Source organism: Engraulis encrasicolus, chromosome 23, assembly GCF_034702125.1.
Source record: "Engraulis encrasicolus isolate BLACKSEA-1 chromosome 23, IST_EnEncr_1.0, whole genome shotgun sequence".
Taxonomy (NCBI): Eukaryota; Metazoa; Chordata; class Actinopteri; order Clupeiformes; family Engraulidae; genus Engraulis; species Engraulis encrasicolus.
The window spans coordinates 4,801,267-4,936,266 of NC_085879.1; the positions used below are offsets into that span (position 1 = coordinate 4,801,267).

Below are 135,000 nucleotides of genomic sequence, written 5' to 3' on the forward strand. Positions count from 1 at the left end.
CTGGGGACCTGGCCTTCTCTTTCATTACAGCTGTTTTGCTGCTTGATAGCGAGCACACTGTAATCACTCCCCTCTGGATGATCTCCCATAGGCTGTGCTCTTCCTCACACTTCATGTCATCACTATGTATTTTTTTTATACGGTTGGTACTAGGGGTGTAAATCAGAGCTCTCACAGCGATTCGATTCAATATCGATTTCTTAGGGCAACAATTAGCTTATTTTCGATACTTAAGAATGCCCCACGTTACGATACGATTCGATCCGGGGTTTTTTCTCAATTACTTTTCCACTTCTATTATGTTGCACAATTAAGAGCTAGGGCATTGGCCAGTGATTCGATTATTTGCTATACTTAAAAATAGCGATACGATACGATACAATTTGATTTGATCGTCGGCCATAGGATCAACGTACTGATGCATGTGGATACATATCGATATCGATGACTATTTACACCCCTATGGTACATATTGAAACATGCTGAAATGGGCATTTCTTCTGGCCAGCAAATCAATTCAATGTACGTTATAAATAAAATATTAGCGACAGTTTCCCCTTGAGCAATGAACACACCCTTGTCCAGGTGGATACAGTAAGCCCCAGGGGAGATGATGAGATCTGCATAATTCATCTAATTGTCCCAGAACAATTGATTTTGGTTTGTCATTGTGCTGCAAAAGTGAATATTGTACTGTATGTAATCATTTTTCTGTGCTTTGGCAGGCCAAAAAATACAGACAGCTGTTGGAAAACAAAACAGGGAACTGCCTGGTAATGGCTGGAGGTGTAATTTACCCCTAAAATGAGTGGCTAAAACATTCCCAGCCACGCCAGAGATAACGCATTCATGTACACAAAGCCTGATTTCTCATTGCATTTCGGATTTTTTCTGCCGATGGATTAGCCACTCCAAGGTTATTTTGAAGCACTCCCCAGAACAACAGTGTTGCACCTGCTAAAATGCATTTATATTGCACCTTTTATCGGCTGTAAAAAAGTAAGCATTTCCACATTCACACACAGTTCATAGTTATTGAGCATGTGCATTGGCCCGTATGTGTGTGCTGCAGATGTACATCCATCTGAGAATGTGTGTACTGTAGACTTGCTTTGGGAGTTCAGGAAATACAGTATATTGGCCAATGGACACACTACAAAAGATGTGCTGTAAGTACAAGACGAAGCCGTATGAGAAAACTATCAAGAACTGGCAGAGTGAACTGACCGACCAATGACCGACCAACTGGGGCTGTTTATAAAATGAACAGTCAGCAATTTGACTTATGAATTGTAAACTATTTGTTTGAAGGAGTGGTTTTGCATTCAAGTGGTGTCTCTGCTTCGCTCAAAAGTCCTGACTACGTTGCACAAGTGAAGCCTTTGATCAGTTTGAATTGGGTATGTCGGGCCTACATGGGATCGAAGACATGCTGTGCTTAACGGGAGACTATAGCACTGTTGGGTATGGTAATAAATCTTACCACCATCCCCTCTCTTCTTTCCCATGCTCTATTTCCCCCTCTCCTGATTTTACCTTTCTTCTCCCTTACCCTCTCTCAGATGGTAACAATGTCTTGCATTGCACCCTGGGAGGGGGGCTGTCTTGAGGGTGTGAAGGATAGGGCTCCTCCCTTCTCGTGCTGAGGGCAGATGTTGTAGGTAAAATATTGAATGTTTTGAACTGGTGGTGAAATCCAATAAATGAGTTTGAAATCTCTCTCTCTCTCTCTCTCTCTCTCTCTCTCTCTCTCTCTCTCTCTCTCTCTCTCTCTCTCTCTCTCTCTCTCTCTCTCTCTCTCCAGTCTACCCAGCTGATCCAGATTACTATGGCCGTCCTGCCGTCCGGGAGTTCCCCCAGTTCGATATCGTGGAGAGCACCTACAACACCTCCACCTGCGACTCCAGGCGATCCGACTCCCGGCGATCCGACTCCAGGCGATCCGACTCCCGGCGATCCGACTCCAGGCGAAACTCGCGTTTCGGGGGTTTCCCGTTCCCCCTGGAGCGCGTGGGTGGCGGGGGAGGGGACCGGCGTGCCCCCCTGCCTCCCTGCTACAGCAACCAGAACCTGGATGACTTCCTGGGCCCCGACGGCCTGCCCCTGCCCAGCCACCAGTGCCCCAATGAGTACACAGCCATCAGCTACTACCCGGCGCAGCACGCGCAGAGTTTGGACAATGTGTCGGGCAGCAACTACCAGCGCCTCAGTGTTGTCGGCACGCGGCTCAGCGTGGCGCACCCGTCCTACACCACTTCCCGGGAGCCTTCGCCGGCACGGTCCCGTCGAGCGGCACCCCAACCCCAGGCTCCGCGCCACCCCGCCAGGCACAGCGGGCGCCAGAGCTATGCCAGCTCGGACATGGTAGAGAGCGACTATGGCAGCTGTGAGGAGGTCATGTTCTGAAAAGGGGAAACCAGACGCGAATGTGCCCCCGTGACAATATGTGGCATTTTGTTTGAAAGCACTACAGGTGTAACGCCTAAAATAACACAAGTCGTCTGCCGTATGAGGCTAACGTTCATCGAAAAGGACAATTGAGTTCACAATGCTGTACAAATCCATGAAATATGCAAAGGTCTGCCAGCTTCGCTTGTTTTGCTTAACTTTCGAAATAATCAGGAAGCACACTACCTACTCACTATCATTTCGTCGGTTTATCGACAGTAAGTTGATGTATCAACAGACTCACTGACTGCATCGTACATGAAATTGTACATAGAATATGATTCATCGAGGTGTCCGGAAGACGGCCTCTTGATCCTGAATGATATCCTGCCATTTTTGTTCAATTTGGTTTGTTTATTTGTTTTGTACAATGCACTGAAGATCCCAGCAGATGCTGGGGATTTGGAAGCTGTGAAGAGACCCCAAACCTTGGATCCTGACAAACTCTCTTAGAGGAGGCTCTCTCTTCCCACGCCGAGACATAGCAGTATTATTATTATTTTCACACAAGTGTCCATTCCAGTCAGGAGATCAGTAACAACAGAGGGGGGCGGGGCATTTTGACTGTTTTGGAGGGAAAACAAGTCGAGCTCTCAAATCAGAGCTGTGTTTTGTTTGTTCTACTGTATTCCAACCACCCTCCCATATGCATATAGTACAGTACGCCCATCTCCACACACACACATACACATCCAACAGCTCTTGCTGTTTGTGTTTTTGTCCATGCAGGAAACTTGGTTATTTTTGAAAATTGTTTACACTCCCCCCTCTATCTTTCTCTCCCCTTCTCCCTCCCTCCCTCTGTCCCTCTGTCTCCCCATGCAGGGTAGTGGGAGACATGAGTGATGATCAAACCACATTTCATCAGTGTTTTAGATAAAAGTGCAGTGTGTCCGAGTGCGAGAGTGTGTGAATGACGCATGTAAACAGAACATTTTTTGAGCGCTAATCAAATGAAATGCTATTCAGCATGAAAATATTTTGAATGGACTTCAAAGGGTCACATCCCAGGATATGTAGGCCTATAATCTGAGCAATGACAACTAAGGTCTTTCAAGCTCAGTTTGTGGGGGCGGGCCCCTCACCATAGTTCATAGGCAAATATTCTCTATAAGATGGTTAAAATCAAAACAAGTTTGGCATTCTATGATGGGAAATGATTACAGCGATATTTGCTTTTATTCTGTTCTGCAGTGTCCTTTGAAAGGCATTATGTGTGGGGATTTGTACTGAATGTGTTCCAGTATGCTTAGTGTTTGCTGAAAGTATGTTCAAAAATACACATTTTGTTTGTCTTTAGATACCATATGCACTGATATTGAGTCATACACTGATCGTCGCCACTGCTCCGAGTCACTTCACACTGGGCTCTCTCACCACCACAAGCAAAACACCAGACTGTAAAGGAGTTTGAATATTTTAACTGAACATTTCGAACTGTTACATCGCTCCAACTCGAGCCAACAAACAAACAAGCAAGACCTCTGGGTGTTAGGTTACTGTGTGGTGGGAGATGAGTAATCAAATAGTGTATGGAGTTCACCAGTGTCCTTTAGTTTTCTATTGAGCAGATTTCGAAAAAGCACAAACAGTGATATTTAAAAAAAAATGGTGCTGACCCAATCAATGTTATTTCACTCCAACGAGCATTTAAAACCATTCATTTCAACCAGTCACTTAACCACCCTCTTCATGAAATTGTTTACATTGGGCACTGAGTTGTGAGTGAATGTGATTTCTCCTATTTGATATATTACAATTTCAGCTATGTGTCTTGTGAATGGATACAGTGTACAGTTAGCTATTGCATGCATTGTGGACACAATGTGGACACAACACCACACAACACAACTTTCACCCCTACCCTGCCTAATGACAGGCTTTAGAAACTGTCATTGACTTAAATCTGAATCTGGTAGCACAACTGTTTCAATATGCAAGTTGCCCAGGTGTATTGAATAAAATATGGTTTCTTTGCAGAGGTGCACATGTTGAAGTGTTATGTCCACTGACACGTCAAGGGCAGCTTCCCGTGGGTGTTTGTCTACTTAAGCTGTGGTTGGACCACAGTCTTTTATTCTCTGTTGTGGAGAGTTAGTCCTGTATGACTTCTATGTGTATATGTGCTTATCGTCAAGTCAAGTGAATTCAAGAGAATGTAAAGAAATATACATATATAAAGAATATATGAATAAATGTATATGATTTTGAAAATGATTCAGACATGTTGTGTTTTTACAGACCTTGCTAAGCCTAGCCAGGCGACGCCCTCCTATTGACGCAAATCCTTCGGTGTGATTGGTTTAAGCTGCTGCACAGCCTTTTCTGGCCTCGGCCAATAGCTCACTGAGGGAGGCGGGTCAGCCATGCTGCTTGGAAACGTTCATTGTTATACTCGAGGTCAGACCAAATCTTGAATTGAGATTTGAGTACTCAGCGGTCAATTGTCGGAGTAATGGGATGTTGGACAAATAGGCTATCGGACCAATGACATGGAACCTATGCAGACATTTAGTCAATAACTGAGTTAAACATACAGTAGGCCCTATATGCAAAATAGGTACATATTACTTGGTTCATTGTAATTGAATTTTTGAACTTATGTGGAGTGGAACATGTGTGATGTCTATTGTTCATGCACAACGAAAATGGAATTTCCAAGAAAACAGTTGGTCAACTATGGACTTTTGGCTCTCTTTATCTATGACTTCTCTGGAAAAAAAACCCAGGAACTCAGACTCTTGGGTAAATACTGTAGTGACCTTTACCATTCCATAGGCCTTCATTTATTTATCAGTAGGCCTACTTAGCCCCCCTAAAACATGGGTTGGGCCAGGTAATCCTGTCTCTCTTGGTATCTGTGTGTCTACTCATAGTGTGGATGATGTCAAACACACAAACATACAGGCAGTCATGGGTAAGCGGTTAGAGCTTCAGACTTGTAGCCCAAAGGTTGCCAGTTTGACTCCCGACCTGCCAGGTTGGTGGGAAGAGTAATTAACCAGTGCTCTCCCACATCCTCCTCTATAACTGAAGCACCCTGAGCATGGTACATCCTGCCACACTGCTACCTTGGTGCACTGTTTGGGGCTGCCCCCTTCCACGGGTGAAGCATAAATGTAATTTCGTTGTGTACAGTGAGCATGCATATTTTTTGTCTTAAAAGACGTGCCCACATATATTCCAGTAGCCTCAGAGTCGTGCACATCTTTCAGATTAACCCATTGACGCCTAAGGCACCTGCAAAAAGGGGTGCTGAATGCCTGAGCGCTTTAAAAGAAAACCTGCCCTCAGCCTATAAAAACCTAAATATATCAGCTTTTGAAGCACATAAAAATATACACTAAGTTGCATTTAAACGCTAAGACCCTCTTCTTTTCATTAGAATGTGTTCATTCATTTCAAACAAACAGAGATTTTTAATAAAGTTGTCTCTAATCTCATGAGCCTGAATGTTGCGTAATGCAGCTCCAGGCTCCAGGGTCAATGTTGCGCAATGCAACATCAGGCATCAATGGGTTAATGGGATGTCGGACCAGTGGGATTCTTATATGCTCCACTGTGGCTCATTGAGGGACTTTTGGGCTGTTGGACCGATGGGCCGACCTCATCTGCATCAGGTCGCTAATTACTCTGAATGTCTTAATTACTTAAACAATTAAGACCAGTCTGTACTCTCTGCCTTCTGTTAAATGTCAACATTACTCTCTGGTAATTGAGCATGAACCTGTCTGCCTTCATCCTGGCATTTCTCATTGGTATTGCCCATGTGGCGGAGCTCGTCACTCTTTGTTCACAGTCACTGCAGCATGCAATGACACCTGAAAAGGAGCCGGACAAAAGACCAACAACATTTGAAGAGGCTGGGCACTCACTCCATTCAGTGTTATCAATGACTGTGTGGGTGGAGAGAGAGAGAGAGAGAGAGAGAGAGAGAGAGAGAGAGAGAGAGAGAGAGAGAGAGAGAGAGAGAGAGAGAGAGAGAGAGAGAGAGAGAGAGAGAGAGAGAGAGAGAGAGAGAGAGAGAGGTTGATGCTAGTACAGACCAAACAACTAAACTGCTTTGACACATTGGGCTCGTTTTTGATGGAGCAGTGCTGCTTTTGCTAATGCAGCACACATGCACACTTTGCCATTCCAATGCATTCTGGTTAGAAAATGCAACTCATGACTTCAAACTCACCCTGCCGCCCTCGCCCTTACACACTTAGCACACTTTTTTCAACATGCATTTATTAATTTTGTTGGGCGTCTCAGTGTCTGAAGTGTCATGCTGATCAGCATGGTATGCCTGATTAGAACTTGCATAACATTAAGCCCCTGTTAAATGACAACTTGCTGGGATATCCCAGCAGCCTGGAATAAAAGGACAACACAATAGCAAGTAATGACCCACGAGGTGTTCAATGTATCGCAAACTCAACTCAGGGGCTTTCCCTCTTAGTGCCTTGCCCTTATGGCCAATTCCAAACACAGTGGGATGTGGAAATTGGTCTGGGTCACCATCCTGAAGGCCTGGTTTATGAAGATGTTGGTGAGACTGGTGGTTATAGAGAACAGAGTCTTCTGTAGAATGTTTCCATGATGATGAATTGTGATGCACTTGCCCTCTTCAGTTTGTGCATGATAGCACTTACCATCACTTTTTTGTATTTTAGAGCATTTTACCTTAGGTAAGCAATTAAATCATGAAAGTTATTTAAATAGAATGGAAATGGTGGGAAGTGTGTTTCCAATGTGGGATGATGCTCTTAAAATAATTAATTTGACAAAGCCTTAGTTGGTGCTCTTAAAAATATTTGGCGCGCATAGCAATATCCTACGTCCTCTATAGTGGGGTCGTAGGCATGTGCAATTTTTCTCAGTCATTTCAAATTGGTGTTAAAGTTTGGTTTTCACTTCTAAGTTGAAGTTTAGGGTCTATAGAACAATTTGGGTTCGAGTGTCAAACACACAGATAACAAAATGGCCTGCGGGGGGCGCTCTAAAATATGTAAACTGCTATAACTTTTTATTAGTTTAACCAAATGTAACATATGAGGTATGCATGGATTCAGCATGAATAGGAGGAGCTGGTTAGCTAAGTATTTGGTTACCAGACTAAAGACATACTATGTCATAAACACACTTTTAGCCCATGGACAGCAACGTTCAGGGTTTTTTAAAGATAAAGGGTGGAAATGCCCTCCAAGTTGCAATGAAACATCATTTATTGTTACAAGTTATTGTAAATCAAGCCTGGGATATCATTCAACTTGATTTTTTCAGAATATCCCTGAAGCACAAAGATACCTAGGATACCTATACACAAATAGGGCTGCATAAAGCCTATGTGATATTTAGGACCCAACTTGCAACTTTGAGTTTATGAATTTAGGATCATGAGTATCAACTTTTTTCAATCAAGCCATATTCTATTCACACATAAAATCACAAAAAAACGTTATATCTGGAAGAAAATAAATCAATAATAATAATAATAATAATAATAATAATAAAAAGACTTTCCGGAGAGACAATGCTATTAGTATGCTTGCGGCTTATGCACACACACACAGAGCTGTTGTATACACACAGAGAAACACGAGGGAAAGAGATAGAGGTCTGAGTGTGTGTGTGTGTGTGTGTGTGTGTGTGTCTGTCTGTCTGTCTGTCTGTCTGTCTGTCTGTCTGTCTGTCTGTCTGTCTGTGAGAGAGAGAGAGGTGTGTGTGTGTGTGTGTGTGTGTGTGTGTGTGTGTGTGTGTGTGTGTGTGTGTGTGTGTGTGTGTGTGTGTGTGTGTGTGTGTGTGTGTGTGGAGATGCTTCAGGTGCCTTTCAGCAATGGGTGGGTAGGTAGAGGTAAGGGTGGGATTCGAACCTGCAGCCCTCTGACAGACCAACACCCTACCCAGTACACTGCCACTTACTGTATAGAGTGGCCACAGCAGCATATTAGGCCATGGTTGCCCAGGTGACAGCAGAGGTCTAAAGTTCTACATGGCTGCATGTGTGTGTGTCAATGATACAGTAAGTAATGTAGACCTCCTTGGTGTGTGTGCATGAATGAAGATTCTAAAGGTGACAATTTGGCGGTCAATAGCTGAGTAATATGTGCAGCCTTATTTTTACACTGTCATATCTCCAAAAGTTTTGCACAAATGGTACAACCCTGATCTTCATGTTAAAGCTGAGATCACTTTTCTAGGCCAAATGGTTCAGTCAAAAAATGGACATATTCCTATGCGCTGAGCTGTTCACACATTTTTTTTCGTAAGTGAATGGGGTCACATCATAAGGATTTTAAAACTGCTCTCTCTGAAACATTTTTACGGGTTGGCTTATTATCTTCACACAGTTTGTATTCAGAGCCAAGACCTCTCTGACAATGCCTTTACCTAGTTGATACCTAGTTAAAAACCCTAGGACAGGTCACCTCTCACTGTAACTGCCACAGTTTGTGACATCATCTTGACCATTCTACCATTAATTTCAATGAGGGGGAAAACAGAGAGAAAACTGAGGAAAAACAAGTCTGGTGAATGAATGAAAGGGGGTAGGCCAGCAAAAAATACACCACACTAAGCCCTTTTCGAGCCGTTCAATTTGGGACTCGAACCGTGTCTCTATATCGAACGCTGCAACGATTCAAAGCCGGCGTACTAATGAATGGCGATTCCCATAGGCCGAGGTGAATGGAAAAATGTATAATAATAATAAACTGTTGATGAACAATTGGTATGTTTTCCCGCAAGCATACTAAATAAACTGTTGGAGAACAATTAGTATGCTTGCTGGCGGCAAGCAGAGGCCTTTGGCAAGCATACTAAATAATACTATAGGACTATTTCATACATGGTAGACACAATCATCTGCTGTTATGAGGACATCTGACATCTGTCATCTGGGAACTGTCCATTTGTTACCAGCTGACAGCAATGAAAACCGTTCTTATCATCTGCATTTGCCAGAAATGCCTGCCAATCTGGTAACAAATGAACAGTTCCCAGATTTGGACTACACTACCAAAGATGCAGTTGCCAAAGATGTATTCCAACTAGAGGTGAAGTGCAGCTATACTAGTAGCCTACTTGTACAAATAGACCTACCAGATCTCAGTGCAAGTGCATAAAGGCAGAGTTAAAGTGCACACGTCTGTGCAAGTGCACATGCAAATTCTAAGACTGACCATTGACTGTTTTTGCATCTGTTCTCTGTCATAGTTATTGTAGAGTGGAGTATTGGAATAAATGTTAGCCCTATGGTCCTCTGTTTGCTTTTTGAATGCAGGAAAAAATGATGCTCCCCATAGTATTTATTATAAATAAATAAATATCACATAACTTAGGCTATATGCAGCCATATTTGTGTATAGGTATCCTATTAGTATCTGTGTGCTTCAGGGATATTCTGAACAAATCAAGTTAAGTGATAACCCAGGCTTTGTTTACAATAACTTGTAACAATAAATTATGTTTCATTGCAACTTTGAGGGCATTTCCACCCTTTATCTTAAAAAAGCCCGGATTTAGCTGTCCATTGGCTAAAAGTGTGTTTCTTACATAGTGTGTCTTTAATCTGGTAACCAAATACTTAGCTCATCGGTTCCTCCTCTTCATGCTGAATCCATACATAGCTCATATGTTAAATTTGGTTTAACTAATCAAAAGTTATAGCAGTTTATATATTTTAGAGCGCCCCCCGCAGGCCATTTTGTTATCTGTGTGTTTGACACTCGAACTCAAATTGTTCTATAGACCCAAAACTTCAACTTGGAAGTGAAAACCAAACTTTAACACCAATTTGAAATGACTGAGCCTATTACGACCCCACTACTAGGGCTAAGCCACCCCTGTCTCTCAAACCTAGTAATGCCCCCCCCCTCCTTCTCTCTCGTGTTTGTGCGTGTACAGGGCAGGAGTGCATGTGTATGCATGAGCCGCAAGCATACTAATAGAATTTTCTCTGCGGAAATGCTGTCTAGTTCAATTTGATATCAGGGGGAGAAGTGAAGACAATTGATTGTTAACGGAATAGGCTAAGTATAATGTATTGATCCATGTAAGTTGAGAGAGGCACTAATACCCTATCACTTCGAAAAGTTCGTTGTTCAAAGTCTTTACTTCAAGCACATCTGACATGCATAATCTGCTGCTATTAAAAAAGACAAATAACATACAAAGGAAAAGTCTACATTCCCAGCACTACAAAACTACCCTAACCTAATTTTACAGATAATTTAGAGATGAGCTAGTTTAATCAAAGGGGGTCCTGTGAGATCGAAATAATTTCAAGAAACTATTTGAAGTCTTTGATACGGTGGTGCTTGTGCCCTGTGTCAGCTGTGCGCGCACATCAAGTGAATGAATCTGGGAGACGGCAGCGGGGCTCTGCTCTCCAATCCCTGCGCAGCGCAGCGCAGCACACCAGCGCGGTGGCTTTGAGCAGTTAAAGATGCGTGGGGAAAAGACCGGAGCTCAGATACATTTTCGGAGGCGTCGCAGTGCTCACCGCTAGAAGATAAACTCCATACGTTTTTGTGTTTTGTTGAGTTCAGTTTCATTTCAAGACGATTACGCGCAGATGACCTGACGCGAATGAATGAAGCACGCGTGTGACGTATGGGGGGAAAGCACAGTATGAATGAGAGGATGAGAACCAATTTTGTTGATCGAGGGTCGGATTGATATCGCTGAAGTTTTTCATTTTGCCCCTAAGCGTCAAGGCGGAAACAATAATGAACCATTTATTTTAAGTTCACATGATCATAGACTGAACCCATTTTTAAAATGTTGGGGGTGACAGCAAGTGATGTGGACATTCTTTTCTGAAACTTTTGGAACGGGTTGCATTTGTATTTTCATCAGGTTGTGTGGTGTGGGACTTTGGCGACCACAACATTACGCATTGCATTGCACATGACAAAACAAGTGGTATGGTGGACGAGCTACTTTCAAGTGTCCCATGGATTGCCAGAGGCTGGCAGGATGGTAGAGGGCACCGGCTCCCCCTTGAGTAACACTTCATCCGAAGATGGGGGTACAAGGGAGCTCGACTTCCCCTGGGTCGCCACGACTCTGGCCAGCGTGCTCATCACCACTATTATCGTGGACATCTTTGGCAACCTGTTGGTCATCATCTCTGTGTTTAGAAACCGAAATCTCAGGAAAGCAGGTGTGTATGATATTAATACGTTATGTGCTACGGTCAAAACAAGTGTGTAATGTTCTTTTTTTATGCCTGCAGTCACTTGTCCAACTACAGTGGGCAGCAAAAACTTTAATCCAGGCACACTGGAGCGCGGTCTATCAGTTCATTCTAATACGTCGGTACTTGAGTCAGTTGTTGGACTTGTCTAAAGTGGCACTTTATGAATAGTAGTCTATGCTATGGTCTACGTTTCTGGAAAATTCGAAACCAAACTCAGAAAGCAACTAAGTCTCCGGCTATGCCGCGCGACTAACAGACGTAATTGTAGGCTATTTGCTGTATAGCCTAACCTGAGCACATTACTGTAACTGCTCTTGGTTGTAATGTTGCTTAGTGACCTGTTTTGCAAGTGAGTTTATGGACAACAGGCCACGCCAACACGAGATAACGGGTATTTAAATCCCAATTGGCCTACTTCTTACATCACTTGGTGTGAAGAAAATGAAGACTGAGGAGGATAGACGACATGATTGGAATATGCAGAATTCAAAGTCATTATAATATAGGCCTATCAATCACTATCACACAACCTTTGCTGCAAACGTTTGTCTAAATTGCTGTGCTTTTTTGAAGTTTAGCAAAGGTAACAATTTCAATGTAACAATTCGAAAGTGATTCCATTGAAGGATTTCTACCAATCCAGAGGTTATTTTACGCATGTGAGAGTATTGCTGGGTGAGATGACGCTTCCCATTTTCCTGAGTCGTTGAAGCATAGGCTACCTGCAGAAAGGCCTGATGCCCACTCAACCATGTGTGTCCCATACGCCTGTCAAGGTCCTGACAGGTGGCCAAGCCTGTCGCAGGTCCCTACCAGGGTCGTCTTTATGTGCTCCCAGACCTACCAGACTGCACTACAAAATGTGTTACATGTTTTATTCACCACATGTAACCATTCTGATTAAAGGATTTGGTCTTCATTGCAGTGTTACACTGCCAACCCACAATAAGTAGAGATGGGTTTCTGTCGACAGCTGTAGGTCAATATCATATAGGCTAATTTAATATATTCAAGTTAAGACCACAGAAGAAAACACTTCAGCTGCCAGGGTTTTAGAATGAATCTTTGCACTTCAGATATGAATCATTAGATTATCTGCATTCAGTGTGCGTAGTGTTGTAGTATTTCCCATTCCTATAATTTGAAGGGGGAAAAAAACACAGTACAACAATGCAATCAAAGGGGTCTGTGATTTGCATGAAATTGCACACTGTCTAAAAGCTATTCACCGCAAGGAACCCTCATTGATGAAAAGCCACTTTTACTCCTGGAGAAGAATGGACGGGAGTCACGGCGCAACTAATTGTCATCTTTGATTCTACAGCATGGTCTCCCCTTCACACGCCCCTTTCCGAGTGACGTACAGACCCTTCCAGATTTCATTTGCCTCCCATTCATCGGCTCGGGGAGCTAAAATCCATTCATCAGTCATCCATCTGTACGGCATGCTACCCCACCTCACCCACCACCCCACCCCCCTCAAAGCAAATCACTTTTCACCAAATGACTTTATCAATACACATGCCCTTCATGCTGAAAACATCAGTCTGGGAGTGAGTCATGACCCAGGTTGGTATGCAGTGGACCACCAAGAGTGGAGACGCAACTGTAGAATAGTGTGTGTGAGTGTGTGTGTGTGTGTGTGTGTGTGTGTGTGTGTGTGTGTGTGTGTGTATGTGTGTGTGTGTGTGTGTGTGTGTGTGTGTGTGTGTGTGTGTGTGTGTCTGTGTCTGTGTGTGTGTGTGTGTGTGTGTGTGTGTGTGTGTGTGTGTGTGTGTGTGTGTGTGTGTGTGTGTGTGTGTGTGCGCGCGCGCATACGTGTGCATGTGTGTTTGCACTTGACCGCCAAGAGCGTGCCGATGGATGTATAGTGTGTGCAGCAGCCTCTCACGCTTAATCAGGCACAACACGTCACGCAGACTGGGCCAGAATTGCTATCGCTATTGAGCCCATCAAATACACGTTTGTTACTTCACAGGCATCAAGAGGCGACAAGATGGATGTTGTCTCAACAATGTTAAAGCACATCTTTAAGCAATATCAATCTCACCGAAGCAAAGGCAAAGCAGAGGCCATTGATAAAAGGCTTGGCTTAACTCAGGACTTTTGATGAGAAAAGGCTTAGTGGCGAGACCTTGGCATGTACTACAGAGGCTGGTGTGTGTCTGGACAGGTCAGGCTCTTGTGCTTACACATGGTGAGATTGGTTGGTGTACTGGACTTGCAACCTTACTTGGCAACCAATAAATGTGAACATAAAACTACTGGCCTACATTTAAAGATCTTGAAAATATAGGTCTAGAAAAGTTGTTTCCATAGGTTCCTTTTACAATACATCACACAAAATGGTGATTAGAATATATGATGTGTCATCTTTGAGGAGATGTGCTTTGTTCAAACACAAAAGAGCTGCTAGTGTAGGTGGAGAATGAGCTCCATAGCAGAAAATAACTCCTTGTCACTTATTCTGTATTACCGTGCCGTTTTTTCCTCCTTCCAACTAGCAGCGTGTATGGCTCTCTGTGTGCCACACTGACAAGTTTACCTTCACAAATGACAGCAGTAATAAGATTTTGAGAGTTTGAATCATTTTGTTTGTATTCCTTTAATCTGTCAAAAGACATAGAAAACAGAACACTTCAAACCCAGCTTTTCCACTTTTTGTGCCATTTCTGGGTAACTCAAAGTTCAACACACAAATAACCATTGGGTGCTTGGTTAAAAAGGAGTGCATGACTGTGTTGCGTGGATGAGATATGATGTTACAACAACGGCAATATGTTATGTAGGCTATTTTTCATTGACATGCCTAAGGCTTACTGTATATAATAATATGATATGCCAAGGTGTTTATGAAATGCTGCTAAGCATGTCATCCTGCTCTCTTTACAAGTCATCAAGTGAACTCGTGAGGTGAATTGGATTTTAAAGTGCCCTTCAAATAAAAAATGAGTCACCTTTAGCGTAATGAAAATATTAATTTTCATACCTCTTCCATACCTCCCAAGTAATCCTCCAAGTGGATGTCTGTATCCGTCAACTTCATATTGCTAATACAACCTGTGCCTGGATGGAACAATGTCCTTGTTGTAATGGGCAGGAACACAATTGCTTCTATTACAAATGACAGTCGTGCCTTCTCAAGTTGGCGCAGGAACAATGGGGTATTTGGAAGATGTGTGGACCATGTATATGTGGATGTATTGGCAGATTTTATTATAAGTATTTGGATGATAAATCTTGATGGCCACATCACTTGAAAAACATAGAGAGCGTGTGTGTGTGTGTGTGTGTGTGTGTGTGTGTGTGTGTGTGTGTGTGTGTGTGTGTGTGTGTGTGTGTGTGTGTGTGTGTGTGTGTGTGTGTGTGTGTGTGTGTGTGTGTGTGTGTGTGTGTGTGTGTGAAGTGTGTAAAGCAATAAGTTGAGTATCCTGTGCATTTGTATATCACAGAGTTCTATGAACTCTTTTTATTTCTTTTTTTTCTTTAAAAAAAAAAGGTAAGGCAGCCATATTCACAAATGATTCACTAGTTGCTAGGGAACATGTAAGATTAATGAACATGTCTGCAAGCAAGGAAAATACAATAATAGCTACATTCAATCAACCTTAAATGCCAAAGAACACCCTTTAAATTACGATTAAGCTAAAATTGGACTGTCAGATGGATTTGACACAACAAATACTTGCAAAGAGTCAAGTTTGAAGCTATATACCTGTAAAGTACTTCTAGACCTAAGCTGAAACTGTTATGACCTCATAGGGGCTAACACATAGGCTATATCAGATTTATTTGCACAAATTGATATCATTCAAATCACATTGATGTTTTTATATGAATTCTAAAAATTGTGTTAAATGGAGAGGGTCTGAGTAAACCCTATCTCTTCATTGGCTCCCACTCGGAGAGGTTTCTTACCCGCTTCTCCTTGGCAATGCAGAATCTTTTTAGCCTTTGGCACCCAACACCTGGCCCTGCAGTGGCGGTTGCTCATGGTCACTCAGCATGCAAGTCAAAGTCACATTGACTGTGTTTCTCAGTTACGATATATTAACGAGTTAAAAGTGGGGCAGGAGAGCTTTTTTAACCACTCTGATTGACATTATTCAATATTCACACAATATTCACACCCACACCAGTAACCAGCAATTTAGAGGGTTTGCCACTAAAACTCAATATTTTTCAAGTGCAAAATCATGGAAAGAAACAAACATATTGAACTGGTCAATCAGGAAGGTTTGATGAAAGAGTGGTGATGTGAATGATCAAAATGTAGCCTAGCCTGGAACTGTTTTTCTAAGGTTTACTTGGCCTTTATGACGGCCCTTAAGTTGAAGAGGCTCTCTGAGGGGAAGCATTATGATGAAGAGAGTTTCATGGACAACTTCTAAACCTGCATCGTAAGGTCCCTCTTAGCTGCTGTGTTTTATGGGAGTGCAATGACAGGTCAGTCCCAGTGGTTGGACAGTCATCAGTTGATTATATCCTAGCTGACTTCATATGTGACAGTTGTGTGATGCCATTTGAAACGCAGATGCTTCTCAAGGTTACATCTTATTTAACTTGATTTCAGCCAGCTGAAGCCGAAGCCGAAGGGAAGTGTCAAGCTTCTTATTGATTGTTGTGCAAGAGGGAAATGGAAAAGAACACGCTGCATGAAAGCAACACTAGTTGCTTACACAACAGTAGTTTTCATCTTTGGCTGTCCTACAGGTCAGAAGTGGAATTGTTTGTCACAAAAAACAAAATATGCCAGATCTGCACATTTGAACTCACTGGAGTTTAATTCTCTGGAGGGCAGTCAATTCAGAAGTCACCCCTTCAAAAACTGTTGATCCACTAATACCTCTTTTCCGCTGCTGGTTTTCTGGTAGGCCTACAGCTCGACACAGCAGGACTCGGCCACCAGTTTTTGCTTTGCGATTGAGCGGTGTCGTACCTATTCGAAAAGCAAAAAGTGGCGTTCCAGTCGCGCTGTGACAACCTGTAGGCCTACCAGAAAAACGGCAATGGAAAAGAGGCATAAGTGTAAATGACTTTGGACACCATTGAAGTTTGAAAAAAAAAAACCCATTCAGTATCTCCTTGCTTATTCGCCTTTTGCGTCTGATTGCCTTACCTGTATGGAGAAACACTGTTAGCACTGTTTCATCACTATGTACAAAGTATATAGAACATTTAGTCTGGCTTGCCAGGCTATGTAAAGAGCATTGCTTCAAAAATTGAAAACAGGTGAGACAGCTATTAGGCTTAGTGGAATTTTGAAACGTGTTTGCATCTTACAGGTCAAGGTCAAGGTCAAGGTAAATTTTATTTTCCCCGTGGGGGAAGCTCAAGTGGCCAACATTACACTTATCTCCTCAAGACATATAAACACATAGACAGAAAATAGACAGTTAGACATATCACATTAAAATAAGTGAAGTGAAGTGAAAGCCCATTGGGAAACTCCAACTCCCATTGTCATTGTGAAAATAAGTTGGTGATAAAAGGAGGAATGTACAATAAAATAGCAATAGGAGATAAAAACAGAACATAAAAACAGGATAAGAACTGTGCTGTGTAAAATAAATAAAATGCAAAAATGCAATGCAGCAGCCATAAAAGGGCTATAATATACTTATACGTAAACCATTGTTTGCTGATGTAAACTTCAGTCAGACTATCTTTCCGCTTACAGTATTCCCGGTCTCGTGATGCAAGTTCTGCAAACATTTGCCATTCTGTTAATGTATAAATGTGAGTCCAATCTGATACTTTGCCACAGTAGTGCCTGTCTTAAATCACCACCAACGCTCGCAATAGTGTTATGTTGTTTAACCCATTGATGCCTAAAGCACCTGCTAAAAAAGCCTGCTAAATGCCTAAGCCATTGTTGGGAGAGTTGCCCTCAGCCTATAAAAACCTAAATATCTCAGCCTCTGATGCACATAAAAACCTGAAATAATTTGCATTTTAAACCGCAAGACCCTCATCTAGCATTAGAATGTATTCATTCAACTTTAACATACCCGCATTTTTATCAAAAAAGCTAAGATCTCAAGAGCCTGAATGCAGCGTTTAGTCGCTCCAGGCACCAAAGGCCGATCAACATAAACAAGTCATCAGGCTAAAACGTGTTAAAACAAACAAAATAAATAAATCATAAACAACTGTACGGATTGATTAAAACCATTTCAGATCAGACTCCCGAAAGGGAACGTCTTATCCCAAGTTTGCCTGAGGCCTACGTAAATACTCAGAGTGAGCCAAGCAAACACAAAGAGCCCTGGAGGTTTCATAGCACTTGATGTGATTGCTGCTTACGTACGTCCTGCTGCTGAATCTACTCTGTGATATTGACTTGCCACCATGCGGTTGGTGCTCTCTCTGTGTGTGTCTTGTCTTCCCTGCAGGAAACGCCTTTGTGGTGAGCCTGGCGGTGGCGGACCTGCTGGTGGCCGTCTACCCGTACCCTCTGGTGCTCACCGCCATTTTCCACAACGACTGGGTCATGGGCGACCTGCACTGCCAGGCGAGCGGCTTCATCATGGGCCTGAGCGTGATCGGCTCCATCTTCAACATCACCGGCATCGCCATCAACCGCTACTGCTACATCTGCCACAGCCTCAAGTACGACAAGCTCTTCTCCGACAAGAACACGGCGTGCTACGTGCTGCTGGTGTGGGTGCTGACCACCCTGGCCATCGTGCCCAACTGGTTCGTGGAGTCGCTGCAGTACGACCCGCGCGTCTACTCCTGCACATTCGCCCAGTCGGTCAGCTCGCTCTACACGGTGGCGGTGGTGGTGGTGCACTTCATCCTGCCCATCGCCATCGTCAGCTACTGCTACCTGCGCATCTGGGTGCTCGTCATCCAGGTGCGGCGGCGCGTCAAGCCCGACAGCCGGCCCAAGCTCAAGCCGCACGACCTGCGCAACTTCCTGACCATGTTCGTGGTCTTTGTGCTGTTCGCCGTCTGCTGGGCGCCGCTCAACCTGATCGGCCTGGCCGTGGCCATAGACCCGCGTCTGGGCCAGGCCATCCCAGAGTGGCTCTTCACGGCCAGCTACTTCATGGCCTACTTCAACAGCTGTCTGAACGCTGTTATCTACGGACTGCTCAACCATAACTTTCGCAAAGAGTACAAAAGGATAATACTGGCCATTTTTAAGTTCCAGTGTTAAAGGGATATTTTCAGGTATTTATTATTATTTCTAGGTTTTATTTATTTATCAATTAATTTATTTATTTATTTTCACAGTTTGTGTTATTCGATAGGGATAAGCGAAGGAGGTTCAGAAGAGGGTGATATATAAAGGAAAGTGTCCGGTTTACTGTGAATTATCCAAAAGTTTCCCCGCAGCTGTTACTTTTCAGCTATAGACCAGGCTGCTGCTGTTTCTTGTCTTTCAAGTCAGGAGATTTGAAGTGCTTTCAGAAGGATGAACTTAACTGAATAGGTAAATACCGTACACATCATTGCTGTGTCTGACTGTAAATTTGCACTGATTAATCATTATGATTGGTGGAATTGTTGTGGTTGACTCACACATGTAGTCAAAGGACACCCGCTGTCCTGCATGGTATAGTCATAAAGGCCGTATCTTATAGAGAGAGCTATGAGTACCAGTATAAATACCATCAAGTATAATATAAGAGTGTATAAGTTGAGCTTTGTGGAGCTTTGTCATCTGTGCTTTCCTCCCGTTGCTTCATATGTCAATTAAATGATATCCCATGATGCAGCATGTCACCATCAGGTTGACACTGCTGAGTTTGGTGTTCACAATATCAAATATGAATCGCTATCTCTCCCTGTTAGGGCCTCCGCACATTGGCTCCGACAGCACTGCAGAGCACTTTCGCTTCCAACACAATTCCGACCCCCAAACCCAATTGCACAGGAACATAGCATGGATAGTCAATGGGCGGCTCAGACAAAATAGAACTCGTCTGTAATCGCTAGCTGACATCCGCGAATGTGTGCGGGGTTGCATTGACAACAATGGAATCGAACTTTGGCGGAGCAGTGCTCTGCACTTTGTTGGAGCCAATGTGCGGAGGCCCTTAATTGGCTTTCGGATGCAACAAAACTTGATCACACTGGCCATCTTGCATATTGAATTTTATTTTTTTAACGAAACAATACCAAATCTTTTAATATAAATAATTTCAAAAGAAAAATATACAGAGAAAAAGAATGTGGCATTGTGGATGTACAACATTATGGAATTATTTTAGTGAATAGCTTCTCATGTTCCCAAAATGATTCAGCACATTCAGAGCCTCGCCATGGGGAGTCTTTAGAATTTCACGTCTTCAAGCTCCGATGGCGGGGTTACTGTGTACACGCAAGGCACTTCTGATCAAATATTTTATCATCTTCCCTTACAATCGTCCTTGTATAAACGGTCCCTAAGACCGCTAATGTAAACCGATTAAATAAGAAAATGTAAACAGTGCTTATGCATTCTTTTAAACCGATTATATTTAAACGAAACGTGCCCCATATAGTGCTAGTGATAGCATCACCCCGAATACTCCTTTCAACTAGCAACTCATTTTCAAACCACTCAGATACTACATATGCCTAAATCCATGAATGTTTTTTTTTTAAACGATTCAATGCACAAGAAATGGTGGATTGTTTTGTAACATGATTAGTGTTAACCGTTTTTCAGCTCAGAAACTCGGATTTCATTTCATGCATTTTTCAGGCATTTTATGCCTAAAAAGACATTGTCCACAGGTTTGCACATTGTCATTAACAGACTGCTGGGGTATTATATTTATGGAAATATTTTTTTATAAATCTTCACAATGGAGGACAATGTTATGAATGTAATATTGAGTGTAATTGTGTCCAGTATATTATACACAACCAAGAGAAAACATTAAAGACACTGTGCCATTAATAATATTATTAATAATAACAAATTTCATCACTGCCGTATTTGTCAATTCATTTCTGATACATGAGGGGGTTTCAGACAGTATTTCATACAGTACTTTCACTATAGGTGCCGGAAAGGAGGATGCAGTGGTGCATTTGCATCCCCACCTTCAGGCTCCCTAAATGAGGCTTTATCTACTTTTACTGCAGGTGAAAAAGTGGATCGCACTCGGGTTCTTCTTTTCTTCTTTTTTATTTTTTTATTTACATAGCAGCAGAAGTGTAGACAAACGTTTCGGAAAAAAATAAAAAGAAAAAAGAAGAAAAGAAGAACCCGAGTGCGATCCACTTTTTCACCTTCAAAGTTATTCAACTGGAGACACACCACACGGAAGAGCGCGGTGTATGAACTACTACTTTTACTGCAGGCAAATGAGTGGAGAGCAGCAGCAGTAACATTGTTAAGAAATAAAGAAAGAAGAAAAAAAATGCACCACCACTTTAAGACTCGCCCTTGACTCTCACATGTCAAAGGGGACCTGTACAAGGATAAACCCAATGATACCCTGATGGAGTTAATGGACTGTTGGCTGCTGTCTACCGAACTTGACTGGTGTGTATAAGGTAATAAAGGATGGCGGAGACTTTTTTTCAGGCCTAGGAGCTGTAAAAGCTTGATCACGCATTTTATTGCCTTAAAATGTCATGGCTAAATGGCTAGGGTTCAGGTCATGAAAATAACCAAGGCACTCTTCTTCTTGGTTAAAAAGCTTTTAAAAAACTTAGCTAGTTCATAGTGGAACTGGTTGAAATAGCCAACATGTTTCGGCCAACAATGGCCTTCATCAGGGCTTTAAAAAATGTCAAAACTCCCCCCACTTCTCTGGCCTGGGTGTCTGTGTTTTAGCCCTGAGGGTTGTGGGTTTGATGCCTGATACTGCCAGTTGGGTGGGGGCAGGGCGGGGATTACACTACCAAGCACTCTCCCCCATCCTCCTCCATGACTGCCGCTTCCTTCAGGGGGCCACCTGTTGGGATGCTGAGTAGTGTTGCCACCTGTCCTGTTTTTTCCCCCCTGATTGTCCTGGATTTTGATGGTCAGCTCTGGAAAAAATATAGTATAACATTTTACATTACATTTAGCAGACGCTAAAGCGAGCTAAAGCTAAAGCAAGGAGGACATTCAAACAAGTAGCCTACAGCGTGTGGGGTCAGTACAGAGTACCATGGGTGCCGCGAGAGGGGGTAAGGTATTACAGATTCTAAGGGCCCGGCAGCTCTGACAGGGCCCTGGAAGGATGCTGATAACAAAATTTGTCATTTTGGGGGCCCATTTGATTTGAATCTTTCATGGGGCCCAAAATTTGTATCAGCGCCCCTGCAGAGTACAGCCGTATACAAGTAATGTAGAACAGATAGAGAGCAGAAAAATAGTAGAGGACCAATGAAGTGTAGTGCAGGTTAGTACCCACTATTAGAGGTGAGTAGAGTTAGTTTACAAGTAGCATAAGTATACTTTCCTTGGCACTAGATGAAGGATGCCATTGGAAGCAAGCAAAAAGGTCGATTGAGTTTGAAATGTCCAGGTTTTCTTGTCAGACAGAGGTGGCAACGCTATTGCTGAGGAATAAATGCAAATTTGTCATGCGCACTGCGTGCTGTGCATCACAAATGCCAATGACGTTCACCTTCACATGAAACAGGCTGCGGAGGGAATTGATCAGGGGCCACAGAGTCTGTTTTTTTCCCCTTCTTAGCTCAAAGGAAATGGGAGCTACTGCACGTCACACATTTGTGGCCATGTCGGGAAGCATTACAGAGAAAGGGCCGAGACATGACACGACACAACATGTCCGCCACAGGGCAACACGAGGCACGCAGCCTCCATAAGTCCCCACATCCGACAAGGTGGGTCACAGCCGCAGGTGCAATTCTACCCTCATCTATGCACGTATGTAGGGCCTGGCCTACGCAAGCACACACTCTCGTGCGCGCGCGCACACACACACACACACACACACACACACACACACACACACACACACACACACACACACACACACACACACACACACGCGCACGGGCGCACACACACGCGCGCACACACAGAGACACAGACAGAGACACACACACAGACACAGTCACACACAGACACACAGATACACACACACACACACACACACACACACACACACACACACACACACACACACACACACACACGCACAGGCGCACGCACAGACACACACACAGACACACAGACACAGACACAGACACAGACACAGACACACACAGACACACAGAAACACACACACACACACACACACACACACACACACACACACACACACACACACACACACACACACACACACACACACACACACACACACACACACACACACATCAGATGCAGAGAGGGCATGCTACCCAAAACAGAGGTTGGCTTGGCAAAGGAGAGGAGCAGAAGTGCACCTGTCAGGAAGGATAACTTTTACAAGTGCCCTCACGGCCTGATGGCCTAATAAATGGAGCTAGAATGGTGTGTACTGAGAGAAGGATAAGAATCCACAGCAGGCCAAAATACAGTAAAGCCTCATTTTATTCACGGAAAATAAGGTTGCAAACAGGGCCGGATTAAGATGGCCCAGGGCCCTTAGCCTGCAGGGCTCCCCCGCCCCCCGATGGTTTCACGACAAATTTACATAGACAGTGTCATACTTATGAGCTAGGAAAGCAAGGATAACTTGCCTACCAACTGTGCTCAACATAGCATAAGACTTTTTAAATATCGCATCTTGTCACAATTCAGCAATTTTTCACTTCTGTCAAATTGGGCCCCACCTAGCAGGTGAGGGCCCCTAGGCTGCAGCCATATCTAGCCTGTGCGCTAATCCGGCACTGGTTGCAAATATGACTATCACTACAGTAATGCATTCGGCAAATGGCCAGCAATATCCTCCCGTTTAAGAGAGCTCTTTAAGGAAATATGAAAAGCAGATGAAGCATGGCGGAGAGGGGCAAACGTGATGAGATGTGTGCTTTGTGGACGAGCGGGCACAGTCGTTCTGAAGAGCGCCTCGTGGTTATTTACACTATTACACGTCGATTTCATAGCCAGCGCTAAATGCATATGGGCTACATCTCAGTGTATTAACCCATAATGAGCCCATGCCATGGTAAAGTGAGGCCATCAAAAAACAGCCTCTGGACATGAAGTGTCAAGCTGGCACGGGAGAAGGCCACTCATGCCACAGGAGAATGTCAGGGCATAAAATCCACCAGCCACGGCGCACCCATGAGCTCACTGCTTGGGTAACTGCAGCCATGAACTTCCTCTGAACTTGCTCACGGCTAGCAAACATGCGTTGCCGTGAGGGTAGGTGGTTTAGTAGGTGATTGTGTTGCCGGGTGGTGGGTAGGGGCAGGTGATGGGATCGATATGCTAATATAATGCCTTGTGCCAGGCTTTAAGGCGTGCTTGCTTACATGAACACTTGCTTAGCATTCCTTCCATCACCTACCAGCAAGCGACTTGAGAAACAGAGATCAGAAATGGACAGACTTCATTGTATAAAAGCAGATAGGGGGAAGATGTCGTAGCCTCTTAGAGCAGATGGGATCGCCAGCGGGCCTATTCACTATTTGCTGAAAAGACAGATTAAGACATAGCCATTACAATATTGCTGACAGTAAGGTTATAACAGGCTCCGTGCCAAGGGGTTAAAGAACAAAACGGCAGGGTGTAGAAATACAAAAGATGTATTTGTTGATAGTTCACAGGCTTAATTAAATGTTCATTAATCATACACTGTATGTATTCAGTGTATAACCCCCAGAACACTTTACTTTACTTTACTTTACTTTATTTCTTCAGGACATTGCACATTAATGAACATATACATACATGTAAATGTGCCAGATTATAGCCCAAGGGCTAATTTCCATCTGGTGTCCAAAATAGGCAGGCTAGATGTTTACAAGCAACACCAAGTAATTCTTACTTTTTTGTAGAAGTGGGTAGTGGGGTGGTGGCTGGGTGGGTGGATAAGTCATGCATTTAACATTATGCATAATTCCTAACCATAAAATGAAGCTTTGTTGCTGGTACGTGTGATCTCCAAAATTAAGTCTGTCAAGCCTTTTAAAATATAGATACACAAGTAAGCAGAAATGCAAGGTCATGACCATCCATGCAGGACATTTTTCAAAAGCAGACCTTCTTTGAGTCTATTCTCACACCATGTCTTTCATGATGATAGATTTCATTATAATGCATCGGTAAAAAGTGGCCGGTGCATAATCATCTGCTACACCAGCATACAGGGCAGCCGACAGGTGGGGACAAGCGGGTATGTTGTCTCAGGCCCAGACAGAGAGGGGGCCCAGAATTGGGTCTTCATTACATTGTATGCATTGTGTGGGGGGCCCTTTCAGAGGACTTTGTCCTGGGCCCAGTCAGTGCTGTCAACAGCCCTGCCTGCATATTACCAATAAAGACATTCTTCACGTGCACTGCTCATTGGCATGGGCACACAGTAGTTTATGGTGTGTGGATGTTTGAGATGCGTCCACATTTGAGATCACCATAAATTGCCCCGATCACTTTTTCCACGAATATAATGCGAATATATGAACCATGGGCAATGTGGGCAATTGAGGCCCCAGCACGTTCAAAACAAACACCCCTGCTCATTGGTGACAACTACCTGATGCACTTTTCAATTCAATTCCATTCAATTCAATGACTCAATTCAATTCGTCAACACAAAATAATTAAGCAAATGAAGATTATTTTGTGCTATGAAAATGAATTGAGTTATTGAACTCAATCCCACATCTTCCCACTATTCATCATTGGAGCAGCAGTATAAAAAAGCAACATGCAGAATGTGTAAGTTCACAAAACTATTTTATTTAGCCATGTATTATAGCACCACTCAGCACACATTGATAAAGCATTATTTTAAATACATCCTGGGCAGCATAAATCAACACACGATTGATATAACTCTTACCAAAGTCATAAACCTACTTTGAAAGAAATCGATGCTACAGAAAATACTCATCTCTGCCGAAGTACTAAATTCATTGTTCGGTTACTAGTGGAACAGACTTGACGTGTGGAACCATTTTGTGAAAGTGAGGAAGGACATCTCTAGGAGATGTGTGACAGACGTGAAGAGTGTCCATAACTATGCGTCCCTTGCATGGCATTACAGTGCACATGTGGCTTCTATGTGAAATCATACATTGAATGACACTTTTGGCAAGCAGTACCTATATATACATATACATAGTCTCATTAAGGCTTTACAAACACAACACTTCAAAATGGAAAACATAGCCTACAGACTGCTCCTGAAGTGTCTACCCTACAAGGAGGTAATCTTTCGTCCGCCCCATGTGTACGCTGAAGACTCTTAAACATCACATTGTAATCTTATATGCGTGATCTTAGGGCTAGAAGCACATAACATTGGTCTTTTTTTTAAAGTGTCTTGAAATGTTCAAGTGTTGTGTAATTGGCTAAATAATAAAAAAACATAAATAAATAAAACCAAGTGTACATGTCCACTTAAACAGAGATGACATACAACACTACCAAATTGTATCCTTATTTTCTTTGATTAAAAGGAATTCCTTATCTGCAGTAAATCAGCCCTGAAACATACTCTTTGCACCTTCCACAGATGTGAGAGCCTACTAATCACTACATGTCTGTGCATTTTGTGACAAATTGTTTAAAACCTTGTGCTTTGGAATTGGAAAAAAGGTAAAAAAAAAAAAAAGGACACCACCAAGGATAGAACACCCACATTTTCAGTTCAACCCACATAGTTTCATTTTCTAGCTTTACCTCAAAACATCTGGTAGGACAGGCGGTGCAAGGGCAGACACTGCTTTAACTGTACATTACTTGAGGAGTGTAATTCTTCACTTAAGTCCCAAACCTGAAAACACACTCATCTTGTTGGAATTCTAACATGCTCTGGCTTTGTCTAATGTGTTTTGTCACAGGAGTCTACACCATTTACCTGCTCCTTTGATCTCTCCATATCTTCTTAAGCCACATTGAGTACACGGACACTTCCAAGTTCTCCTGAGCACACCGTCTTGAGAGTCAACTCTGGCTGGTTTCAGAGAAATTATACCCATCACCCAGGGAGGGTGGTCTGTTAAAAACAGACCTGCCCAAAAATATTAGCTGTGGAGAGGGAATTATGTTTACACTTAAGCGGGCGGTGTTGCACCTGCAACAGCAAGTTTGTTTTGTGTCAAGACCTAAAATAACACATGGAGTGCTGTGCCAAGTGCCACTAATAAATACATAGATGCAGAGGTTTGGCTCAGCTCCTACACTGTAAAAACTGAAAGTTCCCCCAAGAACCTCCAGTTGCCACTGGGGGGGAACCCTAAATATTCTCTGAGATGAAACGCAGAGGGAAGGAGAAGAAAAAAACAGGAATTTTCACCCTTTTCTTGTGAGCAGTACACATTTAAACTATCATCCATCGTATTTGATTTTGTTGGGTAGGGTACCACAAAACATAATATTAGCCTGTATGAAAAAGTGCCAGGTACCTCAGAGAAGTTTAAGGGGTTCCCAAACAGGAGCATACTGAAGGGTTTGTTTGTGAACTTAACTCCTTCAGCTAAAAAAAAAAGTGAATGTGAAATATAACAAAGTACGGAGGTACACATGATTTGCCAGCACATAACCATCATTTCAATGTCAGCATTAGATAATTCACTTAAGATGTCCACTGAAATCATATCACCGCGACATATGATTTCTCATTTTCAAAATTAAAGACACAATACTGAAACAATTTCAAATAATTTACAAACTGTCCATCTATACTGTGTGGTCATAAAAACAACAAATTAATAAGCAGAAAATGAAATATCTTACAAAACATGTCAGTTTTAAAAATGGTAAACAATAAAACAAAAATCAAGGCATTAAAAATAAAAACATTTTCTTCAAGAATCACTGCGTAGTAGACTGAAATGATAATCTTTTCAAAAATAAAATGCGCTGAGACAGTAACAATGCATCACTGATACAATGATATCAATAACCGACGTGGACCGTAATATGAAACAAAAAAACATTAAAACAGCAGTGGGTTGATTCACCATTAATCAAAATCAAGTCATGATGATACGGCACTGTTTTTAAATCAATTTTAGCTTAAAATCATCAGAACTCTCCAATTGTCCATCTCCACGCCTAAAATCAATCAGAAACACTAAACTTCTCCTTCTTCAACACCACCTCCACCATCACAGTCACCTTTACCATGTTCATCATCATCATCATCATCTTCACATGACCTGGAGGTGGAGGCCAGCCGCCCGTTCCTTGTTGCGATTGATGATCTCCACGATGGAGATGTAGGTGCCGGCCACGAAGCCCACGAAGCCCAGCAGGCTGATGAAGACGTTCTTCAGCACCACCCAGCAGGGCATGCCCTCGTTGTGGAAGGTCATGATCTGGAGCATGGGAGGGAGGATGAGGGCCAGGGCACTGCTGCTGATGGAGCCCACCAGGGAGATGACCAGGTCCAGCTCCGGGATCAGGATGGCCAGCGCACCTGGAGAGGAGAGGAGGGGAGAGAGAGAGGAGAGGAGAGGAGGGGAGGGGAGAGGAGGGGAGAGGAGAGGAGGGGAGGGAGAGGAGAGGAGGAGAGGGGAGGGAGAGGAGAGGGGAGGGGAGAGGAGAGGAGAGGAGAGGAGAGGAGGGGAGAGGAGAGGGGAGGAGAGGAGAGGAGAGGTGTCAAAAGTACAAGTAAATTCATGATGCAGGTACATCACTAGCACATGATACTACATACCCGTTACACCAATTAGTCAAATGTACCTAATGAGGTACGGTGGATAGACGGTGCTGTTACTGAAAAACACAACAAACCTAACAAGAACCCACAAGTTTGATCCAACCAGCACAGCATTAGCTTACCGTAAGACAAGTACACAGGTCTGGTTACTTGGATAAGTGGCCTGTGTTTTTTTTACTTTTGACATCTCTGGAGAGGGGGACAGATATTACCTCATGAACATATTATTTTCATGGCTGAATCACTTCTTTAAACATCTATGGGCCTTGGACATTTGGGCCTGTTTTGCAAACCAAGAAAAGGGAAAGCACATCTTTCCCACATCCTTCTTCCATTCTCTCTACGTTAATCAGTTCATTTCGCAAGCCCATAACATCAAGCTCTGCTCAGGTCTATCCTTGTAGAATCCATCAGGTCTTCAGAGAGACTGCAGTTTGTTACATTTAAAAGACCTTCAGTTTTTGCCTACCTCCCCATTCCTATTCCCTTCTCCCCCATTCTTTCTGTGGTGCTTTTTAGAGGCAGGATGTTCAACAACAATCCAGCTCCTTCATCTCAAGGCCACGTCAAAGTATGTCAGTTATGGTAACTTAGAATTTAACCACCAGTGGGTATGGAAAGACATCAGTACCTAAATTGCAGGGGGAAATCCTGGTTTGTGTTCATAGTACATCCCTTGGAGGGCTTGATAACATTTTAAGTGGCCCTCAAATGAAAACGGTTCCCCACCCCTGCCCTACATGTTCAAAGCCTGAAATCCAAAGGGTACGTTGGTAGGTAGACATTGTCCACATTCATGCTCTTAAGATTTCACATTTTTTATTATTTCAAATCATCCTACAATTTAACACGAATACGCTTATACTGAATCTGCCTCATCCTGGCCAGTGGCCACCATCTCTACTTTCTGGTTCCACCCCTGAGTCTTGAGTCATGCCCTTGTCAAACTACTGGATCATTCAGCCTTCAAGTCAAATACAGAGTAGCATACAGGTCAGAGGGAGAGAGAGAGAGAGAGAGAGAGAGAGAGAGAGAACGACAGGAGAAGGGAACAAGAAACAGAGAGTACAAAAAGGCACTGAGAGAGAAAGATGGTGTGACATGAAAACAGACATGAAGAGGTACAAAGAGAAAGAAAGACAGAGGGGAAGAGAATGATGACTAGAGGGATGAGGAGAAGAAAGAGCTACCCTATGCCTAATGAGCCATGCCACTCTGCTTTAAGCTATTTTCACAAGGCACCGCTCCAGCAAAGTGGCTCCTTGATTTGCACACAAGACAAGTTTGACAACTCCCACTTGAATGCAGAATTGATTCAAGCACCGTGGAGAGTTGAAGTCAAAGACCCTCATATCAATCTCTGTTCAGAGAGAGAGTGAGAGTGAGTGAGCACAAGGTGTCAATGAATTAACATCGGAGGAGGTTTTAGAACATTGTCGCCATTTATGGCTGCGATGACACCACTCATTCACCCTGAACTCTCTAAAAGCCTATGGCATTAAAAAAGTCAGACTACCATAAGGGTTAGTCGCAAAGTCTACACGTGGAATAAAAAAACAAAAAAAACAGTGTCATGTGTCATGGCAACCTAATGCAACGTAACAGGTGTGGCTTTCAAGGAGACAGATTGCGGTGACCATGACAACGCTTTCATTACATCAGGAGTGCAGCCGAGCCGACAAGGGGTCATGCTATAGTCAGGGGGGGGGGGGGGGTACCTGATTGCAAATTACTTTTTTAAGACTTTGGTAAATAAATGTCCATGCCATACATTTGTTTGACTTGGGATAAAGAGATGCCTACTTTGATGTACTGGACCCTGTGTGACGCCCAGAAGAGAAAAACAACTGTGACAACAGCTTTGTTAGCGTCAACTGCTTTGTTAGAAACAGGTGTTCTGTAAATTGTGAATTGTAAATTAATTTCTAAAACTCATCTGAAAACTCATCTGAAAACCTCTTTTTTTCTGTCTGCTTAGCACGTGAGGGAACTTATTTACAGTAGCTCTGCCTATGTCTACACTTTCAGAGCACAGCTTAAAATGGGCACATTTCAAACTTTCTACTTTACTTAAATACTTTACCCTATGACTTTGTGTACACAATACCTTACACAAATGTGTTTTAAATACCTCTATTATCATCTAAATTCCACTTTATTATCGACTAATTCAAATCAACAAATTCTACCTGCACATTCCTCCTCTCTGCATCCTCATGTACAGTAGGCCTATATTCATGCTCTACAGCTCATGAATAATTGACATGAACATAAAACCTGCCCTGGCATGACCACTTCCATAACAGATAGGTGTATGGAAATGAACAATTTCCCCGAACACCTTCAGAGAGTTGTGAAGAGGTGAGTATTGAGGTATTAGTCATCAGAAGACTGCATCAATCAGACTGAAAGCATTAGTGAGATGGAGGGAAATCATTGGAAATTGCTGTCAAAACAAGTGCAAAAAGCCATTAGACAACCATCACTGGCAATTTCTATTTGGGTCGGCTCCAAAAGTTCATTACCTGTTCCCCTGCTCTAAAGATGGCTGGACAGAGATATGCTGACACAGTCTATTTTCAGCCAGCGTTATTCTTCCATGTCCATGGATTTCCCATAAAAACCTACTTCAAGATGAGGTCTGATTTAGGAAAAGAACAGCATTTGCACACAGGGGCATAACTGTACTCTAAATCCAGATAATTTGACACTTTAAAAGTATGGTCAGATGTGTTTGTGTCAGACGTCAAATGATACAATGTTCCGAAACCATATATAATGTTAATGGCACTTTACAGAAGAAACTGGCACTAAAATCAAGATAGTCACATGGAAAATACTGGTTACAACTGATACAGACTGGTTGTAGGTTTGTAACGATTGGTATAACCAACATTTTGCTTCAATATATTGTCTTACAGGAAATTTCACAATGACTAAGTTTTTGTCCTCTATTTCAATGTCCTGACATTTCATTGGTTTTAGAATGATTTGTCAAAACTTATTTACAAAATGCATTGTCACATACAATTCCATCCTGAGATAATCCCAATATTATGTGTTTTCAAGGATGGAATATTAAGTAGCCTAGCTATTTATGGCCAGAACACTGTCACTGTGTAGTTTAAAGTTATACCTCATATTACACTTTTTTATTGCCGTCGTGGCATTTGACATTTTCAGGGGCAACCAGACATTGACTTCATAAAAAAAATGGTTAATAAGTGATTTGACAACGCGTGGAACACACAGAAATACAAAATATGTATTTTAGCAAATCTCATGGGAGCGTTTAGAATAATGTATTGAAACATTTTATAATTTTTCATTGTGCAAACCGTCATTTTTCACTGACCCCTACAGACAATGAGTGCGTATACATGCAGTTCAGTATCCCGAATATGAGGCATATCCCGGTTATGATCATATTCGGGATAAGGTGTTTATAGGAGCACAGAACGCTATATCCCAGTCTACATTCTTGGCCGTTATAGAATTCTCTTCAAATGCGTGTAGCTTGGATACCATCAACAGCGTTCTGTGGGAAGCCCCTGTATTCCGGATAAGGTGTTTACATGCGTCAGTATCCCGGCTTCTTTCGGAATACTCCACCTAGCATATCCCGATTTCTCAGTATCCCGAATAAGGGCTTATTCGGGATACTGAAGTGTTTATATGCTCAAGCGCAAATTCGGGATACTTAATATCCCGATCCTATTCGGGATACTGAACTGCATGTATACACACTCATTGTGTGCAAATCAATTCAGCATTTAATGTTGGCAGTATGAAATGATTTCAACTAGGCCTACCTGTAATACTGCTCATGAACTGTTTAAATGGAGTTGAATATCTAATCATCTCTATCATGATTTCAAGTGATCTTATTCACCATCACACCACTTACCACAAATAAGTGGCCCAAGAATTAAGCTTTTGATTTTTAAGCTACCTACCCACCCTTGAGGATGAGAACACATGAAGCGGATTCACCAAAATGTCAGTCAGGGTGTAGCCATCTCATTCCTGTGGTACAGAACTGATCAAATAAAAACAGGCTGACATGTCTCAAAGGACCCCCGTCATCACCACTAATGCAGCCTGCATGTGAAGATTTTGAGATATTGAACATGCTGCTTGAAGGAACCTCTTAATACTGTCTGACCCTCTTGGCAACATGCTCGATGTGACTCTAACTCAGTCGGGCACATCAAGTCATGAATGCGGCCTGATGGATCCCGTTCCAGATTACGGGCCGGGTCTACTACCCCCGTCCTCCGGTAGCGATCAATAGCAGAGAGTGAGTCATTCGACCTAATGCCACGTCCAGACTCCTAGTGTCGTAATAGACTAGCTCTGCCCCACAAAGGCAAAGTGCACTAACTACATAGTTTGTCAAAACGGAGTTTAGACTGAAAATGGTCTTCATATTTCTTATGTCAAAATCGCAGATATCCAACCTTATACCAAGGCCTTGAAGGCCTTTTTTATCAGTTTCAATGTTGGCAAAGTTACTGCACTTCGCCTTTGTAGGGCAGAGCTTGCACCTCGATTTTGCGTCAGCAGACATCCATACATATCCCATCATTCGATTTTCAGATCTGCCATGCTGAAGCCTCCAAAAGACAAAAAAACGGCCATGTGACAGCTTTCAACACAGTCGCTAACACAGTGCTACCCTAATGGCTGCTAACTTGTATTGACCTTCTTGTTGCTTCACACAGGCCAAGGCTGCTGTCTGCAGACCATTATGGGTTAAGGACAGCTTCTTACATAATCTTAAATCAGGTCACAAGAAAGGAAAACACAATTCTGCGTCACTGGGGATGGAGAGAGTTCAGACTGCCATATATGAATAAATAAATGTAGGAGTAATGAAATAGGGCTGAAAGTAGCAGAAAGTAGCAGGGGAAGAATGTGCTCCAATAATGATGGACCCTGAGAGAGAGAGAGAGAGAGAGAGAGAGAGAGAGAGAGAGAGAGAGAGAGAGAGAGAGAGAGAGAGAGAGAGAGAGAGAGAGAGAGAGAGAGAGAGAGAGAGAGAGAGAGCATGTGTGTGTGGGTTTCAGAGAAATGTTTTTTTCAACCCAAGCAATGCAAGGCTAAATCATATTGTGCGTCAAGATTGAATGTTACATATGATCATCCTTTGTTACTTTCCGATTTGAACCAAATGACCCAAGATCACTTCAGGAAGTTATGCTAAGCTATGTTTAATTGGTTGAACTTTGCCAAAAGTGAATCCCTTTAGCAAGTGGAAGTGGGTGTCATAAGCCTACCTAATAGAACCACCAACTAATTACTAGTTTGCCACCAGTAAATAGCTTGCCGACAGCATTTTAATTACCCCCAAAGCTCATATAACAGTCGACATAAAAGTTTAGCGGCAGATGGTTACATACAACATTACAACATGTAGAAAGTTCAGCCATCTCATTTGGTATATTTTATGGATGTGCTGTACAACAGGGGAAAAGGCAATTGACTGCGGCAGGGAGGAAGCAATTAAAAAATCCTTTTTTACTTGTGATACTGTCTGCTCTATTGTGTCTTAGGCTGTACGTGCAGTGCTTATGTCTGAGCAGAGAGTTGGCTGGATGGAGTGGGTCTTTAATGATTCTCTCTGCTCTCTTCTGGCAGCGCTGCACATACATTGAGTTCATGGAGGGAAGTGTTGTGCCTATAATCCTCTCTGCAGTCTTGATGACTCTTTGCAGAGACTTCCTTTCAGCCTGCGTGGTGTTGCCATACGAGACAGTGATGTCTGTGCTGAGGATGCTCTCTGTTAGTCTTCTGTAGGCCTGGGTGAGGGCGGGCGGTGGTTCAGTCCAACCTTCCTGAGCGTCATTATAAAATACAGCCTTTTGCTGGGGCTTTTTACACTGCAGCAGTAGCATTCAAGGTTCAGCTCAGGGGTGAATTTCTCAAAACCACAGTTGCTCACTACATTAGCTACTTTGTTGTTTTCAATGCATTTTCCCATTGGAAACTACCGAAGTTGCTAACAGGCTAACAACTTCTCTTTTGAGAAAATCACCCCAGGTTTGAGGTCACATGCATTTCAAGGAATGTATGCTGCCCTAAAAAGGAAAAAGGCAGTAACTGCGCAGAGCTCAAAACTGAGTCAGTTGACTTTAAAATGATGCTGCAATCCAGTATAAGTGGTTTTTGGGATATTACTGATATGTGACAGTTTTGTTACTTTATATTACCACCCTTTTTCCAAATCAATCATTTTATTTATCTGTAGACTTTGATATATATGGCATTAAAGTTATAGTTTGCAGTTATATAGTACTGTATATACAGTATGCAGTTACTGCCTTTTTGCTTTGTAGGGCAGTATGGCTGTCTGTCGGCCCTCACCGCCTCGGTCCCTTTCATGTGCAGAGGCTGTAAGTAAAAGGGAGGAGGATGTTTGCTGCAGTTCATTAGTAATTGCCTCGTCTTATCGGTGTTGAGGATGAGGTCTGAACCATCAGAGTCTATGATTGACTCAATATGTCCCCAGGCCTACTTGCGACCTGTTGTCTTGTGGCTAGCCACATTTAGGACGAGGGGTATGAACTTTGACCTGCCCATTGCGGATTACACCCCGAGCATGAGATCACATGATTGATCCACCAACCCTTTTGAACCACGCTCTAGGTGCAATGTTTACATTCTTGTAAGTAAAACAGCAAATCATCTTCAGACTGAATGCAAAGCAAGTTGCCATAGTGACTAACAGTGAACAAAGCACCTGTGATCATGAAAATAGCCCCAAGTGACTGTCTGCACACAGAAAGCACACCGAATAAAAATAAACACCACTTAAAAAGAATAAGGCAACAGGTAAATAAAGATCCATTATGAAGCCTGAAGGATGCTGTTGAGCAAAGCAGATATTAAACACATCGAAAAAGGAATATGCTTTCAGAACTGAACAAATATTTTGACATATGAAGCGAATAAAAATCTTGTGTGGATGTTGAAACTAAGCTGCATGTGCGGTACACATGTTTCTATTGCCAAGGGGGCGGGAATCACAGGAATGTTTTTTATCAAGATCATAAATGTCACGTCTTGCCTAGCAACCCCTCTTTAAAAAAAAAAAGCTTAAATATCAAGAGATCACAGTAATCGCTAGTAGGCAGACAAGGGAACATTTCAGCACACATGACTGTGCATTTAAGATGCAACGGTGGTGGTGCAAAGAAGAAGAAGAAAAAAAACAATTGCCCAGTGACAAGTGCTTTTTGCAGACACATCTGAGTGGGCAAGGCCACTTAACATGCCTCTGTGAAATTGGCTAGCTAATGAGGCCCAGGGTTCAGCCGTACACATGAATACAGATGGCAGCTTTTATTCCTCCACTTTGCTTAAGAGGTTCAGCCAACGACCAACACCGACTGGTCTGACAGGCAAACTCTCCCAAACGAACATATACTACTCACACACACAACATAAATACACAACGAATTATAATACTACTACTTGCACGACTTCTGAAACTAACAAAAATCATCGTCATCATAAACATAATGATAATCACCAATGACACCTAATAGATAAAAATAAAAAAATAAACATTAAGAAAAATAATACCATGTAAATACTGGGTTAGGGTCAACAAGCAAATTTATAAACAGAAATAAAAACAGCACTTTGAATTCATTTCCATCTGACACAATTTAAATCACTTTGGACCAGCATATGAAAAAGCCCTTGCAGAGGACTTTTGTGTGTGTGAGTGTGTGTGTTTGTGTGTGTGTATAGGTACAAGGTTAGGGGTACGCCAAAGGACAAACGAATGCATGAAGAATATAAGAAACTGCAAGGAGCCAAGGAAGGGTGTGGGTGTGGGGGCGGGGTACATCATTGGTGGCCTTTGAAATGTCAAGGTGGCCCAGTGGGGCAGAACGTTGTCCTGGAAATATGGCACACATTACTCTACTGCAACAAGTGTCAGCAGGGCAGCACGCAGATACCAGGAGCAGTTCCTGGAAGACTAGCATGGCCTGTCTACTGTATTACTGTACATCAGTGGTTTTCAAAAGCAATGAAAGTCATCGGTCACACCACTGTTTCACCCACGGAGACCATGATAGCTAGGAGGGCCAGTTCCTGGAAGAGTGGCCTGGTCTGCCCATTAAGCTATGGGTTTCAAGGGCGACGACTCCATCTCTTCAGGTCAATCAGGCCAGACAGACAAGCAGAGTAGAAGGCCAGTTGTTGCACACGTGTCGCAGTATCTGTACCGCTTAGGCAGTTAGTGCAAGTGGTTCTCAACTTTTTTTGAATTAGCGGCATCTGGAACTCATCATAAGCATCCAAACATCCCCTTGACCTCACTATAAGCAGGGTTTCCCCCAGCACTTAATTGCTAAGTAAGGCTCCCACCTTGACAATAAACACCTACCACCTTGACTAGGTCCCCTGAAAAGACAAAGATTTAAAATGTTGGGAATGTCATTTCTTAATTTGCTTAACAAAAATATAGTATACTTTTAACGCCTCACCACCTTGACTAACAAAAATTCTCCGGGTAACACTGATAAGCCTGCCAACGCTTAGTATTAAAAATAGAATAGACTAATGGCCCAAAATGGCAACTAAGCACCTTACACTCTCAGATATTCTGCTCCCCAACGCCCATATGGGGGGTGTAGCGCCCCCGTTGAGAAACACTAAGTTAGTGGAACCGACTTTAGCAGATTCTTTCCCATGAACATGGAACAGAATGGACATAGAAAACAGGACAAACCTAACCCTGTAAAATCCAATAACATTAACAAAATATTATTTGGTGTATGTGTGCAGGCCCGGATTAACGCACAGGCAAGATAAGGCTGCAGCCTAGGAGCCCCCACCTGCCAGGGGGCCGCTGATTGGCCAAATGTGAAAAATTGCAGAAATGTGACAAGATCCCATATTGAACATTTCCTCTGTGGTGTTGAGTGCAGTTTGAAATCTATTTAATGCTCCTCTCCAAAGTTGGTAGACATGTTATCCTAGCTGGTAATTACGACACTGTATATGTAAACTTGTCACAAAATTTGCCTTCCGGGCCCCACAACAACCTGTAGCCTAGGGGCCCCAAGCCATCTTAATCTGGCCTTGTGTGTGTGTGTGTGTTGTGATAAAACATTGATGATGTGGAAATATAAGTTAACATCATGATACTCAGTTGTGCTGTTGCTAGCCCTTCAGGTGCACTTGGCACAAATGTTTTGTGTTATTCATAGATGGATGAATGGGATGGAAATGATTGGTCGTTCTGTGTGAAATTGTCCCCCCAAAAGTAATTAATGTGCCCAAGATCCAGCATTACACAGTTCAAAAACAATCTGGGCATATAGAATGAAATTCATTAAAATGCAATGCAGGCATAATAAAATTCTATCCACATACAACATGAAATCTGCAGGCATTTTTAATCGCCCTTCAGAGGGATAGAGCGAGAGAATCCCATCTCCCATGACATTCTCAGAACAGAAACGTGCCATTACTGAAAGCCCTGTGAGGCTTTACAATGAGCTCATGTAGCGGCTTCTCTTACATGGGAGGTGCAGTACACTGCACGTTTTCCCATCAAACACTTTGATCTGAACAAGCAGCAGCCAGCCCACCAGGCGGACAGGACACTATGGATACAAGCAATTACCTGCAAATTAGTCTGATTTTTTAGCCTGCTCATGTAGGCTTCATATTAGGAAAAAAGGTCAAAGGCATGGCCTTGGCTGCTAAACCGGCATAATCGCCTCACCTTTGATGGCCATAAAGATGCATAAAGATCTAGGTTAGTGTACTACATGCATGCACAGAGGAACCATCTCTTCTCTGCTCCTCCTCAACAATAACTAAAATCTCTCAAGTCCCAAGCAATTCAACGTTCTAGTTTTCTACAGCCAATTTGACAGCAGCCAAAAAAATGCTGTAGCTCACTCATAGCGATCTCGCTAAAAGAAAATGGAACTGATGCCAAGTAGCACAGCTCAATGGAATGTGGATGCCATCTCCATTTACCTCAAAAAGATATGCTACTGACGAAACAAGTAGCTCACATTAGCCAACGTCTTAGTCAAATTAGCCCAATTGCTAGCGTGTCCGCCTCCCATACACCCAGTCTGGGTCTGGACTTGGTTGCAGAGGGGTGAAGCAGGGCAGCTAGCACAGCTCAGCATGGACCATTTAACCTCCTTAGAGACACCTCAAAACCATGATGCTACTAACTGAGCTAGTAGTCCAGCGATTAGCTCCCTTGGAAGTGTGCCTGCATCCCATACAGCATTTGGATCTGGACTGCGCAGAAAGACATTTGATTGCAAGGCAACACACAAAATCTACACTAACTTTCAAAAGTTTGGAGTCATCCTAATCTTTCCAGTTATCTTCTGTAGTGTGGAGACCATAAACCAAAGGGTGTCGAACTCATTTCAGTTCAGGGGCCACATACAGCCTATTTAATCTCAAGTGGGCCGGACCAATAATGCAACTGTGAAATGTCGCAAATTTCTGCTTCATATTGGAATCACATTGCTTGAAAATCACATAGAGGTGGATGACATTTGACTGTAAATGGCGACCAAAAAGACATTTGTCCTCAAGTCTTTGACATTTTTTCTCTCTTCAGGTCTGGGGCCGGATTGAACCATCTGGCGGGCCACATCAGGCCCCGGGTCCTTATGTTTGACACTCCTGCCTAAAGCATTTGACCAGAAGAGTACATCAACAAAAATGAAATCAGGAAGAGACAACGGTGAAGAGTCTGCCTTTTCATTCCAAAATGGAGCTTGTGCATTGACATGACAAACAAATCCTCACTGCCAAAGTCCTAATGACTACTCCTCTGAAGCGGGAAATACAAGCAAAACAGCATTGACTCATATCAGCCCCAGGCACCACACGAAGAAAGCGAGATTCTGTTCCCATTCATTAATATGACTGTTTATGAAAACGGTTGTTTATGCCATGGGTGTAGCATCAGTATCCCCAGGGTACTGCAATGGACACGGTGTGACGACGTGCACCCGAAAATAATGACTTCCTGCTGTCTGAATGTCACATCCATAGGCAAATTGGAGCTCTATGACTGGGTCACGGCTGCTTGAATTAATATTATTACTGCATAACGAGACATGGCATTCAGAAATTACAGATAGGCAGAAAGACACGACAAAAAGAATGGGGAAGAGAGAAAGTAAGTAACAGAAAGAAACTGCAAATTGAAGCAATTGTCACAGAGAACCTATAGGGCCATGGTGCAAAGAGAAGAGGAGTGAAGAGAAGAGAAGAGAAGAGAAGAGAAGAGAAGAGAAGAGAAGAGAAGAGAAGAGAAGAGAAGAGAAGAGAAGAGAAGAGGAAAGAAGAGAGGAGAAAAGGAAAGGAGAGAAGAGAATGGTAGAGAAGAGAAGAGAAGAAAAGAAAAGAGAAGAAAAGAGAAGAGAAGAGAAGAGAAGAGAAGAGAAGAGAAGAGAAGAGAAGAGAAGAGAAGAGAAGAGAAGAGAAGAGGGAAGAGGAAGAGCCATACCATTTCCACAGTTAAGCTAGGTCCGTCCAAAGACTCATTTTCAGGCAAGTGAAACCCGGCCAACCTTTAATCAAGTCCACCTGGCAGAGGGCGAGAGCCGTGACAAATTGAACCGCATGATGGGAGCATGTGGCAATGGCAGCCCTTCGGAAGTAAACTTTTAACCCCGGTTAAGACAGATAACCCCCTCATGAGTCTCGCTCACCCTTTCTCTCAGTCCCCCCTCACCTCTCTCAATCATGGAGCAATCTGCACCAGCAGCAGCCCGTCATCTTACAGTCAAATGAATGGTAAAACACTGCCTGTATTTACATGTTATTAACATGCAAAAGGGGGTCTGTGTTTCCCAGCACCAGCCCATCTGTATTTGTCAAGAAAAAAAAGTGTAAGACGCAATGAATTCCGGGAAAAAAAAGGGAAGGGGAAGGCGAGCGAAGGCTGGTGGGAAATGAATAAATAGACGGAGGTACTCTCTGATGCTCTTTGTAGCCAGCTTCTTGGCACTGATAGAGATAGATGTAGATTCATGTACATGTAGGTTTGAGCGCGGGAGAAGGAGAGCACGTACACTTTCATGAGGCATGCAACGCCTGATTCGCACTGAAAGAAAAGCCACGGCGAAACACACTCATGCATTCTGATGACATACTGCAAGGCTTTAACACACACATACACCACCTACTATGCACACACGCATGAATGCACACACACACACGTGCACCATTCATTTCAAAGACACATGAACACAGACAGCGTGGAAACAAACCTGCGTAGTACATGGAGAACTAAGAAAGAATGGACACAGCTCCCAATTAGTCACCACCGCATTCAACGCAGCTCCTGAATGGAGGCCACAGGTGCAGAGACGACGACTTACGCTGAAGGTCGAACTACATCGCCTCACACACGACAAGCACACGCACAAAGCCTTTAGTGGCCACGTCAGGATGAAGGGACTCAGTTAACTGCTTTTGAATGCAAATTCACTCGTCATCACTGAAAAATTGGGAATTTAATAAGTTGAGCTGCAAATTCAATATCTCGAACAGAGAAATCGTGGAAGGATATGAGACCCGCCATCCTTCCGATGGCCTCATTCATATGCGCACGTTGAAGAGCAATGGAAGAGTAATGGAAGTATATTTCATATTTCCATCACATACTGTTGGGGGATTCGAGAGATGCTCTTGATGCAAATGAGCTGCTGCATTAGCAAAGCAAACTTGAGAACGGCCAAAGAATGGTGTACGCACATCCAGGCTCACACACACAGACAGCGACACACACACACAGACACACACACACAGACACACACAGACAGACAGACAGACACACAGCGACACACACACACACAGACAGCAACACACACACAGCGACACACACACAGCGACACAAACACACACACACAGCGACACAAACACACACAAACAGCGACACACACACACAGCGACGCACACACACACACACACACACACACACACACACACACACACACACACACACACACACACACACACACACACACACACACACACACACACACACACACACACACACACACACACACACACACACACACACAGTAAATACGTAATAGCATCCATTAATCAAACTTTGTTGAGTATACACGGTACATCAGACAATGATAACTTTTGCTCTATCAAAAGTGGTTATGAAGACACTTGGTACAGACTCATCCTCCACTGCCTTCATCTAGAGAAGATGTACAGCATCCATCACCAACAGGGACGTGACCAACAAGAATAGAAGAATAGAGGGAATACACATGGTCCCTTCTCGCAATATCTCCACCTGACAACTAAGAGAGGCACCAGCTCGGCTTCAGAAAGTATAAAAAGGCACAAGTGTGTCGGACCCACTCTTAGGTCATAGGTCATGCGTTTAAACCAGATGATCCTAACGAGCAGGCAATGGGGGCATTGCCCTTTACCATGCCGCCAGTACTGACAATAGAAGGACAAAATGACCCCCAGGGACAGCCATACTGCCGTGCAATACTAGAACGCAGTAACTCAAAATGGTCGAATTTTTTTTTATATCGGAAATCGGTTCTAAACTACCTCATTTGTCTTGTGTCCAAAAATGGTGGTCCAACACCGTTCCGTTTTGGAGAAAACTCATTTTGAAAGTGCAAAAATGACCCAAAAAAGGTTAAACAAAAACGCTGTAAGTCGGCGAGTTACTGCTGCACGTTTCAATGGGACTGGTTTGGGAGTAGACAGTAATACAAGCTAAGAACGCAGTAACTCCTGCAGTAACTCCATTTTGTGGCAGTAATACCAGCCAAGAACGCAGTAAGTCTGCTTTTTGTGGCAAAAAGACACATAAATGTTGTTTTTTTTGTTTGTTTTTTGTGTGCATTAAATTTCTATCCTAAACAAGCATTACCAGGAAGTGTCACCACCAATTTACCGACAACACAGTTATCGCGCCATATGGAAAACTTTGAAGCCTTTTTTCTCAGTTTGCCGTTTTCAGAGTTACTGCGTTCTAAGATTGTAGGGCAGCATACTATACTGTACAGGGGTCAAAGACGTCCAAAAAGGGATTGTCATTCAGTGTAACGGATACCTTCTGCTGACTGCAACGGCAAAAAAACATGATTTATAAATTGTTTCAAGTGAATAGATGACAGCCGAGGCTTTCATGAATTCACTGGAAAAAAATAAAATAGGCCTAAAAAGAGTCGTGTTTTTTACAGTTACAGTCAGCAGAAGGTATCGGTTAGACTGAATGACAATTTCATTTTGCACGTCTTTGACCCACAGGGACTTTTATAGGGTCTTTCATCCAGGTGTTGAGTTTAAAAGTGAGACTGGCAAGCTAGCCTACCCTAGTTGCTCAAATGGGACCGTCAGGCAGGCATTAAGTAACATATACTGTACGTGCAACCCATACCACAACCATTCAGGACGAAATACCCTTGAAATTCATTGTCCAGTACTACACACTTATGATGTCACTGATTTGTCTCTACCGTCTTTGGGCCATGCCTTCTATTTTCCATATGCCAATGCATTTTCCCTCCTGTGACACTTCTTTCCTCTTAAATGAAAAGCTACTGTATCTGTAAGCAGGGCTATTAGATTAAAATACTGCACTTGTGCAAAATAATGCACTAGCAAGGGGGCTGTGAGCCAATTTTGTTTTCCAGTCATAACAGTAAGCCTGAAGGTAGAGTATTGAAAATGTATGCTGCAAAGTCACAATGGTGATCTTTTCATGAATATTTACTATGTAATTAACTTGCAAGTCTGACCAAAGTACAGGAAGATGTCTATGACAGGTATTTCAAAATGGCTGACATGGAGAAGCTTCACCTTTTTATGTATGGTAAACTCCAGAGTACATAGAAATGGACAGTTTTGGTGAATAAATATGAAGAACACAACATATGTGAATGGGCAGCATATTCTGGAAATACATACACTTAATTGTGTACCTTTAAATGTACCTTTAAGTTCCCCCTTAAAACAAATTATGCCATCAGCACAGACTTTCATAAGTGTGTGTGTGCGTGCGTGCGTGCGTGGTTTTATGCATGAAATTACACATGCATACATCCATAATTCATTCTCCTCTACATCTTAAGATGCACAGATTATTTTCACTACAATAGAGTGTCTGTGCACCCACACACATGCATGCACACACACAGAGACACAGAAACTACATTTCATCCTGCTTCCCTCGGCTACATTACAACACCTGAAAAAGATAAACGACTGAACTGACTGCAAGACTGTGAAGCATAAAAAGACAATTATCCCATAAAGCCCATAAAACGGAAGAAAAAGGTGTGAAAATTTGCTGCACACCTGGAAAAGGTTAAAAAGTGATTTTCAACTTGAAACACATCATCTTGTCTCTCTCTTTTTCCCCCGCACTTCCCCTCTCTGTCTCCGGGCGGATATGAGCTACAGCCAGAAACTCCTGCTCATTCATCACCAAACCACCACTAACAATGACCTGGGTCCAGCACGGCCCCTACATGAACTCAAATGAAGACTTCAGGCCATTTTCTCCTGCGAAGCCTACAGTAGCGGTGGTGAGTTGCTCTGTCGCTGATGATGATGGTGATGGATTACAAGATCTGGGGGTTGTCTCGCTCGGTCACTCGCCCTCCCTCCTACTGTGTGTGCATGTGTGTGCGTGAGCGTGTGTGTGCACGTGCACGCGCACCCGCACAGCACACGCATGTGTGTAGCAGAAGATTGCCTGTCTGTGGCCGATGGAAGGCGAATCGCAGCCTCTCTACTTTTAAAGTAATGTTTGGGAGAGAGCCACAACAGACTGGAGCGGCTAAGCTACACTTTTCTGATTAGGTCCTTCTGGGCGTTTTCATTTGCAGCACTGCAACATGTGAGGCACAAAGGGCTTTGCCCAAAGGAGCTCTGCTTTGGCGCACACCTGACTAATGTTTAAAGGTGGCCAAACTGCAAATGAGGGGCTGCAGGTTGCTGTGCTCGCCAGCTTTTATTAGCACCATGGGGAGGGTTCGAAATTAGCTCCGCATGCATTGCATTTCAATGCAGGCAGAGCTAAATGTCTAAATGTCAAACACTTACACAGAAGATTATTTTGCCGTTGAAGAATATGTATGGGTATGCATACGTCAGTCTGTAAAATGTCAGTCCTGTTTATGTCTCTGTCTTGGCATGGTATAGAGCAGTGTTTCCCAACCTTTTTGGTTTTGTGTACCCCCTAACCCTTTTCGTAGTGCCATGAGTACCCCCTAACTCATGTTTACATCACTTTTTCTAATCCAATGTTACTATGCTCCATACATTTGTTAAAATTAAAATTTTCCAAGTACCCCCTGCAGTGTGCTCGCGTACCCCTAGTGGTACACGTACCCCTGGTTGGGAAACACTGGTATAGAGAGAGAAACGTAATTTCATTTTCCTTGCATGACTTGTGCATATGAAGAAAGTGACAATAAAAGCTGACTTGACTTGACTTGACATAGCACTACAGCATGACACGTTTTAGCTTCTGAGCTACAAATCGCTATATCCACACACACACAGTTGTGATTTAATCTCATTACACTCTGTGTAATGACAATAAAGGCGTTGTTCAATTTTTATTCTAAAAGGGACCTCAGGGAAATATCCAATGGTATTTATTATATCTCAATATATGCACAAATGCATAGTTATGCTGCCTGCATGCACTGGACATGTGAGTATGTTTATGGTGAGGTGGAAAAAGTAGTTTGTTTATTGGTCAAAAAGCAGTTTGAAGTTCAATCAATTCCCAATGTTAACACAGTGGTTAGTCCCATGAGATATTCACAGAACTAAATGGTGGTTTATGAATAATGCATCTTGAGACATCTGCACAAGTGCTGTAGTGAGGTTTGCGTATGCCACTTAACTGACCACACTGCTAAACAACCTGGTGCATGGCTGTCTGTCTGTCTGTTTGTTTGTCAGTGTGAGTGTATCAGCCAGTAAATATGTGTGTGTGTGTGAGAGAGTGTGTGTGTGTGTGTGTGTGTGTGTGTGTGTGTGTGTGAGAGAGTGTGTGTGTGTGTGTGTGTGTGTGTGTAATGAGAATGTTTACAAGTATTACCTTTGCCTGAAAACACACAGAAGTACACACAAACACACATGGCCAGCAATTTCAATCCACAGAAGTGTCAAGTGGTGGCATAATGCTCTGACTGGCCATGTGCATCACATCAAACGGACCATCGCTGGACTGCTGAGGGAACTAGCGACAGGAAATTGATTTCCACCTTCAGCCCAGCGAGTCAGTTCAAAAGCAGAAAAGCAGTTAGCAAACAAGCTTCTCACTGAGTCATCCTCTCTCTCTCTCTCTCTCAAGAGAGAGAGAGAGAGAGAGAGAGAGAGAGAGAGAGAGAGAGAGAGAGAGAGAGAGAGAGAGAGAGAGAGAGAGAGAGAGAGAGAGAGAGAGAGAGAGAGAGAGAGAGAGAGAGAGAGAGAGAGAGAGAGAGAGCACAGCATCTTCTCACCAGCTCCTCAGCCCTGCACACACACTCTTGCTGACAAGCAGAAAAGATAAAAGGAGCTACACACTTTCAAGAGGTTGGGTGCTGGGGGCCAGTCAATGTCTGAAAATATTAAGCAACAAGATATAAATGAACAAAGACGCCAGAGTCAGATAGTGAAGTGAAAGGTGTGAGAGCTGTGACAATGGTGACAAGCTGTACGGAGAAGTGACGGCTGGGATAGGCGTGACAATCTGACAACCATAGGTTAAAAAAAAAACCTTTCAGCATTAAGATCCGGTAGCTGGTGGACATACTGTACATAAGAAAGACACTCTGCCTCCTAGTGGCCAATAGATGAACTTCAGCAGCAGGTCGCTTGCCCATCAGACCTCAGCTGTCCAATGCCCTCTTGCATGAACAGCAGGCAGGGGAGATATGAGGAAGAGAATTTAACATCTCCCGAGCACAAGGGACAGGAAATCGATGAGGCAGAAGATATTCGTCCACGCCGCACCTAAAAATAGCCTGACCTATAAATGGGAACTGTCTGGCTGGCACGCGCCCCATGAGATTGGGCGATGCTAGCGGCACGTGCTGCTGCGATGAGCCCCATTAGTCCGAGTGATTTCTGGGTGCTCTCGGCTCAAAAACACGGGTCTAATCCCAGCTCACGTGAGCAAATCAATATCAGGCCGGTCATACATAAATACATTTGCACCTAGATTTACAGTGCTGCACAAAAGTATTTGCCCCCTCACTTATTTCTTAGCTTTTATGGCATCTGAATCATTTGAGCTCAAGGGAATTGAAATGGCAGATAGAGAGAACGCTCAAGTCAAAAATATGTCTTAATTGCCGATTTCATTTATTAAGGGGAAAAGCTATCTGAAGCAACATGTCCTCATGTGAAAAAGTAATTGCCCTCTCAGCCGTCCCACTCACTTTGACCTGCTACACATCATCAAACAGGTTCTATTCAAATCATCACTTGGTTTGAAAGGTCTGGTAGCGGTCAGACTTGGGCAGCTGTGAAATATAACTCAGCTGTCCAACATTTATATATTTTTTTGTGTGGTCTTTTTCAACTTTATTTGATAGGACCGTGTGAGATGTGGACAGGAAGCAAATTGGGAGAGAGACGGGGAGGGGTCGGCAAAGGACCCAGGTCGGGAATCAAACCTGGATCAGCCGCATGGCAGGCGAGTGCCCTACCCGTTGGCCACGGCAGGGGCCAGTTGTCCAATATAATGTATAATGATTGATTAATCACAGATACCATTCTCCCTTTCTCTCCTTGACAAACACTGTATCTCATAGAAACAGTATCAAGGCTCAGCACATCTAATTGAGAGAGAACACAGCCATCCGTGGAATGCCACAGAATTTGGTTCCAAGCTTCATTGTGTACAGTAAGGGCAGGCGGCCATATTCCTCATAGTCATCAAACACATTGCTGTGGCCCTTAACTGATGGTGTAGGGGAGATGACCAGATAAGTAGAAGGTAAACCAGGGAGAGATATGGCTTTGGTCAAAGAGGCCCCACTATGTTGCTTTCAGATTGCAATAGAATGTGTGTGTGTATGTATGTGTGTGTGTGTGTGTGTGTGTGAGAGTGAGAGTGAGAGTGAGAGTGAAAGAAAGAGAGAGCTCCATCATGTGTTTTCATATTGAGTGTGTGCGGCGTGTGTGTGTGTGTGTGTGTGTGTAACTTACATGTGAAGAGGACCAGGGCCACGCGGATAAGGAGATCTACTGCCAGCCTGAAGCGCTCGGACACCCGCGACACGGCCAGCGGGACCAAGATCTCTGCCGGCACGTAGAACTGAAGCGCATAGGTGATGAAGATACCAAAGCTGTACAGCAGCTTCACAATCTGATACCACCTGCAGACACAACACAGAGAGAGGGGGGGAGAGAGAGAGAGAGAGAGAGAGAGAGAGAGAGAGAGAGAGAGAGAGAGAGAGAGAGAGAGAGAGAGAGAGAGAGAGAGAGAGAGAGAGAGCGCGTGTGAGATAAGTATGGGTGACAAGTGTGGGTATGGAAAAAAGAGCAAATAAGACTTGATAGTGTCTCCAGGGAAAAGAAAGAGAGAAAGAAAAAAAAAAGAAAAAAGAAAGGAAGAAAAAAGAAAGAAAGACCCCTTGTTGCCCTTGAGGGCAGACGTTACTTCTGTAAATTGACTTCTGCCTTGATCAAACCACCCAGAGACACCCGCCCCTTATGGTGCCAAAATTAATTTGACTGATGGTGCGGTGACCCTGCTCTCCCCTCCTCTCTCTCTCCCATCCAGTTTACAATGAGTCAGTGAGCCCATTGCCCAAATAGAGTGCCGTCTTGTGCTGCCACACTGACTGGGGTGCCACAGCCAATATCGAGCAAGTCACAGAGTGAGCTGAATGACTAAGCAAGGAAGCAAGCAAGCCAGCAAGCAAATGAACAATCAAAACTAGCCTCTGGGACACAGAAATGAATGTGGTTAAAAGCAATTTCATGTGCATTGGAGCAAAAGAGACAAACTTTGGTTAACAATAAGACAGCACCTGAAGGAAAATATGTTACGTATGCTTGCTTCATATCTGTTTCAACCACTGGGGTATATAAAGCAGTGGTGACTGAGGAAGGTAATAGACTGGCATAATTTCTGCGTACTTCAATTGAATTTTGTTGCAAGATGTTGCATTTGAATAAAATATTGTTTCACAACTTGCACCCATCCAGCACAGGCTTGAACACCACAAAAAGATGGCACAACACATACAAGCAGATTAGACATTATGATCAAGTGTTAGCGATCGATCAGGTAAAATCAGATGCACATTTCTTCACCTCCTCCCATGAGAAATGGTTTCTCGATTCGGCAGTTCCAGGCCTTCTGTAGAAATTAGCTAACACTGATGCTTAGGCACCTGTAAAAAACACCTACAGTAAGCCCTTTTTACGAAAAGGTGCCCTCAGCCTATAAAACCTAAATATCTCAGCCTCAGAAGCACATAAAAACATGAACTAAGTTGCCTTTAAAAACTAAGACCCTCACCTTGCAATAGAAAGTGTTCATTCAGCTCTAACATACCCAGATTTTTAATTTAAAAAATGCATGCATCCATGCTGCTTCACACAGAATACAGCACGGGTTGAAGGGTATGGTAATACCAGGCTAGGGGTACATACCAGCAGTTTGGCAGATTTAAGGTGATGCTGCCTCTGATGTCCTGGCCGAAGCACATGTAGCCAATGGTCCCCAGGCTGATGTAGAGGAAGGTGACCACGCCCATGCCCATGTAGAGGACCTTGTTGAACTTCTCAGGGTGCTGCATCTTGTTCTCCAGTGGTAGAACCTACAGGAAATTTCACATAGTCAAATGTATTCATTCATATTGCTCCTATTTCATAAAGGAGAGTTATTATTGACAAAAACAGGACCTATGAATGATAAAATGTCATCTCAAAACACCTAGGTATACTACTTTCATCTCTATGTTATGTTATTGAGAAGAATTTATGATAGAAGTCTGCAAAGGCTGGTGTAAATGGTGGAAAAACCACCAGGTCTAACATCTTCAGACATGAAGGCCAACTTGGACCAGCCTTGGATAGTTGTTTCTTTCGACCGCCAATTAAAATATCCTGGTGGTATAAGTTGTGTTTGTGTCCATTTATTTCTGGAGATATTACACATTTTGTAATTTTGCCAATACTGCTTGGCATGTTATATCATGTCATGTTATGGTTATATGTGGTTATGTCATGTTCAGACCTTCTTCAGGTGAGAAAGTTCAAATTCTTTTGAGGAATAACCCCTTGAGATGGACCATCTCCTCTTAAAGGAGGTGCCAACGTTGCTTTTTTAATAGATGCAAGACATAGCTTGTCCTCGTTGCTCAGGACAGATATGAATAAGATACACGTTTAGGGCAGAATGTTGCAAATTCTATTGAAACGGGGAAAAAAACAGAAACTACCACTCCGATGCCTTCAAAAGCGAAGATGGCAGTCCCGAAGAACAGAGGGTAGTCCCTTGGCTGCCCCACTGCTGGCAGGTTGATGGGGAGTGAAATATTCTGGAAGAGAGACACAGAGGTCAGAGGTGAATGAGGAATGGCCCTTGGTTTCCAGGTCGCAAAAAAGTGTAATAAACAAAAAAAAACCTAAGAAATAGACAGAGATTCTTATCATATAACAGTCAATAAAAACAGAAAGATGTCAGGCATGGTAAAATTGCACTAAAAATAATGTGATAAAGACCAAAAATATAAAGAAATGCATACAGTATATCTACACGAATACAGAAATAATGCAAGTTGTCACTGTAATTGTAGAGGAGTTGCAGATTCAAAGTACACAGCTCATTCCCAAACCATATGAAATCCCTGTAATATATCTGGGTTAAATGGTGCCATGTTTAAGCTGCAGTCATGCTTTGATATTGTCTGTCTGTATTGATAAGAGAATAAAAGAATTAGAGACTGTGAGTGAAACCAAAGGCGTGTGGTATTGGCAGAAACACGTGATAATGAGGAAGTGAGCTAGACAGACGCTGAGGCATTGGATTTGGCGGAGAACACGTGACTAACTAAGGGTGCATTCCAATATGCAGACTCCCGTCCTCGCCCCCTTTCGGCATCGTGATGATGTCACAGACAACAGAATTGTATTTCAATATCTTGCAAAAGCTCAATTCTAATGGCATTTTCTCATTTGCCGACAGGATGGTGAATGAAGAATCGTCTCCCAAAAGTTTGTGACTAGGCTGACAGCGGGGAAACTTTATTGTTTTCTCCACGGAGACGGGGCATCAGCGAAACACGAGGCCACAAGCACTAAGACTGTTAATCTATAAGGCTGTGTGTGCATGTGTGCGAGCCTCTCTCTGCATGTGTGCATGTGTGCGTGGGTTAGATCCATACCGTTATGGAGTAGTAATAGATGAGCACCAGGCTGCCGGCCATGGCCAGGTTGGCTATCGAGGAGAAGGGCGCTAGGACCCTGAGGCTGCGCGTGAACACCAGGAGGATGACGAAGGGCAGGAAGATGAGCATGTAGATCTTGGAGTCGAAGGTCGGCACCATGACCGTCGTGTCGTTGCTGTGGCAGTCCCATGACGTCCCATTCGCTGCCTCCACCACCTGACCGTGCAGGGCGACAAAGAGAGTACAATAAGCGTTTGGAGTGCGCCCACATCGAAATCAACAGATGGCAGTCAAATAAAGAAAGAAAGATCCGCACACAGTTGATGCTCCTGCTTAATTATATACAACGTTCGACCTGTGTGGTCTTCTTCAGGACAGGACGAAACGCTGTGTATCATAAAGCGGGAGTAGCAACAATGTGCAGATCTTTTTTTTCTCACCAAAGATCCTTCATTACTTCATTAGTACTTGTTGAATTCTACCATGTTTTGTTTAGATCAAGGCCCCGCCAATTCACCTCTCTGAACTTTGGCTGGTGTTAGCAAACACCACCTGTGTAACGGAGAAACTTTGAAACTTCCAACAGGAACGCTTGATGAGCAATTTAAATCATAGTCAACACATACTGTAGTTCAAAACAAAGCCACTCTCTTCACTGTGAACATTCATTCTCATTCATCCAAGACATCTTATCCAGAGTTTACTTGCAAGCAACTGGACTGCTTAGAGCTTGAAAGACAATTGAAATCTTGAAAGCGAGCTTCGTGAAAGCAATCAAATTGTTCGAAGAGTTCCATTTAGACTTTTGCCAGCTAATGGATCTCCAAACCTCCAGTAATTTTATAAGGCATCAAGATAGGAGTATAAGAAATACAGTGCCCTCCATAATTATTGGCACCCCTGGTTGAGATGTGTTTTTTAGCTTCCAATTATTTATTTTTTTTTCTAAATAATATGGGACCTTAATGGAAAAAAAGAGAAAAATCCAACCTTCAATACAAGTGCATTTATTCAGTGGGGAAAAAATCCCACATAAAGAAATAATTATTTGACATCAAATAATGTGTGTCACAATTATTAGCACCCCTGGTGTTAATATTTTGTACAACCCCCTTTTGTCAACAAAACAGCACCTAATCTTCTCCTATAATGTTTCACAAGATGGGAAAAGACAGAAAGAGGGATCTTCAGCCATTCCTCTTTGCAGAATCTCTCTAAATCATCCAGAGACCTGGGTCCTCTCCTCTGTACTCTCCTCTTCAGCTCACCCCACAGGTTCTCAATGGGGTTGAGGTCAGGGGACTGAGATGGCCATGGGAGGAGCTTGATTTTGTGTCTGGTGAACCATTTCTGTGTAGATTTGGCCATATGTTTAGGGTCATTGTCTTGCTGAAAGACCCAGTGACGACCCAGCTTCAGCTTTCGGGCAGAGGGCAACAGATTTTGATTTAAAATGTCCTGGTATTTCAAAGCATTCATGATGCCATGCACCCTAACAAGGTTCCCAGGGCCTTTGGAAGCGAAACAGCCCCACAGCATCACTGACCCACCCCCATACTTCACAGTGGGTATGAGGTGCTTTTCAGCATGCGCATCTTTCGTGGTACGCCAGACCCACTTAGAGTGTTTGTTGCCAAAAAGCTCAATCTTGGTCTCATCTGACCAAAGCACACGGTCCCAGTTGAAGCCCCAATACCGCTTGGCGAACTCCAGACGCTTGCGTTTATGATTGTGAGTGAGTGAGGAAAGGTTTTCTCCGTGCATGCCTCCCAAACAGCTTGTTGGCGTGTAGACAGCGCCTGATGGTTGATTTGGAGACTTTGTGACCCCAGGATGCTACCATTTGTTGTAATTCTGTAACAGTGAGCTTTGGAGATCTTTTGATTTCTCTTACCATCCTCCTCACTGTGCGTGGTGGCAAAATAAACTTGGGTCCTCGTCCAGGCTTGTTTACCACTGTTCCAGTTGTTTTGAACTTCTTAATTATTCCTCTCACAGTGGATATGGGCAGCTGCAGTTGAGTGGCAATCTTCTTGTAGCCTCTGCCTGACCTGTGAAGGTCGACGCACATCTGCCTCACTTGTATGCTGTGTTCCTTTGTCTTTCCCATGTTTAAGAGTGGATAAGAGAAATGGCCTCGGTGTCACGTCATATTTATACCCCAGGGAAACAGGAAGTGATGAATTACTAATTAAATGTTCCTACATACTCTGGTAAACTTTGTAAACTACTGTAGAAATGACAGAAATGCTTCAATTATATTTATTTCCTGGGAATTGTTAAGGGTGCCAATAATTGTGGAACAGGTGATTTAATGAAAAATAATTATTTTTTAGTCAGGGATTTTTTTATTTTCTTACAATTCATTTGAGTTGAAGGCTACATTTTCCTACAATTTTCAGTGTGACAGTATTCTTCTGCAATAAACACTGAATTTAGTTTAAGGCTTTTAACACATCTCAACCAGGGGTGCCAATAATTATGGAGGGCACTGTATGTTAGCCAAAGAGTTTAATTGTAGGCAACTGGACGTCTTGGTGTTTAAAAGACATTTTGTTCATCAACCGAGGAGCTTAATCAGGTTAATGTTAATGGCTCTGGGAAGATGAGATTTTTTAATCACTGTAGTCCACACCCTTCTTCCCACAACAAAGAAGTCACACGTCAAGGTGTGGTGGGGGTGTGGCGCACCACATGCACGACTTTGAATTCAGGGGGGTGGCCTGGCCTGCATCATCAATTATTTGCTTCATAGTACCATTCCATGCTGAGATCCCATGGGGATGTTTAATCAGAGACAGTTGATAACGAGGACACAGTTCATGTGGAGTTTCTTCCAGCATCAATATGCCATAAGGTTCTAAGCGGCCATGCCCCTTCACAAGACTAGAGGGGGATCATGAGTGGAGGTTCAAAATGCATGGAGTACAACAGGAGAAATTCAACGCCCAGTTGTTGCATTTGCGATGCACAGAATGCCTTTTGATCTTGGGTACCAACCACATATAGAATCTTTGGTGTCACTGCATATCAATACTAGAGCTGCAGTTGTCTTTAGCAAGGTGTGATCACAACACTCATTCCCACCATGACATGTGACGTGCATCACCTCAGAGTTGTTTGTTTCTGCAGAGGTGTGTGAACATGACTCACATCCACACACTCTCACACCTTCAAACCTTTGAAGGGCACAGAGTGCACATATTTTGGAGAAGGAGGACAGGTGTTTTGAGTAGGGAGTGAAGAAAGTCATCCATAGATACTGTATGTTCAAAACGAGTCGTTAGGTGTAAAAGAATTACAACACTTGAAACTATACTTTCAGGACACCTTAAACATCCAGTGTCCAAAAGTGTCTGTATGTTGTTTATGTTAGTGTATTTGGATCATTTTCTTGTCTAGAGAGGTGCATATTTAGAGCTCAGTGCTAAACTGCAAGGGCATAATGCCCTCTAGTGGTGACACTCAACACCACTATCCTCCACCATCTCCTGAATTTAGTGTTTAGCTCTTTCAGGTATGATGTTAGTAGGAAGACTAATTTTTACCTGTCTGATGTTATCACTGAGGAACACAAAGTAGACGCAGCAGAAGCCCAACTGAGTAATGATCAAGAAGAGATTCACCATATGCCTGAGAACATACAAAACATAAAAACAAACAAAACAAATCAATTAAGTGTCATCCAGCACAGTAAGGTTTATTTTAGTGCAGAAGCATGTGCATACTTATCAAAACACATTAACATGTAGGAATTATACTGTCCTGGTTTTGTCCAAAGACAATACAACAACTTGTAATGATCCATACTTCAAAAAGAGAGAAGTTAATCGCACACTTGTTTGACTTTTTGCTCTGAATAAAAGAGCAAAAAGTCAAACAAGTGTGCAGTAAACATCTTTTTACTTGAAGTATCGGATACTTTGTTACCGTTTACCAGTATCTAGAGAAGCTGTGCATGGATCTTTCAACTTATAATGACCCCCATGACCTATCCTTTACCTTCCGAACTTGGAGTGTCTGCTCAGGAAAGACACGTTGTCCATGCCATACTCCACTGCTTCGCCGTAGTTCAGGAAAGGTTTACCCAGTCTGTGAGAGAGAAGCAGTACTTTGAGATTTTTGAGGAATCCTTTGGACATAAGGCACAACGTACAAGGTATATCACTAATATTTTGTTTTAATCTTTGTACATAAATGTGTTGAATGAAAATAAATCCTTGTATGTTAGACATGTCACTGAGTTTCGACATGCATAATAATTCAATTGCACGTTTTTTATTTGTGAAAGTGAAAATTAAGTTATTTAATCAACTTGGATTAAATCATTTATTCCACCAGAAAATTGGTATGGTAAAGCGCCACAGTTTTTCCCATCTCACAAAGAACTAGACAACTTTAGACAACCTGCAAGTGGTAGGTCAAAAAATATATGTATGGGTGCCGTTGACCATAAAGCTAACTGTCTTAGAAATATGATCAAACTTAACTCCAGTTGTAGCTATGGCTTGATTTCAAAAGGCACACTTCCTGACTGAGTTAAAAAGCCTCAAATAAGATGGGCTGATGGGTTGCGACAAGTGTCTATAAATATAAATCTAACCACAGCCCAATTGGTACACTGGCACACTGCAACTCCAGTGAATGACTCTGAACTAGGCTGTTAGCGGAGGCCAATTTAGATCACGTCCTAAGAAGACAAGAGCTGCTGACTGCTACCAAGGACTGTAATTAGCGTTAGTAGGAGACCTCTGCTCCAGTGAGGCTAATTTCACACGAACCTAACATGGCTACACACAAACATGAGATGTGCAAGCTTTCACATACTGAGCATTACAACAAGTACTCTCAGTCGTTTACACACTGACAAGCAATTAATGACTGGGCCAGGCCCAGTGTTTCCCATACATTGAGGAAACTATGGCGGCCCGCCATAGTTTAAATTTGGCCGCCATAGTTTACGAAAATGTAAAAAAAAAAAAAAAAACTTTTTTTTTTTTTTTTAAACGATATCCGTTTTTGTTAAAAACGATTTGAATTACGATTTTGAATTTCCTTCGCATTTTCCTCCTGGAGTAAATACATCCTATAGACTCTGTTAGTAGTCCCACGGTAACACAGAATGATGACCGTAAGGGTATTACAGTTGATTCATGTGTGCACACGTGTAACATAGGGTGAGTAACAGAACATGTGCGCGACGATGCGTTATGACACGCCGAAATGCGAGGATCTTCGTCCAAATCGCTAGTCGCATGCATCATCGCTAACTGCGTTTACATCGCGTGCCGCGTGTAAGGGAAATGTTAGTTGTTGACATGTATGGAATTCACTTCAATTTGTGCTGTTTCTTGCTTCAGTTGTGGACAAAACGATTGGCCAAACTCACAATAGAAAGCCTTTGCTGTGCTACTGTCCCAGAGAGCTGAAAAAAAAACCTTCATAGAAGTCACACTTAACAGGGGTGTTAACCAATCCAATGAGTTCTCTCTCTCTCTCTCTCTCTCTCTCTCTCTCTCTCTCTCTCTCTCTCTCTCTCTCTCTCTCTCTCTCTCTCTCTCTCATAGTAGCCTACTATTTACCCATAACAAATGGTGAATTTCTGAGCCCTTTTTAATTTGTAGCCTATACCACTGAAGGCATGATAATGCTTCATCATATTTTAGAAATAGGGCCTATGTGCCTTTTATATACCAAATGTTTATCATTTTGAAATTGTTTCAGTTGTTTATGACTTGTGTATGACTGAAATTATCTCTGCATACTATCAGTGCTGCATTGCTTTGTAAAGATAGGCTATTCAACACACTTTAAAAACACACTGAAAAGATACGGCCATAGTAGCCTACTGAAAACATTTTGTTCATAATAATGGTGATTAATAAATGGTGGTCTTAAATTTTCATACTGACATCCTTGAATTTGACTTGGTAGATCACGGCAGACCATCAACTTCAAAAGTAGATCTTGGTTAAAAAAAGGTTATATAGCTCCCTGCTATAGAGAGAACCACAAGTGCTTGAAAGACAGGGATCAAAAGCCTAGTCAAGTTGTTGTAGTTTACTTGGGTTTGGGAGCAATATAAAAAACCTTCAGAGAAGGGACAGTTGGGATGAGTTTACTAACACTCCCTAGGCTTTGTTTTACAGTTGTAATGAGTTTGGTGACAGACCTTCATTGACACAGCAGAGGAGACATCGGGCTGCATATAGAAATTAATGTGTAATGAATGTGAATATAGACATAAATGTGTAATATGTTGTTCAGCCCTTTTAATGGGAGGAATTTGGAAAAAACTGGCCCTGTGACCAGCACCCCTCATGTAGAATGTGTACGCCTACAGATGTGTGGGGGAAAAGGCATAGCCTACCCTCTAAGACCCTTTTTGTCTATGCGTTAACAATTTCACAGTGCTCTTAAATTCTTATCTCTGCTCCTATTTTGTTTTATTATTGTTTCCCAGACCCCTGCATGAGGGACGAATGAAACTGTGTTGTAAAAACAGAAATTATTCACTGTACTGCATTTTTTGACAATGACAATGTACTACTATTATACAAGTCATGGGTAAAATCTTATGTAGCCTTATTTCTCAAAATATAAATGGCTGAAATATAGGCCCAGGCCTACAGTTTCTCCATGTGCCAATGTCATACTGTAGTCATTGTTTTGCCGTTTTGCATTTACGCTGCAAGAATACCCCCCCCCCCCCAAAAAAAAGGCCCGTGTGAGAAGACACCCCCCCCCCCCGACAAAATAAACCCCGGCTGCCCCCATAGTTTCCAAAATTTCTGTGGGAAACACTGAGGCCCACGCACTTAAAAGCAGTAGTGGTGGTGGACGCATTCTGGGTACAAACTACGTCACCGTGAGTTGACAGCAGTTATTTCACAAGAGGGAAGTAGGTGAATAGCAAAGTGACAATTATTTCAAGCGTAAGAAAAGGGGGGCATACCGAGGTGACAGTAATTTGACGAGGGGAACAGGGAGGGCGCAAGCAAGGTGCGACATACTTACTTGCCACTTAGATGATGGGAGCATTTCACAAGTAGGCGCATGCAATGTATCGCCACGATCCCCAATACCAGAAGACTCAGAGGGCCCATCTTCAAAAGAGACAAACACATACCGCACACACACAGGTCAACGTCACACACTCAGACAAACCGAGAACAGATCCATCACCATCGGACAAATGCAGAACAGGCAAACAGCACATAACAGCCGTCGCTATGCAGGAGAAGAAACTACCCCGGGAGAGTACTACCCCAGCTCAACCTGCTTGGTCCTTACAAATCTTTAACAGATAAGTCAGTTAGAATCATGACCCGTGTACAAGAGACAATAATTGAAATCCTTTTGATACTTAAAATGTTCACTTCATGCATGTTTTCCACACAAAAATTAATGCAGAAGAAATTGTTACTATATAGCAATCTAACAGTGATGGCTGTGTATCTTTTGTATTGAATCCAGCAAGTATCGAAAGCTCTTAATATTTGATGAATATATGCATTCTGCACTTGCAAAGTTTGGGCAACATGGGTTCAATATCATGACCTGATTTGGAAATACGGACGGGGGAAAGTATTGTCTAATAATACAAACAAACGAAAAGTGTATGCAGGCTTTTATTTGGTGCCAGTTTAGTTACTTTTGTTGTTCTTAAAAACATAATAAGAGGTTATTGTAATAGTGAGGAAGTAATCATGAAGTAAATCACACTCACCACAGTTCTTCTGAGTGACATATATATATTTTTTTTACGAAAGACCAGACCTTAAAGATGCGCTTGGCAACATTTTTAAGGGGGATTTTTTATGTTAGTGTAGATTTTTAGGCAGGCACCACTGAAGGCACCTGGAGAACGGTCTAGTCTGTTTTTAAATACACAGACTTGCGTAAGTACACAGATGGGTTCATACCTTGAATACACAAATCCACCAGTTAAACAAGGTTGGAGAGCCAACATTTCTACATTATCCGAACAAAATTAACTCTTGTAATGACTACATCCAGGGCCTTTCTAAGGCTTTCTGCATTGCCTGAGTGCTCCTCATCCGATAGTGAAAAACAAAGACGCTCCAAAGATAAATGTGTTCCGTTCAGTATGTCTTTCCTTTATGTAGACGTGAATACACTTGGCTACTAATCTTCTCGCTAAACCATTAAGTAGCCCCCCTACACCGTGATGATCATGAATGCACAAGAAATGTTGGAATCAGATAAAAAACTATTATGCTTGCAACCACAAACATCTTGCACACTCTGCATCTATGTTTATTATCTTCTGTTATGGTAGACACCAGTGATAAGTTCTCTATTCACTAGTCCCACATGTCAAATGTTTGAGTGTAATGTGTCACTGCTTTTCTCACAATCTAAGTGACTAAGAGCCACTGGTAGACATGTCTGTGGTTAAAATCTATTCATTATCTATGATATTGATCACTAGCATTTCAGCTCCATTTCTGAGACTCTTACGTACATCCTGACTCATCACAGCGGCTCATATGACCCGTAAGTAAGAATAAGGACGTAAAAAAATCAATGACTACTTTCCAGAGATTTCCTACTAACAGGGTCAGTGAATTCTTATTGATGACTAAGCCTGGGATTCTTCCACTACATAGCCCATTGCTGCTTTTTGACCTATTTTTCACAAACCACATGACATTAAGCTGTGATAAGGGCTTAATTATTTTCAACAACCATGTTAATGTCCCATATTATGTAATGCAGTAGCTGTTATTCTAAAATCTCGCCTGCGACAGGAAGTCAGGTAGATAATGTGAATCTGTGCGCTCAGCCTGAAACGGGCTAATATGATTTAGCTGGCTTTGCCCATCTGAGTGAACCCACCACAAGGCCAGCGTTCTTCACTGCCAGGGGGAGGCCCAGCAGCCCGGTCCCAATGTTGCCCTTCAGTAAATGGATCAACGTCTGTATAAACCTGAAGAGAAGACAAAAGAGAGAAAAGAAGATTGAACACATACAGCACACGCACACACACACAAAATGATGTCACATTAACGAAACTGGTATTAGTATCTCTGGTATTTACACATCAAGCACAAAACTATGGGTGAATCAGACAATTTAATTACATCATTGTTTCAGGAAACGACACGACACAACAAATGACACATGTAAAGCCACTCATAGTAGAATTGCACACCCATCCTGATTATTTAGCTACTGGGATCTCATGGCAATGGTGACATGCACCTGTTATTATTATCATTTTTTTTACAAAGCTGAGCTCATGTCACTGTTTACAGTAAAAGCCAAATACAGTTCCAGCCCATATTAGTTTTGAGCTGCAGAGAGGGAGCAAATGGCATTATTGTGATAGAAAAGTGTCTATCGTGCCCGCTCCTCTGATAATTTATATCGTAATAAACTAATCTTATCCATTATTACAGCTAATATACAATGTAATAACATTTTGTATTGTCACCATGTACACTAGTTCATAAAACTGTAAGATTAATAATAAAATGGTTAATTTAGGTAAAATGTGGTTTTGCGACACGACAATAAAAAGAATAACTGAAAACATATGTAATTGTAGTATATCATGACATATCGTTATCATGATATAAAGTAATCCAGATCATGATGCATGTTTTTTTTCCATGTCGCCCGGCACTACTTACGAGGATCCGGCTCTCCCTCCGATGCGCTCATATTCGCTCTGGGACCTGGTGGGGCCTGGCGGCTGCCTGGCAGGCTGCTCCTCATCCGCGGGGCTGTTGTCCTGTATCCTGGAGAAGGCCGGACCTGAGGAGCGCAGAGGCAAACGCTCAGATGCCATCATTTGGCACACAGAAAGAAAAACAGCTGCACAGCACTTACACTACACTACACTTCTCTACTGCACTTGAGCCCAGCGCCCCTCCCTAGTTAAACACTATTAGATCCACAGGCGGATTGATGCCGCTTAGTATCCCTGTGGAAACAAAAAAACGCTGTTGGCCAAAAGTCATGCAGATAAGGCCGAGTACAGACTGACACTGAGGAGAGAAAGAGCGAGTGAGCGAGCGTGGAGCAGAGGCTCTCTCCTAGAAGATTAAATTGTGTTACCATCGTGATAAGTGATGTCAGAGGCCATGGCTTGTGTGACGTTGTCTGCGTCTGTTGGTCAGTGAACCGGCTTTGTGAAGCAGAGCACACGTGAGGGGCCCCTCATTGAAGAAAGTATCTGGAAGTGGAGAAGAGACAAAAAGCAATTCCAGTTTGGGTGTTATGACAGAGAAAAGGAATCATGTCGCTACAGTGGAGATGAGACATGTTAATATGGCTTAAGATACTTTTTAATGTTAATTTAAGTTTTCTCTCTCCACCAATTGCTATATTCAATGCTCTTAAGCAAAGGTGTCAATAGTAAAAGTATTCCTTCAGACGTCTCACGTCTGAAGAAGGGGTAAAACCCGAAACGTCACGAAAAAATAAATATTGGGAGCAAAAGAAATCCTGGTCGTGCAGCGGACTTTTTCTCAGAATTATCTAGTCACTTGTGGTCCTGCTCCCAGGTCAGACGTTCCTGTGGATGTGCGAGCTTTCCACCATAACCTCAATAGTAAAAGTAAACATTAATTTGTGGTGTAAGTACAACACTAGCACCTGCTATTAAATACCTGTTGCACCAGCTAATCCATGTACCTAATGAAGTGGATAGATTGTGTTGTTACTGAAAAAAACCCCACTAAAAACCTAAAAAGAACCCACCAACCAACCAGCACAGATGTAGCTGATCACAGGACAAGTACACATGTCTACTGGTTACTCAGATAAGTTAGCCGTGTTAGAAGGAAACTGTTTTTCCTTTTTTAGATTTACTATTACTTTTGACACCTCTGCTCTTAACAGGTTCCCAGGGGAGTGCCTAATACATTAACTGTTATAACATCTTACTGTCACGACAGGGAACTCAACAAAACAAACCTGCTGCACAGGAATATTTTAGTCCAATGACAGAACAAATATTTAAAATGTTTAAATCTTGAACAACTAGTTTCCAAAATCTTCCTGTGACTTACCCTTTGCCTCTTTGGGTTCTCGAAGTGGTCTGGTCCTCTCTGCAATAAGAAGTGTTTGTCTAACATAGAAATCTTCTCAAATTCACATCAGCTTCATAAAATGGCAGCAGACTATTGCAAGTCCTTTATATCATCGTAACGCATGGATATAGACCCAATGAATCCAACATGTAAGATGTGGTTATACACTATATCGGTGTAAAAACACAGAAAATCAATGGCTGTTAATAGACACTATAGAGCTTGGTTATAGAGCTTGGTTCAAGCACACCCTTCTATCTGATAATGAAAGGAACAGCTGCCTGTGTCTCCTTTTTGTCAGTTCCATGACTCACTCTCAAACCACTCAGCTGATTGATCTCAAATTTGAGGGGCATCATCCTAATGGTATGGGTGTGTTCAGTCCAAAGTTTAACATCGTTAGGATGTCAAATGCTGAAGATATCAGTTAATCCAACTTTGATTGTTTTTTTCTCGCTTCACCAGTCTGGGGCTAACCATGCACATCAGTGCATGAGACGATGAGAGACATAAAGGCACTGCTCTTTAACACACCACAAGTGCATTACTGACACAACATTTCACCACAATGCTGTAGTCTACACAGAACACAAAGCATCATGCTACATGTATAGCCTATAAACACCATGTAGAGCTGATTGAACTTCTAAACTTCACTTCTTCCAAATTCCAAATACCACTTTGGGGTGGCCGACTTTGGGGTGGCCGACTGCTTTGGCAACTCTTGGACGGGGCCAGCCAATACTTTTGTCACCTCTGCACCCCCTGAACCGCCTCTGACATCCACTATTCAGCCAGCTCCCTCTGCCCTCGCTCACTACCCCTCACTCCCAGTATCACCTCACCCTGGTTCATGGACATGGACACCACACCGCCCCATCCCCTATCTCTCCACTCCCATCATGCGCCTCTTGGGCACCGCACCTCCACTGATGGACACATATTGCTTACCAACCATCTCTCCCGTTATCCTCCACCCAACCTCCTCAACTCCTCTGCTAGTGGAAACAATTTACCGGTACCCACCACCCCCAACCCCGCACCCCAACCCACCACCGCAATCACTGCCGAAGGGCACAGAAAAAGTTTCTATCCAAGGCAGCTGACCCTAATGGTGTCTGTGCTCGACTACTAAAGATGGGCAGAGGAACTAGCTGAGCTGCTATACTACCTATTCAAGAGGAGTCGTCAGGCAAGCAAGGTCCCTATACTGTGGAAAACGTCATGCCTGATACCAGTTCCGAAGAAGGCATACCCTAAAGCACTGAATTATTACCGACCAGGTACCCTTACCTCACACCTAAATGAAGATTTCGAACGTGTGCTGCTGCTTAACCTTCTCAAGCCCCAGGTACACCATGCACTGGATCCTCAGTTTGCCTACCAAGTGAACGTGGGAGTGGAGGATGCTATCCTATATCTTCTTCACAGGGTACACTCTCTCTTGACAGTTTTTAAATGTCTCCAGTGCTTTCAACACCATCCAAACATTGCTGCAGAGAGACAAACTTTTGTGGATGGGAGTGTTGCCTGGTAACTTGAATCACAGATTACCTCACCGAGCTGCACCTGAACACCACTAAAATCAAGGAAAAGGTGGTTGACTTCAGGAGATCCGCCCCACCTTTGGTGCCTGTCTCTATTGAGGGAAAGAATGAGGAGACAATCTGCACTTACAAGTGCTGAGGGGTGCACCTCGACAGTAAGCTGGTCTACAAACTCAGATGCACTCTGCAAGAAAGCCACAGCAGTCTCTACTTCCTCTGGAGGCTGAGGTCCTTCAGTATCTGCATTGTCATCTTCTGTAAGCTACCTTCCACCTGCTTTCATCCACTTGAACAATAACGGCCATTATTGTTGACATTGCCTGACACTGCAACCGATCAGCCTCGAATCCTTGAATTAATCTTTTCCCTCTGTAGCCTACATGTTACAATCAGCAGGCTGCAGGCAGGCTACTAAAGATGGTTTAGTGGTAAGATCAGGCTGAAGCTACAGCCTACAAAAACAAAACACGACTACATACGGGCGGTGCACTATCTTAAGTAAAACACAACGATCATATGTCCGCAAACATTTACCTAGTTGTGCTGATAGCAGAATGCAATTAAATCAGTGTGACGAGATAGAAGTCCTCTTCTAGGCAAATGAACGTTAAGGCGCAAGCGATAAAAGCTGTGCAGTGACAAGACATCGTTAGCCACAGTGCACGTGAACCAGCTTCTTAAACACAACACAGCATATTAAATTACCCATATTCCTAATATGCTGTTTTAAATGTCTTCAAAGTCCAAACACCGACTGACAACGCTCTGGTTTCTCTGAAACGCTGAGTAAACAAGTCGCCTTATTATGTAATTCCTGAGTGTAAATGAATGATTGAATGTGTCTTACCAACGACAGACCGAGGATGATGTTATAGGGGTCAAAACTTGTACACAACTCATCATGTAGTCCTTCGCATATCACAACAATGAGTATTTTTAAAAAACACCCACACACTCAGTGCGGCTGATCGAACCTCTCCCAGAGGTGACAACCTACTGCAGCCTTCTCGCGTTTCCTGAAAGTGAACAATGTGGTCATATGACACGGACATCGAGTTGGTCAGCTGATATGTAGAGGTGTTTACATGACCTCAGTGGGCTATTGAAGAGCCATGATGATAAAATACCAAAGACATTTAAAAGACCCCTTCAAATATAGGTCCTATGTCTTATATGCACCGGAATTTGCTTTTAAATTCCATCTAACCTTCTCCATACTGTCTTGATATGGAGTAGCTCACCAACTCATTGACCAAGTGCTAGAATGGTATTCTGTGTTTTGCAGCAATGCAACTTTGTAAACTCAAGAGAATGTAGCAAAACGATGGAATGTGTAGTAAAGCGATGCATTGTAACAATGAGGCTACCAAGGGGCACGCGCGAAAGTAGTATCTACGATCAAATATGAAAATTAATTAAATTCAGCTTCTGCGTCGATACTAGCACCAATACGAATATAATAGAGGAAAACGTTCACAACATATATCTATTGCCCGATATTATCTTCAAAAAGACATGTTATAAGCGTACGCATGCGTCAAACGTTCTCACTGGGTTACGAACTTTGTAGTTATCCCTAAACTCAGGCAGCCGGTTGCAGCAGCACACACCCGTACCAGCAACACACAAACTAGAGGCGACGTTTTGGCAATCATTTTATTGGCGCTAGAATTAAGAAATATCCGTGGCCATGACGGTGAGTATATTTACACCATAGGCGTAGGATTTTAACAACAACATTTCTCACGTTGAGTCTACAATGCCAATAGGCCACGCACGCTACTGTGTCAGCTCTTGTGGCTAACCAGTAAGGTAGCTTTAGCTAATCTTAATTTCCTGAACTCTGTGCAGTTGATTGGAGTGATTAAATAATTTATTCGTCGTGCAATTTTGTCATCAGAAACACGAGTTCTTTGTCGATATGACGTGTGAGGGTTGTTCTGGAGCAGTAACCCGCGTTCTCACCAAACTGGGTAAGGTGCATTCCTTCTCTACCAGTTTCTGACTCCCCATTTGAGAGTTTGATCATTGCATTGCTTTGTATTACGGTTCCTGTAAGCACACTGGTCAGTGGCAGTAAGCAGACTAAGATGCTTGAATTAATCACTTTACATAAGCAGATGACACCTAGGCAATATAACCTGGAAGGCCTAGGTTGGAGCGCGCGCCAGGCTTAAAAGTTTACTGATGTGTTAGCAGCAGCACCATAATTTGAGATCATAAACTGTTGTTTTGTATCCCACACTCCAGATGTGAAGTTTGACATAGATCTCCCCAACAAGAAAGTGTTCATCGAGTCAGACAAAGACACAGATGTCCTTCTGGAAACGCTGAAGAAGACTGGGAAAGCTGTGAACTACATAGGCCCCAAGTGAACCTCATCTGTTCCTTCTGTCTGGGATGAGAACAGGTGAACTGACTTCATTAAGCTACACCTCAGCGCACATCAACACATGACAAGCCATAACAATAATAAATAGGTTATCTGCTGAGATGTGTTTCTGCAGCTGCTAGGATTTTGTCATTCCACACCAATTCAACCAAAATATAGAATCTAATTCAAACGTTTCAAAATATTCTGAAAGGGTGATTGTTTAGACTTTAAATAGCAATGAATGACTTCTCTCCTTTTTTGGCCTGGGTCTACTCTCTATGAAGAGGTCTACTCTCGTATTCTGCCCTACAAGAGTAGTAGCAGAGTAGACCATTTTTATTAATCCCAGAGGGAATTAAGGTTTTACATAAATACACAAATACAAAACATGCACAATGACCTAATGAACATTATTGCACATTGCAATAAACATGTAGCACACACTTGGGTACAGCAATCAGCCTTACATCAGTTCAAATACACACACACACACACACACACACACACACACACACACACACACACACACACACACACACACACACACACACACACTCAAAGGAGATACTCAGTGCAGTTAAAGTCCCGGGTGATTGCCCTGTGTCAAGAGTCACTCAGTGCAGTAAAAAAAAGTCCAAAGTAGTACAAAGCAGCTATCCCGGGGACGAGGAAGGTGGGGTGTAGTGGGTGATTGTTAGGGTCTAAGTTAGTGCAGAGAAGGGTACAGGTGAAAGAGGGTGGTGCGGTGCTTAGTTGCCATTTGGGGACATTAATCCATTTTATTTTGTAATGGGGGGTGTGGGTGTGGCTGGGGGTGGGGTTGGCAAGCTCAAGATTACATTATGGGTCTTTCTCAAAGCCTAGGCCAGTGTCCTTTCAAGTGTATCAGCCTAATTAGTCACGCCCAGTGATTGGATACCCTTTATTAGTCACACCCAGTGATTGGATATTCTGTAGAGTTCACCAAAAAGTATCCAGTCACTGGGCGTGACTAATTAGGCTGATACACTTGGAAGGACACTGGCCTAGGTTTTGAGAAAGACCCTATATTACACTTAGCGGACACTTAGATGAGGTCAGAGGGCATTGGCAGGCTTATGATAAGGTCTGGGGGGCGTTTATTCAAAAAAGCTTGAGAACCGGTGGAGTGTGTTGCCCTTAGGGTCATTTTACGAGAAATCAGACACTTTGGGAGCTGACCTTATGACATTGACAATGACACTGTGAACGTTTGTCTCATACACATATTTTGGTCTGAAACCCAAATGTCAACAAAAAAACAAGGGAATTTGCCTTGCTGTTCCAATACGTTTGGAGGGGACTGTAGGTCACAAAAGAGGATGTACAAAATGGACACCACCAACTCTCTCTGGAAAGCTGTCAAGAATACAGGAAGGAAAGATTTTCACTTAAAAATGACTATTCTTGTTCTGAGTGACAAGTCTTTCCTTATTCTCGCTTGCTTTCAGATGCTGATATGAAGATGGGAAGCCTTACTATGATGCTGAAAACCTGACCAGAGGAAGGTTTTAAAACTGCGGGGACCACTCTTAAGCTCTTATCTAGTTTTTATCTTCTTAAACAGGAAATCAGACAGAGAATAATGGGCATGTGATAATTACATAGTAGGCTTTTGTTGACGTATCATTTCCCTTGATGCCTTTCAATTGTCTTATCAAGACACATTTGAAAATGTAATTGTTTCTGGCTGTAATACTTCTGTAAAACATTGATTTCAGAAACCATGGTAGTTGAAACAGAACCACTACAATTCAATGCAATAGGTCAAAAAGGTTACGTTTGCAAAGCCCAAAGAGCACGTGTAAGAAAACGGCCAGACAGACCTTGGATGTAATTCCAAGACAATGTTCCAGTGGCAAATTGGTTTTCGTTAACCTGGAGGTTGTTGGAAATTGGTAAATAAAAGAGCCCAGAGTCTTCATTTTCTTAACTAAATGATGCCTGTTGGCTATCTTTAGCAGTTTAACCACTGCCTGTTGGTTAACTTATGCAGGTTTACCACGTTCTTGGAATGCACTCCTGGGTATGACTGGCCTTCTACTACCAGACAACTGTCATTGATTGCTGTAGGCTTTCCCCTGACATCAGCACTATTGCATGTGATCTCCATGTGAGGGAGACTGCCAAATGACGTTTGCTTTTGAGCCACTGCAGAATCACAATCTCTTTTATTAGTCAAGTTAGTAAACTGACATCTACAAGGAACATGACTGTAGTCGTTAGCACACTATACATTCAACATAGACATGGAATATAGGCTTCACATGATGCAATATGCAATAAAAAAATGAAAACGGCATAATATTGCAGCTGGAGTATTTTGTGGTATTTTTTGTTTGTTTTGTTTTTAGAAATTTCGCTCCAGTCGTTCTCACTCTAATCTCCATCACCCAGAACGAAAGTTTCCCTACATCAACATTTCCATCTAAGACGGTACTGTATGTAATTTCTGCTAAAGAGCTATACTGCCCTACAATTTCAGAACGCAGTATAATTCAAAATGGCAAACTGAGAAAAAAGGCTTTAAAGTTTCCTTTCTGGCCACGCAACTGTGTTGGAGGTCAAGTGATGATGACACTTCCATATAATACTTTTTTATGGTGGAAATTTATGCACACAAGAAAAAAAGCAAAAAAACAACATTCTCATTGCTTTTTAGCTGAAAAATCATTATACTGCGTTCTGTTGTGGTATTACTGTCTACACCAAAACCACGGTGTCAATGGAGAAGTGCAGTATAATGCGCGTTATACTGCGTTCTTGGCTAGTAAGACGTAACCTCCTAAAACCAAAAAGCGTAGTATAATCGGTTTTTAGCATTTTTTTCCGAAACGGGACCAAGTTGGACCAAAAAATTTTAACACAAGAAAAAGAAGGTATTTTAAAGACAATTTCCGGTCTTAACCCATTTTCGACCATTTTCAAGATACTGCGTTCTGATATTGTAGGGCAGTATAGTAGACTTACTTCTGCTATAGCAGGGATGGGGAACTTTTTTCAATCAAGACGCCTCTTCAAATTTATAAAGACCTCCAAGGGCCGTACTATGAACACAAACCCAGGAATTCCTCCTATACTATATCGAAGGTGGCCCCTTTACAACAGACACCACCTTCCCTAGGTCCCTGAAAAAATAACTTAATTGTATTGCAAATGTGATTTTCTAAGATTGCTTTACAAAACACGTCATATTTCATGTGAATCTACATAACATTAAAATTATTTAAGGGGATAAGATGGCCTCATGGGCCGTAAGCGGCCCACGGGCCATAGGTCCTCCACCCATGCAAGGGTCCAGCACTGCAAAACAATTTTATGATCAGGTCAGACTGGCCAAGAGGCTCTCTGCCTTTTTGGAGACTTCATTTGACTTGTGAAGACACTTAATGCAGCTATGGATCCTCTCCAGAAGCTTATTTATTTCCATAATTCCATCATAAAATGTTAAACTGTCATAGATTATAGATTCACAGGTCACATTTTAAACTATTCCAACTTTTTTTTTTCATATTTTAGGCTTCCACCTAACAATATTAAAAAATATATCACGATTTTCTTCAGAAAAAAAGAATGAAATTGGGATCACATCAAATCAATCACTACTGTCTAAACTGCATGCCAATATTCAATACTTGGTTAGGAATCCTAATTGTTACCATGATGTGGCATGGTATTGACGCAAATGGCAGTGAATTGCATGAAAGTTATGGAAGCCCAAATATCTACTTTACATTTTGCACATTTTGGTGCAACGGTGATATAGGCAATCTAACTCACCAGACCTAAATCCACATTGAGAATCAGTGGGGTATGAAGAGGAATTTGAGGGACGCCTAACTAGAAAATAAAGACGAGCTGGCTGACAGCAACCCAAAGCTGAAAAATGTGGGCAAAGTATTCATAATCTAAAGTTTAACTCTGTTGATGGAGATATGGAAATAAATATATACATGTATGCTTCCTTATTTCAAAGGATCTGTTTATAGTAGTTAGAGATGGGTAGGCTGAAAACTGTTGCATCATGGTAATAAGAAATTGTAAACTTAACCGAACGATGTGTCAATGTCAGTACTATATGACTGTCACGTGATCCAAAAACGGGAACAACCTAATTACAGACAAGATGTGCACAGACTTTGTTAAAGTAAACACTCACACATTCTCATACACTACTGATCAATCGAATCATTAAATTTTCTTATACAGACACAAACAGTATTCATTGGAGAGTTATTTACACAAATGCAAATGTCAGCAGACCTACATTGCATGCAAACTATTTCTAAAGGATGGCGTAACAACGGCATGTAGAGTTACTGCTACTAAAAATTGTAGAAAACATGGTAACTTTAACCACGATTTTCTGGAAAACCTCATGCAACTTTGGGCATTTTAGACTGTAACTTAAAAAATTGCCCACAAATTCCTAAGGGGACTGTAAAATGTACCAAAAATGATTATATGTGATGTGCGCACTTGTAGTGTTGACCAGCAGAGGGTGATATTAAACTGGGAAACAAAAAACTCTCTCTGCTGCCATTTGCTGGTGGGTTCCAAATGTTGCCATACGCCTATTCACAAGGCATCAACATTGGAGGAAATATGATAATATGATATGACCGTATGATGCAAGTATATGATAATGGCAAAATATATTTTAACAACATAGAGTAAGTAACTCATATCACACAATTCATTGTAAAGGAAAGATATCTAGGTGTCTATGGCAGACTGGTGGGTGTTGTCCACCATGGGCTCTATCAGGCTGGAGGCCTCCACCAGACCCAGGGTTACAGTCACCACAGAGGCGTACAGGAGGGTGCCACTGCAGATGTAGAAGGACCAGCCCAGGTACTTGAACAGCTCAGCGTTCTGTAACTGGATGGATACCATGAAGGCAATGATGCAACTCATGCAGAGAGCGACTGTAAAAGAGACATAGAATGTAAAGAAAGATTAGAGCCAGGGCCTGGCCAGTAGATTCTTTAATGTAGGCCTACTGTATATCCCATTACTGACTTGGTCTATAATTCAGATAGGGTTAATAAAGGCCCGTCTTGAATACAGGCCAGGGTTATTATGGAACCAACATTTTAAATGTCTAATTCAGGGGTTTCATAATTTCATTTGAGGTGCTGCTTCAAGGGTCGTACTATGAACGCAAACAAATATTTCCCTCTGTACTTTAGGCCTATATAGAAGGTGGCCACCTTTAAAACAGACAGAGCTTCACTACGTCCCCTGAGAATATAATGTAATTGTATTGTTAATGTAATTTTTCTAAGATTAAAATTATATCAAGGGACTCACAGGCCGTATACGGCCCCCGGGCCATGGTCGAAATTAACAAAAATATATATATTGATGAATGATGAGACTGCCGCTCATTTGTAGCCAGCAGAGCACGTGAATTACATATACTTCTAGATTTCCACATGTGGGGTTGAGATTGTAACCTGAATACACTGACATATTTTTCTTCACGCTATTGATTAGTTTTGCCACCTGGGCCTTGATGCGCTGAGTTGAGAAGGTCCCAGCCTGTATCAGTGAATGTACGGTATATTGTTAAGAGTACTTCTTATGAAAAACCCACACACCTGATAGGATGTTGAGGACCAGAGCTGCAATGGCCCTCTTTTGCCTCATAACTGCAGGACGGATGGCGACGAGGGCAGCCAGAGCGAGCACACAGGCACTCGACAGAAACATCCAGCCCAAGCTGAAGATCCCTACAGTGAAACAGGTGGAGATCTTCCATGTCAGAATGAAAGCACACCCTTTTCTTTGTTGTGTGGCCAACAGAAACAGAATGTGCCCGCCACCCTCCCAGTAATTGACTTCAATTATGTCCCAACATCACACTAAGTGCAGATCCTCAAGATGATAGGAGCCTAGGTGGAGTCTGATTCAGGTCTATTGCGCATAAAGTAAATTACAGTGTTGGAGAAGGTGGAGGTTGGGAAAGTAGCCAAACAAAGTTTAGACTTTTTACAGATTTAAAGCTCCACCATTTCATTGCAAAAAATAATGAAAATAGGCCTACTTTTTGCTGGGGTGGATGGTCCAACTTGTAACCATGCCCCTCAGTAAAAGACTTTGACACTACTTTTTTTTTTATCAAAAGCATCAAAGTAACTGAAAGTAGTATTATGTGACGTCCATGTTACTACCCCATGGTGTGTGTGTGTGTGTGTGTGTGTGTGTGTGTGTGTGTGTGTGTGTGTGTGTGTGTGTGTGTGTGTGTGTGTGTGTGTGTGTGTGTGTTTCTTTTCTTTTCTTTCATTTTTGTTTTCTTTCTGTCTTTTTTTGATAACTCCAGCAGACTCACCGCTCCATGCTGGATATGCCGTGCAGCTGGAGAAGCCTCCGTAGGTGGAGCAGATGGCAAAGAGGCCCGTGTTGGTTCCCTGTGGCTGGACCAACCATTGCGGGGCACAGAGGCACATTGTATACAGCACAAACTCCACCGAAACCATTGTGGTCAGTACAGTGACCGGGTTCTTCATCACACACACAAAAAAATGCCCAAACGGCGTCCCTCGCCCCCTCACAAAAAAAATATGGGCCGAGAACTCCCCTCTTCTGAAAGCAGCAATTGTTCTCTGGTGTTCTCACATCTACACTATACTAAACACGCAAGGCCATATCCAGTTCCACTTGTAAACCTTGTGGCAAAATGTTCCCCGTTAATGTCCTTTTTCAATAACAAATCAATATGAAGACCACATCCAGTTATGCTCTTTCCTGGCGTATTGATCTAAGATCCCTCTTGGCATAGGCTGACCCAAGTCATTTGTAATGCAAGTGCAGTTTTTCACCTCACTCTTGGTCTTTGATCTTGTGGGTGTGCGTTACTGCACACATCTACTTGTTTGATCAGGGTGTCATTGCAGTGAAACGTGACATATCACTGCCACTGTGTGGCCATGGCACAAAAACGCGAAATGAAAACTGGTACAGTAATATTTGATGTAGGCTCTTGGCCTTTGTGTTTTGGCAGACAACTCGTGGCAGATGTTTGCAGGACAAACACATGTAGAGTGAACTCACTGTCTCGTACCACCGTGTGACTGCTGCATGGGGATGGAGATGCATTTGTCTCCTATTGAAAACTGTCTGCAGTGGGAAAGGCTTGCAGTCCAGTGTTTAATGCTTCAGTCCATTTCACAGCGATGGCTGGTGCTGCCACGTATTGTTTAATGAGGGGGAAAAAAGAAATTCTGTAATTAACTCGGTGATCAAGGATGCTGATATGAATAAAACATCCTGCAGCACAATAACATTTTTTTTGTTTGATTACTGTGGCACCAACAGACCTAAAACACATTTTCAAAACGGTTAAAAGACTAACCAGTAAAATGAATGAGTAAAATAAGATGTGTGCAAAGGGACCACCAAGGACATGTTATAAGTGTTTTATGCCTTTACATACAATCATTTGGATACTCTGTGTCTTTCGATATCCATACATTAAACCAAACCAAAGGTTGTAACCAATTGCAACCTGTGCCATTGCAACCTGTGCCAATTTTTCCAAAATAGTATTCAACATGCAAGAGAAATAAAGTCTGCTTTCAAACATGACACCTTTTTAAAGCAGTGTATTAACACATTCAACCAATCATAGCACAAGTTTGGGTCATACACAAAATGCAGCAGTCTTTCTTGACACTGCATCCGGTTAGCTATTATTCCAGTGGTAGGCACACACCAAAAATGTAACACTTTATAACATAACTGCAAAAGAAGTTAAGAAAGTAAAATATAATTCGATATTATTCGAATTCGATATAAATCCTGGAAAAACAACAATGCTGTTAATGGGAAAAGAGACCAGGTGTGTGCACACTTATAACCAGTGGTGTAGTCTACGTAGAACGCGGGTATACGGAGTATACCCACTTCTAAATTTCAGGGATTTCAGTATACCCACTTAAAATTGATTGATCCATTATTTTGAATAGCACAAATATATACAGTATACCCACTTCAAAAAGTGCTCAAATATACAGTATACCCACCATAAAAAAGTAGACTACACCACTGCTTATAACTGAATATTTTTAAGAGGAACCGAAAAATACAACTGTGACCTTATACTGTATAGGGAGGTTTTGTTTTGTTTGGCTTCCGGAACTACATCAACTTTGTACTATAAACCACATCCATATTTCACACTTTTTCTAGTGTGTGCGTGTGGGTGCGTGTGCTTGTGTGTGTACCGGTATGCATGCGCGTGTGCGTGCATGTGGCTTTCAAGGGGTGACGGTGGAAGCAGCCTATTTTTTATTTACCTTCATTTCCCTTTGAAGTATGGGGCTTCCCTGCACTCTAGAACATAAAAGCCAACCAGTATGTATGAATATCGCCGTGGGAATCAAGCGATGTCACTATAGGGCTGGGGCAGATAAAAAGGGTTTGTATTCTATCTGTGGGGCCACTGGCTGCAGACTGTTTTGTTTTGACTGCTGCCATAAGGGGTATAATCTGAGGGACTTCTGAAGCTCACCTGTTGCGGCACGTCTCCTGGTCCCATAGATGCATGCTTCCCTGCAACACAAGCGTATCAGTCTGAGGCTAAAAAAAAAAAAAGCTGTGGGGGCAGCAAAACATTTTACATGAAGAGAAGAAAAGGTGGTCGTTTTTTGAGGACCCTCTCGAAAATGAGATGACACATTTCAAGAGGTTATCCTGTAATACTGTAAAATAATTTTAAGAGAGAATGGTTCGCTTCCCTGCACCATAAGCATATCAGTCTGGGATAAAGCAAGTAAGAGAACTTGGGCTGCCACACGCCCTGTTTGGCCCAGTTATTTAGTAATCAGCACATCTTAGCTGTATCTGAGAGCTGGGCTTGGGCTATAAATGCACTCTTGACCTGAATTTGTGAATGTTCTTTTTTTCTTCTTTCTTCACCCAATGCCTATGCACACGTTTCTTCGAGATAAGCAAAAATGCATTAGCAGAGGCATGCACAGCTGAAAGGCATGGATTCAGTCGATACATCCCCTTTTGGAGTGCACAAAGCGTACCACGGGCCCCAACCGAGTCCTGGCATGCCAAGTAGTCAAAGGCAAGAGCTGTCTTGTGTGCTGGTTGAGAAAAAAAACGAGATGACAAAAAGTCATATGCTATGAGGAAGACCTTAAGGCCTGTCTGTACTGCACCAAGCCGGATCTACTAACCTTCAAGAGTGTTTAGTTTTGAGAGCTCTGGTTTATTTGTGGGATGGGCTTAGCTTAGTAATAACACTGCAACATTGTTTGTTGTTGCACGGGATATTATTTTCATGTGATTAAAAAAGGCTGCGTTTAGATTTAAAGACACCGTGTCCCATGAAACATTTCAATAGGCCTATACAGTATGTGATTAAAAAGCATCAATCATTCAAGTAATTCCTGTCAAACACTAACTGTATAATGGTACAAACAAGATTAAGTAAGATTACACTGGTCAGTCATCAGTTTTTAAGACACCCCAGATTGCTATTGCAACATTACAAGGACATGCCCTTTCGGTATACTGTCCTTTGCAAGTGCCCCCACCATTAATTCAATCAAATTAATTTGCTGTAGCTGCTGTAGATGAACCTCAGAACTCTGCAGAGATCACGACCACTCCTAAATCAATCCACTACGAGGATGGCCGCAATGACATTATATAACATCTAACATGATTCTCCAAATCTTATGGTGGGGTGGGCGGTAGTGTGGTACAGCTTGCTAATACATCACACCATGCACATGGGCATCACTGCTCATGGGAACCCTGCTTCAAATGTGGCCTGGGTCATATTCCCACCGCACCCCATCTCTCTCTCTCGCTAGTTTCCTGTCTCCATCTCCATGTCCTTGTCAGAATAAAGGCTAAAAACTCTGAAAAACATTTTATGACTGCTGTGGATTGTAGTTTTTCTTGTATAGGGTGGGGCCTTTATTTTGAAAGGATAACGAAGATGGAGACTTGAAACAGGGAGAGACAGACAGGGTTGGTATAAGGGGCAGCCATAGCCAGGGGTAAAGGAGATGGGCTTTAGATCAGAGGGTTGCTGGGTCGAATTCTACCATTCCGGTCTCTATTCACTCTATTCACCCTAGCTCTGCACTGCTCCAGGACTGTAACCTATACCCCCTACTTTAAAAACTGTAAGTTGCTTAGGATAAATGCTGTCAGCTAAGTGTAATGTAATGTAATGCAATGTAATATAATAACCCAGGCCGGACTCATGTCTGCGTCCCCATGGGGAACTGCCCAGATTGTCTTTTTTTCCAGCAAAGCTTAGGGCTTCTGTGCTTCTGGAAATATCTGAGTACACAACACTGGAAGACAGTACAACCGGAGTAAGTGAATGAAATACACGTCAGCCCAAGTCTATATGGTGGAGATCTCCAGGAAAGGTCAGCTCCCGAGACACCTCAGTTCGTGAGAAAGAAATGTGAAAGCCCTCACTTCCCTCCTCTCTTGATTCTGTTCCAGCTGCATCCCCAGTTCGCATGTGCTTGTCAGGGAAGATTCGGAGAGCAGACCAATGCACCGCAATGTGGTGACGCAATCGCCACCACTGCAGTAAGTGCTACACAACCAGTAATTAGTGTGCTCCGTTTGGCTGTTCCCAAACAAAATTGACCGCGTCCCCAAACAAATTTGATGCCGCCGGTGCTAACCACATTGTGTAAAGCATGAACTATGATTCACTTTGAAAATCAGATGTACCTGTTTTAAAAAAGAAGCCATCTAGATATTTGGAACATCCATTATAATGTCAGATGTTGTGCTTTGTTCAACAGTACAGGTATACACAATCAGTTGAGTCTTTTTCCCTCAGGTGAGCTTTCTATGCAAGGATTTATACTGTAAGTCTGTGCATACTAGCGTTGTTGTGTGCATGCTGCTTTTATTGATGAATTAATGTTTGGAAATTCATTGCAAAGTACAAAGTGTCTTTAAGAGGTTAAGGCTTAGAATAAGATATACTTCTCTGAATGAGAAGTATCGGCACATTTTTCTGATGATATTTTGTGAGTATGAAAGGGAAGACATGGTAAAGCTGCTCAAGCAAAACATGTGGGTCCTCTCCACAAGGACAGCGGGAGTCCTGGAGACACTGTTTACAGCTACACTGATAAACATTTTGAAAGCTATCTTGTCATAACTTTAAAGGTCATAGCCAACGGCTCTAATACTTGGCTTTAGACTCCGTTTTCCAGATTACACTCTCCTTTGCTGACACAGTACTCACACTGCCATATTACTGTGATCGCGCTGGTGATATTTCGATTATGTTACCATGAATTTGATGATCTTGTGACCCCTTCACACAATCTTTTCAGAATGATACAGTGGTCATCAATATGCTTTGTGTGTGTGTGTGTGTGTGTGTGTGTGTGTGTGTGTGTGTGTGTGTGTGTGTGTGTGTGTGTGTGTGTGTGTGTGTGTGTGTGTGTGTGTGTGTGTGTGTGTGTGTGTGTGTGTGTGTGTGTGTGTGTGTGTGTGTGTGTGTGTGTGTGTGTGTGTGTGTGTGTGTGTGTGTGTGTGTGTGTGTGTGTGTGCGCCTGTGCCTGTGCCTGTGCCTGTGTGTGCTTGCAGGAGCGGTCCTAGGGCTGGGCCAACCAAGCAATTGCCCGGTGCGGCACCTGAGAGGGGGCGGCACCATCACGATACCCCACCCCAATGACATCATGAAAATCACCAATTAGTGCTAAGTACTAACATGCCATTTCCATGCTACTTAACACTATTGCAACAATAGCATGACATAGAGGCTTTTATCTTCAGTTATAAGCGTTTTCTACCGATTTTGAGGGATTATTTTTACAGGGGGCCCGGGGTGCCAGTTATCGTAGGATGGCCCGTGTGTGCAGGCATGCATGCGTGCGTGCATGCCTGCCTGTCAACTCGTCACGCGTGTGTGCGTGTGCGTGTGTGTGCGCGCGTGCGTGTGCGTGCTTGTGTGCGTGTGTGTGTGTGCGTGCGCGCGTGTGTGTGTCACCTCTTCATCTGTATGTGTGTGTGTGTGTGTGTGTGTGTGTGTGTGTGTGTGTGTGTGTGTGTGTGTGTGTGTGTGTGTGTGTGTGTGTGTGTGTGTGTGTGTGTGTGTGTGTGTGTGTGTGTGTGTGTGTGTGTGTGTGTGTGTGTGTGTGTGTGTGTGTGTGTGTGTGTGTGTGTGTCTATGTTGTTTGCTGTTGTGAGGTTCACTTAGAGAAGAGTAAACAGGGCCCAAACAGGAAGCGGCCTGAAAGGCACCTTTCTCCCTCTGAGGATGCTGTCATGCTCCGAGCCGGAGCAGCTTTATGGGGGAAATGGTGGTGAAGTTTTAATATGAGCTCTGTGATTCATAATCGGGAAATCAACCCTCAGTAATATGCCGACTGAGCAAATTGGACATTAAAACCCAACCAAAAAAAACAACCTAAAAAAACCCAATCAAACAAAGAAAACCCCACGATCGGCTTCATAAGACCATTGAGTTGGTGCGCACTCATGCGTCACATCGATAATGTTGTATGACATACAGAGGAGACAGACAGTGGGAGAGTGGGAGTGTGAAATGGTTTGTCAGTCACAGAAATTACAGTACGTTCATCTCATGTGGTTTTGAGAAACCCACAGGTCTTCAGCCAGCGTTCCCAGACATTCATGAAAAGCAAGAGCTCCAAGCAGCAGCCTGGATGTGTTCCTGTACAAAGTTGTTGCGTGTCCTCCCTCCCTCAACTACCCACCCCCACTTCTCCCATCACTCTCTGTACTTTTCTATCTTTTTCACCCTTGAGCCCTCTGTTTATTCTCTCTCTCTCTCTCTCTCTCTCTCTCTCTCTCTCTCTCTCTCTCTCTCTCTCTCTCTCTCTCTCTCATGACAGAGCCACGTCTGCAGGCCGTGAAAAGCTGTTGTAATTACACCTCCTCCTCCTCCTCCTCCTCCATCACAGCAGCCGTTTGCTTGTGCTTTAAGGATCTGACTGCAGGGCCCGGGTGGAAAATGCCACGTTGCATAGCAGCTATTTTTTTTCTCCTTCCCTCCACTTGTCTCCTCCAGATGTTTTCCTCTTTACAGCTCTCTCGGTACACGCAGTACAGGCATGAACAATCAACAACAGAGGCAGAACCACATCGAACGATGCATAGGCCAGGCACCCTTGACCTGACTGCTCAGCACCTTGTACTTGGCCAATGTAAAGTTACCTTTTTTTAGTTCCTAGTACTGGACACATTTTGATGACATTCCATAACAGAAATTATTCGTTTTTGGAACTTATATGGATTAATTTCTGGCTCTAGGATTTTTAATTATTTATATATTTTTTGAATATATTTTTTAAAATTCACTATTGCTACATGGGGCATACTTTTGGCTTTTTTTTTTTCGTGCTTAAAACTTGAGAGCATTTGATACTAGTCCTTTGCTGATTGGAATTGAGCCAGCTTGGCTGAGGCCTGCATTTTCTGAGTGCCATTCTAGTTGACATGGTATTATCTGATATTGTCTGATATTGTCTGAGGGCCAGTGGACTCAGAGACAGATATTTGGCTGTGGGACAGAGGTAGGGTAGGGGTGGTACAGACGACCAGACCCATACACAGACAGACAGACAGACAGACAGACAGACAGACAGACAGACAGACAGACAGACGGGGAGAGAGGGAGGGAGGGAGGAACAGACAGAGAGGAAACAGTCAGAGAGGAAAACGTGAACAGTGACATTTCAAAGGCCGATGGAATTTTAGTCTTCAAAGAGATTTATTGTAAATTGTCCATTTTACATTCGGTTACAAAAATCCATTGATTTTCACACACACACACACACACACACACACACACACACACACACACACACACACACACACACACACACACACACACACACACACACACACACACACACACACACACACACACACACACACACACACACACACACACACACACACACACACACACACACTGAAGGTGTGAAAGTGAACCCTGACAGGAGAAGAGACAGTGACAGTGCCTAAACACGTGTGCTGGTATTTCCAGGGACAAAAAAGTACAGTTCATAAAATATCTAGAGGGTTTAAAAGACAATGCATGCCATCGCCTTAAACATGCGTCAACACAGGGCTGAAGGTCAGGATTTTGCCCACAGACATGAATTTGAACCTCAATGGCTATGTTCAAACAAAGGTTTGCCAATGGAAACATGTAGGCCTTATTTATTCCTCAATTATTAACGCATGATATTGTGTTGTATAATTTTCTATGTGACTTCTGTTTGAGTGTTTGTAACACATTCACTTCTCAAATTATTTTACTCATATTAAATAAGCCTAATAAGAAAATGTAAACAAGTCATGGATTACGAAAAGTCATTTATTATAATTATTTCAAAAATTTTAATCAAAGTATAATATAATCCAACACAATTCTCTGCGTGCATCTTCTATGAGAAAAAAACACATCAACATTTATATTAAAATATATACAAATTTAATTATAGCGATATTTACAGAGCTAAACAAACTTTCAAGGCAAATATTTTTTTCCACATAAAACATACATTAAACTCCATCTCTAAACCATAAAATATGTGCTTACGGGAAGGCAGCGTTAACCGTGGGGCGGCCCTCTGTCAGTGCTGGACTGGCATGAGAAATCAGGCCGAGCATTTTTTTAGCCAAGGCCGGTCCACCAGGCATTGAGAGAGACAACAAACCCTTTTAGAAAGTGTAATCATCTAATTCTAGCTTTTTAACAGCCGAAATGATTTATTAATATCTGACTTTATTAATATCTGACGTTATTAATATTTGCGTTATTAATATTTGCGTTATTAATATCCCAAAGAGGCCTGCTGTAGCGGCATGAGGACTGATACCATTGAGGGGGGGGGCCAGACCAAAATAATCCAATCCAAAGTCCACCGAGCAAATGCCCTGTATGCCATACGGCCAATCCAGCCATATCCTCTGACCAAGGCTGACGAGTTGGGGAGGAGGGGAGAGCTGAGCCGGGGGCTTTAGTTAGTGGGAGGGAGGGCTGTCTGGACCTGCCCACTGCAAATGTCTTCTCTAGGAAAGTTGAGCCACAGTTAGATAGTTTCAGACCCTCGCTCCTGCTGACTGCTGCTCGGGCTTCTCAACTTGAAGGAAAGAAAGGTAGGCTATGTGATATACGATGCAATCCTTGAAGACTTTATTCTTTCTTTTGCCTGTTCTCTCAAGCTGAAGAACTTTATCTTCCTTTTCTTGCCTTTTTAAAGTTATGCAAAGTGGGCATTCTTCAGAAAACTGACATTCCAGTGCTTTGTGATATACTTCAGGTGGTGAAAAATGACCCTTCCAGGCAATTCTATGGTACATTTGCTTTAGTCTGTGCAGTGTGCATTATGAGCCTGAGAGATGAGATGAGTTGCCTCAGCATATTGCCTTGGGGAATACTGCAGCTGCTGTCTCGTAGAGCGTTGATTAATGTTGATTGATGACATGCTCTGTTATCGTTTTTTTTTCACAACAAAATTATAACATGAGCCAAACTTCATATGTTTAAAACATTGAACTATGAGCTACCATGGACAAAGAACCTTTTCTACTACTTAACATGAATGCTTTTTGACCATTTATTTACATTTCCACTCACCATCTTGTGTGTGCCTTTTTTGTTGTTGTTTGAACAAGCTCACTGTGACATTCTTTTGTGCTGGAGTATTGTATGCCACATAGGCAGTAGTGGGAGGGGTGAGGGAAAGCAGGGAAAAGCAGGAGTGGACAGAGAGCAGGGAGAGAGGGAGTGTGGGGGGGGTGTAGAGAGAGAGAGAGAGAGAGAGAGAGAGAGAGAGAGAGAGAGAGAGAGAGAGAGAGAGAGAGAGAGAGAGAGAGAGAGAGAGAGAGAGAGAATGAAAGGGAAGGTTGAGAGAGAAAGAGAGAGAGAGTGAGTCAGTGGGAGAGAGAGAGAGATGGACTGAAAGAGAGGGGGGAATGGGAGAAGCGCCACAAAGCCTGAGAGAGCCTAGTCTTGTCTATTAGCCCTCCCAGACCAATTACTCCCATCAAAAGGAATGTTTGTAGTCGTGGCCATCCCCACCAGCTGTTGGGACAGTTTGTTATGCTGTGCAGATGCAGATGTCTTCCCTCCCGCTGTACAAACAAGGACACTGTCCACATCACTATCATTATCTCCCAGCTGCTTATGCTTATGCTCTGCTGTTTATATATGAAGTGTTCGGATGCAAAACTCAACTCAAGTCCACTGGGGAGGGAGACAGACAGACAGACAGACAGACAGACAAGACAGACAGACATAGAGAGAGACAGAGAGAGACAAAGACAGAGACAAAGAAAGACAGGCAGACAAAGAGAAAGACAGACAGCAAGAGCGAGAGAGTGCATGCTATATTGCCCTCAGGTCTAGTACACATACCTACGTATGTGCCACGCTTCTGCACGCACACACAACTCTCCAATCATTTAATTGAATTATGTAAATTTGTTTTTCTGGTTCCTCACTCTGACATGCCAAAGTGCCATCAACTTCCCAGTGGAAAAGCTTGTGCACGTCAAGAGGAACAGGATCTGCTTTTACTTGAACATTTTAAAAGCACATACTCATAATACCTCCTTGAAGTCATCCTCCCAGATTTCAAACTTTACTTTGTATTTCTACATTCTGCACATTTGAGACCAACCGAGAACTTCTGCAAACTTCTGCAGTTCTGCAAAGCATTATTGTGAGCATTCTTAAACCAGGTCGAGACCAAAAGGGGATCACGGTTTGCATGCATGACCAGGCGACCTTTCAGAACAGACCTATTGAGCAGATTAGATGCCATTTGCTCTCTATCTGGGGGACACTGACAGGGAAGAAAATGCTTTGGTGATTTTTGCTCTCTCTTCACCATTACCAACAGCAAACGTAGGTAGAGGCAAAAAAAATTCCGCAGCTCTGTCCTGGGAAGGGAATCAGCCGTCAAGGGACTGTCAGAAACTCCCCTTGGAGTCTGGGTGAGAAATGAAGAGGAGGGAGGTATGGGGGGGAGGGAAAGAGGAAAAGAGGGGTAATAACGAAGGGAAGAAATCTGTCAGAGGTAGGTTTGCATTATCCGTTCCGGAGGGGCCTGCAAATGAAACCACAGTAAGCTGGCAGAGATCCAGAATGCTTGAGGGGCTATGACCTGAACACAGGGGTGTCGCTCAGGGGGGCAAAGTGTGACTGAGTCACCTGGGCCCCATGTTCATAGGGGGCCCACTGACAGGCCGATTTATGAAGATATATGGCTAGGGGGTCCATTGGAGCTGATTGTACATAGGGCCCAAAATGTGCTGCCACGCCCCTGCCTGAACTCATAACAAGACCAAGGCAAAGAGGAGAGAGAACGACACACCTTAGGCTACCAACACAAAAGCTCCCCCCATCCATTTAGTTCCAGTTTTCAGGTTGACCATTACAAACTAATTTGGTTAGTGTAGAAGTAATTAATCAGTTCAGGAAACAACAATATGGGATTTTGGAACAATTATAGTACTGAAATGAAATAAAGACGATTATTCCCGATCTGGTATTAACCTGCATCTTGGTCCCTCCCAAATAAGATGGAATGCAGACTACAGGAATTCCGTGCAATAAAAATATGGCTCGTTTTATTGAATTTTATATTAAAAAATAGAATGCATAGTCCACAAGCAATCCAAAAGAAAACAAGCAAAGGATATGAAAGCCCCCCACCCACTCCTCGATAAATCTTTTTTGCTGAACAAAAGCAAGCATTCACAGGCCAGCAACAACAGGTTGTAAAGAGGGCAAGAGCTGAAAAGGTTTAACTCACCAAGTATGCAGGGTGGGGAGAGAGGGGGGCGTGCAGGTCGGGGCCAGGATGACTTTGATAGATCAGGTGACCTAAATCAGGTTACACCGACCGACAGCACGTTTTCAGTCCTCTTTTGTTCTGCCTCACTCAAAGATTTGGTCTTCATTTCCCTTCCCATATTTACACATTCACTCATTCATTTGTTTGTTTATTTGTTTATTTACATTCAAAGGGGTGAACATTTCCAATCCAAACGCTGACACTCAGCAGCCACCCCAATGATATCCACTGCTGTTGCCATATCAGCTCAGCTCTGGCCAAGGCTGCTGCTCTCCCCCGCTCCTTTCAAGTGGTGGTCTCCAAGGGCCATGGGGGAGTTTTCCATCCCGGCACAGATGCAGGCGGGTAATTGCCCACTAACCGACAGGTGGCTCGCACAGGGGGGAGTTACGTTTTGAGCCAAGTGGCTTCCTGTTCCCATAAATCATGGTTCTGCCACACGGCCCTCTCCAAAAAAGCCTGTGATGCCATGCTTGGAACAAATAACAGTCATTGCAGTTAGTCGGGCAGGGATAAAGAGTGGTTTGAACATCTTTTAGAGACCTTTCAGACTGAAGTAGGACAGGAAAATAAGGTGTTATGCCTTTCTTATTTGTATAATAGCTTTCATCCAGTAGCGTTTCTGGAGGAAATAAGCAACTTGGCTGAATAACGCGCTACCTGTTGCTCTACTGGGTTGGATCAACAGGAAACCTAGGCTTATTTCCTTATTTGGCAGCTTTATTTGACCACTGGGCCAGGCAGAGGGGAAAAAGGGAGACTTTCAGCGTGATATGTGTGGCACCACTTGTGTTGGAGCTCTCTGTCTCCTGCACCCAGTGTTGTTTTTTCAGCCTTTTTTTAAACCACCTGTTATGTCACTTCTGACGCTGAGTAAGAATTCCCTAATCCATGAACTTTTCGGGAAAGGGCTCCTTTGAAAAACGTCTCGCAGTGCACCCCTGTTTTTTTGCCCCAGTACGCCTGTGCCCTCCTCTCGCTTGCTTACTCAGTTAACCTCCAAATTAAATACGAAGCATGAGAAGGGATCCTTTATGTCACGCTGGCACTCTCTTCTTTTTGGGCTCTGTTTGATTATGTATTTGGCCCTCCAAATAAAACAACTTGTTTTGCTGTTGCGTCAGTTCACTGCAGAACTGGCTGTCATTCTGCTTTAGGAAGGACTACACAGTGTCTGATGGATATGAAGGGAACAGGGAGACCTTCTCTGCTCAACACAAGCTCGTTTTTAGTGATGATATCCATTTTCCCCTCCTTCATCTCCCACTAAGCCAGCACGGTCTAAAGCCTGCCTAAAAAGACATCCTTTTCCAATGCTTCCCCTGCTGAAATGAGACCCTTTCTCCCTCCTTCTGGGGACGGGAAAGAGGATTCCTTGTGTGCCGCCATTTGGGAACGTCATATCCTTCACTGTCTGCCGAGTCTCAGTATTTTTCCACACACCACTGGACCTATCAGATGCTCAAGTCATCCAGTTGACCTCAGCTGCCGAATCCCAGACTTCAATTCTCCGTCCAAGGAAAACACGGGGAAGGGAAAAGGACTGGCAGGCCCTTTAGTTTGGGGATTGGGCCTGTGTCCCATCCTGACTTAATGGCTGTCTGTCTGGCTGACACGCACGCTTGTGCCACATCCTCAGTGAGTCAGTCAAGTCTGCAGAGCTTGCAGAGGTCGCCTTTCTTGAAGTAGTGAATGTAGCCACACGTAGGCCTGCAGAAAAGCAGGAATTCTTCTGCCAATTGGTCCAATCTGATTACATTTTATAGGCTACTGAACTGAACCTGGAGATCAGCTTTATGGATTTTTAAAAAAAAAAATCCAACTATTATTTTTTCTGTGTTGGACTAACCTATATATTCCCAGTAAGTATGTGGTACAAAAAACACTTCTGTTCTTAAAAGGGAAAGGTTGTGAAAACTTCACTGGGCCAATGCAGTCTGATTCTGACTCTTTAAGCAAGAGCTCAAAACCTCAAATGCCAAACGTCCGTAACCAAATACCACCACCTCCCCATGTCGCCTAGGACACAGGAACTATATTGTCAGAAGCTTAGGAATTTGTCAAGGTTTGGCAATTAACTGTTGGCATGCCTTAGGGGGGTTGCTAAGCAAATTGTTTCAGGGTCAGCAACTTCCAACAGTGCTTGCAATGCTAATGGTAACATAGAAGTAAATAACATTTGACTCTGACATGGCAACCTTTCTGCTGCTGTCAGTTAAACTTTGTTTAAAATTCAATTTAAAACCAACAATGTTGGCATACACTGAATTTCAGAATTTTTGGAATGTTGTTTTTTTCCTTGACTAGGTTGAATAAACCAACATAAAAATCAACATAATCTTACGGGTCTTTCTCACAATATTCCATTATTAAATTTCATACTGTTTTCCCCAACTTTTGCGACATACTTATGTCATTTGTTTCCATGGATATGCCTGCTTAACCCACCACAACCATTCCTCTCAAAAAACCTTTAGCTGAAGAATAACTGTTGTTCAGATCTGGCATTCTCTGTTCTTTGTGAAAGTATTGAATGAAATGTTCTTGTTTGTGAGCAGTTTAAGCAAAGCAATAAACACCAGGGGTAATACCATTGGTAATACTTTATAGCTAAGCGCTTGGCATTGTGTTTAACCCCAAAACATGTTCCACATCTCATCGCACAGCTTTTTCAAATCCATGATAGCTTGGAGGCTGTATTGTGTTTGCTTCATATATGGGCCTAATCAGGTTCATTTGGAATTAGCTTTCCTCCATAATTCAGTGTAAGACTTGGGCTTTGATATCATTGCTGTGATGGCTTATTTGAATCGATGTCAACAGTGGGTCCATGGGGAATGGGAAAGGCACATTTCTCACGATTGTGTGCAGACACCGATAAAAGAGACAAAAACAATGGCAGAAGAGGCTAATCTCACATGAAAAACAAGAAAATAAACTTGACAATGCCTTGAAAACAAGAAATCTTACTGGTCCATAAAACAGAAAAGGCACATTTCATGCAGAACCCCTCACTCCATTTCTTGCGCTTTTTTCCCCCTCTCTAGCCATACAATCTACTTCTTTGTCACATATTTTACAGAGGAAGAGAGTGAGACAGAACAAACAGGCAGAGGCAGCGTATCTACATCAGTCTCCGTGCTTGAGGCAGGAACTTCTCTCACCATCTGGAGCAGAGAATGTCTAGAAATTTTAATGGGGGCCATAGGGGTCATTTGTTTGCCTAGAGAGCGTAAGGCATAACAAAAGGAGAGATATCCTCGTTGTGCATGGGAAATATGGGCAACTGAGAAAGTTTTCAGTCAGTGTTTAACATAATGTAAGGAGAGAAACAGTTGCCCACCAACCGAGAAAAAAAATGAAAGAATGAGAGTTATACTGGAATGTCAAAGGATGGATGCCTGGCTTGTTCTAGCTTGTACTTGTTCGCCTCTGTGCTTGCTTGAATTTGTACGCATTGTACATTTTTTCGTCTGCATGCAAACCTGACAGCAATATCTACTCGCTGTGTGACGTCTTTTTCAAGGCTTTCCCTTGTGCTGTGCTGTGCTGTCCCTGTACTGTAGATGTTATCTTCTGTGATACCCAATCAGGGCTGTTGATAGCGAGGTCTACACTGTCCAACATACACATGATGATGATGAATATTTTGTCTGTGTTTTGCAGGCTGAAACACAACATGAGGGTGTGGATCATCTTTCTTCTTTGCCTATCCGGCAAGGCCTTGGCTGCTCCTGTAAGTCAGATGGAGGGACTGTATACTGAAAATTATGCATTGCAAATTTAACACTAGTGTTATACTCCATGTGTTATACTTCATGTGTTGAATTAACACTGCATTATGTACTGTATGTAGTAGTTGTTCTATAATATAATGTTTTGAACTTTTGAGGCTTTGTTGACTCACTGAACTGTAAACAAACAAATGGCCTTGTAATTAGCCATCAAGAGTGTTAGTGTAAACTTTTGTGGCATAAATTTGAATTATGGGAAAAACACACAGTCTTACTAAACTTCATGACTGCACAAGTCAGAGAGTAAATCTTTCCTCTTAGCACTGCAAACATTCCTTGTCTCATTAAAAACAAAACAGAAAACCCCCCAAAAATAAAGCTTTGCAAATATTGTGTGACAAGGCGTGTTATGGCATGCATGAGTGACAGTTCTGAATGGTTGTTTGTCAGATGGAGGAGGATGCCATCGCCGTAGACGACCCAGCTGCTGTTGAGGAGCCTGTTGTGGAGGAGGAGCTCCCTGTGGAGGAGGAGTACCCAGTGGAGGAGGAGGTCCCTGCGGAGGAGGAGGTCATCATTGAGGAGGTGACCCCACCAACATGTTTTTAGGCCCCACTTAAAGCGCAAGATAGGACAGGAAGTGTCCATGGAGTGGAATTTGTGAGGAAATGCATAGCCACCATACGAAATCTTTAACGATAGATATTCATGCTTCAAATTAGCACATGTGTCATGTTTAGGACCTTTTTCACACCAAACACACCATAAGGGTCCGTAGGACTTTGAGGAATTTGCTGCTACGACAGTGAAGATCACAATGGGAAAAGGGTTCTTGTGCCAGAACAGATGTTTCCGTTGTTGTCATTGAGGAGATGACCCACCCTTCCCTTAAAGGCACTGTATGTGATAATTGCGCCATTTTTTGAGAGTCTGTGTGATGATTTGTGAGGGACTTGGAGTCCGGGTATACGATCCTCTGCTACATAGAGTTTTGGCAATAAAGTAGGGCCTCACACTGCCCACCACCAGACAATGTTTAGAATTATGCCTCTCAAAGCAGAAAAAAAATCACATATTGTGACTTGAAGAATAAAAAAGCCACACCAAAAAAGAGGGCCTGTTTGGACCCCTTGAGGAATTGGCTGTTGCGTGCTGTGACAGAGTGAAGATCACATAACAATGGGAAAAGGGTTCTTGCGCCGAGAACAGATGTCCCTCTATTTAAGTGTGTCCACAGTTTCCTGCTGCAAGTCTTGTGGGAGTTTTTAAAGCCACAGTGGACGGCAAATATAGCTCAAAGGAAACAATCATGTCTCAAGCAGATGTCTGCTGTTTTTGGACACAAAAATGCTAGGGCTTGCCTGTTTCCTCTCTTCTACAAGAGGCTCCTGGTACATATACCACTTCAGGGTTAGCTGTTTGGGTTTGTGGCTTTGGCAGTAACATCGGTACTGTATGTGCTGCGGTGGACATCAAGCCAGCACTTTCCTTGCTCACAGTAAATCTTCACAGTGTTGATTTGACACTCACAAAACAGGAACAACTGGAAAAGTGTTGAATTCAACTCTACAAGCATGGAATTCGAGCTTAACAGTATTGAATTAACACTACGAATTATTCTGTGTGTCTGTGGCTCAGGGCGACGAGGTTGGAGTGAACCCCGTTCAGGTGGAGACTGGAGAGGAGGAGGCCTTTGATGAAGCCATCGATGCCGAGGAAGTCATCACCGAGAGTGAGTAGTGCCTACTGCAGCCTTGACAAATAAACTTCAAATGTAGCCTACAGGAAATGGCTTGTGAGTGCCGAATATAGACGTGACAAATAAACTTCACATAGAAATGGGAATCATTAAAATGAAGGAAGAGTCACAGGGCACAAAAGCGTTATGCGTGGCATGGCTGCAACTATTTGTTTTAAGACCTTGACATAGGCCTATTTTTCATCTTGACTTACACGCTCTGTAAAGCAAGGGCTTATATCTTGCAATGTTGCTGTAGATCATCACCGACAGTGACAATGATGCATGTATGGCACGAATTGAGATTTAAGAGACTTGAGCTTTGAGCGTAAAACGTTTGCGTCGAAAATCTGCCGTCGAGATTGTGCATGGGCAGGACGCAAAACTGCGGGTAATGACAGGCTGTGCTCCCTCCATTCCGCCAGAGCTGCAATTATGTCGCCCCTGCTATGGCATTATAAACACCGGCTATGGCAGCCATGCTGAAACAGGGAGGCGCAGCATGAAGCCGCAACATAATTCACCCTCAGAACAACACAGGGACGGATTGCCCTTTTCCTCTGTGACTCACAGCAAAGCGGACACACGACACATGTCCAAAAAGTCAGAGAATACATGCACGTCAGTAGCACACAGGTGCTACACTAAGCCAAAGATAACTGAAAGGAAATGATAAAGGTCCAAAACACTGTTCTGTGCTGCCAAACCTTTACCATTTCCTTACATGAGACATGTCCCCCTGTACTGTTCCAACAGATCCCTGCCTGAACCACCACTGCAAGAAGGGAAAGGTGTGCGAGGTTGATGACACCAACGCCCCCATCTGCGTGTGCCAGGACCCCACTACCTGCCCTGCTGCCGTTGGAGAGTTTGAGCATGTAAGTCACAAACATGTCAGGTTACTTTAGTTAGTCACAGTGTTTAACAATATCGTGTCCTTACAGAGCACTAAGAGCATAAGGTTAGGTGTAGGAAACTATGAGATGGAGAGGAGAGGACAGGAATGGAAAGACACAGACAGCAGGTTAGAACTAGTATAGGGAAAGTGGTTGGAAACAATGGCTCAATGGGAGGCACAAGGAGAGGATGAGGGAAAGTCACAGTGGTTCACCATGGCTTATTAGTTGAAGGTAGTCTTTCAACAGAGCCTCTACAGCTTCCAAGGGGGCATAGTCTTCGGGGGACGTTGGGAAGTAGTCAGCTGAGAGTGGAGTCACTCAGTTGCAATTGGGGACATTAGTCTATTTCTTTTTTTTAATACTGAGGGGGCTGGCAAGCTTATGATGAGGTCAAGCGGGCATTGGGAGGCTTATGATGAGGTCAAGGGGGCGCTTGTTCAAAGAAAGATCAGAATCACTGGTTTAAGGGTTAAGTAGCCTACCGACCTTGTCTTGTTCTTTGGGTGAGTTTAAGCACATAAACTCCACTCAGCTCAGTCAGAATGCATCAAACAGCAGTAAAAGGAATGCTATGTGGGAACATTTTGGATCAATTCTCTAGGACTCTAACCATAGAAAAGAAACACCAATGAAGTGATAAACCATTAAACAGAAAAAGTATCAACAACAAATTAATATTATTTAACTCAGTGGAACAGTGGCCCTCAAATTACAAAACTTGGTACACTTCACAGGTTACCGGTATGTCATGTATAGTATATTGTAGATCTTCACTCATAGCACTTGTGTGATTTCTTACAGGTGTGCGGCACTGACAACAAGACCTTTGACTCCTCCTGCCATTTCTTCGCCACCAAGTGCGCCCTGGAGGGAACAAAGAAGGGACACAAACTGCACCTCGACTACATCGGACCCTGCAAATGTGGGTCAATAGATCATGTACATTCCCCTCTCTGTCTCATCTACCTTTTCCGCTTTCCTTCATTTACTCCCTCCTCCATTCTAACCTACAACATCCACAAAGTACAGATACATACACATGCCATGCATTGGGGAGAGAGAGAGAGAGAGAGAGAGAGAGAGAGAGAGAGAGAGAGAGAGAGAGAGAGAGAGAGAGAGAGAGAGAGAAGAGAGAGAGAGAGAGAGAGAGAGAGAGAGAGAGAGAGAGAGAGAGAGAGAGAGAGAGAGAGAGAGAGAGAGAGAGAGAGAGAAATATGCAAATGCCCAGGAAAAATAAGCAGAATGTCAAGAGTGAGGGGAGGGAAAGCATTTCCCCCCCAGAGAATATTTAACATTTAACAGCACTCATAGAGGCCTTTCATCCAATATGTCAGGCAGAATGAATCCAGGGGATCGCCAGAGAGGCTTTTGGGGAGCGGTTGATTGATGGCCTCTGTGCTCAGAATGTCCCTCTGGGGGGCTGGCTTAGGACGAGAAAACATGGCACGGCAGGTCTATGCTTGCTTGTGCAATGCTCCGTTTTTGAAGGCTGTGGAAAGCTCTGATCCCACCCGGCGTTTCGTAGGAATGCAACATGTGGAAGTGAGCACTCACGAGATATGGGATGAAAAAGCAGAGTTCAGAATAATATTTTTCTCACTGTGGGCAAGAATATCAGACCACAAACAGCTGTTTCTATTGGCTTGATAGCAACAAAGTTGACTGATTTTCCAGTCAATTAGTGATGCATGAGCAACATGACACTGATACGATGACTTAGCTGAAGGAAAAAAAAAAACATCTGACACTCCAAGGCAAACAGACATCTTGCATATGCTTGAATGTCATTGAGACGGGAGCTAATGTGTTTGGGACTTCTGATGTCTGATCTTTAATAATCATGATGTGTTATTTCCTGCCCCAAGGAATAACTCAGCATTACATCAGTGGCAGGAGACAATGACCTAATGGTGTTATGACAATCAGATCTGAAATGAGTACATTGTGTTTTCAGCCCCGAAACCAAATGAGTACACTACAGGAGTCCACCGCAGGAGACACTGAGCGGATACATCCATGCTGTAGCTCTATTAGAAACTCACATGAGGACAGTGTTGCAGTTGGGTGAATGTAGGCACTACCCTGTGCATGTGTACTATAAATGGGTATGTGCCCATGGGGACCTAATCTTTTTTCCCAATCTTTCTCTCAGCCCCCCCACACCCCTTTTCTAAAGTAATTTCCTGAGTCAATTCACTATATATCCAGGAAAAATAGCAGGCGGAAGAAAAGCGCACCAGCCGATATCAAGGCTCAATCTGTAATGGACACTGTTTTGCTTTTCTCCAGACATCGCCCCTTGCCAGGAGAACGAGCTGAAGGAGTTCCCCCTGCGCATGAGGGACTGGCTCAAGAACGTCCTGGTCACCCTGTACGAGCGCGACGAGGACAACAACCTGCTCACCGAGAAGCAGAAGCTCAGGGTGAGTGGAACAACAACAACAACAACAACAACAACAACAACAACAACAACAACAACGATAACAACCTCTGGTAACACTTTATCTTCAAAAGGTCTACATAAGAATGACATGATGACATATGACAGGAACATTATTGATGTTTATGACTAGTGTCATAATTCAGAACACCCAAACAACGTCAACTTGACGTGGGTAATTCTTATGACAGTAAATGACACCCTTATCTGGACCCCTTCAAAGAAAGTGTTACCCAACAGCCCTCTTCAACAGGATCATCACAGACAGCTCAATTTTGATAAAGAAAAAGTATTTTTGTGGTGCCACAAATCCATGTTACCCTGACCAATAGTAAGGTGTATCTCTACCCCTGGAACCATGGCTGAAGTGCCCTTGAGCGAGCCACCTAACTCCACATTGCACTTGCCCCCTCCAGAATATCTGAGCATGCGATTGGTATGCTCTTCTCATTTGTTTTCTTACTCTCTCTGGGTACAGGTGAAGAAGATCTACGAGAACGAGAAGAGGCTGCAGGCTGGAGAGCACACCCTGGACCTCCTGGCTCTGGACTTCGAGAAGAACTACAACATGTACATCTTCCCCGTCCACTGGCAGTTCGGTCAGCTGGATCAGCACCCCGTTGATGGGTACGTAGTCATTCAGCGACATTTGAGAGCGGTCTACACACTTCAGCTTCCTAGATCAGATTTGTGGCCTCTGATGTATTTCTTGGATTTTTTTTTACTCAGCATCTAAGCCTACTTAAACTTCAGGTGTAGTACATTGTTGTTTTGTTACATTTGAGTCAATAACGGTTGAAAGCAACTCGGATGTGCTATTAACTCAGTGGAGATATTATAGTCTGTATAGGACAAATTATTCTTTGCGTGAGAACGGTTTGGCCAGGTTAATGTGTTTCATGGAGGTCAGTGAAATGAACTAAATATGACAGATTTTGTCAAACATGGCTTATACTCATAGGCATGTCTGGTATTTCATACCAGATAGTGCTGGCCGGGCCTTATATGGCTTGCAATGAAATCATGTTGGACTTTTCAACTGATATAATGCGAGGAAGTCAAAGCATTGACCCTACCCTGAACTCACTCTTAGTTCACATGTTTTAAATATTTACACAAGTAATGGTTTATAGATGTTTACATGACTGCTGTGGACGGCATGTGGTTCCTGTTACTCATAGGCCACAATTGTACAGGGTGTGGACAAAAACAGAGTACTTCATTTTAAAAAATCATTAAAAAAGTAAAATGCTTTATAAAAGTGTGTGTGTGTGTGTGTGTGTGTGTGTGTGTGTGTGTGTGTGTTTGTTGTTATTAGGTACCTGACCCACACGGAGCTTGCTCCTCTGCGTGCTCCTCTGATCCCCATGGAGCATTGCACAACCAGCTTCTTCGAGATGTGCGACGCTGATAGCGACAAATACATCGCCCTGGAGGAGTGGGCCCAGTGCTTTGGCCTCAAAGAGCGTGAGTGCAATTCAGACTTTTGCTGCTGTACATCAGAATAGGCTTCCCCAGGAAATAGTCAGAGGTATCCTGCCCCACACAGTAAGATAAGGCTACTTGAAGTACGCTTATAGCTACAGTAGCTATAGTCAAAATTTAAATTTACTCTAGTTGTTGTAGATATCTATTTTCTGTCAATTGAACGGATCCATGATGAATTCTTTAGATCCCTGAATTTCTAGAGGAGGCCCAATCAAATCATAAACAAGGCAATATTTTATTGTCATATATTATTATTACTCTAATTATTATGTTTCTTGTCCCCAATGTGCATAGGATCACTATTTCTAAGTTTGGACTGAAATTACTGGATACACTGAAGAATGGATTCACATATTTCATCTTGGTATTTTACAAAAAGAGCTAACTATGATGTCTCTTTTTTTCTTCTTTTGCAGAGGATGTCGACAAGGACATGGTCATCTAAATATTCCTGCAAGCTTCTTTGACGCTTCCTAGTTTTGATTGGGAGAGGTGCTAAAAAAACCTAAATTAAATTTCTACAGTAATGGTGCTAATGGCAAATCCTAACAGTGTACCTATACCACTAACAAAAGAAGAAAAACATGTGCACAGTACACATTATCCAACATGCCATAATGGTAGAGTGCTTTTACGTTTTGCCTTTCTTGTTTGTGCAGATTGAAAGAGAGCGTGTTGCAGGAATGTGCAGGGTAGGGCAGTCGTGGAAGGAGCGAATGCATGTAACGGCTTGGCAGTAATGTTGGCAAACTTGTAAAAAAGTAAAACGGGTGCACAAAGAGATATATATTTTTTTCACTCGATCAGGGCTTTTTTCTGAAAGAATTCATGAGGAGAAGAATTGTAAAATTGAAATAAAAGACACAAAATAAATGTCCCTTCTGCTTGCTTTATAAACTTATAGTGGTATTTGTTGCACTTTCGGGTGGTGGATTCATTTGAGGTTATCGTGTCCTTATGAGTAGACAAAGATGCTTCTTTAAACTTGAGCCCTGGACTTAAAGAAGTTTTATTTTATTTTATTAATTTTATGTGCTTTAATGGCTCTTGTTTCAAACTCGGGTCAACATGTTGAGTGTACTGATATTCAAACAATAAAAAGGATGTATAATTTGAACTGAGGAGGATGGAATCTCGCAGGGTGAGACTATTTCTCCTTCTAACTTGTTCGCTTTTATCGTTTTCATATTTTTTGCAACAGTGTGAGTATTATAAACTCTCTACATGAATAAAAACTACTGATTTTTTCCAACCCGATCTTTGCATGCATCTCTGCATTTCTGATATTTCTTCAGTGACTGGTGTTAAGCTTTTCACGCCTATTATTCACAAGCAGCTACCACGGCCACTTCACCTTTAAAAAATCGAGACTTAAACTCTGCCTTCACAGCTTCCATGTTATTATCTACTGTATTACATGAAGAGAAGCATGCTACAGCATTAAAAGCACTGTTAAAAAGCTAAATATGAACAGTGCAGCAGCCTACCTGCTGGAGATCTTTTTCACAACACAAGTTAAATGCAACTGCCTCTCACACATTGCCTTGCACACAACTGAAATGCTGCATCTATGTGCTTTGAGAACTGGGTACAATAATTAATGACCTTTCTCAACGGGGGCTCTACAGCCCCCCCTGGGGGCGTTAGCGAGCCAAGGAGGAGACAACTGTGAGGGGGGTTGGGGGCATTAGTCTGTTTCATATTTTTAATACTAAGGGGGTGTTGGCAGGCTTTATGGTGAGGTCAAGGGGGCTTTAATTTAAAAAAGGTATGCACATACTGATAGGACTATAATTGTCTGGACCATTAACCTGACGACAAAAGTCATTGTTAGGGATCACTTTGAACAACACAGTTGTGAAGGGGATGAGGAGAAATAACCTCACACCAAAAATTGCAAACTTAAGTGACTGTCAACTACTGAAATAAGGTTGACTGACTCTGCACACTGGTCTGTTCACCTCAAAGACATGTGTTTTTCATCAAAGAGGGTGGAGATGGTGCTTACGTAATGGCTGGTTTGTGTGCCTGGGCACTGGCACAGGAAACCAGATTTGAACCCTGTAATTAACTATTTTAAAATATCAATGGTCAATGGCCAGTGGTGTGCAACTTAAGAATAGTCCTATCTCCTTAAGAGTGACAACAAAACATACATCCTGTGCTGAAATTTTGCAAAGTAAGATGATAAAATGGCAAAAGAAAAGACCCTGCCATTGGGTAAGCAAACATATATCGTGCGTGCGTGCGTGCGTGCGTGCGTGCGTGCGTGCGTGCGTGCGTGCGTGCGTGCGTGCGTGCGTCCAATGATGTGGAGAGTGACAGATTGGGTTGTTCAGAGACAAAGAAAGAGTGTGCAGCTCAAACGTGCCACCAATGTTGTTTTTCAGACATATACATTTTGAGTTTCACATTTTAAAGGGTAACCTCTCTCAACAAATATTTTTTTTCTACTTAACTTCTTTACAACTCTGAATAATTTGCAAAGTTGGCCTGCAAACAAGAGAGCCGCATACAACCCTGAGAATTCCTTGTGTAGCCTACGGAGCAGGGTGAAACACGAGAAGCCATTCTCTGTGTGTGAATCCCCCGTGGAGTTCATCTGTGCAGAGAGAGAGAGAGAGCTTGGAAAGCATTCGCATGCATCTAACTTTCCTGCTCTCACCCAGTTACCAGTCTTACCCTTCCAGCCAGACACTCGCGTCAGGAATCTCAAACAATGGCAAAGATCCAACCACAAAGACAAGTCATGGTCCCACCCATGCCTCACAACAGGGAGGAGAGAGGGAGAGAGAAAACTCCATCTCCCACCCACCCTCTCTCTCTTTTTCTCCCTCTCCCCTTCTTTTGTGTACAGAATGTACAGTTTGGACTTTGATCAGTTCTGAAGCCTTTCAATGTGGGCATGTAGTCAAAACGAAAAACCTGACATAAGTAGCTACCCCAGTGCTGAAAAAAGGCATAAATGGAGAAAAAAGGTCATCAGAGAGTGGACCATGCACTTTACAACCCACCGCTCCATGGCATAAGTTTCAAAAATGGTTTCTAGAGCCATTTTTCATACCCAAGCTATGATCTTTCCAAGTAAAGTTGATTGTTTCCCCCCAAGTAGGCTTTAGGGCCATCTTCTATGTAACACAACTAGCAAAAACAGCCTACAGTTTTGACGAGGTATATATAAGATATATGATATGATATAGGCCTATGTAAAAATGAAATGCATAAAATACATGGAAATGTATGCTTAAGAGAGACATTTGAGCCAACATTTCTGGGTTGCCCTTTGACTTTGTTTCTTATCAAACTAGCTGTGTGTTTTGTGAGCCTGTTTTATGCATTTTATTTTTTGGTAGCCTACATATCAAGTTATTTTGAATTGAAGATCCAAAACAGGAGAGTTCCCCTGAGCTCATCTCTCCAAGGGATGGAAAGAGTCGCCCTCGTGTGGCTGAAATGGCGTATAGGTTACACACTACAGAAAGGTTTGTTGAGACAGAGATGCTTTCAGATGCTTGTTAAAATATGCACTGGAAAAATAGACCCGATAGCCTAAATATGTGTACACTGACAGACTCAATTAACCACTGACAAGTGCGCATGGAAGCAAACAAAATGGTCTGTATCCCTCTGAGCGTTCTGTTCGTTTTAGTTTCATCATAGGCCCATCTAATGAGGTCAAATGATGCACCCAGCTAGGCTGTCTATGGATGCCAGGCATCATTTGGTACAGTTGCTGTCGCTGTGTCGATTTGCATGTTGGGCCTGTTATCTGTTTTGTTCTAGGCCTATTATAAACACTTAGTTTTGATCTCATTCTTGGCCGCAACAACCTGATGAGGATGTATTTGGTGAACTAAATTAATCACATTTTTGTAAGATACAGATTACAAATGGCTACTTTGACGAAAAATTATGCAAAGTACCCGGTATGCTTCGCCGACAAACTTGCTACTCTAGCCTCATCTTATTGGTCGTGTTGTAAATCCTTACCCCATATTGATTGGCTATTAAAGGAATGATTGCGATAAGCCAATAGAAATTCGTTTGAGGCGAGCTGTTTATCTGAAAGCTGTGTTTTCATTGGTTGTTTGAAATTGAGCCCTACGATGTTTCCGGTTTCATGCTAATACCGGTAAAATCTATTTTGCACGTTGTACATCTCTTCGCCCGCAACGGCAAGCTAACCTACAGTGTGGGAGCGGAGAAGTGATTTAGATAACGTAATCACTTCTAATTACGCGGTGAAACCTTAAAATACACATACAGCATCCCCCTGGTGAGTACCACTTCCACGATATCTCCATAGTTCAAGGGTGATGACCAAATCGCTATAAAATATGTCTTCAGTGAGTTTTTTAGCACTAACATTAGCAGAACGCTATGCTATCCATGTGGAGCAGTATCGAAAGAATCTAGTGGGCGGACGGCTGGACGCGGTGCCAGATAGTCGTTAAATGTTTTATTTAGTAAAGAGATGTCAAACTATCTGCTGATATCGTGCGTGTATTTTGAACGCTAGCAATGGTATGCACCAATGTACTCACTGAACTAGTTATCAGCCTTGCCCACCATGCACCCTCGATTAAATTGTAGTTAGCCACAATGGTCATGATGCTTTGCTAACGTTAGCCTACCAAAGCGGCTGGTCTAATCGTCCTATTTCTGCTGCCAGCTTGTTATTTTGAACATGTATGTTTTCGCACCATCGCAAGCTTTTGCTTGATCTGTTTCGCATTGTGATTTGGTTTTCAAGCGGCTTGTAACGCATAACAAACACGTGTTTCGAATCAGCAAGGTGAGTCTAGCTGTATAACCACAATCTCGGCTTAATTTAAAACGAAGTGCAAGTGTTTTCTAGGAGGTAGTTGTGCCCACAATGCTATCTCACCAATCACAAATGTTAGGTGTGGATTAATTTGTCAGTAGAAGTCGGCCCTGTCTAATGTTCATTCTTGCGCTGTGATGGCTGATGGTGTCGATTCCGCCGTTCAGGGGTGTGCCTGGTAGTCAAGCTATGCGCGTCTGTCAAACAAATGTTGGCAGCCAAATGAGCGATTATTGCTGGTGAAGTATTTAGATGTCTTCTAGGTTGTAATCAAGGCAACGTGGAGTATTGCACAGTTGCCTGGGGCATGCCTCATAGTATTCGTGAATGTCTTAACCAGGGATTAATTCACTGGAAAAGAAGCTGATGGGTCGTTATTTTCCAACGGCAACATTGGATTTTGATGTCTGCCTGCCTTGTGTCAATCATGTTGTATTAACATGCCTGTCTGTGCTTTCTGTTACAGTTCAAATCATTTAACCAAAGATATGGTGATGGAGAAACCCAGTGCCCAGCTTGTCGGGCGAGAGTTTGTCCGACAGTACTACACTCTTCTCAACCAGGCCCCTGACTACCTGCACAGGTGAGTAGGCCTACCCTATGCATTTGTCTCACACGAGTAGTCATACTTGTCAAAGTAGACTGTGGCGTGTTGGCACATTATATCAGGGGTTCCCAACATATTCAGACTTGGGGCCCACTTGTAATTTCCACAAATGTTCGGGGCCCACCTCTGGGTCAATAAAAATCAAATAAATAGTCGACAGCAACACATTTTATTTAGATTTTAAGGAAATGATTTTGGGGCCCTCTTGGAATACCTTCACGGCCTACTGGTGGGCCACAGCCCACAGGTTGCGAATCACTGTATGATATCATTCCTGCCGCAGAGTTTGGGGGTTTCTTCTGGCTGGTTTGCTTGCTCTTTCAATGTCTCTTAATGCGTCTCTGCCATTCACCTTACAGATTCTATGGCAAGAACTCGTCTTTTGTACATGGAGGATTCGACAACAATGGCAAACCAGCAGAGGCAGTTTATGGTCAATCGGTGAGAATGTTAACGCAGTTTCGAAAGTCAGGTTTTAAGATTTGTACACATCACAAAACTATGCTTTACATCTTTTACCACAAGGGGAAGTGGGTGGGTGGATGTTGTAGTAGTGGACCATCGTTACGCTAGTCACCAAGTTTGTCTTAAAGAAGACAAAATATTTTGGCATGCGTAAGGACTGCAATGGTGCTAAAGTCAGACAATGTTTATGTAGGCACATAAGGACTGCACTGCCTCTGATGTATGTGGGCAGGAAGGCACATGTTTGCAAACGCTGGCAAGGTTACCCGTGCTGGTGCATTAAGTCCCACAAAGTCATACGCACTGCATATACATGACATGTACATTTTAACGATAGCATTGCTTTTCAAGACACCAGAATGGTGGCATGGCAAGCCAGTCTAACATGAAGAGTTTGACCTGGAATCGCTCGGCCCAGATTTCTGAGGGCTGTGGGTGGGACCAAACCATTGCCGTTATGTTTCAAATGATCGCTGTACTCCTGTGACCAATCAAACGGCAGCTTTTTCTTACTCTAAGCCATTCTGCTATTTCCACCATTGCACAGCACAGCATCATCATCCTGCCAAGCCCTCCTAAAAGGTTCAAATTGAAGATTCAAAAAATGATAAACCTTTCATTATGATTGGTGGGCGGGGGATGGTGCCTGTTGTGGTGATCTTACACGGACCAGTGCTAGACCAAGTCAACAGGCAGAAAAATATTTTTGGCTGCTAGCCAGGTTTGTCTAGTTTACTAGGCTACTAGGGGAGGATTCCCATTGAGATTCATCTGAAAAACATTTGAGAAATGTGCTTTAACACAAAACGTGTTTGTTAAGGAATGGTGCAATCGAATCCATAGAGAATTGATTTGTGAACTATCACTTAAGATAGCCTTTATTGTCCCGAATGGGAAATTTGTTTTCACCACCATCATAACTTGTTACAGCTCACATGAAGACATAAAGTACACAATACATGTACACAATGACACCAAGCGGTTAAAATAATTTGTTTTTGTGTTTGTGTGTTCCAACAGGAAATTCACAAAAAAGTCATGGCGTTACGGTTTCAGGACTGCCACACAAAAATCCGACACGTGGACGCGCACGCTACACTCAGCGAGGGAGTGGTGGTGCAGGTCATGGGGGAGCTCTCCAACAACATGCAGCCCATGAGGAGGTTCATGCAGACCTTTGTCCTCGCCCCTGAGGTAAGCACTTTGGCACCCGTCCCACTTTCATTAAGCTCATTCTGGGAACTATTTAGGAGGCTGGAGCTTCATTGCAAAGCCTACTCGAGCCCAAGATAAATTTGCCCCCTGGGGACAAAAAGAAGTATAATCAAGTCTAGACACTTGGTTGTCTGTCCATACAGACCTCAATAGACTTGACGTGTACAAGCTAACAAGGATGTTAGAAAGTTGACAAGTTATATCCATAATATTGCATAAAAGAATTACCAGGACCACTCAAATATTCAATGTCTATTGCTCTCCGTATTGGGCAAAGCTACACTGTTTTGTTGAGCTTTGCAGTGAGCTGATGACTACATAGTTTGCCCTCACACCAGCTTTTTAAAGAATACTCAACCTCCAATTAACTTCCTTTTATTTAGTCTCATAGCATTTATCAAGGCCTGCATCTTTACCATTCTTACTCTCAGCTCAGTCTTTAACATGCATCTTTTTTCACAACATGCTTGTCACAGCCTCTGGGATCAGCACCAACCACAGATGAGCTGTAAAAATTAGCCTTTGGGCGCGCTGTAGCTTGTATATTTTTCCTGACGTTAGTAAACAGATAGCCCACCTCTCCCACAGCCTGCTGGCACGCAGGAGAGGTCACTGGCATAAACTCATGACGATGCTATTTGGGTATGTAGTTAATGTTGGTTCTCTCTCAATCTTATCCAGGGCACAGTTGCAAACAAGTTCTACGTCCACAATGACATATTTCGCTACCAGGATGAGATCTTTGGCGACTCGGATTCTGAGCCACTTGAGGGTAAGTCATTCTACGCTGGCATTACATGCTCACCATAGCCAGACGGTCTTCCTTCTGCCCATGTCAGCACACATTTTTTATCATCAGCAACTTACCTGATATGGTGATCATAAATGAAAACTGAAAATGAAATAAAATCATGTTTTGTGTTGTGAAATGCATGTTTTGTGACATCTCGAGTCATCTTTTGAACAACAATGTTCAGCCGCATCAGCAACATGGTACAGAACCAGAGGTGCTTTTGGTGGATCTTCCAGAGAAATCCTTTATAGCCCAGGACTCCACATCAAACTGGTTCTAAATTGCATTTATTGATTTTTAGGACTGCCAACCTAAATTATACATGTACAGAAACACTACAGTCAGCTGAGCCAATTAAATTTCTGAAGACTATAAATCGACAGTTCTGTGACTAAAACAAATGATGATCAATAGGCAATTATGAAAATATGACATCAAAAGGCAATTGGTGTCGATGCATTGATCTATATCGCATAATCAGGGCAGCCGCAGGGTCTAAATTTTTTTTAATAGTATATGCCCTATATTTTTTTGCTTCGCCTCACCATGGCGTGTTCGGTTTGCAGATTGTGACTGTTCAATCCCTCAATGATGGAAGAAGCTACCACAGCTAGAAGAATGGGGTCATCCTCATGCATTGTTTTACATTTCATTTTGATGGAAACAAAATGTCCTTGAACACAGAAATGGCAGTTAATGTCATTATTTATTAATGACATGATGCTATATTACTGCAACGACATCTAATCAAAAGCCCTTTGAAAAAGTACTAAGGCAGACAAAATGGGTGACAATTCTTTGTTTCCATGTTCGCATTAGCACTGTGCATTGAATTGTAGAACGGATCGAACCAGCAATCGTAACCTGTTAATTGTCATTGATCAAGTACACTAGTCATCGGGTATTATTATTGTATATTTATTTTGTTTATATTTTGTGCATTGTGTTCTACAGCAATTATCTTCCAAACGTTCATGGCCTTCATGTCACAGTGAAAATGCTATGGCTGCAATATTGACAGGTCAGGAGAATTGAATGAAGGAACAAAACATGAACAGAACAGATTATTTTAGTCAAACAAAATATGGTGCCATAGCTTATACATCCCCAATGAATGATCCAGACATCAGCCTTGGAAAACCCTGACACAAAGCTGAAGACGTTGTTAGCATAATACACACATATAAGGTACAGAAATGCAAGGTGCAATGGCTACTCAATGATGAATGATTCATTTTCCATCATCCTTGAAACTAAGCCTTCTTTTCTATTCGGTCCCTAACAGAGTCTGAGGAGGAAGCTGAGGATCTTGAGGACAGGACGGCGTCACCCACAGTTGTTCAAGAGGACTCTGCCCCCTTCTATGAACAGACAGCATGGTAACCACAAGGGACCCCCCTTTTTGTCTTTTTTCCTGTGTAGTCAACCTGAACTGACTACACAGATGTACAGCAGGGCTTAACACTAACACACGCCAGGTAGCCAAATGCGGGTGAAAGTCGGCGTTGGCTAGTAGATACCGAAGGTTCACTAGCCATTCTGGCGGGTCCGTTACTATTCTGAATGATGAGGCACCGCATTTTGTAGTTTTTTTTTCTTCGGACCGTCTTTGCTACAAAAGCAATACAATGCGATTTCGCGAGCCTACAATACCCATGAAGCACCTGTGTCACGTGTCACCTGTGTCTCACGCAAGCCAGGAATCTGATAGGCCTAGAGCTAGTCTTGCGAAGAGGAGTGACAGAGCTACCGGGACATCAGCGTGCGCTTCGAAATGTCACTGGAAACCTTCACGTGAAAATAAAGTAGCGAAGTTCATCTCAACTGACCTGTTTTGCGATCTGTCATTACTACAATACTTAGTAGTAGTGGTCATTAAAATGACCAAAGCGAGAGGAAAACATGTCAGTCTGTCTTACTCTTGTGAAAGTCTCATTAGCGCAGTGATAAGACAAGGACACATGCGGCATTAATAATGTTTGGTTTAAATTATTTTCTGATTTGCCTGTGTCTTCATACCTTAATATTCCTCCATGTTTCTTGTGCTGTTGTTCCCGACTGTCAAACCGTTCTTAAAAAAACGCGCAGTAGTAGCCTTCCAGACTGCACAAAAGCATTCCATTGCATGTCCCTTCGCAGGTGCCCGTCTCGCCCGTTTGTATTTTACAACTCACTATTAAACGGAATGAAAGGAAGTCGTAGCCCCTTCTGTAGTTACCGCATCTGTGTGTGCTTTCTAGTGGATACTTTTATAAGCAAATATCCCAGAAGAGGTGTTATTCCACATCCATGTCCGAGGACCGGCCAACTTGGCAATGACTTTAGGCTATCTACTTTGCGCATGAATTTGGACGGCGACCTCCACAGATAGGCCTATATCATATGAAGAAGTCCCTCCAGATTAAAGACGAAAATATTTTGCTCTCGTGTAGCTTACATTTGTGCCCTTCCACAACACTGTGCTTGGTGTTTCTGCATGGTAGCCTAAATATACTATAGGCTATGCCATTCCTCAGATCAGTAAATCTGTTCTTTGCATAGCATGCATGCATGGACCAGTTAATAGGCCTAACAATTCTAATTGCCCTATAGCATATTATATTATATGATATTATATGATATTATATGATATGATATATTAGCCTACATTATTAGGGCCTACAGTATATAATTAATTAAAGCTGCTATGATGGCTAAGAAAATTATGGCTAGTGAAAAGGCCCAATGGCTAGTGGGTCAGGAAAACCACTAGCCAAAATGGCTGGTAAGCGAAAAAGATAGTGTCAAGCACTGGTGTACAGGTCATAAAATAAGAAGCCTGACAATACTTGGCATCTACTCATTTGTTGTTGACTGGGCTCACTCTTTTAATCGCCACTGAAATGAAAAGCCTCACTTAAAGGTTGGAAGCGATTGCATTGCCAGGTCTGATTGTCTTAAAGCAGTTGTTTTGCAGGAATAAATAAGTCATTAGGTTTTTCTTATTGCAAAAAGTGTTACAGGTTCAGGCTCTGGATTCTGTTTTATACTCAGGCCCACATTGAGCTACTTAAGCATGTTGAGCAAGCTGTAGCTCTTGTTGGTGACTGGTGTCTTGTCATTTGAAATGCCAGATTGGACCTATATTCTGAAGTGTAATTTGTTGATGAATCGCTTAAAATGATTTCTAAAACCCAATTTATTGATGTTGGAAGTAAGTACATTGAGTTGCTTGAACATGCATGTCTAACAAACTCTCTTGTCTGGTGTTTCCAGTGCGGAACCAGAGGTGCCGGGCCAGGACCAGAGGTGCCAGGAGGAGGTAGACTCAGCCCCCGAGGCGCCGCCAGTAACGGAGCCTGAGCCTCCCGTCATCGAGCTGCAGCCGGAGCTGGCCGCCGAAGCAGAGGCACCCACGTCGGAGCCCGCTGAGATGGCACCCTCGTCCCCAACGCCCGCCGACCCAGCCCCCGCAATGCCAGAGGAGAACAGAGTAGGTTTGGGCTTCGCTGCTGACAAGCAGCTTAGAGAGGCTTTTTTGGGGGGACTTTCCCCTCTCAATATCCTGGTGTGAGGGCAACATCTCAATAAAATCTTTCTGTAGAGGATTCAATCTTCACATTGCGTGTGTACAATTGGCACATCCTTCCCTAGAAAGCAATAGTGTTTACTCATGGATACCAAGTCGTTTAAGCTCTTGTGAGACTTATGTGCTTTTGGTGTTTTTCTTGTCTTTCCTGAAGCCGTTCTCCTGGGCCTCGGTCACCAGTAAAAACTTGCCACCGGGTGGAGCGGTCCCCGTCACAGGAGTGCCCCCTCATGTTGTTAAAGCCCAGCCCACACAGGTATGTAGCACTCAAACATCTTCTAAAAGAGTAAGATGCCCCAAACCCTGCCTACCCAATACAAAGGAGTGAGCTCAAGTTTCGTTTCGCAGGGGAGGCGTTATCCCCCCCTCTGTCTGTGGCGTTTGGCGCCAGCTTGCCCAAGATGTGCGCTATCGCCATCTACAGTGTTAAAGTGATACTGTCTCATTTTTGGAAATAAGCTTATTTTGCACCTTCCCTTGAGTTAAATAATAGGGTTTTACCGTTCTCCTGTACTTTCAACCGTTTTCTAGTTATGACGGTGTTAAGTTAACCTCCAAGCTAACAGTTAACATTGAGTCCTATGAGACCAGTTAGCAGCGAGCTGGTCTCATAGGACTCAATGTTAACTGCTAGCATGGAGGTAAAATTTGCACGGACACCCCGAGAACGGTTGACAGTACAGGAGAACGGTAAAACCCTATTATTTAACTCAAGGGGAGGTGTAAAATAAGCTTATTTCCAAAAATGGGACAGTATCACTTTAAAGGGGTATGCCACTATTTTGGGGCTTAATACAGTTAAAATCGTTGGCTGGGGTTTATAAAGGTGGTAAAGTGTCTTATTTTTCATGTTAAGCGTTGTCTTGCTGTAAGACAAGTTAAAAGAGGGAATATGTCGCTAAGCTAGTGAAAGTCAATGGATCCGTGTAGCATTGTAGCATGCTACACGGATCCATTGACTTTCACTAGCTTAGCGACATGCTCCCTCTTTTAACTTGTCGTAAAGCAAGACAACGGCTACATGAAAAATAAGACACTTTACCACATTTATAAACCCTGGCCAACGATTTTAACTGTATTAAGCCCCAAAATAGTGGCATACCCCTTTAAGGGAACTCCAAATATTTATTAAGAACTTCAGAAAGTGAAAACATGAAACATTTTTGCCTTAAATAGATAATTGACGTGGTTATTGAAATCAAGAACAATGTTGAACGTGTGCACAAGCACATTTCATTTACATCACTGAGGTGTTAACCCAGCATTAGGTGTTTTGACTGCTTCCGACCTTTCGGAAGGTCAGTTTCTTCATAGAATAGTTAATTTCCTGGAGTAAATTCTCTTCCCTGAAGTTTGTGGATGGAACAATATCTTGCATGGAATACTTGTTTATTTCTTCTGTCTAACTTGCCAGTTGTTCCATGTGCTCTTCTTTCAGCAACCCAGGGTAGAGGTCAAGGCAGAGGCTCCGGCCGCAACACAGAGGCCCCAGAGGGACCAGAGGGACCAGAGACCCAGAGATCCCCGACCCGGGCCCCCAATCACCAACAGGGGGCCGAGACCACCAGGTATGGGCCTACTACATGCTACTTCCTGGTCCATTGTTTTGGTGAATAACCCCTTGGTTATGCTTGACCCTTGTAAGGTGTTTGGATCATTTTGACCCATTTTCAGTTTTAAGCTTGAGAAAAGTAAGGAGCATGAATCTGAAAAAAACATTAGTGCACATTTCTATTACACAGGAGGTGTTCCCGGGTCATTTTGACCGGTATCACTTTGGGGTCTTGTATATCTATTTTCTAAACTCTGATACAATAGTGGTCACATGTTGAGTAGACAAGGCAGAGGGTGAATTATGTGGAAAAAGGAGTGCAGATATTGTTTGGTCCTTAAGTTGTGCATCAATTTGTCAACCTTGTGCGATAACAGCACTGGTGGCTCAATCTGAGAGCTTGGATTGAGTTTACTCACTTTCTTCACCGTCTCCGTATCTTTCTCTCTGTGTCTCTCGCTCTCAAAAAAATATATACACAGAAACTCACAAGCATAATGAAGGGAACATGAGGGTGAATATGAGCTATTGTTTTTTCCTTTTTAAGTCATTTTTCTATATGAGGCCTAAGAAAATTAAAAGTTTGGTTCCGGTTGGTTGTCAGATTTGGTCATGGGTCGGTCGGAATTTATTTATTTTTTTTTTCTATTTTTTTTTTCCAATTTTTTTTTAATGTCCGACACCCCCAAACACCCACATGCGCCAGATTTCGTCATACACGTTGTTGGAACAATGCCAAGGACGATAGTGGAGTGAGGCCTGCTAAAGCTCCAATGAAATAGCCTACAATAAGCATTGTGTTTCCCATACATTGAGGAAACTATGGCGGCCCGCCATAGTTTAAATTTGGCCGCCATAGTTTACGAAAATGTAAAAAAAATATATATATATATATTTTTTTTTACTTTTTAAATTTTTTTTTAACGATATCCGTTTTTTGTTAAAAACGATTTGAATTACGATTTCCTTCGCATTTTCCTCCTGGAGTAAATACATCCTATACAGAAAACTACAAGTGCTTGAAAGACAGAGGGATCAAAAGCCTAGTCAAGTTGTTGTAGTTAACTTGGGTTTGGGAGCAATAAAAAAACATTCAGAGAAGGGACAGTTGGGATGAGTTTACTAGCACTCCCCAGGCTTTGCTTTACAGTTGTAATGAGTTAGGTGACAGGCCTTCATTGACACGGCAGAGGAGACATCGGGCTGTATATAGAAATTAATGTGAATATAGACATAAATGTGTAATATGTGCAGCCATTTTAATGGGAGGAATTTTGAAACACTGGCCAGCACCCCTCATGTAGAATGTGTACGCTTGTGTGTGGAAAAGGCATAGCCTACCCTCTTAGACCTTTTTTGTCTATGCGTTAACAATTTCACAGTGCTCTTAAATTCTTATCTCTGCTCCTATTTTGTTTTATTATTTTTTTCATTACATAGACCCCTGCATGAGGGACGAATGAAACTGTGTTGTAAACAGTTACAACAATGGTCCCCCCCCCCCAACCCCCCACGGAATTCCCAGCTGCCTCCATAGTTTCCAAAATTTCTGTGGGAAACACTGGCATTAATGAGCCAATACTGACCGTCACCGAAATGAGGATGCGTAATAGCCTACCGTTTCTGGCAAAACTTGTCCAGCTGTCAGTTCCCTGACACTGCTATTTTAACTCCTGTAGGCCTATGCCCCGTTAACTTTATTGATTCCTTTCCATCATCCGTTGTAGACCATATTTTCATTGGGATGAAGGTTCTGGCATGCAAACATTCTATTTACTCACTTTTTTGTTTTACGCGAGGATGTAGACACCTGAGGCGATATGAATGTTTTAATGACGGGCAATTGAGGGGCAACATGGTCATTGTCATTAAATCATCATTGTAGGAAACTAGGTCTTCATCGAACAGTCGTATTTGTGGCGACATCATCGTTCATTTCTATTTCATTATTTGGAGGAGGTGCGGAGAGTCAGACAGTGACAGGCGCCCTACTCCTGTGCAATGGTGGAGGGACAAGCAGAGAGAGAGAGAGAGAGAATAACGGGCGCAGGCCAACGGACTTCTTGGTTAACCAATCCTTGTGGTAAATGAAAGAATGAAGGAACGCTTGGGCAAAGCATCCTTCTCTCATATTAACTTATTTTACAAGGTATTGATACAGTGCTACTTTAGTATTGTTATAACGAATGCATCTCGTCGAACATGCAGCGCGACTGAATGGAAGCCCTTTTCTAACACGACGAGACAATATCAATACATTCTAAAATCGTGGATACTCATAATGTTGTCTGTGTGTTGCATTTCGAGGCGGGTGGTCAGGCTGTGTCAGTGTCGGGTGAGGTAAGGCTACTGACTTATTATTTGACAGGCATTTTCGCCAGGTTCCCAAACTATCCTACATCGTAGGCTATTAGTCTGCAAGAACGCTATGAGGCAAGTTGTTTAAAACTTACGAGCTACAACGACTACCAATTAGCATGTTGTAGCATAATAATTAGCCTACAACGTGACCGAGTAGGTGCGCAACTCTGCAGTGACATTTGGGGTTTTCTAATATCTTATGGCGCGCGCGCGTGTGTTGCTCCTATGTGGATAGTCATGCGATGCAAATTCAACAACTTGCAGGCAGGTAGAAAGTGAGAGATGACGAGTTATGGGAATGAAGAAACGCGTTGTGTCTTGTCTATAGCCTATGAACAACCGTCCACACAACATCGATATATTTTTTGAGGATTCCAAAAACTCAACAAAAAAAAATTTGGGTCGCACAAAAAATGATAGGGTCGGTCGGCAACCGGAACCAAAACATATTTTTTTCTAGGCCTGATCCGAACACCTATGTATCAAAAACACCCACACCTAACAAGGGTTAAACTTCAGCATGTCGCAGCTTGCACGCAGTTGACCATTGAGATGAACGCGAGTGTTTTTGCTGCTCATTTGCTCAAGCAAGGAAGTGGTGGGAACCTTCTTGAAATTGCAAGGATTTCTTGAAGTGAGACAAAACATTAGGTGTTGGTTAATACCTCTCAAAACATTTAGGGTCTTTTCTAACATGTGACTGCTTTGACTTAATTCTGTTGTGTTCCAATGTGGAATGGACCTCTGTGAAACCCTTTTGTGTTAGGTAAACCTAAGGAATTCTGCACTCATGAGTAACAATAAGATTCATGTTTTCTAGGTGCTAAATTTTGTGGGAGGGTTGCGTTTTGTAATGAGTTTCAATTTTTTTCTGGATATGATTTGCTGAATAAGATCCGTGATATTTTATATTACTGCGTTACCTCACACATTTACGGCATCTGCCGTATTCATCATTTCATGCAGTCTGCAGTCACATTTCACTGTCTTTGGCAAATTCCCCCGCAGTCGGAACGGTTTGACTAAATTGCATTTCCCACTCCCTCCATTTGCCGTAGCCCACACCAAACACCCACCCCCGCCTTATTAAAAAGCCGATTCCACATTAATCATTTCTGCTCCAGTGGAATGACATCTCCAAGGTGGGTCCCAATATGGCAGATGTTCACTCTGGCTCCCGCGTGTCACCCCAGCCCAGTGGCAGCAACATGACGTTAACCAGTGTAGCCACATCACACTGCCCAGTGTTTCCCCTCAGAACATTCTCCTGTCAGGTCGGGTGTTGGGATAACGGGCATCAGACCATATGACTTACCATGATTGGAAAGGCAATTTTGTGCAGTGTGGTATAAAATGTGATATGAACCCCCTCCTGGAAAATTAGCTGCATCTGTCTTTGCAAATGAACTTCAGAAATGACATTGCCAATAGAAATCCTTGTTTTCAAGGGATCACCTCAGGTGGGATGTGTTAAGGCGGCCACCTTGACAACAAGGTTTGCCACCTTTTTGAATATTTTGAACAGTGTGTCTACATTTTCGTCTTTTCTTTCATATGAAAAGTGACATGTATTTCTTTTTTGGCAATGAAATGACCATAGCTGCATAATATTGGCAATAAAGTACGGCAAAAAAATAACTGAAGTGTTGGCGTAAACCCTGACTTTGCTGTTTTGCTCCAGTGCGGGAAGGAGAGCAGGGTGAGATGGAGATCCGCAGGGCTATCCGCTACCCCGACAGCCAGCAGCTCTTCGTGGGGAACGTGCCACACGACGTGGACAAGGCTGAGCTCAAGGAGTTCTTTGAACGTGAGTGTCTCGTTGAATTGAATGCCACAGTCATGTTGTTGTTAATAATAATAATAATACTGTTGATCAAGATTGTTTTTCCCATGCGTGTCAGCTTGAATGAATTAATAATTTTATTTGACATTCTCGTTTCTTATGTAAAATCAATTCATGATGGACACCACACACAGCATACTGTGATGAGTTTTCACTGGTTTTAAAGGCGTTTCAAAATTAAATGTATTTACCATTGTCCATTTGTATTGCTTAGAATACGGCACTGTGCTGGAGCTAAGAATCAACAGCGGGGGGAAACTGCCCAACTTCGGCTTCGTGGTGTTTGACGACGCTGAGCCTGTGCAGAAAATCCTCAGCAGCCGGGTAAGGAAATGTAGCTCTCATAAACTGTTTTCAGGTGGACCAGAACGATGCTGGTGCCCATGCCCGTTCCAGTTACGTTTGGAGGTTAAGTGCTTACATGCGAACCTCTGGCGTTCATACCGGGCTGTGTCGGCCTGAATTTGCCTGTACTTTTAGCAGTGTTAAAAGTGGAGCTGCCATCACCTTTTTAAAATGTATACAGTTTCGCTTGCTCCCAGGTACAGCTGTCAGGCTTTAACCTAAAGTACAAATCATTGTCAGGTACTGTCACAGTGTAGAATTAATCCGGTCAGACGGAGTTCAGAACCCCAGATACTGTGCAGTCTGCGAAATCTGGAAGGAAAGTTTTTAAATTGTATAAATCATTTGAACACCTGAAGGTGCACTCAGTGTTGCAGTTCCTAGTTTTGAACAGCACCTACAATCTAAGCTGAGCTAGCCCTGTGATGTCTGGGATGTGATTTAACAAAAGTGGTGGAGACAGCAGTGATGTTGCTACGATCAATTTTGAAAGGCTAAATGCGAAGCATGAATGTCAGTTATGAACTTACAGGAGTCTGATTCATCTGAAGTGGGTGTTTTGAAACCAACACAACCAGGCCACATTTGACAAGTCATCGTGTTTGATTAGATTCAAACTGTCATCTTGGGTTTGAAATGGCGGTACTTAGGCTTTTGCTGTGGCTTAAGAAGCATCAATGTAGGAAATGTGCAGCTTCAGCCAAGGGGGAGGTAATTACTGAGTCAAGTCTGTGATGTTACTAGAGGCATTACTGGTTACACTTGACTTGACAGCGGCGTCATACGGATGACATAATGGTGGCAAAACAGTGTCATAAACATGTCAACGTAATAAACGTTTAGTGGCCATGAAAAGTTACCATTGTTGGGGCAGTCTTGAAACTGATATGACTCGTAGCTTGATATCGTTGTCAGACATATTAAGTGTTAGTACATTCACAGCCAAAGTGTGGTAATTGTATGTCCTTTCTTCTATTTTCTCACCACCCTGCACAGCCGATCAAGTTTAGAGGTGACATCCGCCTGAACGTGGAGGAGAAGAAGACGAGGTCAGCCAGAGAAGGTGATAGGAGAGATATCCGCCCGCGAGGTCCTGGAGGCCCTCGTGATAAGATCGGAGGTCCCCGGGGGCCCATGGGCCGTGGCGGCCTCTCCCAGAAGCCCAGCTTTGGAGGCGGAAGAGGTGGCGGACCCGGTGAGGGGCGATTCTCTGCTCCACGCCAGTAAACCCCAACCCCCACCCCTCCAACCCCCGAATTTTCTGTCTGATCCCCCTTCCCATCTCCTCTCAGCCACTACTGACGCAGGTCAAACTGTTTGACATGGACCCCCTTTTCCCTACGCCCCCTACCCCACAGCTCGGTCATGCCCTCAGTCTCTCCTCAGTTCCTGAAACTTCACCTTTTTACTCTTGAGTCTCTCTCTCTCTCTGGCTCGCCTGTCTGGTAGAGGATGGTGGATAGACCCAGTTTTGCTGGGACTCTGAAAATACTGTCTCTTACTTTATGTTCAGAACTTGAATTTGTTGTAGATGGTGGGGAAAATAATCGAAGATGCGAGGACAACAATTACTTGAATTGGGGAAAAAAAAGGAAAATGACACAAGAAATCAAGAGTCTGTTTTTTAGCGTTCTCTCCTTGTTTCTTAAAGGAACGTGTTTTTACTGCGTATTGCTAGCACCCGCATTCAGGTTAAGTGCAGGTTTTGATTTTATTTAGAAGTATTGCCACGTTGGATCATGGTTGTGTACAGGTGACTTAGTAGCATGGGGAATACAAATGAACCCTGTTTGCCTTTTAACTGTTGCACTTCAGAAAAACGCCACTGTCGAGAGAACAATAAACTTGGTGTAATATTTTAATTTTTTGTTATCTTGTGGACCTTTACTTCTTCCCTGTACCTGAGTTCTGTGATGTTTAAGCTGTTTTATGTCAATCTATTCCTTGTCAAAATATTTTATCTCAGTCAATGGAGGTCTGAAACAGGGTGAGCCAGTAACACAGGACATTTGAAAATATAATCTTGGAATTTAATAGCTGTTTGTGAGTAAGTCAAATATTTTTTTCTGGGAAAAAAGCATGAGATGTATAGGCTCATCTTTTGTGGACTCATCTAGGGGTGTCACGGTATGGAAACTGAACCTCATGGTTATTGTGACCATAATTGTCACGGTTTTGGTAGTATTACAGTAATTTTGATAAGTTGAATATGTTAAAGCATTGATATTCCTATACAAACTGAAATGGTTCCAAAAAGGTGCAAGGCGTATTAATTATATTCAAAAGTTAAGACAAAACTGTATCACACGTTAAAGGAATAATACATGAATTGCTGGTCATTATGAGGAGGAAATGGTCGCAGATTGCCCTTTCCCTTGTACACATAAATTGATTAAAATTGACATAAGGTGTTGAGCAGTTTTCCTCTGCGGCAACGTCAGCTGACTGAGGTTGGAAAGGCTGACAGGCTCACGGTTCTACGTTATTACTATATATATTTTTTAAACGATAATTATTGTCAGCATTTTTTTCCATTTTGACGGGATACAGTATTGGTCGTCATGACACCCCTACTTGCATTTGATGGGGAAATTACTTGTCAATAATCTCATGAAAACCTGGCGTTTTATACGAGTGAAACATTGAATTGCTTGTAATCTTGATTGAATCTAGATGTCCATTGTCATGGGGAAATTGCCTATTAAGATTTATTTTCATTTAAAAATATCTACTCGCAATAGCCCCCTTCTCGTAATTGTTCATTCAAGTCTTATCATTTTTAAGTAATCTAAGCCTACCCTCGGATTGCAGCCTTTTTCCCGTTTCCACTGAAGTGTTCTGGGAAATCAACTAAAAAGTAAAATGTCCTGAATTTACTAGATGCGATACATATTGCTTTAGATGGCTTTAGATTGCAAGATAACAACATTTACTGTTACAGTATGCACTGGTGATGGGACCAAGTCACCAATGTCCAAGTCACAAGTCAGTTTAAAATACTTCCAGTCAAGTCACAAGTTAACACACGTTTGACCAAGTCCAGGTCAAAGGTTTTTTTTTACCAAGTCAATGTACAATCTTGTCTACTACTTTTGATCAGATATTCATTACCTCTCCACACTGCTGTGCATGTCCTTTGACATTTGCGGTCTAAACAAAAATACTAGGTCTACTGGTACTGGTTGAGGGCAAATTATGTAATCAAAATGTAGTATTTTCACATGCAAATGCAAACATGCTAAAGCATTCAAGTCCAAATCAAGTTCTGAGTCAATTGAGTGAAGTCACAAGTCATAATTTCCTAATAGTGCCAAGTCAAGTCTCAAGTCATCAATTTATGACTCAAGTCTGACTCAAAGTCCAAGTCACAAGTCCACATCTCTGGTATGTACCATATTTTTTTTTTGCCAATACTTAAACTAAATATAGCAGTGGACAATAATGCACATCATAGATCCCTTTGTTGGATGTTATTTCTTTTAGGAGATAAATAAAGGAGATATTCTTTTAAAAAGAATGATGTCTAGCAGCATTCACATAGAGTGCAGTTGTTTTTGCGTTTGTCTGTGTGTTGCCGACTCATTCCGATTATAAAATCAAAGACAGTGTTGATTATCCTCAAGTAAGTGCAGCAGGCTTCTTGCGATCGATACAGGGAAGATTTAAGTTTCTATTCAAAGTACCAGGTAAACATAACCCTGCATATTGCGTACACACGGGTCCACACAATGTACATATAAACCTTCATACTATATACTTAATAGGCCTATGTATAGTATATATGTACTATGTACTTAATGTGCAATATGTAATATTTTTAGTAGTTCATTTCAAGAATTAATGCTGCCCATTCACAATGTTGCCTTATTCATGAATAGCTACCTCAACCATGAAATTCTAAGTATTCACTTGGAAAATTGTATTTTCCATACATGAAATGGTGGATCTTCTCCATGTTTACCATTTTGAATTCCCCAAAATGGAATTTTTCACTGCAAAACTTTCTGTACTTTGGGCATACTAGTTAGGTATTGTTTAGTAGATATTAATTAAAAGATCAAATTTGCCAATAGACAGCACAGTTTTAATGATCAGTGTAATTGCAACACCTACACCAGGGATGGGCAACTGGAGGCCCGGGGGCCACACGTGCCCCGCCTCCTCACTCCATGCGACCCGTAGATAAAACAGTAATTTAAAAAATAATGACCAGATTTTTTTAAACGACTACTGTATTAATCTGTTGTAATAACTGTTGGCCAATAGAGTACACTTCTATGCCATATTGTTTGAGGTGCAGTTGGTTGCTCACTGCATGCCTTCTAAACTTGGCGAGTTGCAGTCAGCTCCGTGGTCATTTGGCCCTCTGATGGTGGCAATGAAAAAACGTGGCCCTCATCAAAAAAAGTTGCCCATCCATGACCTACAAAGTGCACCTTTAAACCTGTTAAGTGTTACAGTGCACACATAAAGCCAAGGTGCTTAATCCTCAAATGACTGACCTCTGTCAGTCACACACAGTTGCACATGCATTGGCACGGAAGTATTTAAATGAAGACAAAAAAAGTTCAGCATAGTTAAACATACTTAATAATACCAATTATTAATAGACCACCTAAAGTAGTACCAAACATCTGCAGAGAATAAAGGAGCTAATAAAGAAGAGTAGATGTTCCATACATTATAAAAAACAGTCAAACATTTCTATGCAAAGTTAAAATTAAAATGACTTATTTGTATGACTTATACTGTGAAATCTGTTATGGCTCTGGGCTAAACAATGGGATAAAAATAGGAGACGAGGAAGTAGCTACTGGATAGGATCCTAGACTCATGGCAGTATAGTACCGTTATGTGCTGTCTGTATACTATGTGGTAGCGAGCGAGCCCAATCATCTGTGGCTCATTTCCAGTTTAAAACGCTGCGGATATTAGGCCCCCCGGGAGCCGTGGCAGCTGAGAAATGGGATTAAGAAATCTGAATACATTTAAGGATGGTGCCAAGCCAACAGCATTTCAGATTGGATTTCACGTGTGTGTGTGTGTGTGTGTGTGTGTGCGTGCGTGCGTGCGTGCGTGCGTGCGTGCGTGCGTGCGTGCGTGCGTGCGTGCGTGCGTGCGTGCGCGCGCGCGTGCGCGTGTGTGTGCGTGTGTGTGCGTGCGTGCGTGCGTGCTGGTCGACGGGTGGCCTTGTATTGGTATTCACGTGTTGGGCTTGGTTGCCTTCCTTGGATGTGAGTGGCAGGTGTGCGTTCCAGGCCCGTGACCAGTGACCCACGCTGGCTCAAGATGGACCCGTGCAGCTGGCCTCCTCCCACGCAGCAGACGGACCCCCCACCACCACATACGCCAGAAAAAGAGGGAGGAGGGGAACAACCATGTGGCCAAATGTGTCAAACACAACAAAGACACTGGAGTAGAATGCAGGTGGGTTTTTTGGTGTGTGGATGGAATGACACGGCAGTCATTGTTGCTTTCATGTTGACTGTTGAGTTGAAAGACTCCAGGTGCTTTTAGATGTCATTTGGATGGAGGGGATGCCAGAGAAATAGAGGAATTTAAAAAAAGAGAGGGAGAGAGAGGGCACAGATTATTCCCATATGCTTCTCTTCCCTTCCCTTTGTCCCTTTCTCACCATGTGCGAAAGTGTGCGAACTTGAGTTGTGCTAGGAGAGGTGACAGCGTAGGGAGCAGTTTGTTACGAGATGTGTGAGGTGATGCCCGTGTTGCGTCAGAAGGGGGGTGGGGGGTTGGTAGTGGGCGGAGAGAATTTGTACGCCATACTGTGCAAAGCATATTTCAGACTGTCAGAGCCTTCATGTCTCACTGCCCCCCCCCAGCCCCCGAGGTGCTTCTCTGTGTCCACCGCCGTGTCATTATACTCCCACAGTCGCACACATGAGATGGCCTGGGATGCTCTATCTCCAAGCATGAGGTGTGTGCGTGTGTGCATATTTAATTTATTTATTTGTTATATATTTATTTTATTTATTTATTTATTTGGGGGGGAGGAGCAGTTCTGTGGGAGCAGTAGAATGTTCTAGTAAAATTCTACGAGGACTCGGGAGGGATCCTTACTCTTCAAAGGGTTAAAGGCGGTTAAAGATTTAAAATAATTTTCACCACTTTCTTGTAGTCCACATTTAAACTATTATCCATCCTATTTGATTCGGTTGCTTACCACAGAACATACTATTAAGTGAAAAACTGCCAGTTATTCTTTCCCCATAAAGCAGTGCATGAGATCATGTTGGGGACTGGAGGCCCAATATTCTATAGCTTCTCTGCTGAGGTGACAACATTTATTTTGAAACAGAGTTTGATGATAATACATGGGCTCAACACCATTTCAGAGAATTGTTCCATGGGATACATATCTTGAGTGTTCAAAGTACAATGAATCATCCGTGGTGGTTAACCTCCACATCCACCTTTAAGAATGAGAGGGAGTAGTTGGGGTGTGTCAGCTCGAAAGGAGAAGACAAGATGAGGGATCGATCTCTTACAGTTAATCATTGGGTCATTTTGTGTGACCATTTTATAATTTACTTCAACTAGGATAGACTATTCAACATTATGCATTGAAAACAAATCTCTATTCTACATTGGGTTATTACAAAAAGTGCTAAATCTATGCATCATGAAGCATTTAACATCTCCCATGTGTACCGGTAAATCTGTTTATTATTCCATTTCAAAGGTGTGTCTTTACTGACATAAAATGGCCTGTGTGTCCCTCAGACATGTTCCTATGAATTGATGCCTTCATCACTGTAACGACTAGCGTCCTTTTTGGAAAACGAGTGTCAATCAAATCAATTACATAATGGGGGTAAATAATAGACATAACGCAGAGGTACTTAACTGGGGAAGCACTTGCTACATAGCATCTTGCAAGAACGAGAATTTGACCAAACAGCTATTGTCACAGGGCACACATGGATGATTAATGCATATGATGCACATCTCCCTGTGTACTGTAAATAAATGCAGTCTGTCAGTTCATCTTATCTCCCCCTTACTCTGCTAAATATTTATATACATATGAAAATATGATTCACAGTTGATATACTGTATGCATGCCTTTTTGTGTGTTGATTTTAACATGATGGGTGGAAACAAGTCACACATGATGCATGCAACCTTTCTGATTCTCACAGAAAGCTATTATGTCTCATGTTTCTAACAAATGTGTCTTTGTCCATCACTCTTTTCTGTTACTCCATGTGGTGTTTAATTGGAAAATAATACAAAAGCTCAGCAATGAAACATACAACAGTGGATGCTCTGGACAGACAGAGTGACGTTTAGATCTCATCAGATTCCTATACAATGGAACCTCCAGAATATCTATGATGGCTCCTTCACACTCATACACAGAGAGTTTTATAGAAACACCACATCCATACAGAGCACAGCATATAAACATGTATCCATGGTTTATCCAGTATATGGTTTATCTTTGAAGGAATACAATTTAGGGCAGTACTTTCTTTCTTTCCTTTTTTTTCCTTTTTGCTTTTTTAATACGATTACATAGATCCTTGAGAAGAGTGACAAGAAACAATGAAGTAACTGCAGCGACCTTAACAATGTCCAAAAACAAATTGGAGATTTTTTTTCAGAAAATTTTAATAGTAGAATTAGAATTAGCATTAATGACATAGTTCAATAAATATTTTGTTATATACAGATACAGCAGAAATTATACATTCCTTTTTTCATCAAATTGCTCACATTTCTGTACAAGCCAAAAATATCTGCCATTGTATTTATATCCATGCAAAATATTTAGTGTTTGAGATTTAGAAAGAAAAAAAACAAAAGAATTTTGCTGAACTTTTTGCCCGTCTTGAAGTGCACTCTTGGAATATGAGACTTAGCTATGTAAGATGTGCACTTGGTGCCAGCTTACAAAAAAAGCATGTAAACCAAAATTAAGGCCATACCAACTTGTGCAAAAATAAAACTTTCCCTTTGAAGCACTCACAGAGGTTCAAGAATGACCATGCCTGTCTTTCAATTCACTCACAATTGCTTATATAGTTTGTTAAAAAAAACAACAACATAGGCAACAACAAAAACAATGGGGTAATAAAAAGAAGAACAGAACATGCCTAATAAATACATTATTTAAATAACTGGTGCAAACATTTAATTGACCATTTTTTTATGCCATCAAAATTTTGCCTCCAAAATTGCATAAGTAGTTCAATAGATCTCAATCCAGCACAAGGTGGCTGTGGGAACAGTGAGGTTGAGAAGTCTTTAAAACCCCTTTGAGGAGTACCATAAGATATATGTGATTAGAACTAAGCAAATTCTCGAGTTCTCATTATGATGTCACAAATGCTCGGCAGGATTTTTTACACTAGCTCCTATGAGAGCAGTAGAATGTTTGAGTGAAATTCTAGAACAACCAGGAAAAATCCGTACTCCTCGAAATGTTTAAAATGAGTGGACGGGGGAACAGCGAGGACAGCAGAGTTGGACCAGTGTTGCTATGGTAATTCACTGGGCATTCTAGCAGTCTGATCAGTTTGCATGTGACAAGCACTATAGGCTACTTCAAGTGAATCAGTGGTGCAAGGTCTGGGTTGTATCACTTAAAGCCTTGCTGTTGGGCAAGGAACCATTATTTTACTAGACTAAAGTGGGATTATTATGTGTGTTTTCAACCTCAATGATCTCCTTAAAAAAAGAAGGTACATATCCTTTTTTCAAGCAAAAGCAAGGAACTTATCCCAGGTTAGGGACAAATGAAGATTAAAGGAATAATGAATCATCATAAAATTCCCATTATCTCCCTGAACCATCGGAAACACATTGTTTATTATTTATTATTGTGTTTACAAAAATCTGGGACACAAAGTATTGCAAACTTGACTCTTTCATTGAACTGCTCTGGCGTCTATAGGCGTAAGGCTAAATGCCAAAGTAGGGCAGGAGAGATGCCCATTACCTTCCTACATATTGTAGAATGTAGCAACTTTTGCGGGTTTTGTTGACAATTTTGCGAGATTGTAATCTCTTAACAGTTATGTAGAATAGGTGTATGTTACGTTAACCTGGTGAGCTGAATGCCATTCGATGACAGAAAATCAGTACATCTTGTCATGAGAGATGCCAGAAAAAAACATCAGCCCTTCAGATTTGTTATTTAAATCATATGATTGGACTAAACATAGTTACAACTAACTCATGGTATCTTCATGATCTCGTTAAAAAATGCTCAGATTGATTTTGAAAAAGCCACATCGTTATTGGATTAATTTTCGGAGTGATTTGAATGCATTTCCTAACAATTTCAGCACACTATAGCAGAATTAATGAATATGTTTTCTTTTTCTCATTAACATTTAGTATTGACTAAGGGAGTAGTCAAATGCAAAGCAAGTTAAACTTAGCAAGCATCCCTCTTCAATGAAGGCAATGAAAATAGTCTTTGGTTTTGAAAATAAATCAAGTGGGCAACAATATGATCCAGATTTGGAAATGAATGATATCTCACTGAAATGACACTGCAGACACCAATACCACAGTTAATGTAATGCCAAATGTAGAGCTGCAAGAAGATAAACCAGACATAGTATAAAGTGAATTAGGGAGTGAGCATTTCAGAAAAAAAGCATTTCTGCTACAAATAAGTTGGAACATGAAAGGCTTGGCGTGGCATATCAATGGAAACACAGTTGTGTATAATTATGGCATAATTGGTAAAAAACCCCAAACAAATTGGCAACAGTTTGTGATGATGTCCCTTGTATCATTAAATAAACACCCTGCAAATTCATGCTCATAGTGTTTGTTAGCTTAGGTTCAGAACCTGGCCCAAACACAAAGCAAACAAACAAATAAATAAACAAACAATAAATAAATCAGTCAATAAATAAACAAACATTCCATGCATAGTTCAGCTGAGGTGTGGTAAAAGTGACTTCTGATAGTAAATGCTACTCTTGTGAGGATTGGGCGCGTTGGCATCATCAGGAGCATGTTGGGCAAAGCCGCCCACTGCTGTCAGTCAGACGGAAGCGCTCTCATGTTTTAGATTCAAACTCTGATGGCACATAAAACCATAAGATCCCCTCTGGGGTCCTCAGAATGGTAAAGCTGAAAATAATTGCATATATATCATTTGCATAGAGAAGCCTGGTGGGAAAAATGCATACAAAGCAATGAATTGAACAATTTGAGTAGTGTTTGCTTATGCTATAGGTAATGCTTCATGTTTGGTGTTTCATCAATGCACTTGGTTTAATCTTTAGACAGGAATGCAGTTCTGAAGACTGTTTTTCAACACTGGCTCAGGCGCTCTGTAATCAATAGTAATAATAATAATAATCATCATAATCATAAGAATCATAATAATAATAGTAACGACATTGACCTTTTTTCCGGCTATTGTACATTAATGTAATGTATTCAATGACACGGGAGTTAAATAAAGGATGGAATTTGACCTTTTAGAAAGATCACTTGTTTTTCTCTCTTCTGCTTTCTGCTTCCCTGGTGACTTTCTAGCTCTTGATCTGTAGACGAGAGCAGCACATTGACAACATGTTGCCTCTGAAGGCCCATCGCAGAGCCAGCCGGGAGCAACTGTTTTTTGTTCTTTCTCATAAATTTAGCAGTAATCAGGACAGTAATCAATGTATTGATTCCAAATTGATCAGAAATGTTTTTCATCCTTTTGGTTCGGAGATACAAAATACATCAAACATATGCATATGAGTTAAATCAACGTGACAATAAAGAAATGTTTGAGCAATGACAGTATTTTTCCTCTTCAGTCACCTCCGAGAATTGAGCAAAAAGATGTTATCACAGCAACATGAATGTTGACACTTGGCACATAATAAATCAATATTAATATGTAATCAAGCAGAAAACGGAAAGGAAAGGTTAAGAACACAACGTGTATGACCAGGATTCTTTTCCACTTGCTGCGCGCGTGTCGTGTGTCATCAGCATGTCCCCGTCATTGACACAGAAAGGGCTTCACGTCAACCAAAAATCCTCATGGCATCCAAGATTCAGGGAAAGCTTTGACAAGTGCTTGCAATACACACATTGTATAGCGGAAGAAGCGGTAGAAGGACACCACCAAGTCCTCATACTTGTTCTTTTGAAGGAAGCACCAAACTACTCCAGGACCCTCGCGACTCCACTAACTCCAGCGACCTTTCCTTGAAGAAATAGGTTTAATTCTTTTTTTTTCTTGACTTTTTAAAGATAGATATGTGGTATATTACAGAGCCATATGATATCCATTCCCCCCCTTCTTTATAATGCAGAGTATGTCTTCCATTTGCAAAAAATATTGTATATATATATATTTATTTATATATATAGTCTCATGTAAGGATCGTACTCCTTGGGGAAGATATTCAGCAGTCAGTTCAGATCTCCGTTTATAAGTCTCTGACGTATTTTCAAAAGTCAATTTTGACTCAGTCGATTTGTATCTTCTTTTCTTTTTTTTTCAATAAATATATTGCCACATTCATGATATCATGCATTTGACTGCATTGCTATTGCACAGGTCCAGTTTCTTGGGAGAGGGGGAGAGGACAGGGATTGGGTCAAAAGGATAAAATAACAAAGAAGGAAAAAAAGACAGAGAAAAAAAAGGCTGAATGAGTCCCATCAAAAGCGTGTTTTAGGAAATGAGGAAAAGACGGGAGTGGCGTGGCATGTAGTGAAGATTTCGTTGGCTTTTTTTTCTTTCTTTCTTTTTCAACATCATCTTTTTTCCCCCACCACAATCTACCTGCTTCCACCATCTCCTCTTGCCGCCAGCTCCTCTCTCTCTCTCTTCACTGCTTATGGACGTCTTCGATGCGAATGACCTTGTAGGTGATCCAGTAGAAAATGTTAAAAACGAGGAAGACCATGGGGAAGGCCACGCGCGACACCGTGTCGATCCGCTTGGCGCGGCCGATGAAGAGCTTGCGCATCTCCTCCACCGTCTTCTCGGGCGGGTTGTTGGAGGCGGGCGCGTTGTTGTTGTTGCCCTTGATGGCCATGCCGTCCTTGGCCTGCAGACAGGTGGGTCCCACACCATACGCGGCGAAGCCAAAGCGACCCTCACCGGCCTCTTCCTCCTGCAACAGCACCACACCACATCATACCACACCACATCACAGAACACCACAGGCAGCTCTGTCAGTAGGGGCCTAGCAGCAAATTGTGGACCATATCTAAAATCAACTGGGTCCCCCTCTCTCCCAGCCATATAACTACATAAATCAGACTGTGTGGGCCCCTTATATACATGGGGCCCTGGTGACTCAGTCACACTTAACCGCCCTATACGACACCCCTGCCTGTCAAATTACACTGTGTGGGCCCCTTATATACATGGGGCCCTCACACTTAACTGCCCTATACGACACCCCTGCACCATCAGTCTGCTAATCGCCCCGGCAGTCTGCAGAACTCACAGACAGTCCGTAGATTGCAACTCTTATGTATTAGACGCCCGTCAGTCTGCTAACAGACCCAGATGCTAGCTATTTTTCAGGGGTTGTTCTTTGTGGATAGGATGAGGGAAGAATATGACAGGAGGGGAAAGGACAGAATGATGCGCCACTGCGACCCAGATTCTATCTACTGTATTTTGTCCACCAAGACACAAGGCTGGGCTTAGGGATCATAAGTGGGCAGTCATGACATTTACTTTAAATGTACTTTTCCCCCCACTTTTCTCTCTGTCTATCTCCCTCTCTATCTGATGTGATAACAGCAGGCTTTGTATACATGGACTGCATGGCACGAATATCTTCTCTTCCACTGTCTACGTGGCCATGGCCGTAACTATCATTGAGGACACAGAGGTCATGTCCTCAGTATTTTTTTCCCCCAGAAAAGTCAAATTTATTTATGATGAAAATCGATCTACGATCAACAATGATGAATTCAGTCTGTATACGGCACCCCCATTTATCCTCAAGACAGTGATTCATGAAAACAAACTTAAAGCGATGGTTCGGAGTAGAATCACCCTAATGCCATTTGAACCGTGACACCCATCCACCTTTACACCCGAAGTGTTTTCTGCCGCAGGCTTACATCAACAGAGTTGCCGTGTTATTCGATGTTTATTCCGGTTAGCTTGACTCAAGCGCATATGGATACTGGGCACCGTCTCCAAACTTTCCCCACAAAAATAACATGTCATGACACCAAACTTCTGCAGTAGCACAAATATGGTCTGTACTCACGAAACGAAGCATTTGGAAGTTTGGAAATAGTCCAGGAGTTTATTATCATCAACACAAGCCGAATAGCTTCTCTGCTGCTAAAGCTGCGCCAACGTTACTTCCGTCATCTAAGACAAGCATGTAAGAGTCCTCAACGAAGCTCATAATATGCACAATGAAAAGTGAATTCAGCATCAGTATTGATAACGAAAATCCTTGTCTAATTGATAGTAGGTAAGATTTGAAATATCTTTTAAGTATTGCCTTGAAAATATAACCCTTAATCACAATTCAGTGAAAACTTTTTTAACACTCTCGTCTGGAAGTTTGTTGAAGACTTTTACGGGCTTGTCTCATATGACGGAAGTAACGTTGGCGCAGCTTTAGCAGCAGAGAAGCTATTCAGCTTGTGTTGATAATACTAAACTCCTGGACTATTTCCAAACTTCCAAATGCTTCGTTTCGTGAGTACAGACCATATTTGTGCTACTGCAGAAGTTTGGTGTAATGACATGTTATTTTTGTGGGGAAAGTTTGGAGACGGTGCCCAGTATCCATATGCGCTTGAGTCAAGCTAACCGGAATAAACATCGAATAACACGGCAACTCTGTTGATGTAAGTCTGCGGCAGAAAACACTTCGGGTGTAAAGGTGGATGGGTGTCACGGTTCAAATGGCATTAGGGTGATTCTACTCCGAACCATCGCTTTAAGAGTTTGACTGAAGAGTTTGAAGCATTCTAAATGTACAGTATGCAGTACAGCATGCAGTATTTGACCTCTGTATTTGAAAATGTCTCGTTACGGCCCAGTACATGGCTGCTGTTAAGGGCTGTAGGGCCTTTGAAAAATATCCCAGAACTGCTGTGTGCTTTTGTCTATGCACTGTATATAGCTTTGGTCTCCCTGCCTATAGCACTGGTCTGCTCACAAGGTTGCGATATCTGTTCCGCTTCCTCGTTGTTTTGACTTTGTGGGCCCTCCAGAGGCACGGGCCTATTAACAGGGCCGCCATATTCCACGCCTTGCAATGGTACAAGGGGCGTGTGTGTGTGTGTGTGTGTCTGTGTGCGTGTGCGTGAGTGCGCGTGTGTGTGTGTGTGTGTGTGTGTGTGTGTGTGTGTGTGTGTGTGTGTGTGTGTGTGTGTGTGTGTGTCTGGGTGCGTGTGCGTGAGTGCGCGTGTGTGTCAATGACACAAATAGCTATGCAAGTTGGGATAGTGAGGGGAGAGGAGAGTGAGCTCCTGGCAAGGACATTTTGCTAATCTCTGCTCATTTTGGACACAACAAGAGTTAAGACAGAGACAGTTGGCCCTACCATGGCCTAACGGTAGGGCACTAGTCTACTATGCGGGCGACCCAGGTTCGATTCCCGGCCCTTCCCCGTCTCTCTCTCCCCACTCGCTTCCTGTCACCATCTTCACTGCACTGTCAAAAATAAAGTTTAAAAAAAGACCAAAAAATATATCTTTAAAAAAAAAACGGAGACGGTTAAAAAAAGAAGAACATATTCAACAAGAAGAAGTATTGAGCAAAAATCTGAAGGTCAATGATACACAAAAGGAAACTTTGTAAACAGTGTTGCTAGGCCATGCTTGGGCTCCTGATTGGACACGGGATATGATTAGGCTAGTCGTGTTCTGAAAGAATGATTAACCTTCTTACACAGTACAAGATCTCTTGACAAAAAAAGTTGTAGTGATAAACATTCCAGCCCCGCAACAACATAGCTCAAAGCATTGCCTAGTATATCATCCTCTAAACTCCTTCCCCTGGAAAAGAACATGTTGCAGAAGCATTGCCCAAAAACTTTTGTCAACATCTCTATGCCTCCCTTCACATATATAGCCTAACATATGATACATTTACACATCTAACACAAATCAACACTCAAATGAGAGAAGGCCCTTTCTTTCCACATATGATAAGACTTATTTTGCCATGATGACTTTCAGCAACGTTCACACATTTTCAAGATTATGCATGCATATATCTGGTAATGTGTTTTTTAAAATGAATCTGAATGTTACAGTAATTACAAGAAACCATTTACAAACTTTTTGGAGGCAGAATATTGGATAAATCACTGCTAATCATATTCAAAACACAACCTTTGGGACAGAAAAGAACGGAATTCAATACCGCCTGGCCTATTACTTGAGTTGCATCCCCATCCTGTCTTGCTGTTTAAGAGGCAGTGTCTGTTCACAGCAACCTAACCTGCAACCTACAACCTGCAACCCCAAGCAGTGGCTAACTCAGTATCGCCACTCCACATCTGATCAGGGCCAGACTGAGGGAGCAGACTGCTTTGCATTCTGGGAAGAGAGCCCAAATGGACAGCCTGTTTCACAGCGACGGACCCCTTAATACAAACACTAATGTGTTATTAGCATTCAAGCTGTTTGCCCACCTCTACTCACCTGCCCACACCATCCACGGCTGCAATATCCCAGAGTAACCGCTAAATGTCCATACACTTTGAAAACCCCCATGACTATCAACCCCCCTGCCACATTGGCTTAGAGCTGGAGCAATCACCCCTCCATCCAGCTACCCACTGGTGAAATCAACTCCCCCCGCAATCCGCCTCCCCACCACCACTTCTCCCATTTCCCCAAGGCCTGGGAAAGGGTTGCAGCGAAACACCCCTTTAATTTGTGAGAGTGCCAGTCCTCTTTTCTGTAAGATTCTGGAGTGGTCCACCGACCCAAGCACAAACAATTTTCTTGAGAGCCTCCCATGGTCCAGGGCCTTGTCGAGACACAGTAGTCGAATGGAGAGAGAATTTGATATTATGACTGAGTTCTACGTAACTGCACCAATGCATCCATTCTCCTAGGCGTGCACAGATTGGGACGAGGTAAAGCGCCTGCCCCTTTGACTAACTGGACAAAAACTGCCAGTGGTTCATGGTGACACAATCATCATGCATGCATGATGATCAAAAGCAATTATGTCTCAATACAATCAATATACACTACTATAGCATCTGTAGCCTACTGTCAGAGGCAAGTTCCACATGCACCCCCCCCCCCCCCCCCCCCCCCAACCCCCCCCCCCCACCCTCATGAGCACCTGGCCCCCAAAATGTCTGTGCATGCCACTGATTTTCGTGTCACCTCCTTCCACTGCTATTAGCTCATTGACTGCCAGCTATTAAAAAAGATCTCCATACTACCCTTGGGTTTTCAGTATTTTGAGTATTTTTTGAAGACCCACAGAAATTTGAATTTAATGTCTTATGTCAACACTACCCCCACCAAAACCCACATCACACTTTCCTCTCTCATCAGCAAATAGATATGCCTTTGATGTCAAAATGTGACGTGTGCCTCAAAGGCGCCCACTGATGGCCAGGGTTAGGGAAAGGTCAAGGTTTAGGCCACCTAGTCAATATGCGATGTGGCAGGTATGCCCTTGACGTGAAGAATTGCAGTCTTGTCAAAGGTAGTCTGAAATTAAAGAGTTGGTATGAGACTGTGTTGTGTAAAAAATGTAATTGACATCTACATATGGACGTCATTGGTAGTGGGTATTACAATTTCAAATGACCTTTATAGACGCCGATGTCAGTAAGGGAGTTAAAGATCCACATAGTGGATGTTGCAGCTCTAATTCAACACTTCTGAGCACATATGGTTCCTTACGATTTTTCGTGTTAACTCTTTGAGTGTTGTATTAACACTGGGAAGCCACAAATGCGCAAAAATAGTATTACATTTAATTTTATAAGTGTTAATTAAACAAAGGGTCAAATATCCATGCACAGCTTCTGCGTTTACCAGCACCTAGAAGCTGTGCATGGATATTTCCTGCGGCAGGAGGACTTTACAGAGAAAGGAAAAAATGCCTGGGTAAACCTGATGACGCACAGAGGCCAAGTGCGTTGTTCGCTCTGAATAAAAGTGCATGACGTCAAACGAAAACGAGTGTTAATTGAACAACTCAAAGAGTTGAATTCAACACTAAATCGAGTGGGACCATATATGCTCAGAACAGTGTTGAATTAAGTATGCTTAAGTACGCAGTATGCTGTATTATAGGCATGAAAATGTGACGTCACCACACATCGGACCCTTCATGCACACACTCTACGCTCGATGAGTGCTAATCTTCTCCAGGTAATTTTCCACGCCAGAGTGTGCACTGATGGCTTTCTCCTGAAGACACGACATGGCGGTCATAAAACTAGCTTCATTCCTGTGCGACAATCTTGATGCAGAATACTCTGTGACAGCCTGAAGCGGCATTCAAGAGGCTGTCTGTCTACTACCACCTGCTCTCTCACTGTTAAACTACATAGCTAAGCTTAAAAATGCCGATATGCAAAAGCATTCACAACTGCTGACCCGTTTTAACCTCCTGCTCCTCACCCTTCTCACACTATTCAATCCCAGAATGCATTCTGCTTGATCTATTGACCATATTATCTAGGCGGCGTGTGTGGGCATATGGATTACACATGTCTCTATGAATTCATTATTGACCTCCCAGGTGGACTGTCTGCGCGTCGACAGGCATCTCCTAGCGCGTCAGGTCAATGTTCTTCACGCGCACCCATTTAATGAAGTGACCTTGTTGCCTTGAAAAGAGTCGGCTTTTTTCAGATTCAGCAGATCCTGCGCTTCGATTTCCCATCTTAATGTCAAAGCCAAGCGGGCCAAACTGAAAGCCCCTGTTAATTACATTTCTTTGGCAATGGAGATATCTGTCTTTAATTATAGTCGCCACTGCAGTGGTCCACAACCCCCTACCTCCACCCTAACGGATCTCACCACCACCATGACCCCAACATCACACCCCCCACACTCACCTCCTAAGGGGATGTTTATGCATAGCCAATTGTTTTGATTAACAAACAATTTTCTTCTCTACATTTATCAAAATATCTTCGTTCACACCATCGACGAATCCGCATAAATATGCTGCAGAGATTGGTCATAAATACAGTAAGCTTGTGCGCGATAAGGAGAATGCCATTAAAGTCTCTGTTTTCCTCTGTTTATATAAAAACCCTAACCGAAGTTTTTTTTTTACTTTTGAGTTTTTAGGAAGATTCGTTTTCAGAGGAAAAACCTCCACTTGTGTGTAAACGAATGGCACAAACAAAGGGAAAGGTCCTCATTTATCAGAATACCCAGGTAGGTTGTGTATAAACGGCCACTAAAGTCCACAACCCCAGTCCCCACCTGTACTGCCCACACCACCTCTATGCCCTACACATTTACCCCCTCATCCCATGGATGGATTATGACTCCAAGGGGCCCAGGGCCAAACAACAAGAATGGGCCCCCCTCCACGGCATCGCCAGGTTCAAAAAGATTTGTTGGTATAATGATGATGTAATAAGTGATGATGTATAATGAGGATGTAATAAGTGTTTGTTGTTGTTGTTGTTGTGCGGAGGCTTGGGCTTCAGGGCCCCCTTGGCTCTTGTGTCCTTGGGCCTGGGACCAAAAGGCCTGTGCCGTAATTGGTCCTCGCCTCACCCCACCCCTACTGCCGCACACACTACCCTCATATTCACCCCCATTTCAAATGGCACTCACCCTTACCCCTATTCCCACTTGTACCACCTTCACTGCAAACCCCATACTGGAAAGGTTACTTTTAAAATAGACTGTATCCCCCTACAGATTACAGAATACAGTAGATTGGAATGGAATAAAGTACTTTGTATTCTGAATACCAATATTTAGCTATGTCTACAGTAATTCTTCAACACTGACTGACTCAGGGAGGGAGAGAGGGAGAGAGGTAGAGAGAGAGCAAGCCCACAACCCCTACCCCCACATAACATTTTGTGTTGTCAGAATGCACACTCAGTATGCACGTTCATATAACTGTAAAAAGAATAACAATATTTTTTTTCCGAATCTTTTTAAAAAATGTGGTTTTGCGACACGTCAAAAAGAGAATAACTGAAAACATACGTAATGGTGGCATAGCGTATAATTTTTTAATATCGTCCAGCACTAGTAGCCTATACCTCAAATGGCCCCCATACTCACCCCCTCTCCTCCACCCCTGAATCCGACTACCACCACCACGCCCCACATACTCTTGAAACCGTGGAATCTGAAGATCTTTATGATTTCTCGTAATGCTGGCCTTAAAAATGTGAAGGTGCATTTAACACAACCTACAGCACCCACCACCTAGACATAAAAAAAATGCTGAAAGCTGGTGAAACCAGATTGAGAAAAAGACGAGAGAGAGAGAGAGAGAGAGAGAGAGAGAGAGAGAGAGAGAGAGAGAGAGAGAGAGAGAGAGAGAGAGAGAGAGAGAGAGAGAGAGAGAGAGAGAGAGAGAGAGAGAGAGGGAGGATGAGCCAGCTCTGATTCTAGAGCGGTTGGCCATTTTCCTTTGGTAGGGATCCATTTTTAGACACATTGTCCTCTTTCTGTCCTTGTCTTTGTGCTATGCCATTTATAATGCTTAATGTGTGTGGAAAGCTGAATGGGAGGAACATACAGGGATGGCAAGCGGAAGAGGGAGGGGATACGGGTGACGTGTACATGCAAGACTATGTGTGTATTTTGCATGTATTTGATGTGTATTTTCCATGTGTTTTACATGTATTTTGCGTGTGTTTGACGTGGGTTTGAGAGGAAGACGTAAGAATAAGCAAGAGTTTCCGTTTGTTTCTTTGTGTGTCTGTATCATGTGTTTGCATCATGTGTATGTGTGTGCGTGCATGTGCATGTGTGTGCGTTCGTGCGTTCATGTGTGTGTGTGTGTGTGTGTGTGTGTGTGTGTGTGTGTGTGTGTGTGTGTGTGTGTGTGTGTGTGTGTGTGTGTGTGTGTGTGTGTGTGTGTGTGTCTCTATATGCACGTGTGTGTATTCCTGCATGCAGCTGTGTGTTACTGACGCTGGGCACTACGACCTTTCCTTGTCCTACAGTGAAACGAGCAGTGTGTGTGTGTGTGTGTGTGTGTGTGTGTGTGTGTGTGTGTGTGTGTGTGTGTGTGTGTGTGTGCGTGTGCGTGTGTGTTAAAGATGCTCCACTTTATTCGTGGCAGCGCAAGATTAATGTGGTGTTGCAGCGACGTGAGCAGAAGTGCTAAAGAGGTGCCGAGTTGCAGTGGCGCATCCTCTCCACACACACACACACACACACACACACACACACACACACACACGCACACACACACACACACACACACGCACACACGCACACACGCACACACACACAATAACTGTCTAATTCATTACCAGCCTCTCTAATTAAAAATTGTGCTCTAATGCATCCCTCCACTGTGCATGTGTGCGTGCGTACGTGTGTGCGTGTGTGCGTGTGTTCGTTTGTGTGAGAGAGAGACAGAGAGGGTGTTTTTTCTGTGTATCAGCGCATTTGACATAAACAGATGTGTGGTCAATGGTTTTGCGCACAAACAATAAAAAAATGTTTGCAGTGGTGTCAGGGATCGTGTGTGTGTGTGTGTGTGTGTGTGTGTGTGTGTGTGTGTGTGTGTGTGTGTGTGTGTGTGTGTGTGTGTGTGTGTGTGTGTGTGTGTGTGTGTGTGTGTGTGTGTGTGTGGGGCGGGGCAAGTAATGTAGGGACTGGGCATCAGAATGCAGCTCACTCACTGCATTTGTAAGTCGGAAATACCGGCATCGCACTCAACAGTCAGGACCTCTGAACAGGCTCATATATCAAACTAGTTTGTCCAGACTCATGCATTCATGAATTTACATATATTCCTCCATCTACAGATATGATCCATGCCTTTGAGAGACAACATATGAATCATGTATGAATAATAGTACATGATTTTACATAGATTTTAAATCAAGAGTTTGTGTTGGTGTGGATTATTGTCTGAATTTGGATTCTGTTGCTGTTGATAAATGTCTTGGCTAATCTTAATTGGAAGTGTGCTCAGTGGATGATTACGAAAATACTTGGGAATGGTTAAAATCTTCAGTAATTATATGATTTATTTCGGAGAAGTTTTTAATTATTATAGACATTCTGTGCAATGGAACAGAACTGATTCCATTGAGCGATTTTAATTCTAGGATGAGACTGATGACACTTGAGACTAAACCCCTTATTTGTCTTAATTGATTTATGATTTTAATGCAACTGAAATTTGAATACTGCAACTTGCGCTACCTGGTCAGGACGCCCTGTGTCTAAGAGATTTTTACATTTCTTTCTGTGTCTATTTTCCTGGTAAAATAAAGGTTAAAGGGACACTGTGTGAGATTTTTAGTTGTTTATTTCCAGAATTCCTGCTGCCCATTCACTAATGTTACCTTTTTCATGAATACATACCATCACCGTCAAATTCTAAGAATTTCATCATGACTGGGAAAATTGCACTTTTCATACATGAAAAGGGGGATCTTCTTCATGGTCCGCCATTTTGAATTTCCAAAAATAGCCATTTTTAGCTGCAAAAATGACTCTACTTGGACCATAGAAAATATGTGTTTATTACTTAGTAAACTTTCATGTAATATAAAATAATTTAAAAAAGTATAAATATCTATTCTATGCAGAAATGCATGCATGGAAGACAAATTTGCTTTGAATGTTATTGAGCATTGTGCACATGGCATGGGCATTCTATTCTATTCCTGTTCATTTAATAGCATGCTGCCCTCTCTCTGGTGTGAGTTTATCTGCTAATAAGCTACCAATAAACAGAGACATACCTGAGAGATAATGCAATGATTAAAGCGGGAAGAAATGAAGCAAGAGAATAAAATCTCTACTCCCAGAGAGATAACATCGAAGGTGCAGTTAGCAGGATTGTGCTAGTCATATTTAAACGTCATATTCTGAAAGCAGTACATGAGATAGCCTACTATGGAAAAACTCTGAGGTCTTTACCTCCTTCTTCAGCTTGTAGCTTGTGTTTACAAATTGTGCTTAACGGCCTGTTATTTCTTCTCGACAGATAATCATATTTCAGTTGTGTCATAAATCTCTGTCTAGAATTATTGGGTTAATTAATGTAGACAGTGTTATTTAGGTTGGGATCGCATGCACAGTTTTGTCTGCAATGCAAGCAGGGTTTGGAGGATGCTAGCGCAGGCTGGGCGAGGGAATACTCTGTAGATTTTTTTTCTGATTTTAATTTCCTTTGGGATGAATCATCTCGTTTTCAGTCTAAAATTCTGAATTCTGTTTACTTGCCAACTACAGATGAAGAGTTCAGATGCAAAAACCCCTAACTCCATTTCTGAAGACCTGCCCTTCTATATTTTTTTAGAGAACCCCGTTGTTGGTTTGGTTTACATTCATGTACTTGATAATACATATAAATAGTTATATTACATAAATAAAATACAAAAATATGCAATTTTGATAGCTTTGTATTAAATAAATATGAATTAAGATTATTTTCTGAAAAGGCACTTAGGGGTTTTTGCATCTGAACTCTTCAGATGTAGTTGTTTTGCAGGTGTAGCCGTTTTCATGTGCAAAATCCCAGAATATAGTAGGCTACTGTATGTACGTATGGCAATGAAAACCCTGTCAACTGCAGCTTTAAATACTAGCTAAGTCTAATGTGCAATCATGTAGTTATAATCAAATCTGACAGTGACATAGAAAACTACACACGTACTGCCTCTCACACACACCCACTGGACACAGTGATACACCACACACCCACATGCAGTACATAAATGCGCACGCACACACACACACACACACACACACACACGCACACACGCACACACACACACACACACACACACATGCACAAACACTTTTTTCATGTTATTATCAGCCCATACAAATCTCCGTCCCAGTAGTGTCTCTCCTTTTCTCTGCACTGTGCCATCCAACAGTACAAAATTGCCTGCGCTTATTTACACTGATAATCAGTGACTGCTATTTCCTCCACTGCCTCTGAGCTAGTTGACTTGCACAGCTGGACGGTAAGAGGAGGAGACAGGTGACAGACAGACACGGAGAGAGAGAGAGAGAGAGAGAGGGAGGGAAAGAGAGACAGAGGGGGAGAGAGAGAGAGAGAGAGATAGAGAGAGAGGAAGGGGTAGAGAGGCAAGGAGGCAGACAGGCAGGGTTTGACTGCTAATCTGACATGCAGGGCATTTTCCCAGTGGACCGACAGTCCTCAGGGGGCGATGCTGTTGTTTTTTGTTTGTTTGTTTATTGTTTTCTCTTGTAGACCGGCCCTGAATTTATATGGGGCGGCCCAATGGTCTATTTTTAATAAAGACAAGTGGACTGAGGCAATCATAATATCGTGGAAAAGCAAGAGGCTGTGTGTGAGGGGGGTTGGTTTATGCCAGAAGATGCCCCGGCTGTTTTTTCTATCCCTGTCCATCCCAGGAGAGAGCT

General features: G+C 42.6%; 7 protein-coding genes across 9 annotated transcripts in view; 5 read left to right on the forward strand and 2 right to left on the reverse strand.

Annotated features, from left to right (window-relative positions):
* fat2 (FAT atypical cadherin 2) overlaps positions 1-4,657 on the forward strand; it is a 72,811-nt gene extending 68,154 nt beyond the window's left edge. The window contains exons 27-28 of one of the 2 annotated variants that reach the window (XM_063190182.1): positions 1,805-1,907; positions 1,938-4,657. In XM_063190182.1, the coding sequence (XP_063046252.1) occupies positions 1,805-1,907; positions 1,938-2,406 (572 nt within the window). In that variant the 3' untranslated portion in view covers positions 2,407-4,657. Of the gene's footprint in view, positions 1-1,804 lie in introns of both variants that reach the window. The other variant, XM_063190181.1, reaches the window with a different exon arrangement.
* A 6,752-nt stretch (positions 4,658-11,409) lies between these two features.
* mtnr1al (melatonin receptor type 1A like) lies at positions 11,410-18,800 on the forward strand. The gene is made up of 2 exons (XM_063190607.1): positions 11,410-11,599; positions 18,031-18,800. Exons 1-2 carry the CDS (start codon positions 11,413-11,415, stop codon positions 18,798-18,800), a joined length of 957 nt encoding a protein of 318 aa, XP_063046677.1. The 5' UTR covers positions 11,410-11,412.
* An 8,656-nt stretch (positions 18,801-27,456) lies between these two features.
* Positions 27,457-64,364, reverse strand: slc36a1 (solute carrier family 36 member 1). Of its 2 annotated transcripts, XM_063190585.1 has the most exons (13): positions 64,211-64,364; positions 61,796-61,834; positions 60,840-60,957; positions 60,413-60,536; positions 59,616-59,706; positions 57,771-57,859; positions 54,756-54,845; positions 54,302-54,386; positions 50,751-50,969; positions 49,806-49,904; positions 49,015-49,181; positions 47,560-47,729; positions 27,457-28,110 (listed from the first exon to the last, which is right to left on the reverse strand). In XM_063190585.1, exons 3-13 carry the CDS (start codon positions 60,865-60,867, stop codon positions 27,842-27,844), a joined length of 1,431 nt encoding a protein of 476 aa, XP_063046655.1. In that variant the 5' UTR covers positions 60,868-60,957; positions 61,796-61,834; positions 64,211-64,364; the 3' UTR covers positions 27,457-27,841. The 2 variants fall into 2 exon arrangements, with proteins under 2 accessions (XP_063046655.1, XP_063046657.1); XM_063190587.1 differs by lacking the exon at positions 64,211-64,364 and having other exon boundaries at positions 61,796-62,774.
* A 541-nt stretch (positions 64,365-64,905) lies between these two features.
* Positions 64,906-68,067, forward strand: atox1 (antioxidant 1 copper chaperone). The gene is made up of 4 exons (XM_063190592.1): positions 64,906-65,059; positions 65,264-65,336; positions 65,614-65,773; positions 67,207-68,067. The coding sequence occupies exons 1-3, from the start codon at positions 65,054-65,056 to the stop codon at positions 65,736-65,738; spliced, it is 204 nt and encodes a 67-aa protein (XP_063046662.1). The 5' UTR covers positions 64,906-65,053; the 3' UTR covers positions 65,739-65,773; positions 67,207-68,067.
* Positions 68,068-80,783: 12,716 nt separating this feature from the next.
* Positions 80,784-95,154, forward strand: sparc (secreted protein, acidic, cysteine-rich (osteonectin)). The gene is made up of 10 exons (XM_063189697.1): positions 80,784-80,893; positions 87,265-87,334; positions 87,783-87,917; positions 88,971-89,064; positions 89,827-89,948; positions 90,771-90,891; positions 92,259-92,392; positions 92,888-93,036; positions 93,728-93,876; positions 94,314-95,154. The coding sequence occupies exons 2-10, from the start codon at positions 87,278-87,280 to the stop codon at positions 94,340-94,342; spliced, it is 990 nt and encodes a 329-aa protein (XP_063045767.1). The 5' UTR covers positions 80,784-80,893; positions 87,265-87,277; the 3' UTR covers positions 94,343-95,154.
* A 2,886-nt stretch (positions 95,155-98,040) lies between these two features.
* g3bp1 (GTPase activating protein (SH3 domain) binding protein 1) lies at positions 98,041-113,333 on the forward strand. Its single transcript, XM_063189696.1, has 12 exons — positions 98,041-98,173; positions 99,189-99,305; positions 99,689-99,770; positions 100,815-100,988; positions 101,691-101,781; positions 103,088-103,181; positions 105,058-105,274; positions 105,525-105,626; positions 106,809-106,938; positions 110,965-111,090; positions 111,341-111,450; positions 112,468-113,333. The coding sequence occupies exons 2-12, from the start codon at positions 99,211-99,213 to the stop codon at positions 112,696-112,698; spliced, it is 1,452 nt and encodes a 483-aa protein (XP_063045766.1). The 5' UTR covers positions 98,041-98,173; positions 99,189-99,210; the 3' UTR covers positions 112,699-113,333.
* Positions 113,334-123,290: 9,957 nt separating this feature from the next.
* Positions 123,291-135,000, reverse strand: part of glra1 (glycine receptor, alpha 1) — a 61,306-nt gene continuing 49,596 nt past the window's right edge. Inside the window, exon 11 of the mRNA XM_063190603.1 lies at positions 123,291-123,578. Coding sequence (XP_063046673.1) covers positions 123,291-123,578 — 288 coding nt within the window. The remainder of the gene's footprint in view (positions 123,579-135,000) is intronic.

Coding starts and splice junctions, on each gene's coding strand:
- g3bp1 (XM_063189696.1), top strand. CDS start 99,211: ATGGTGATGGAGAAACCCAGTGCCCAGCTTGTCGGGCGAGAGTTTGTC. Junction 99,306..99,688: donor GCCCCTGACTACCTGCACAG/GTGAGTAGGCCT, acceptor TTCACCTTACAG/ATTCTATGGCAAGAACTCGT. Junction 103,182..105,057: donor TTCTATGAACAGACAGCATG/GTAACCACAAGG, acceptor TGGTGTTTCCAG/TGCGGAACCAGAGGTGCCGG.
- mtnr1al (XM_063190607.1), top strand. CDS start 11,413: ATGGTAGAGGGCACCGGCTCCCCCTTGAGTAACACTTCATCCGAAGAT. Junction 11,600..18,030: donor CCGAAATCTCAGGAAAGCAG/GTGTGTATGATA, acceptor TCTTCCCTGCAG/GAAACGCCTTTGTGGTGAGC.
- atox1 (XM_063190592.1), top strand. Junction 65,337..65,613: donor CCGCGTTCTCACCAAACTGG/GTAAGGTGCATT, acceptor CCCACACTCCAG/ATGTGAAGTTTGACATAGAT.
- slc36a1 (XM_063190585.1), bottom strand. CDS start 60,867: ATGGCCTCTGACATCACTTATCACGATG. Junction 49,182..49,805: donor CTTTTGAAGGCATCGGAGTG/GTAGTTTCTGTT, acceptor AATTTCCTGTAG/GTTCTACCACTGGAGAACAA. Junction 28,111..47,559: donor GGCCCTGGTCCTCTTCACAT/GTAAGTTACACA, acceptor TCTCCTCTCCAG/GTGCGCTGGCCATCCTGATC.
- sparc (XM_063189697.1), top strand. CDS start 87,278: ATGAGGGTGTGGATCATCTTTCTTCTTTGCCTATCCGGCAAGGCCTTG. Junction 89,949..90,770: donor CCGTTGGAGAGTTTGAGCAT/GTAAGTCACAAA, acceptor GATTTCTTACAG/GTGTGCGGCACTGACAACAA. Junction 90,892..92,258: donor CTACATCGGACCCTGCAAAT/GTGGGTCAATAG, acceptor GCTTTTCTCCAG/ACATCGCCCCTTGCCAGGAG.